Below are 144179 nucleotides of genomic sequence, written 5' to 3'. Positions count from 1 at the left end.
ATCACTGTTGTTCGCTCTAGGTATCCCAATCCGCCCAATGTTCAGTTCATAGATAAATGGGCAAAGTCAAAAATTGTTATGATACTTGCCAATAAAAGATCTTCGCTTAAGAGGCAGACACTAGCCAAGATTGCCAAGAGAGAGGGAGGTCTCAACTACCAAGGAGCCAGCCCCACACCGCTTACAAGCGTGAGTGGAAAAAAGCAATGAAGGAAGCGAAGGCGGGGACCCCAGTCTGTAGCACATGGAAGCACGAAGGATCCAAATGGAGCAATATGGAAACGTGCATTTTGGAGCAGGGGATGTTGAATCATGGGAGGCCCAATTTGTAAGTATCGATCTTAAATTATATTGTGTTTATGTGGTTTATTAGGAGGTTGTTTCTTTGTACTAACCCCTCCGCAAATTGTGTCATCTTATAGCTTGATATCGTGGGCAGGTACCCCACTCCTGTCGAGACAACCTACCACCGCCACCATCATAGAGGAGATACATGGAGGCACTTCTATGATGATGGGTTAATTACTGAGGAGCAGTATATCCGAGCTACTGGAGCGCCTCCCACGTATTTAAAAGTAATTAAATAATGTCAATATTGTAAATAAAGATTTGATTTTTCATACATTGATACATGTTGTCCCTCATTTACAGGGCCCTAGGGCTGATCAGGAGGAAGAAGATTAGGAAGAAGGGAGCGAGGATGCAGAGAACTTAGATTAGTCGTAGAAGTAGTGCTAGCTACTCTTTTTTATACTTGAAGCCATATGCTTGGCTTCGTGCCTCTCTTGTATATACACTCCTCTTATTTTTTGTACTTGAAGCCACAAGACATGGCTTGGCTTCATGCTATATGTACATACAAGCACCTTTTGGGCTATGAATTAATATACACTCCTTTTTTTTTTTGGCTTTCAATTTCCTTGTGCAATGTTCTATCAATGAGTGCCTTGTGAACTAAACGTTTTGGAGTTGTAATGTTTTATTCATAATTGTAATCGTCGGCTATAGACATTCTTGGAATCGTGCTAATTAAAATGTGGTTGACTGTAAGAATTGAATTGCACAATGTGGAAATCTTTCTATTTTTTTTAAATTTCTACAGAGCATCTAAAAGCACATCTATAGGCGCATTTATAGGCACGTTTGTCTGTTATATAGATGCACCTATAGACGTGGGTCTGTAGACGTGCAAATAGACACGCCCGTAAGTTTTTTTTAAGTTAAAAAAATGCGTCAGTGTGCATGTCTATGGGTGCTTTGTGTTGTTGTGTCTGTGCATATAGGTCGATAAGTTTACCTTAATAGATTGATATAAAAGAAAGATGGACATAAATGATATTTAAGGGGAATGTGTTTGAGGTCTCAAAGTCAAAGCATGCCTTTTCACAAAACCTAGTGCCAAACACTAGAGTTCCAAGTGTATAAAAAGGGTGGTCCAAGGTCATGATTAAGCAACTTCTACCAATGCATGGGAATGGGGACACCTGATTAAAGATAGGAAAAGAAGACGAAGAGAAGCATGCAAGCAAAGATGCTATCGCCACTTGAAAACAGTAATAGTCCAAGTCTTTCTTTGCTTGCACGTTTCATCTTTGCTTGCTCGCTTCATCTTTGCTTGCATGCTTCTCTTCGTCTTCTTTTCCTGCCTTTAATTAGGCATCCCCAATCCTAAGCACTGGCAGAATTCTCTAACAGACTTACCTTGCAAGTTTTCTCGCTCACGGTTCATGCTCAATTAGGGTGGCGAAAGCATGCTCCCATGGACTCTCTTACTATATGGGGTGTTAGATTGCATAGAATTTGGATAGCAACTATGTCACATTGCCTGAGCATGCTTAGTTTCCAGCTGACTTTTTTAGATTAGTGCAAGCTAGAATTATGACTATGTTTGAATTCTACTACAAAATGTCCAAAGTCTTTAGGGCTCTTGCAAGCATTGTTAAAAGCTACACTTTGATAGAAAGCATTGTTTATCTTCTTTATTCCTCATCTAATCTACATTTCTATTAAGCATAACATGTCCTCCTATTATAATAGGAAGTGAGGATACTTCGCCATGGTAGTGAGGAATAAGCAGGCCTTTTAAGAGCTTTTCGGATCCTTTCATTTTATTGTATTGAGCAAGAGTACAATGCTTTTTTGATTCCCCGAAGGTAAAAAGTAAAAGATATTAGATACTCGGGTCCAACTGGCAGTCCACTGAACCAGTCTGATGACTTGGCAGATGATGTGTAACGGTCCACTACATGTAGCGTGCCGATAATGCTTGCAAAATTCAGCTGGACGTGTATTATTACCGATAGATGGTCATCCTCTCCAACCATAACTTAAGGTCCTGGCTGCCTCTATCTTTGTCCTTTCCCTGTCAGACGTTCCGTGGTTGGAATTATGCCTGAGGTATCTTCCTCATGTGGCCTTCGTTGTCGATCCATTTTGGCCAGATCACGCTTCCGCTGCTCAATCCCTTTACTACGTTTCACTTTTTGCCCATCTAATCTTTGTTGCTTACGTTTGTACTGCAAAGATCCAAAGATCCTACATGCTTTGCGAGACATAATGGCTGTGTAGAAATTGGTGCATGTTCCCTCTCAAACTAATCTATATCTCTCTTGTGCCTCTTTGTAGTGTCATGTCTGCGGCAGCCACAGTGATCTTTCCTTTTACAAACTTCCGGACAGTTGCTCACATGGCAATTCACCACCTTTTGGATCCTTCTGATTCATTAATCTTCTCATTATTAATCGTCTCCAGGCTCTAGATGTCAAAGCTTCCGCTACGATATGATACATCATACCACAAGTCATACTACAGCTGTGGAAGACCTCATCTGAGAGACCAATGGCCATATCAAACGAAAGACGTGGGAATCTGAATAAATGCTATTACCCAAAAATTTACCTTCCCAAGTATTATCTCGTGAATGGGGTCAATAGTGGCAGCCGAGTGTAGAGAGGCGGCGGGCTCTCAGCTCAGCAGAGGGATTCCAATTTCCAGTATCCAGTGCCCAGACTCCAGAGTCCAGATTGACGCTGACTCCAAATTCAGAAAATTTTCAAAGCTCAAACTCCTCACGCGAGGAAAGCTTCTTAAATAGGCAACGAAATCCCTCGGGAGTTATCTTTTGAGACCTGCTGCTTTCGGCCTTTGAACATTGCTTTGGACGTTTGCATGAGAAAGGACCGGTGATGTCCAGCGCCCAGTGACCACATACTTATTACTAGCTAAAGACCGAACTTCGAAGAGCATCTGTGGCAGGGTCGGTTATGAGATAAAAACAAAGAAAGGTGCAAAAGGTAGAGAAGCTGTGAGCGACGACAGGGAGGCAAGGAAAGGTGTAAGAAGTGCAAAAATATTTAAAAAGAGGAGGTCAGACGGGGACGGTTTCCCGGCGAGGGGCGGGCAAGAAGGCAGCAGGTGGTGCAGCGGGCAGCGGTCTTGAGGCCGGAGGATGGAGTCTGGAGAAGCTTCAAGCCGACAGGGTTCATCTAATGCGTGAGAGGTCTGTCGGAGATTCGCCATGGGAGCGGAACGGAGCCGTGGCAGTGAAAGCGAAGCCAATTCAATGTGTAACTGCCGTTAATGTTTGAGTTATGACGCCCCTCGTGGGTATGGCTGACCAACCCTGCCCGTCCCCCGTGACCCTGTAATAAGCCGTGACCACTGACCGTAACGGTAACCGCATTTTGCCCCCCCTTCGAAGTTCGCCCTTTAAAATAAAGCGGCATGAAAGACGGTGAAACCAACCCTCGTTTCAGCCCGGTTATCAAAATCCCTTTTCCCGACTCCCAACCTTAACCTGTTATTTTTTAAGGCTTTGCCACCTTGTCAAACGGATCACGCTCGCAAACCTAACCCCCCTCCTTTTCAACCCACCCTCACATGCTTCTCACGCACTAGATTCCCTGGTAAACCACATGCGTTTCAACTCCCTTTAGTTTTCTCATCCCCGCAAGAATAGAATGGAGTGTCATACAGTGTCATTGCACCATGTCTAGCTGTTAGTCAAAGTACTCAATACTGGAACATGTTTGTTGGTGTCAAGGTTAATGTCATACGGACATGAGTTATTTAAATACAATTCAAAATTGCATGATCCCATCTTATGCTTGTCTTGGCAGGCTTGGCATAGAGACATAAAATGGGGCATGTATCGAACAAAGTTCAAGGAAGATGCCTATTGGTCTTTAAATTTCAATAAAAGGCCATCAGTTCTACCTTTGAACGTAAACTTTGCAAGGTGCCTAATTATAAACCGACACATTCAACACTCAAACAATATGCATACCATGTTCTTACATGCCATGTTCAAAAAAATCTCATGCATTGTATCTCACAATACATGAATTCAATGGCAAAGTACTACTTGTTATAAAATTAAGGCTTCTTTTCATCATTACACCAACCATTTGTGTTCAATGTATATTCAAGTTTGGTGTTTAAACATGTTTATGCAATTGTCACCTCGTTCTATCATACTTTTGATCCTTTATATGTTGACATTCATGGCACGCATATGCTTACAACAACCTTCTTAAAAGATGGTCCACCAAATAATATATTGCAAATAAGAAGTAACATATAAATGGTTATATCACTCAGAAGCTTATCTATCTAAGCTAGAAGGTTCACTATGTACTCTTGAATGCAACAAGACTAGCTTTTGATAATATAAAGAATGATTGCATCATATAGCATTTGACATTGTGACAAAAGACCAATTATCAGACTGCTATGTTCTAGGACATCATGGATACTTAGAAATCATTCCTTGCTAATAGTTTTTATTGGGATAACAATATTTCAATCTCACATCCATTGTGCATAGAAAATGTTAGGCTCTAAGGATTCAATTATGTCAAATACCTTAAGATGCTTTCCATGAGCTACAAATTTTTGTACCATTCTAGAATCAAACAAAAAGATCATCTTCTTTGTGAAACCACTACAAATTTTCATTTTCATGCTCATGTGTAATTCATGATTCAATTACTTGTAAAGTGGACTTAGAACTGCTCTTTCACACTCTATTACTTTTTAGAACACATTTCACTAATTCCATGTCCATTAGAACAAAAGGATTTAGAAAAAGAGCTCAAAATTCCATTTGTGAAAGCATAATTTGGATTTTTTCTCACATTCCTAAATTTTGGACTAAAAAAGGGGCCCTTTGGAGAATTACTAAAATATTAGAGGCTTGGATAAGGGAATATGGTATCCATGAAGGAGATTATGCCATGTGGACTTCTCTGTAATAGAGGCTCCCCAAATCTAGGGGAAATTTCAGATTTTTTTCAAAATACCCATTTGGTTCAACCATTTGGCCCAAACTTTGACTTCCTAACCAGCTCTCCCCCTATACTCTCTCTTCCAAAATGTTTCAAACATTCATTCCCGCCACTTTCTAGTAGCTGGTTTCAAAATATCTTCTTTCCACTCTTGCTTAGTCATTATTTCTCCTCTTTGCTCACATTTTTCTTCCACATTCGAAAATCTCTCAGAGAAACTTCTATCAAAGCTCAGTTCATCCCTCTTCTCTTCCATTCATTCTCTACTTATTTCACTCTCTCTTAGAAACTAAAGTTGCGACCTAAATCTGCTTGGAAGGAGTGAGAAAAACGGGTGTTCTCTCATTTTCGGTTCTTTCCTCACCTTTTTGGAGTATAGAGAGTCACCTCCTAAAGTTGCGACCTAAATCTGCTTGGAAGGAGTGAGAAAAGCAGGTGTTCTATCATTTTCGGCTCTTTCTCTACCTTTTTGGAGTATATAGAGTCAACTCTAGAAGAAGAAACACATACTTTCTAGGTAATGAAGTGATTTCAAAAGTTTTGTTTGTATTAAGTAGATATGTTTTTGTATCACACTTTGTCTATATGTTTGTTACAAGAGACAGGGAAGAGGGCGAGATTGAGGTAGATGATATATAAAACTACAAGATGATTTTTGACATTTTTTTCTTCACTGCTATAGGAGGGATAGATAGAAATGGAAAGAGGAGAGAGAGAGAGAGAGAGAGAGAGAGAGAGAGAGAGAGAGAGAGAGAGAGAGAGAGAGAGAGAGATTATTTCGAACTGCTATGTTGTTTCCTATTTGAGGGGACGAGTGAGAGAGAGACATAAAATAGTCATTTTTTTCTTCATTAGTATAGGAGGGATAGATATAGGAAGGGAAAGAGAGAGAGAGAGAGAGAGAGAGACTATATTTGAAACTACTGTGTTTTTTAATCTATTTGAGGGGATGAGTGAGGGAGAGAGATAGAAAATAGTCGTTTTCTTATTTGCTAGTATAGGAGGGGTAGATAGAGGAAGGGAAAAGAGAGACAGCGATTATATTTTGAACTGCTATGTTTTCTTTTGTTGAGGGGATGATTGAGGGAGAGAGACAAAGATTCTATTTCAAACTGCTAGGTTTTAGAAGTATTTGAGACAAAAGGAAGAAAAAGAGATCCTAATCAAAGAGTTTTGGGAGGGAGAGAGAGAATGATATGATATTGATAATGTTTTCTTTGTTTGTGGAGAAACAAAGCAGGAAGAGAGCATATCGTAACTAAGTATTTCAAAAAAATTTGATGTTTGTTTGTGTGAGGGGTACCTTGGAAGACAGATTGAGAGAGAGAAGTATTCTATGTTTTTTGTAATAATATTTTGCTTGTTTTTGTGAGAGGTTTAGTTAAAAGAGAGAGGGAAGGAGGGGGAGGGAGAGGGAGGGAGGGGGAGAGAGAGAGAGAGAGAGAGAGAGAGAGAGAGAGAGACTTGCAAAGAAAGAGAAAGAGAGAATAGAAGACATACATTTGGAGGGTCTTTGGCAGTAGAAAGAGCTAATTTTAATCATTGGTACAGGGGCGAAAACTATGGAAGTAGAAAATGATAGATACAAAAGTAGTTTACAGTCTGTTGTATTGAAGAATGTTAAGGATGAGCATGGGGAATGGATTCCTCAGCTCTACAAGAAATATTCTTGGATCACAATGCAACCCACTAATCATGGGTGCTACAAAGTGGGTTGGAAGGATGCAATGGACATCTCCAAACATTCGAAGGGAAGGATCTTAGATTTTAAAATTTCTCCTGGTAGTAACACAGTGACACAAGTATATATTCAGCATGTCTTTACCCACGTAAACATATATGTGCATCCAAATGAAGGACTTCCATATCGTAGGCCCAAATGTAAGTTTTTCAAAGTGTACTAGTACTTCATTTGCTTTTTAGAGTATTTGCATTTATTTAGGGACATTGACACTGCTGTCTTATGCCTTGTATCTATTTTATAGACTTATATCCATCTACTTACAAAGAGTGGGAGCCTGCAGCATGCATAACTGGGGTGCTACATGTCCTCCATGTCGAGATCAGGAGTCTTCAGTATGAAGGTCGCACACCATCAAAATTAAAAAAGGATGGGATCTTTTACTATGACTCAATTTTCATTGTGCCAGATGAAGAAGGACAGTATGGTAGATTAGAATCTCTTCCCTTGCCCTCTTTTGATAGTCCAGAATGGCCACTTCTAAGCATGGAGATAAGTGAATCGTATAGAAATAGAATGTTTAATGATGTGAGAAATGCTATGAAGCCAACTACTGGTGGAAGAAATGCTAGGTTGAGCTGGTCTCTTCCATTTCCATGCTTTGTTGATTTCTTTGCAAGTTGAAGGCAATTAAGGAAAACAAAGATTACTTACATTTGCAAGAGCTTAGAAATGGACTGGCTATCTAAGCTATTTGATAATGGATGGACAACAAGAACATGTCATGCCGAAGATTTAGTACAATGTTGATTGAACACTTCAAATGTGACATTTTGGTGAGCAAATCTTACAATTCTTGTTTGTATAAAAAATAATCAGGATACTATGTATTAATAGATCCCAAATTTTACAGGTATTTCATTGGAAGGCAAAATCTCTGCATGACTTTCGCATATAGAAGGTTTAGATGGAAGAACCTTCAATGGGAAGCAATGGATGATGATCTGCATGATGGGACTCACAATCCTATTATTGAGGTATCAATTTATCGGCAAGGACATCCTGACCTAATCTTTCAATACCTCCGCCTCTACCTCCTACGAGTCCGCAATATCCATGGTCATCACATCCCCACATATGAATTAGAAGAGGAGTGGACCATGCGATTTATCAAGGAAGAATTGCAGTTGGCAATAGCAAGCCCTCCCCAAGACTATTATTTTAGACTTGATAATCACAAAGTTCGATATAGAGATGAGACAAGTATCCTTTGTAAGAGTTGTTGCCCCCCCCCAATACTCTAGAGATAGTAGAGACATGATGCCAGGTATTTCATATGATATCCAGTTTCTTGGATCCTTAGTGCTTCAACAATGCACTTGGCAAATGAGGCACTGTTACATGTATGAACAGAAATCATATATAATACAAAGTGTTGTTTCATTTATTGTCAAGGTGTTTTTTATTAAGTTTGCACCTCTAGATTGATGGCTCTCTATGGTCTATGAATGATAAAGCGATAAATATTTATAATTTTAAATTTGTGTGGATATTTGTTTATCTATATTGTGCAAGATAGAGAGTGTGTGATCTCGAGATAGATAGCACAATTAGAGCGTGCAAGAGATACTGAGAGAGAGAGAGAGAGAGAGAGAGAGAGAGAGAAGAGAGAGAGAGAGAGAGAGAGAGAGAGAGAGAGAGAGAGAGAGAAGTTGAGAGTATAATAAGCAATAAATAATCCACCTGGCCATGAGACAGAGTTAGATGTATGAATAGAGAGAGAGAGAGAGAGAGAGAGAGAGAGAGAGCAGTCAAGGACACAAAGGGCCTCTTAGAGACAATGGGAGAGGGAGGGATACAAAGGGAGATAGAGATTGTTAAGATTGCATTTATTCATTTGCACCTCTAAGTTGAGAAAGAGAAAAATACGAAAGTTAATTAAGGTCTTTGAGAGACTAAGAGATTGAAAAAAAAAACCCAAATACAATTGATCCAAAGGGTGGATGCCCTAACAAAATACAAAAAGTGTATACATGAAATCAATGTCCATGACAATGGAGACGGGTACAAAAAGAGAGAGATGGAGAGTGGGATAGAGAAAGAGAGAGGTAGAGAATGGGAAGAGAGAGAGAGTTAAGATTGCATTTATTCATTTGCACCTCTAAGTTGAGAAAGAGAAAAATACAAAAGTTAATTAAGGTCTTTGAGAGACTATGAGATTGAAAAAAAACATATACAACTAATCCAAAGGGTGGAGCCGCTAACACAATACAAAAAGTGTATATGTAAAATCAATGTCCATGACATAGATACCTAAGGGCAACATGGCAACAAGATGATCATCGGGTGTCAAGAGAGAGAGAGAGAGAGAGAGAGAGAGAGAGAGAGAGAGAGAGCAAATAGGGACACAAAGGGAGGGAAAGAGATAGAGAGACAGAGAAAGAGCAAGGGAGAGGAGGGGAGCGAGAGAGAGAGAGAGAGAGAGAAATGAGGTACACAAAGGAAGGGAAAGAAAGAAAGATATATTAACATCCTCAAAAGACCTTGTGGGTCTATGAGAGAGAGAGAGAGAGAGAGAGAGAGGGAGAGAGTGAGAGAGAGGAGAGGGAGATAGCTAAGGAGAGAGAGAGACTTTCCAAAGAAAAAACAATAAATATAAAAATATTATAAGTAAGAGCATTTTTAAGGGCAATGTCCATTTATAAACTACACTTCTAAGGTCATTTTAACATTTTCGGTTTCCTACTCTTGAGTACCCTTGCATTCCACAGCCTCCTCTTTCGTCTTCCCAAGCATCCTCCTACACTCATGGCTTCCCCTAGAGAGGCTTTTGACTAGCGGATTTCATCCATTGATTCCCATGCCTCTGCAGATCAAGTTTATCCTATCTTCTGCAAAGCATTCCATCTTGAGCCACACTTGAGAGCTCTCCTTCTTGCTGAGATAATCCCTCTCTTTAATTTTTTGATAGACTTATCCATGGGCAATTTGTCGCGATTGCTAACTCCCCTCACCAATGGGTTTCATTGGATATTTTGAGCTCTTTTGACTAGAGTGCTAACTTCAAGAAGACACTAGGTAGGGCCATGGATAATGTCCCTCTCTCTCTTCGTGAGTACGCTATTCCCATCGGGGATGATTCATCTTCCCCAATTCATTTGATCGAGAGAGATGTAGCCCTTACCATTCTCCTTGTGACTAGCAAATTTGATGAGGACGTTGGCGAGCAGCCCGAGGGTTCCATCAACAAGTGGTGGAGGAGATGACCTAAACCTAGACTTGGAGCCTGAGGAGCATACTATTAGCCTAGCTGAGGAGCAAGTTGAAAGCGAGGTGATCTTATCTTCATATCCATCTCGTGCATATCCATCCTCTACCTATAATCTAGATGAGGCAGCAAGCAAGCCACACCTTTCTTCGGTTGATCCAATCAGGATTGAGGGTGAGGAATATCTTACCCTATTGGAAGTGATGGAAGAAACCGGTGGTCTCTGAGAGGACGAGGTGCTCTATCGGCTCTCGAATGACACTTCTGATGATGTCATTGACTTTGATGCTCCAATGAATCCAACAATCAATGAGATTGCATGCTTTGATGACTCGAGCCTCATTGATCTGAAGGCAATCCAACTAACATAGAAGGCAATCGAGGCTGCCACACCAGAGTACGACATGTTCGATATGGCAGGCAGCTGGGTGTCATCCATGAGGTCTACTAGGTAGGCCTCATATGCATGCTACAGTGCAAGTAAGGCATCTCTAGAAATATGCTAGAGAGCCTCCACAACTCCGAGCCTATAAAACCGAGACATTGGGCTAAGGTTGAGGTCCTGCATGACCTCGCATACCACCCTTGTGAAGTTGGCCATTGGGATCAGCAGATCAATGGACTTCTGAAACTTTCTGATCTCCCGTAGTGCCACTAGTCCCTAGCTTGAATCTGTACTACCTCACTGGAGGAGGGCCTCTTTGCCCTCGATGTGGAGGTCCTCTTCCTGGATGTTGAGGGCCTCTTTGACCTGCACTTGGAGCTCGGGCACCTCTCCCCCATTGGTGTGGACCTTGATTGTCTATTCTTCTCTTGGTCCTCTGCTCTGTCCTTCATTGTTCCTCTTCCACATGCTCCTCCTCTGTGCTCTCCAAGTCATCCGTCTCTATCAGAGGATCTTCTTATGCCTTCCTCTGTCCCTCCTCTTGTGCCTTCCTCTATCCCTCTTGCTCCCTGTCTAGCTTCCGGATTGGCAGTTTTACCCTTCGACGGGGATCATCAGGGGGGGGGGGCTATCACTCTCTGTCTCTGAGTCTAGAGGTGGGTCTCTGGCTGTGCCACTCTCCGTGGTGCCTTGATCTTGGGCCTGATCATGGGGGATGGAGAGAGTGTGCAAGAAAGGGTGAGGGTGCAAGAGATAGGGTGGAAATCTCATGGGAAAGTGGGAGGTGGTGTGGGAGAGGAGAGCCCTTTAAACAGTGAAATGAAAATGAGGGCGCATTCTCTTATATAAGGACAAAAACCCTAATTTTTTTAAAATACTTGTTTCAATAAAAACCCTTTAAAAAGGAAAATTAGTGCAACCTTGAGCTAAATACTTATATTTAACATCCCATAACACAAAATTTCTCATTTATACTGCAACTCACGTCCATTATACGTTGGCTTTACTGTGGATCACATAACTAAAATTACAAATAAATTTTGAACTTATGCATGGGCATCCACATTGGGAGAGTCTACACCATCAATTTCATCTGTCTCCACCCATATGTGCCCTTGTCTACTATGATGGGTTGCACACCAACTTGCATGATTCTGTCTTGCATTCGATGAGTTGTATATTATTCTTCGATGTTCCACCTTAACATGGGACACTAAGGACTCTTTGAATGCTAGTTTTGTAGCTGCTCTTATTTCGATACGCCTGTACCACCATTAAACCAATTGAACCATTGGGCTTGACTTTAGTTCTACCACCCCCATGTTGGGTCGCTCTATTATATGCACAATGTGCTTGCCAATGCGATCTTTCCATGCCTTGAGTGGGGACCACACTCTGATGCTTCCATAATTCCATGCCATGTATGGTGCATGAGCATATAATATGTGCTGCCAAATAGAAAAACAAATAAGTAAATATAGGACCATTCAATATGCACATCTCAATGTCCAAGTTAGAGATTACCATGTACTGTGTGAAATGATTCTTTCCCCAAGCTATCTCCATATTCTGGCTAAAGTCATTTACAGCATTGATGAAACACTGTGCATCATCTTCTTTGAATCTTTTCTTTTGTAGAGTAAAGGTACCAAGCTATCAAGAGCTAACCACACTCACGCCTTTTCCAGTCTTTTTTTTCCCTTCCCCCCTCGTTCACAACAGGCATTGTGTAACTTTCTCCATACATCAAACTCAGTAGCACATTTGAGCTTGTCATTCTTCTTCTTTGCAGAAAGGAATTTTAAAGCCTTGACACCACCAAAGCTTGGCTTTCAAGGAACATTGCCTGGTTTTCCAGATCTTTTCTCATCTTTTGTAATCTTTACTTACCCAGAGTGTAGCCCCCCATATCTGAAAGAACCTGTTCAATTCTTGCAATCATCCTCTCACTCTCTTGTTGGGGCTTCAAGTTATATGCATCAATGATGTATAGATGCACCAAATTTTCAATTATTCTCACAATAGCATGAAGCACACAAATGTGTACTCGGTCTAGAGGAATTTCAAGAATTGAGCTCCATGATGGATCTTTCCCTGGAGTATCCCTATCTCGTGCCTTAGTTTGATCTATCTCTACAAGTTCAGATGCCCATTGCTTTTGATTCTTTTTACCACCGTATCTCGTTTGCATGCACAGTGGACAAGGATGGCTTGTATTTGCTCCATGTGCCACATTAAACATACATTTAATAGTCTTGAGGTCAGCATAGCAACTAGATGCCAATCAAGCTTTAGTACAATCTTCAAAGTACCATTGCATTCTTCCATAGGCATATTATAAAACTTCACCATGGCTTGCAAAACTCTTCGAACATCCATCACAAAGTTATTATTGACTATCAATTCCAATTTCTTAATCTCTCCAGCCTTTGTTTTCAACATTAGTGTAGTACATACATGCTGGGTTCACCGATTAAATCAAGTATGCCCAAATTGAGTGCATGCCTGGCCTTGTCAACATCAGTCGGTTTAGGAAGCAGGGCTTTAACTTTTGCTCCCACAGAAAGACATGCTGTCTTTAAGCTCTTCAATAGGAGCTGATATGCCCTTATACTTATCCCTGCAGTATCACAAACTCCCTGTGCACTAGTTGCATTGAAATGCTCAACTTTTTTCATTGACTCAGATATTATCTCTGATTTTAGACTTTTGAATTTTGGATGTTGTACAACATTTTTTTTGCAAACACTTCACCCATAGCACCATAGTGTTCATCATGGATAGACATGAGCTCTGAAACGCTCCTACAAGCTCTCACTCGATGCTTCCAGTGACCACTTTTCTTGGATATTTCATCCATTGGATGGAATTTCCTCTTACATAGTCTTGGACCCATTGGAGTATCCTTCATGAATGATAATGTTTTCTCTAACTTCTTGATCTCATCCTTCAAAGCTGTGTTTTGCATTTGTAAGTGAATTGCATTTATAGTGCTCTCTCCCAATTGAGCATCTAATGTTTGAACCTTTACCTGTAATTCTTGATTTTTCTTCTCTATGCCATCATATACAGACATTTGAACACTTGTAGCTTGCATAGATGATACCAAATGTTGATTCCAAGCCTCCAACGTTGCGGTCCTTTTGTCTCTTTCATTAAGCAAAGATTGATATTGGCTGTGAAGGCTACTTGCTCCATGACCAATCAACCTTCGACAATATCCTAACAAACCATTCTCACCCTTACATAATAGGAACTTTATTAAGCTGGCCAATCATGAAATTGAGGAGTCTGACAAGTTTGTGGATCTAATCGATATATTTTCCCTTCTAACCACAAATCCATATGTGCTTTTCCTTGATTTCGAAGAGCTACTAAATCACTTTCACTTGCTAAGGAGGATTCATTCCTCTTTAAAAATGGTGCATTCTTTGCATCTATTTGAAAATGGATATCCACCTTTTTTTAATTCCGAGTGGCTTGCATGATTTCATGCACTTTCCACCTAATACAATATAACATTGACATCAATAAATAATATACAAACATGACATGTTTCAGAAAAGTATCAAACCAAGCAAAAATGAAAACCCCAATTGCATGCGAAATCTAACGATTAAAATCTATAAATTCAAAAAAATATTTACTCATCATCAAACACTGTTAAACTATGTGAATGAACAATAACTCATAGGGATCTTTGAAGAAAACACGTCATCAAACTTGTCCTCCTCAATAATCTCTCTTGTAATCCAGGATGCTGAAATTGATGGATTTTACTCCAATACTAATTATATGCTTCCAAACAACTCCAAATCTATTTCTAACCATCTTCTATAAAAAAACTAAATAGTAAAAGTGTATCTTTTGAAACAAAAAAATCTTTCTTCCTCTTTAAATCGTGTATTAAAAGAAAACAACAAAATTACCAAAACAAACTACAAATTAACTGCTTCTTGAAAGTTGCATCATAAAATCTCATTATTTTCATTGTATTGCATTGTTCTAAAGGTTTTCTCACCTGAATCTCCATGCAAGTTGCTTTGATAGACACTGATTTGAGTTGAAAACTAAAAACATTCTAAAACTACATGAATGAGTAGTACCTGATTCTTGGAGCAAGATTCTTTGAAAGAAAAATGTGATCAAACTTGTCCCTCCCAGTGGTCCCAAATTGTTCCAGGATTGATGAAGTTGATGGTTCTTTCTTCAAAACAAATTATATGCTCCCAAACATCTCGAAATCTATTTCAAGTAATCTTCTGTAAAAAATCATTGATAGTAAGAGTGAAAAAGACTCATTTCTCATGGAATTTCTTATAAAACAAACAAATTTTCAACGTTTTCAAACCATGAAATAAAACAAAACAACACAACTACACAAAATGAACTATGAACTAACTGTCTCTTCAAAGTTACATCATTAACAAACAAATCTTGTCATAATCACTGTGTTGCATTGTTCCAAAGATTATCTCACTTGAACCTCCATACAAGGTGTCTGGATGGACCCCAAACCTTCACAAATGGTTCAAAATCATGCACCCTTAGAGATTGCGCAGGGAAAGTAACTAGTATTGAGAGATGGGAAAAAGAAAGATTGATTCTCATGCATCAGCAACTACAATGCCTAAAAGTCAATCTTCTTTGATTCTTTCTCTAAGAATCTTGTCCAGTAGCTCCTTCTAAGCTCCAAACACCTTGCATCATTCATGGCTTGCTCAGAACATTGATTGCCTTGTCTTCCTGAATGAAATGATTTCAAATCGTGGGAGGATATCAGATGAGAGAGGAATTTGAAGGAGAAGCACCCAAAATAGAGAAAGAAGAAGGTAGGTTGAATCTCATTCAAAAGTCTTGAACGTTCTGAAAGAATGAGAGTGAAATAGGAGGGAAATACAAGTAGAGAAGAGGAGTGATGAGATTTTGGCATGAGAGTCCATCCCATGAGAGGGAGATTAGAGAAAGAAGTTTCCCACTCAAGAGCTAGTAGGAAATTTGAAAAGAGGGCTAGACCAAAGAAAAATTCGAAATGGTGCTCAGAAATGAGGGGGAAGCAAGAGGAATGAGAGAGAATGAAAGGAATGTGGTAGTTGGATGGGAGGATTTGGTTTCAGGCCAAATGGTTCAAGTTGGTTGAGAAACTAGGTTTCTCAGTTTGGTTATAGTTAAAAAATGCGATGGGAGAGTTGAGGCAGCAAGTGGGTGCTCCACGCCATTGTTTGGGCCATTGAATAAAGAAATAGAGAAGTCAGCCCACTTCTAATATTCTATTGCCCTCTACCAGCCAATATTCTATTGGGTTTTATTCACCTTATTCTTCCATGTCACCAGCCCAAGGGCTCCCTTACAGGGCCCTTTTTGGGTCCAAATTTTTTGTAATGATTGACAATCTCTCTAATTAGTGTATCGTAGATTGCTCTCTGATATTCATTTGGATATTGTGTCCTCATTATTCACTCTTGTACATGTATAAATATCCCCCTTGCTTTCTCTTCCTATACCACACTCACTTCATAGATTTCTAAATTATTTACAATTGGGAGACCTATTATACTTTGTATAAATGTAATAGTAGGATGTCCTTGCTTACCATGGTTCTAAGACATATGTGATCGCTAATAAATAAAAGGAATCCATTGTACAACGATCACACTATCTAACTTTTTCCTTGAATATGAAATGTTTTTATGTGGGCTCTATGTTTGTGCACATTTTTACTAGCAAGGTGATTCGAGATTTTCATGAGTTATGGGTAGCAATAATAAGATCACTTCGATAGCATACATATTCAATAATTGGAACGATTGCAATTTTACATGTGAAAATGAGAGCCACTCTCTTCTTGAACATAATGATTGCGCATACATAATGGAGGGATGGAATGATCATTCTTCAATGCTCTGTCAATGGAACCCTTTTAGGACTCCATGTCCAAAATGTCACTCCACCTCATTAGTGCCCTCATCTTCTACTAAATCTCATGCATACTTAAAAGATATTGCCAAGTCTAGAATCATAGAAGTCACCCAAGATAAGCTTTCCTCTTCTTCTGCTCTTAGTGTACCTTGAGTGGCATGTACATCTATAGTTGAAGTTGAGGCAGTTGCTTGGATATACATATTAAAATTCTAAGAAACATTTACAATACTAAACAACTTGCTATATGTCATGTGTAAATGATCCTTATTAGTTACCTCGGAAGAGCAATTAACACACATTTATAAGCCAAAATTGAATGATGGGATGTTACCTCCAGTAACACAATTGTGTCTCTTTGATCAACCCAAAAACTCTTCAAGAAAACCATTAGAGTATTTTCTCATTATTTCTTGAGACCCTATTCGATTGACATAAAATACAAAACACTTTGAATACTCTAAAATTCACTTGAAAAATCTCTTATAAGGTTTAAACATAGTCTAGTAATTTATTTTTTTCTAAAGTTTGATTCAAAAACTCTTCCCATTATTGTAATAGGCTATTAAAAGTTTCCCTAAAGCTGAATTAGAAAGCCCCTCCTTTTGAATGCACACAATGCACTAAAATTGTATTAAGTGACTCCCTTGATCATGTGACTCTTTCCATGGGAACCATGTGCCTTCACTCACTTTTACTCATGCTAGGGGGTTTTCCAATAACCATGATTCTTAACATGTCTTTGCCTACCATAGAGAAAGCTCCCACCATTCTAATGTACATGTTAAAAGCAACGTACAAAGATCCTCTAAAAATGATTAACCTCTACTTTTGCATATCTCTCAATATATTTCTCCATAGTTGTAGAGGAAAAGGGTATTGAATCTTAGCTACAAATCAAGAATCATCTTCTACAACTTCCCATTTCCTTGACCTACCTCCCCAACAATCCTTAGATCATTTGTATCATCTACTGAAATAGATTTTATCATGTAAAACATTAATCTGCAACAACCACGACCTAGAAGTGGAGAGGGAGATTTGTGGAGAGGATGGAGAAGTGGGAGATGGGGAGGGATATTTGCTTGTAGGATCGCAAGGTGGATGCAAAATGAAGGGCAAGATATTTGTATGGAGGGAAAAATGACAAAAATAGAGTGAGGCGAACGGTTGGTATATCGTCAGAGGGGGAAAAATTGGCAGCTAAAATTTTTCTACTCCCATGAATTTTGAATTTTCACACCTCTTGCCCATTAAATCTTGGAAAATTAAGTACTTGCAACTTGCCCCCACACATATCTCGACATGACCTTGTGCAGACTTTGGTTTGCCATTCTCTTCTTTCAGGTAAGTTGTCTTCTATTCTTTGCTTGCCTCACCAGCTAGGTTCTCTAGGCCTATTTTGGACTGATCATGGCCATGGTGTCAATGGCAACATGCAGCTCACCATGGCTTGCAAGAGAAGCAGACAAAGGTTGCGAGATAGGAAAGTTGAAAAGCCAGGTCAAGGCACAAGGAATAGAGTGTGGGTTGAGGAAAGCACTTGCACCGTATCAAATCAACAAAATGAAAGACACTTTTGGAACATCTGTGAAGGAAGAAACAACGAGAAGAAAGAAGACTCCTTGCAGAGTAGCAACAAGAAGCGATTGCAGATGCAAGCATTTGATCATTACCATCGAAGCAAAGAACAGAACTGTGGTGTCACGATTGGTGGGAGCATTCGAGGTAGCAACATCAGGCCATCAGGGATTTGCGACACTATTAAAACATTAGTTTTAAAATGTTGTATTAAAACATTTTGAACATTTTTAAATTAGTCATGGGGCATTTTAAAATGTTTCGATACACCAGCCGGTATTGATACAAAACACTGCACGGTATTCCATAATACTACCTGATTCTTTTTACACCACTAACCGGTGTTTCGCTACACCGAGCGGTATAATTAACAACACCGGCTAGTGTTTACCTACACCAGTCGGTGTTGTTAATGTTATATAAACCAATGCCATGCTCGTACTATTCACAAAATAGAGATTGCTAGAATACAATGGAGTCTTGGGAAGACCAAAAGCATAACAAAGAGGATAAACAAAGCTACAAAGAAATTTGTAAGTTTTGTTAGTCCTTCTAAGTTCAAAAAAGTATTTAGTACTGGTGGTGGGCTCGCTTTTGCCGGTTGGAATCCACTTGCACTTAGATACTAATTGGAAAATTAGCATTTACATACTATTTGGTGAAGAGTAAGTTAGTTGCATGTGACATTGTACTTAGCTTTGGAAAAATAGATGGTTTTCATTTTTTGCATGAAGTATATAAGTTGTAACTTGTCTAGATTCTAGACTCTTTGGAAAGACTTGTCACTTAGGACTAGGTAAAGGGTTTGTTAGTTGCATGGCTTGGAATTTTAGTTTAGTTAAATAACTTAAGATTTCAATCTAGATGCATGAAAGATAGTAGATAGATACTAGCAAATTTTAGAAAAATGGAAGAGTAGACATTAGCGTATGAAATGATTTGCTTTTGGAATAGTTTATGTTTGTCTGTATGATTTTCTTACTTTTAGCATATGTATTTATATATAAGCATGTAACTATACCTCAAAAAAAAAGTCAATGAGCCAGTTGGAGGTTCGCCTAAGCTAACATGGAACAACTCCTTCGTTGATGAATAATATTATACCACGTGCCAGATGGAGGTTCACTTAGGCTGACCTAGAACATATCGTATGTGGTTAAAATTCATATTACTAAAACTCTATAAACTAGTATTTAAGAATGATGAGGAAATATTTGACTTTGAGCCAGAGTTGCGGGCTCGCTTATGCTGGCCGTTTGCATCTCGCTAGCCAGTTGTGAAGCTTGGTGTTGTTAATGTTATATAAACTAGCACCATGCTCATACTATTCATGAAATCGAGATTCCTACAATACCGTGGAGTCTTGGGAAAGACCAAAAGCATAAGAAAGAGGATAAACAAAGCTACAAAGGAATTTGTAAGTTTTGTTAGTTCTAAGTTCAAAAAAGTATCCAGTGCCGGTGGTGGGCTCGCTTTTGCCGATTGGAATCCACTTGCACTTAGATACTAATTGGAAAATTAGCATTTACATACTATTTGGTGAAGAGTAAGTTAGTTGCATGTGACATTGTACTTAGCTTTGGAAAAATAGATGGTTTTCATTTTTTGCATGAAGTATATAAGTTGTAACTTATCTAGATTCGAGACTTTTTGGAAAGACTTGTCACTTAGGACTAGGGAAAGGGTTTGTTAGTTGCATGGCTTGGGATTTTAGTTTAGTTACATAACTTAAGATTTCAATCTAGATGCATGAAAGATAGTAGATAAATACTAGCAAATTTTAGAAAAATGGAATAGTAGACATTAGCACATGAAATGATTTGCTTTTGGAATAGTTTATGTTTATGTGTATGATTTTCTTACTTTTAGCATATGTATTTATTTATAAGCATGTAACTATAGCTTGTAACTATACCTTAAAAAAAGTCAATGAGCTGGTTAGAGGTTCGCTTAAGCTAACATGGAACAACTCATTCATTGATGAATTATATTATACCACATGCTAGATGGAGGTTCACTTAGGCTGACCTAGAACATATCGTATGTGGTTAAAATTCATATTACTAAAACTCTACAAACTAGTATTTAAGAATGATGAGGAAATATTTGACTTTGAGCTTCGGCTTTATGTAGAGCCAGTTGTAGCCAATCAAGTGACATGTGAGTGGGGAAAAGGGTGAGATCTCGTGGATATGGTTGCGATCGCTTGTACATTACTCTGAATCTCGTCCTTGCATTTATTCTTTCTGCTTTGGCCACTTAATATCTCTCAATCCACTTTTGTATCTCCTTACTATTGAGGATACAAAACTTATTGAATTTCTCCATTTTCTCTTCGCTCATCTTTCTTCCAATCCCTTTTCCTTGGGGAACCTTGCCAATGATGTGATCATCATCCTTGTTATGCCAAGCTTGCAGCATATCGGGATCTGTGGATGCAAGAAACTCTGTGATATATACTAATGACTCTTGTACAAGCCATCCCTCTGCCATGCTTGCTTCTGGTCTTGCTCTCTGTCTTAACAAACCCTTAAAAGTTTTCATAAACCACTCGAGAAAAAACATTCACTGACTATGAACGGTACCTGCAATGGCCACCTCATCAACTATGTGCACAAGCAAGTGCACTTGAGTTGTCATAATGCTCAAGGGAAAGTGCTTCTCAAGCAAGCATAGGGCTTCGATGGATTCCACCCTAGCCTTCTCGATGCTCGATATGGAGATCTCTTTTTGAGATATCCACCTATTTCACATGCCCATGTAAGATTTATTCATAATTAGTCTACAGATTATTTAGCTTAAATTGAAGAAAATGCAATCAATGCGATTTGATAGTAAGCATACCTCACAATACCACTGATCTTGAATATAGCATTTCTAACATCTTCTTGTAAGCACCCTTTTATTGTAATTGGGAGGATGAACTATCAAAGCAACAAAGAAGTCATGTCAATAATATAATATAATCATAATTACACTAATGCATCATGATTATCAGTACACTAATCCTACAGCTTAGAATACCTGTAAGACCTTGTGCCAATCATGGGACTTGAGCCACTAAGCTTATTGTCCTTTGAAAATGCTCCTTCAAGCAACACATGTATCCTGTGGGTGTTTGAAAAGAGGCAATATCCGCCTTCACCACCGTTGCCTCCTCTCTCATGGAGAGGATCCATGTTGCTTTCAGGAGGATAACTTTTCCTGAAGCATGCACTTGGGGCCACAAATGAGACATCCTATTCATAGCATGCAAGTCTTCTCGCACTCTTCTCGAGTCTTGGGAACCAACCAAGTGTGTCCAATAGTAGCCCCCACATTCTTGAAGATATGCATGGGATCCAAGAGATGATTGATTTGTAATTGAACCGAATAAGGAAGCTCGTGAAAGATCGATAGCCTCTTCATACCATGAGGAGGTTCCTCTCCATTCGCCCTCCAAGCCTAAATCCAGTCACTTGCCTTCAAATATGGTGGTGGTGGATCAACTGACCTCCACGCGCAAGATGGTCGAGCGGAAGATATCGAAACCATGACCTTCATAAACATTTTTACCCATATGTTTGGAGTATCATGTAAGCGATTTCAAACCCAGTCCACAAATAGGACAAGCATGGTACCCACTTGTAACAAGTCCTACACGCATGCATGAATGTGTTAGTATAAGACGTGTGTGAAAGAGAGTCGTAAAAGCATAATCCTATATTATACATGTAAAGACACAACCACCTACCTGCACACTCTCCATATCCTGGGTAGTCATGCATGGTCCACGTCAAGATACCCCTGACCAAAATATCATTGGTATGTCTAAGAGCTCTGGAAATATCAAAGACCCGCACTCCTCTCCATAAGATCTATAACTCCTCTATCAAAGGTGCCATATACACGTCCATATTTTTGGCCTTGTACTTCCCTGGCACAAGTAGTGCAAGCATGAGGTGTCCCTTCTTTATTGTTAGCCATGGTGGGATATTGTAATTCACCAAGACTATGGGCCATGTCGACCAAGATGTCGAGCATAAGCCGAAAGGATTCACGTCGTCCATGGTGAGCCCAAGATGTAAGTTGCGTGGCTCCCTCGCAAAGTCCAGCCACTGATTGTCTATGTACTTCCAAGCTGCACAATTTGTGGGAATCCTCAATGTGTCATCAGTGGACCGATGAGATGCATGCCAAGTCATCAACTCTGTTATGGATTTGCATCGGAACATGTGCTGTATTCTTGCAATGATGGGAAAGTGTCTGAAGGCCTTTACTGGTATCTGCTCACCCTCTGCAAGCCATCTCTATATCATTGTTCCCCCACTTTGGACAACTAGCCAAATCTCCATGCTCAAGATGAAAGAGAATACAATCATTACGACAAGCATAGATGGTATCATAATCCATACCCACCATTGCTAGCATCTTCTTCTCTTCATCTCTTGATGCAGGCATGGTATTTGGTGCAGGTGACATCTTGTGGAGCAACCTATCACAATTCAAACATACATAAGCTTCAAATAATGATGATTCTCACCACTCTTTTCCCCTTTTCTTTCTCTTTTTCCCTCTTTCAAAGCAACAAAGAAGTCATGTCACTAATCCTATAGCTTAGAATACCTGTAAGACATTAAGCAAGCTTAGAATCCTACAGCCTGACATTGAGCAAGCATTTATAGACTCCTGCATTCTTTGAATTAGAGTGATAGAAGTCTGTATCTGTTTTCTCAATGGTAGGCTATTGAAGCTTCACGTGGGGAAAAAGAGAGAAGGAAAGAGAGAAGAAAAGAGAGGAGAAGAGAAGAGAAAAAAGAGAGAAAAAGAGAGGAGGAAAAGGAGAAAAGAGAGGAGAAAAAAGACAAGAAAAGAGAGGAGATAAGAGAGAAAAAGAAAGTAAAAAGAGAAAAAGTGGGGATAAAAGAGAGAAAGAAAGAGAAGGAAAGAGAGGAGAAAAGAGAGGAAAATAGAGGAAAAGAGAGGAGAAAAAAGAGAGAAAAAGAGAGGAGATAAGAGAGAAAAAGAGAGGAGAAAAGAGAGGATAAAAGAGAGTCACAATTCAAACATACATAGGCTTCGAATAATGATGATTCTCAAACATACATGATGATTCTCAAAACAAACAATATCCAAATAATGAGTCAAATTAATGTGGGAGCTAACCTCATTAAGGCCGAGACACTTGTATCCGACCACCCATACTTTGCTTGCAGATTCAAGATTGAGAGACAAGCCCATAGTTTAGACATCCTAGCACCCTCGTACAACTGTGTTGATTGCAACTCTCACATATTGACGTCAGACTCTAACATCACATGTACATGTGATGTAGTGCCCCTAAAAATAGAATCCATCATGTCCACCATAACCTCGTCATCATCTGGCACATTCGGGAGACTATAGTCTTGCTCAAAGTGTAAAGTTATATGCGCATCCTTGCCACCCTCCTCATCTTGTCTCAAGATTTCGTGTAAATATAAGATCTTGTCTCAAGGTTTCATGTCATAATGGTATCCAATATTAATCACGAACTCAAATAGCATTGACTTACTGATGATCCATCACCAGGTGCAACACCAATGGTGGGTACTGGTTCGGGCTCCTCCCCATACATCCACAAGTGGTGCATGACAATATGATGTTGATGTCGTACTTCTTGCTTGCAATGAGTGCAATGACAATACAACCTCGCCGTAAGCCACTCTGCACTCCCAGGCGTTGGAGCATCATCTAACAAGCTTCTGCTCATCCCCACATGACGTCGTCTTTCACATCTCTATTGCGAGAAAAGTAAAAATCTCTCCTCCCACCTTATATTCGACAACCTCACTTTCCTCCTCTCTATTCCCCACTCCTCACCCCTACCCAACCCCTCTCCCAACACTTGTGCTCCCTACCCTTCTCCCTCTCTGCTTGTGTGAAAGGAAGTTTTTCAAGAAGGTGGGTCTCTCTAAGCAATGTAGATTCATTTTTTGTGAGATTTCATTTTGTGAGTATTGAAGCATGTTTCTCCTTGTATTGCTAAGGCTATGTGCTAATTTTCATGCTTGATTTTCACAGGTTAAGGACAAAAAACGGGATTTGGTAAAAGAAAGAAGACTCACCTCTTCTCTTTTTGATATTTCTCTTCCTCCTCTTTCTCCTTGTTTGTAGGCTTATGCTTTCTCCTTGTTTGTAGGCTTCTCCAAACTCATCCAATCCCTTTGAAAAGTTGCTTCTCTAAACTCCTCCTTCCTCTAAGTAGTTATCTGAAAAAATGGTATGTTTTCTATTTTTTGTAGGGCCAGTCCACGAAACACAGTTTGGGACTTTTCCAGGTAAGAAAGTGCTTTCTCTTTTCCCCTTTTGTTATTTCCATTATTTGCATTGGCGTACAGCTAACGACTTTAGTGCTAGCTGCAGTGATGGGTGTAGGAACCCTCTCTTTCCCTCTCTTCTCTTATTCCCTCTTCTTTCTCTCTTTTCTTCTTTTCCTCCCTCTTCCCCCCCCTCTTTTCCTCATATGCTCATGCATAAGCATAAGCATAATCTTTCTCTCTTTTTCTCTTATGCATATGTTTTTCCTTCTCTTATGCTTATGCTCTTTTCCCCTCTTCTTTTTCCCTTTTTTCAATCTCTTTTTCCCTCTTCCTTCTCTTATTTTCCACTCTCTTTTTTTCTCTCTTTTTCTCCTCTTTTCATAAGCATATGTATTTGCCTATGCTTATGCATATGCATGAGCATATGCTCATATGCTCATGCATAAGCACAAGCTTATGCTTTCTCTCTTTTTCTCTTATGCTTATATACTCATGCATAAGCATAAGCATATGCTTTCTTTCTTTTTCTCTTATGCTTATGCTCTTTTCCCCTCTTCCTTCTCTTATGCTTATGCTCTTTTCCTCTCTTCTTTTTCCCCTCTTTTGATCTCTTTTCCCTTCTTCCTTCTCTTCTTTTTCCCTCTTCTTTTTCCCCTCTTTCAATCTCTTTTCCCCTCTTCCTTCTCTTATGCTTATGTTGTTTTCCCCTCTTCTTTTTTCCCCTCTTTCAATCTCTTTTCCCCTCGTTAAATCTCTTTTTCCCCTCTTTTAATCTCTTTTCCCCTCTTCCTTCTCTTATGCTTATGCTATTTTCCCTCTTCTTTTTTCCCTCTTTCAATCTCTTTTCCCTTCTTCCTTCTCTTCTTTTACCCTCTTCTTTTTCCCCTCTTTCAATCTCTTTTTCCCCTCTTTCGAACATATGCTTTCTCTCTTTTGTTTTTCTTCTCTTATGCTTATGCTTATGCATGAGCATATGTCTCCTTCTCCTTCTCCTTCTCCTTCTCCTTTCCTTCTCTTCTTTTTCCCTCTCTTTTTCTCTTTTTTTCATAAGCATATGCCTATGCTTATGCTTACGCTTATGCTTATGCATGAGCATATGCTTATGCATGAGCATATGCTCATATGCTCATGCATAAGCATATGCTTTCTCTCTTTTTCTCTTATGCATATGCTTTCTCTCTTTTTTCTCTTATACATATTTGGTTCTTTTCCCCTCTTTCAATCTCTTTTTTTCCTTTTCTTTCTCTTCTTTTCCCCTGTCCTTCTCTTATGGTTCTCCTTCTCTTATGCATATGCTTTCCGCTTCTCACCCACTCTTGTTTTTTGTTTTTTGTTTTCGTGTTTGTGTCTACGTTTGTCCAATCCCCCCAAATCGCTTCTCACCCACTCTTGTTTTTTGTTTTTTGTTTTCGTGTTTGTGTCTACGTTTGTCCAATCCCCCCAAATTAGACATGGGATCATGTCGCACATCCGACGAGTATGAAAACCCTCGTAGGAGGAGAGATCATGATCTCTATTCTCCAGAGGACTTTGATTCCACTCAGGCAACACCTCATGGGCCTACCCCTGTGACTACCCACAACTCCTCTCAGACGTAGCACTATGACTACCCCTCGGGGAACTCCTTTGCTAGCAGCCCATGGCTTTGTCGGGAGTCTCGACGAGTTTGTTGCACAGATGACCGATGCGGAGGCAGCAAGATTCTTCTCTCTGCTATCCTAGAGGACCTTAGCAAATCCTCTCCTACACCGATGGCTAGACCTACTATCCAGCCGTCCCCTCTAGCCCCTTCGACTGAGGGGTCATCACCTGGTCGTGCCCATTGTAAGGAAAGGAAGAGTAGGAGGGGTCACTTATGTTGTGCTGACTTGGGAGATGTAAACGAGTTAGCACACTCACATCCCTACAAGTCTCTACTTGGTCCCGAGACCCAGTACCAACAGTCAAGTCCCTTGCCCTCTCCTACTCCCACTGCTACTCCTCGCTCCGTAAGCACTCGCATAAACACCACTTGCTCTGACTCTGCCACTACCATGAGTCCTCCTTACCCAGTTGAGGACCTGTCCTATGAAATCATAGTTGCTGGAGAGATATTAGAAAATAAAAAGAGCTCAGCAGTAGTGATGGCCACCATGAGGCGATTAATGAGCCACCACTTCAGGAGCGGCATAGCTACTAACTGGTGGTACCAAGATGAGGGAAAGAAGCAGACAGTCATCGATGAATTGAAAAGACAATATCCTAACCCTCCAAATTGGGAGTTCAATTTGGATTACATGAAAGAGCACATGATGGTCCTCTTGAAGCATCGTAGGTCAACCTTGCGTACTTCCATTGCAAAGGGGAAGGCTACTTAGCTGGGCAGACAAAGCTGATTGGAAGTTTTTCAAGAAGCACTACAGGGATCATCCCAAACTATTCGAGGGTCAGAGGAGGGCTGCGAGGAGATGGCTGGACTCTGTAGAGGTACTTCGAACTTTGGTGCAGGTGGATGGTTGGCATTCAAGGCAACTGTGGTAAGTCTACTTCTTCTCATTTAATGTATTGTTCTATTTGTTTTGCTACATATTGCATGCACTTTATCTAAATCTCGTAACTTGGGCCCATAGCAAGCTACGATGGGTCGCCTTCCTACAGACACAGAGATGAGACGCGCGTTTCGCATAAGAACAAAGACGTGGTTTATTGAGCGATGGTCGATTAGGCTGAGGTGTCTGCTCGTACGGTATAAGTCTACTCCTACTTGTAATCTCACTTTTATAAACTGTTTTATTCTTTAAGTTTCAATCTAATTTCCAATTAATATGGTTTCACTCTTAGAATTAAAACTCAAATGTCCCATTTGTGGAAGTGAGCGGTGATGATGAGGGATTAGGCTTACATGGTTTCGATGAGGGCCAAGGATTGAGTGCAACTCACAAGGGCTAGGGAGCAGACGCAGCTCACGAGGGCTAGGGATCAGACCAACACGATGAGGACGAGGACGAGGATGACGATTTGGATGAGCAGTAGTAGTAGTAGTAGTATTAGTAGTAGTTTGCATATACTTCGCCATGTATATGCTTTTGTATATCGGCTCGTTTGAGCAATTTTGTATCACCCTTTTCAAAAGGGTAATTTTGTAACAAACAATGTTGTATATCTTCGACATGTATATGCTTCTCTCGATCGGTTCATTTGAGCGATTTTGTATCACCCTTTCCACAAGGAAAATTTTGTAACAAAAACATTCTTTTGTAATTACTAAATAAAAAACATTAGTGGGGCAAAATAGGGCTTGCTATGGCCTTGTTTAGCCCCACTAATGTTTTTTTAAGCTTCTATTAATCATCACTATATAGCGACATTTACTAGTATTGCTATATAGCGACATTTATGAGTGTCACTATATAGCGATGCTTATATAGTGACCATTCTTTTTCGATGCTTATAGCGACGTAAATACTGACCTTTGTGCCTGTCAAAAAAAAACTTTTTAGTGTAAAAAAGGTCGGTATTTCTGTCAGAAAAGGGCCTATGCCTTGTAGTGAATGTACTAGAGATAAAGAGCTGAGTAGGAACAGTGACATGTAAAGAATGAAAAGGATGACCTGAGGAGAAGCCAAGCTGAAGGCTAGTGAGGATGCCAAGGAGAGCATTCTAAGGAATAGAGAAAATGAAGAGGACTAAGGAATCTAAGAAGAGAGGTGTGCTACTTTAAAGAGAGCTCCCCTTGAGAACCGTTGCAACCCCAACTATAGCACCACGCCTAGTAGGGGTGGTGAAAGAGTAATCGTGGGGTGGTAGGCTAAGAAAGAAATACAGGGAGGGTTACTTTTTGTAACAGGTTATAGTAAATAAGAGTTAGGGGCGGGGTTGGTTAAAGTTTGTAAGAGAAAAAGTAGGGAAGTTGTGAGGAAGGGGGTTAGGGGAGGGGTAGGGGTCCAAGGGCTCATAATGATGCCAAAAACTATTAAAAAAATAGTGCATCTAGTGATAATATTCTAGAAAAGTTGGGGTCAGTATTTAAGTATGGAATGGTGTAAATTTATTTAACTAAGTATTATAAACCTTGAAAAAATAGAGAGGGGGGGTGGGGTAAATGTGCAACTAATTAAGAAATAGTGTATCTAAGGTTAATATCATTAATATTTTAGGAAGGAGGGGGAGTGGGGGTAAATGTGCAACTAATTAATGTCAATAACTAACTAAGAAATATTGTATCTAAGGCTAATATCATTAATATTTTAGGAGGGGAGGGGGGGGTACAACATAGGTGTATTTATGAAGGCGATACGAGAAGTGTGTGTGTGTGTGGAGGGGTGTCTCCTAAATGTGATTATGTCTGAAATAAGGAGTGTGTGTGTGTGTGTGTGTGTGTGTGTGTGTGTGTGTGCATGTACATGTGTTTGTATGCATGCATGTGTGTGTGTGTGTGTGCATGCATACATGCATGTGTGTGTGTGTGTGTGCATGCATGTGTGTGTGTCCATGCATGTGTGTGCATGTGTGCGTGTGCCCATGCCCATGTGCATGAACATACATGTGTGCTTGTGTGTGTGCGTGTGCATGTGCATGTGTTTTTGTGTGTGCATGTGCATGTGCATGTGCATGTCCATGTGGATGTGCGTGTGCATGTGCATGTGCATGTGTGTGTATGTGTGTGTGTGTGTGTGTGTGTGCGTGTGTGTGTGTGTGTGTTTAAATTTAAAAAGTCCCATCATTGACTGAGTCATACAATTAAATCCATCAATAGGATAATTTGTTAAAAATAAGACCATGATAATCAAGACTTATATAGTGAGACATGGAACATTCTAGACACAATAGAAATATCCAAAAATATTTTTATTAATAATTCCAATGCCTTTGATAAACTAATACACAAATAACATAAAGTGCTGAATCTTTCCAAAGTTCCAGGTACCTTGGTTAGGGTCCACTTACTTGTAATATGTTCTCTCATGTGATGTTTCTCAATAATTGTTGCGATCTTATCGATGCCTATTGCATATTATTATTAATATGACATTTTACACTTGTCTTTCACCAAAAACTACTTTGTTTCTAGTGGTTCACTTTGCACGATGTTTGTTAACACCACCAAATGGTGTTTATTAACACCTGACAAGTAAAATATCAATGTCGTCCCCAAACGATGTTTATTAACACCACCAAATACATGATTTTCAAACTTTACCACATTACCAAAATGATTTTTTTTTGTTCTTATACCCAATGAAATGTTTCATAACCTATGAACTATTCCATAATCATTGGAATTTCCAAATATCACAAACAAAATTCTCAATATTGGCATAATTCTCTAGATTAATACAATTTCCCACAATCAATGAAAAATTTTTCAAATTTAATGAAACCTTTCCCAAATCTGATGAAATCCATCCAATTTTAAAATTCCCAAAATGCAACTTTTGTCCCACTTTATCTAATACAGTGTGATGTCATCATGAAAGGAGCAATAAGTAATGTAAGATTCTAATGTTCATTGGGTGGAATGAAACTCTCAGAGAAGCAGAGTCATTGTTGCATGAAAGCAAGGGAATCATGGATGCTGGCATGCATTGGAATGGGAAAATGGTTTGGATTTTGACCTTAATGGACGAAACTCTGAGACAAGTAGAGTCGTTGTTGTGTGAAAGCAAGGGAAGCATGGATGCTAGCATGCATTGGAATGGGAAAATGGTTTGGATTTTGACCTTGATGGACATATTGGCTAGATTCAAATTTCAAAATTTAATTAAATAATTTTCACTAGGGTAAAAATTAAGTAAATTAAACAACTTACCATGCCCCCTCACCAAATTAACACCAATTAATCTAACCTCTCACCTTGCCCCTTGCCCTTGATTCCACTGATCCCTTGCTCATTGCCGTCTCCTCCTGCTCTCTCCCTTCACCTACCTCTGCCTCCCCTAATCCCTCACGTATCATCCTCTCCTCTCACTCTCTCGCTCCCGCATTCTCCCTCCCTACCTCTCATCTGATTTTATTTGCCTCTCCATCACCCTAGCCTCTCACCCTCACTCAACCCTCCCACCTCCACCTCTCCCTTCAGTTAACCCCTAGCACCCCCTCTCTCCTTGCTCGACCCCCCTCCATTCCCTCTTGCACTTTCCCCTTCTCCCTCTCTGCTCAGCCCCCTCTCTCACTGTCTCTACTCTATACTTTAATAAACATGTATCCCCCTCCATCAAGTCACCTCACCTTCATCTCCTTCCTCTCTCGCCAACTCTATGTCTCTATCATCTCGTCTACTCTCTACTGAGCACTACCTCCTCGCTGGTGAATTGTTTCCAATCTCACTCACTTGACACAGGACTTTCTAGGTATACCTCCTTGACACTGGACCACCGAGATAGCTACCATGAATCTTCCTTGATGAATTTCACCTTCTGTTGCTCGGCCCCCTGCAAGATGACATGGAGTGAGATAGGGGGATGGAGAGAGTGTAGGAAGAAGGAAAATAAGAAAAGTGGAGAGAGAGAGCAGAGGAAGAAAGGGAAAAAGAAAGAAGAAAAATAATGAGGAAGTAAGGGAGACAGTAAGGAGAAAGAAAGAGGAAGAGCATAATGTGAGGAGAGGTTTTGATGCTGTGGTAGGAAAGGTCACAAAACTCAAACATGGTTATATTTTCATGGATGTGATGGTGATGGCTTTCATTTTTCAATTGGGGTTGGTAAGTTAGCTTAATTTTGGAATGACAATTTGGGGGAGGGATCTAATTAAGGGAAATTTCCCATTTTTCACTATAGGGGGGGACATACTTTACACACACATAGAGGGAGAGAGAGAGAGAGAGAAAGAAAGAGATTAACATCTACAAGAGGTGTCATGGGCCTATGAGACAAAGTACAAAAGCAAACTGAAGAAGAAGGTAATTCATAAGGCAATGATCGAGGAAAATCACAAGTGAGGGAAGGGAGGCCAAGCAAGGCAATAGTAGTTGTAATGTCAAAAGAAAATGATAAGTGCACAAATAAATAGAGCTAGTCATTCCAATATTTCTTAGTAAGAAACCATTCGACCACCACCATCTATTCATGCATGCAAGATAGTTAGGTTAAAAGTGAAGGGTGGTGGGAAGGTGGGGGTGAAAGGCAGTGTTGAGTGTTAGTTAGGGGGTATAGTTGAGGGGGGGTTTGTAAAAGGAGTTTACATGTGGAAGTGAGCGTGTGAAAAAGTGTGCCTATAGAGAAGACTTTAGTACATGTAACTATAAAAATGTGTGTGAGAATGAGTGAGTAAGTCTTTTGGGGTTGTGGTGGGGTTGGGAGGAGCTTTAAGGAAAAGTACAGTTACTAAAAAAGAAAAGAAGCGGAGAATAAGAGGGTGTTTTGAGGTTAAAGAAAAAGGTGTCGAGAAAATTTTTAATAATAAAAATTAAAGAAAACAAGTGCCTCCAAGGATATGTGAGTGTATGAGTATACGAGTGTGTGTTACTAAAATAAGGGGAGAGACATATAAAAATTGTATAGTTTAATAATTTATGATGTGGTGCATAAAGGAGGGAGGAAAGAAATCATCATAAAAAATAGAGAAAAAAAGAAAAAAAGAGCAGGGAATGGGGTGTAAAAAGTATAGATCATAAGTGTAAAAAAGAAAGAGAGAATCTAATATTATGGCCCATACAAAGTCCTAATTACAACCAAAATTTTAAAATGAAATAAAGAGATTAATATTACATGTCTCTCTCTCTCTCTCTCTCTCTCTATATATATATATATATATATATATATTTGAATGTGTGTGTGTGTGTGTGTGTGAGCGAGAGAGAGAGAGAGAGAGAGAGCTAAATTATTTAAGCAAATTAATGTGTTTGTGTGTGTTCAAATTTAGTACTCCCATCAATATAGAACCATATAGTTAATTCCATCATTAGGATTAATTGATAAAAAACACATAAGATGGATAAAATAGAAGTCAGACCTTAACATTCAAAGAATCGAATGAAATAGTGTTCAACCAGTGGATTATTTCATACAACACCTCAATTGTGGGATAATAAACAGTCGATCAATACCAAGTGTGGAGTACAAAGTTTAAATGCAAAATCTTTCCAATACTTCGAAATCTGAGGTCGGGGTCAACTTAACTGCCACCATCCAAGAGAAACTAAGTTTTAGAACATCATAGTCTCAAATGGGAAGACAGGTAATGCCTACTTACCCTGGCTTGTTATCGCTTTTACCACTTCCAGATTCAAAGAAATGTAGGGGTGAATATGAGCCAGAGGGTGATCCATGTAAATACTAGAGATTTGAGTAATCAGAGCTTACTATTATTATAAACACAATTGTAATACTAAAAAAGGTGGTGAGTAAGGGGAGTATCCTACAAACAAAGGACGCTTGACAATAATGACTAGGAGTGTGACTGCAATTAGAGCCATACCTCCTTACAAAATATCAAGGTACATGGATCACACTAACAATCACATTAAAGGATATTTTACTACCTAAACCATTTCCATAGAATAAATCTAACATACCACATGGGTATTTAAATCAACATTTAAACCAATATACATGTCAAGAGACAACCATTATGATAACCAAATAATTGGATAAGAGCCTATAAACTTATTATTATTAGAACCACATGATCCCATACCTTACAACTTATCATCGATTATACACTAAGATAATGGTAAAAAAACAAATTATATAACTTTTAAATGAACAAGAAACTATTCTTTATTAGATATGAACATAACGAAAGTAAGCTCTAGACATGTATATATAAAGTAAACAAGGGAAGGAATATATATATATATATATATATACACATATGCATATATATATATATATATATATATACATACATATACATATATATATACATATACATATACACATAAATATATATATATATACACATAGATATATATACATATATACATGTATACATATACATATACATATACATACATACATACATATATAAATATAAATATATATATATGTATGTCTAAGTCTAGAAGTGGTATTGTATATGAGATATAGATTAATGGATATATAGTATGGGCTTATATATATATCTTTTAGACATATCTTAGGACACTTAGAAACAATTGTATGAAATGGACAATTATGTATATGTACTCTAGTTAATGGCTCAGTTAGTATGCCACCTAGGTTAGTTGAGTTTGGTTTGAGACCCACATATAGGTTTCACCTATTCCTTTTGTACTAAGAGAGAGTTCTTTTGGCTTTCACAACTAAGAAGAGGAAAACTATTTTCAGCCTCCACTTTTGTGTGTATTCCCCCATTGTGTATGTGAGAAAGCTACAAGTCAGGCTCCTTACCTCTCTCCCAGTCTCTTCACATGGTATCAGAGCTTGGTTCGTGGTAAGGAGATCAAGAAAGCAAACCAAGTTCGCGGTGTCTTGGTAAGAGGATCAGTGTTGCTTTCCTTTTTCGAGTTTGGGAGCAAATCTCTGCAGGTAGCATAGCCGAAAAGTGCATGAGTGCACTATCTCAGATTGGGACGCCCTTCGCGGTGTGGCGAGAGGGTAGTATATGCTGCGGGGGGAGGCAAAGCCCTTGGTGACATTATTTTTTTGATTTGAGGCCATTTTGGGGGCCATTTCAGTGGCGGAAGTTTTCCCCAGGCACTCAAAAAAGTGCCCTATTTTTTGCTGTGCGACCACTGTTCTGTAGGTCGGTGAAAAGTTGCCACAGAAATTGCATCATATGCCTGTGTGCAGAGATATTAGGAGTGACAGAATCATTTTTATTGCCTGTTAATGCAAAATCGTCACTAGGAAGTGACTGTGTGGTCAAATACCACTTTCGTTAGTTTTGCAGATTTGCCCTTGTGAGGCAGAAGTTGTGTTTTTGCAGTGACATAATATTTTTACAATGTTCTATAATGGCATCTGATGCTCTTTCATAGATAGTCACTGAAAAGCTTGACAAGAACAACTTCCAAGCATGGAAGCTTAGAATGACAAATTTCCTTAAGGGAAAAGGCTATTGGGAGTTCATTACTGGAGCTGAACAAGAACCAGTTATTCCTAATATTCCCAATCAACAGAAGTTGCAGGCATTTAAAGGATGGCATGAGAGAGCCAGAAAAGTTATGTACTAGCTGTCTATTAGTATTTCAGATTATATGATTGTGCATATTTAGGATGCAAGCACGCCGAAGGAGGTATGGGATACTTTGACAAAAATGTACATCACAAATACGCAAGCCAGAAAATGCAGCTCAAGCAGAAGTTGCATAATGTACAGAGAGAAAATATGAGCATTAATGACTACCACATGAAGGTGAAGAAGATTGCAGATGCACTTCTTCCATTGGGTCGCCAGTGGAAGATGATGATTTAGTTTCTGTGAAGTTGAATGGTCTAGGAAAGGATTATGCACAATTCCAGATATCCATTGCCATCCGTGAAAAATTTCTTGATTTTGAGTTGATTACTCTACTAATTTCTGAAGAACAGAGAAATGGTGGTGCATCTTCTTTAGGAGGAACTTCAAAAGAAACTATCTTCTACTCAAATGTTGGAAGAGATAGAGGCAGAGGTAGAGCAGGCCGATCTAGAGGCCATGGTAGAAATTAGAATATGCAGCAAATTCAAGAAAACCAGTCCTATGGAGGAGGATGAGGTAACCTTAGAGGCAAGGGGAGCCAAATAGGTCATGCTGGATGGCAGAGAGGCCAAAATGCTAACAGCAATGTTGAATGCTACTGCTGTGGTAAAATGGGTCATATGGCTAAAGACTGCTACAAAAAGAAGAATGACATTATGAATGAAAAATTACAGCAAGGCAATTATGCATCCTCTAGTAGACAGGGTGATGATAGAAATGAGCATTTGTTTATGGTGTAGCACATGACCAATTCTGTGACAAGTGCAGAAGAAAGCAATGATGTGTGGTATGTTGACTCAGGTGCGTCAAACCACATGACAGGTCATGCAGAATGTATGCAAGATGCAAGGAAAATGGAAAGACTAGGATTTGTGGAGACTGGTGATGATACTACACATCCTATTGTGCAAATTGGTAAAATACCTTTGTCTATGCAGGATGGGAAAAAGAAATACCTGTCTGATGTATTTCATGTCCTGAATATCACCAAGAACCTGGTTTCTGTTGGTCAAATGGTTGAGCAAGGCTTGTAGGTCAGATTTAATCCTCATGGATGCTTTGTTGAGGATATGAAAAATAAAGGTCGCTTGATAGCAAAAGGGAAGAAGAAGGGCAGGATGTTTACATTGGATGTGGACATGCCTGAATTGAGTGCAGCAATGTTTGCACATGGAACTGGTGTAGTTGCAGATATTGATATCTAGTATAAGCACATTGGTCATGTTAATGCACAGTGACTTAAATTAATGTAGGCCCAAAATATTGTTGCAGGATTGCCTAAGTTGAAGGTTGCAGAAATGCATAAGGTATGTGAAGCCTGTCAATTTGAAAAACAGGCAAGGAAACCATTTCCTAGACATGTTCAAGAGAGTAAGAGGCCATTGGAATTAATCCACTCTAATGTGTGGACTACTAAAGCTGCATCTATTGGAGGCTATCATTATTTTGTCACTTTTATTGAGACTACAGTAGAAAAGTTTGGGTGTATTTTATGAAAAAGAAAAGTGAAGTGTTTGGGCATTTCAAAGCTTTTAAAGCTATGGTTGAAAAAGAAACAGGCTTGCAAACAAAATGCCTAAGGTCAGATGGAGGGGGAGAGTACCTCTCAAATGAGTTTGCAAGGTTCCTGCAGGAGCATGGCATAAAGCAGCAATATTCAACCAGTCATACCCCATAGCAAAATGGGCTTGTAGAAAGGAAAAACAGGCATATTGGAGAGGTATCTCATGCCATGCTCAATGAAAAAGACCTGCCATATTATTATTGGGGGCTGAAGCAGTTGCTATAGTAGTCTACATAATGAACAGGACTCCCACTATAGTAATACATGGCATGACGCCAGAGGAGAGGTATAATGGTAGGAAACCAGATATTTCTCATTTGAAAGTTTTTGGTTGCATTGCCTATGTTCATGTGCCATATGAGTTGAGATCCAAGTTGGATCCAAAAGCTAAGAAGTGCATCTTTATTGGTTATTCTCTACAACAGAAAGCGTATAGATGCTATAACCCTTCTACTCATAAGTTTACAGTAAGCAGAGATGTTTTTTATGAGATGAGCAATTGGTATAAATGAGTAAATGTGATTGATGATGTAGATGCACAAAATGGTAATGCTGCACAGAATTCACAGCAGCAATCACAAAATATTAGTGGACCTGTAGTGTCCTCTCGCAGTGGTTCACATACTTCGCCATGGACAGGCAGATTGAGATCAGGAGGATCTCCTCAAAGCAATGCAGATAGTAGTATGCAAGTATCACAAAAAGGAAAAGAGAAAGTAGATCAGCCCATGTTTGATGTGAATGTAGGTCACTCTTATGTGGATGGTGAATCCAGTGGCTCTGAACAAAGCCTTGATGATGAGTTATGTATTCCTTCTGTTGTTACACTTGGAGTAAGGAAGACAAGGGATGTTTTGAGAGCACTGGTAGTGAGCCTATTTTGCGCAGGTCTACCAGAGTTAAGTATCCTATGGATAGGCTGAAATATGATGGTTTTACAACCATTCACTATGCCTACATGGTCAAAGTGATACATGAATCAGAACCCACTTCTTTTGAGCAAGCCATGGGAAAAGGAAAATGGGAGAAAGCCATGGATGAAGAAATGGATGCCTTGGAGGCAAATGCTACATGGGAATTGGTGCCTTTGCCTAAAGACAAGAATGCAATTGGCTGCAAGTGGGTTTATAAGGTGAAGCACAATGCAGATGGTTCTGTGAACAGATACAAGGCAAGATTAGTTGTCAAGGGGTATGCACAGATATATGGCATTGATTATGAAGAAACATTTAGTCCGGTTGCAAGGATGGCAACTGTAAGAGCAGTCATTGCTATGGCTGCATCAAAAGGATGATCTTTACATCAGATGGATGTAAAGAATGCTTTCTTGCATGGTGATTTGCAAGAAGAAGTCTATATGGAGCAGCCACCAGGTTATGTGCATGCTGTTCATCCTGAGTTTGTTTGCAAGTTGAAGAAAGCCTTGTATGGCTTAAAGCAAGCCCCCAGAGCATGGTTTGACAAGATAGGACTGTATCTTGTCACTATTGGCTTTCAAATTTCCAAGGCAGATTTCTCACTTTATGTGAGAAAAACAGAGAGAGGCATTATGCTGCTTGTCATTTATGTTGATGATTTGATCACCACAGGTGATAGCGATGAAGATATCCTTCATGTGAAAATGCTATTGAAGCAGAAGTTTGAGATGAAGGATTTGGGAGAGTTGTGTTATTTCTTGGGCATTGAGGTGATTAAATACACAAGTGGGATATGTCTCTTGCAGAGGCAGTATGGATTGGACATGCTGTCCAAATATGGGATGACAGGCTGTGAGCCTATTTCAGTTCCTTTGGAGCAAAATGTAAAGTTGAGCACAGATGCAGGTGAGCTTCTAGAAGACCCTACTATGTACAGACGCATAGTAGGAAGTTTGATTTATATGACTATTACCAGGCTAGATTTGAGTTATGCTATTGGGTTGGTAAGTTAGTTTATGCAGGCTCCAAGAAACCACATTTGTATGTGGCTAGATGCATACTGAGGTATGTGAAGTCCACAATGCAGTATGGACTATTTTATGAGACTGGGGTTCAGATACAGTTGTATGGATACACTAATGCTGATTGGGCTAGTAGTATTTTTGATAGACAATCTACCAGTGGATATGTGTTTTCTTTAAGGAGTGCTACAGTCAATTGGAGCAGCAAGAAACAGCCTACAGCTGCCTTGTCGAGCACAGAGGCTGAGTACAGGGATGCCTGCATGTGAGGTAGCTTGGTTGCGTAAGCTACTTTATCATATGCATCAGTCTGTAAGAAAATAATACGTCTGTGCTCAACAGATAATAGAATCTCGTACGCAAGAGAGAAAACAAGATAGTATGGAAGAATCAAAAATTTGATTACTGTAGAGCTGATACAATAGATGGCGCTGCCTCCCAACCGTGCGCTCCTGTGAAAGAAGCTTCGATGGCATGTTGGAAATAGTAGAAGATGGAGGCTGAATGCTAAGGAATAAGGGTTGCTATAGCCAGTGATGAAATGGGCTTCACGGGCTTGCTCTTATATAGCCACCAATCGTAGTCGGTTAGGCTCAATTGGGTGGCGGACCTGCCAAAATGGTCGACTAGGGGTCGGTCCCAAAATAGGCCACCGACCATACGATAGAACCGATGCGCAAGACAGAGCAACTAACCTATGGTTTCATTCGGCCCACAGCCATTCGGGATCATCTAAGGCTCCAAACGGGCCCCACAACCCGAGAGTGGGCTGCTGTCCCGAGAAATGCTCCGTCTACCCTCAGTGCGGTCAGCCAAGGGATGCCTTCTCGCACTTGCATGTGGCCTAGTTGGTGGTGTGCCAACTCTATCTGAAGCCGTCTACCCATCAGGCCACACATGGCCCCCATCTGGTATCCAAACCAGGACCTACCGGATAACCGAGCTACTCAAATGCCTTCTCCTCATATGGGGGGCTTACAAGTAGAGTTAGCTGGTTCCTGCGTAGTTACACGAGAGTGGAGCATTGATATCTAGCACCCCCCCTCAATGTCCATCTACAAGTGAACTTACTTTTTCGGCCCAATGCCAAGTCGATGAAGATGCCTCTCCAGCAAGTCTCTTCCAAGAGCCTTCATGAAGATGTCCACAGCATTCTCTGTAGTCGGACAGTACACCAAGTCGACCTCTCCATCCATGATGAGCTCGCGTACAAAGTGATATTGAATCTCAATGTGTTTTGTGTGAGCGTGGAACACCGGGTTCTTTGCAATCGCCATGCAACTCTGATTGTCACATGATAAGTACATAGGCTTGTTCTGCACTGCACCCATGTCCCCCAAAATCCTCCTCAACCACACTGCCTCGCAAGAAGCAAAGCATGCAGATTTGTACTCGGCCTCCGTAGAAGAAAGAGCAACTGTGGGTTGCTTCTTGCTGACCCATGACACAACTCCAAATCCAAGTGAGAAACAATACCCTGTCACTGATCTCTTGCTATCCACGTCTCCTACCCAATCCGAGTCACATAATCCAGGCAAGATGTTGCCCTTGGTATAGGTGATGCCATAATCAAGTGTGCCTTTGATGTATTTCCGCACCTGCATCCCTGCCCTCCAATGGTTCTCCCGGGGCTTATTGGAAAACCTGCTAGGTACACCAGTCGCAAAGCTGATGTCCGACCGTGTGTTGCACAGGTAAATCAAGCTGCCCACAAGCCTTCCATCCTTCGCTTCGTCCACCAGTGGTGATGAATCCTCGTTTGAGAGCTTCGCGTCAACCTCCATAGGGGTACCAACTGTTTTGCACTCAGCCATGCCAAATGCCTTCAGTATCTCTCCAGCATACTTCAGCTGTGAAATGAAGATCTGTTTTGGCTCCTACCAAACTTCAATCCCCAAACAAAAATGCATCAGTCTGAGGTCTGTCATTTCAAACTCTCTTCCTAGCAAATGCTTCGTCTGCGAGATCTTCTCTTCATGGTTCCCTATTATGACAAGGTCGTCCACATAAAGGACCACGATCATACACCTACCTCCTTCTTTGAAGATATACAAATTTGCATCAGATGGGCTCCTCCTAAACCCATTTTATAGAAAGTAGGCATTAATTCGCTGGTACCATGCTCGTGGGGCCTGTTTCAACCCATAAAGTGCCTTCTTCAGTTTGCAGACTTTACCTTCTGAACCGGGGATCTCAAAACCTGGTGGTTGTTCCACGTATACCTCCTCCTTGAGATCTCCATTCAGAAAGGCGGATTTCACATCCATCTGAAACACAAGCCAACTTCCCTGGGCAGCTAAAGCCCAAACACTGCGAATTATGGTTAGTCGAGCTGTGGGAGCAAAAGTATCCTGATAATCAAAACTATGTACCTGTGCAAATCCTTTTGCCACGAGCCGAGCCTTGTACTTATCCAACGTACCGTCGGACTTGTACTTGATCTTGTACACCCACTTGGTTCCGATTACCTTGCATTTTGGTGGTCAATCCACAAGGTCCCAAGTGTTGTTCTTCATTATGGAGCCATTCTCCGACTACATAGCCTCCATCCACCTATCATCGCCCTGTGCCTCTTCAAGACACTTGGGTTCATCAGCACGGATCACTTCTGTCATCAAAGCATAGATGACCAAGTGTTCCTGCGCCCTTCTTTGCTCCTCTAATCTCTTGGACCGGTGGTGTTCGGATGGTTCCTCCTCAATGGCTAGAGGTTCTCTACCATCGAAAAGCTGCTTTACCCACTTCGGGAATGGCCGTTGCCATTGTGGTTCTACAGGCTCTTCTTCATCTTCTTTGTCTTGAATCCTCCCAACCATTGGGGGAGTTCGGTCTGCTGTTGGTGGCGGTACTAGATGGATATCTTGGTCCTGGTTGTCTGGGAAGGAAGCATCCTCCTCCAATTGATGCGGCTATTCTGAGAAGACCACATCGCAACTTACAATTACCTTGGTAGCAGGGTTATAGAGACAATAACCCTTCGCCTCTTCACTATAGCCCAAGAAAATACACTTCTGGCTCTTCAGTTCCCATTTGGTCCTGGTAGCATCAGGGACATGCACAAAACAGTAACATCCAAAAACTCTCCACCTCTGTTTGATCTCAACTTCTTCACCTTCCTCCTCGATTCTTTCTCAACCATTACATGCCATTCCTTGAACCTACTGAAAGCCTCGTCTTTTGTCTTCAGGAAGTATATCCATATCCTTCTACTGTAGTCATCGATCAGCATCATGAAGTAGAAGGAACTACCCAAAGCTTCCGTCTCCATCTTTCTGTAGAGGTCCGTGTGAACGAGCTCTAGAGGAGCCTTTGCTCTGGTGGCCTCTTTAGGAAAGGGCTACCGATGCTGCTTGCCCATCATGCAAGCTTCACATACATCGGGCACATCTGAAATTTCTGGTAGGTCTACAATCATTCCACTTTTATGCATCTCCTTCAAAGAACTAAGGTTTAGATGACCAAACCTCTCATGCCACAGCTTAGTGTTCTTCACATCTGCTCGAGCAGTGAAAGCTGAGAGTTCATAAATGTTGTTGTGTCGTGTACCTTTACCAACGGCCTTTCCTTGAAGATCTAGGATCTATGCACCATTCTTATCAAATTGAACTTTGAGGTCCCGATCCATGATCGCAGAAACGGACGACAAGTTCCTCTTGATATCTGGCACATAAAGAACATCGGGACAACTGTTTTACAACTCCATCTGACTTGAGAGCAATCGTACCTTTTCCTTTTGCTGGACATTTTGCATCATTGCCAACTGCTACCATGATGTCATTCCCTACTGGCTGTAGAGAGGTATACCAATCCTTCCGACTGGTCATGTGGCACGATGCACCACTGTCAATGATCCAAGGTTCATCCACAGGTACATGAACAACCTCCGTGCAAATCTCCTCAATTGCTATGAACAGATCTATTGGTACTGCCTGCGCTGTTGTTGGACTCTTTCTTTACTCTGTTCTTCTCATCTGCAATCTTCTTTTGGCACTCATTCTGCTTGTGCCCTGCCTTGTTGCAATAGAAGCACTTGATCTTCTTCTTTCTCTTTTTATCATCAGAAGAAGATGGGTTACCAGAGTCCTTACCCCTACCTTTCTTTGATCCAGTCCAGAAAGCCAAATCTTCTCCAGTCCTCATCTTTTGACGCATCTCCTCCTCCAAAAGCATCGCGTTGAAATCCTCAAAGTTGAGGGGCGGATTTCTGTTCTGCATATTCAACACCATTACAAGACCGTCGTAATTTAGTGGGAGAATCCGTATGCTAGAGTCCAGGCTCTGATACCATGTAAGAAAATAATAATACGTTTGTGCTGAACAAATAACAGGATCTCGTACGCAAGAGAGAAAACAAGATAGTATGGAGAATCGAAAATTTAATGACTGTAGAATTGATACAATCCCAACCGTGCGCTCCTATGAAAGAAGCTTCGATGGCATGGTAGAAATAGTAGAAGACGGAGGCTGAATGCTAAGGAATAAGGGTTGCTGTAGCTAGTGATGAAATCGGCTTCACGGGCTTGCTCTTATATAGCCACCAGTCATAGTCAATTAGGGTCAATTGGGTGGCCAACCCAGTCTGCCCAAAACGGTCGACTGGGGGTCGGTCCCGAAATAGGCCACCGACCATACGATAGAACCAGTGTGCAAAACAAAGCAACTAACCTACGGGCTCCGTTCAGCCCACAGCCATCTGGGACCATCTGAGGCTCCAAACGGGCCCCGCAACCCGAGAGTGGGCTGCCTCAGGAAATGCTCCGTCTGCCCTCAGTGCGGCCAATCAAGGGATGCCTTCCCGTAGTTGCATGTAGCCTAGTTGGCGGTGTGCCAACTCTATCTGAAGCCGTCCAACCATCAGGCCACACATGGCCCCCATCTGGTGTCCAAACCAGGACCTATCGGATAACCGAGCTACTCAAATGCCTTCTCCTCATATGGGGGGCTTACAAGTAGAGTTATCTGGTTCCTGCGTAGTTACACGAGAGTGGAGCATTGATATCTAACACAGTCTACAGATGGGCCAGTTGTCATTTATTGTGACAACATGAGCAGTATACACTTGGCAAATAACCCAGTCTATCATGCTAGAACAAAGCACATTGAGGTGCCAAACGCATGCTATATGGCCATGGGCCATGTTGTAAAAATAATAAATACTAAGCCATGGGCTATTAATTGTAGATAAGGGCATGCTAATCCTTTTGATATTTTAAGCTCGTGAAGCTATGTTGAGCAATCCCTTTAATTGTGGACAAGTGATGCTTTTGGATGTATTATTGGTTATTTGCTTTTTAGAATATGCAATTATAAACACTCTAGATGGGAAGAAAGAGACACCATCTAGAGGGGCAAATTGGACCCAATGCAGCACGTCCCTCCTCTCTTCTTCCCTGTTCCCTCTTCCTTTGTTCTGTTGACCATGATTTTTGTGGTTTCACAAATTTATAGATATGGTTAATCACAATTTTTATTTTAGTGGTATTGGAGCCTGGCTACGCTCTAACCATCTGTGGGAGGAGAGCAACATGATTTTTGCCAATCTGATAAAACAATCATTCTTAGAATGTTCTTTCTAATCGTTTTGACCACTTGATTAGGTTTTGAGTTTGTGTACAAAAGTTATCAAAGATGCTTCAAAACTCAACGTTGCAATTGCGATTGGCGAAAATGGCCCGCGATGGCTTGTTCAAATGGTATGCATATGTTATTTTTAGTGGTTGGATTACAACGTATTGGTAGAAGTAATCTTTGGACAAGAAGATGAAAAGCAACGACTAGAGATGACTTAATCTTAGGGCATGAGGACAGAAAAGGTTCATATTTTTATATAATGAGATGAATGATATTTAAAGTAAAATATGATTTCAAGCATGGAGGTCGTATGAAAATTGTAACAACAAGTATGTCACTCTCCTAAACAGAAGACCAAAGCTATTTAATTTGGAAGAAAGCAATAGGACTAAATCAAGAATCAAAAGGTGCACATGATGGAAGTACAATCAATCTGAAATTCCTCTTGTCAACTTAGTGGACACAATCAATCATACAAGCATAGTGACCATACAATCAAGGCATCTCTAGATACATCTTCTATTCTTCTTGTTTCTCTTTACTTAATTGTTTTTCTCATATGATGTCATTGTGAGAGAGACTTTGCGAGGAATCTCTTTTAAATCACAAAGTTATTAGACCAATGATTGAACGTAAAACAAATGGAACTTGATTGGGACTTACCAAGCAAGCAAATATTTGGAAGGACAAAGGAGATACGTATCTTTTCCCATTTTTTACTTGTTTTTACTTTTTTTTTTTCAACCTCATGGATGTGCTCATTCACAAAATTTTTAAAAAGAATGGCAACTTACGGGAATAACTGAATTTGACGAAGAGTGATAGATCATATTAAAATATCACAAAAAGAACAAAATACGATAGCCTATAGGATTATTAATAATCATGAATATGTGCATTGATAAGGAGAAGATTATGAATTACATTACTTAGTTGTTAATTTTAGAAATTAGCAAAGTACCATTGATTGAAGAATTAGTTTGAGGTATGTATGGTATGCTTTGATGAAATTGTTCTAGCTTCCACGTTTAATGATTTCTTTGTGATATTGTGTTTATGGATAATGAAAAAAGATTGGTATGCCAGTTAATATCTTCAATGCATTTTCTAGTAGCTAAAGAAAATATATATTGCATCATTACTAGCCACCAAGGCATTAAGGTAATGATTTAAAAACTTTGAAGTATAATCAGACAATGGTCTACATGTATTTTTCTACTCACCACACACTAATATATGTCACTTATTATTACTCACATAATCAAAAAATGGCTTGAAGAGTTAATTGCTTTAAATGTTATGGGACAGTACAGATATTGAAAAATATGGCAAATATAATGCTTCGACTTATACCAAAGTAGCATGAGCAATAAATGGATGCGGTATAATACTCTCTAATTGGTACATGACATGAACAAAAATTATCCCTCATATATTTTGAATTGACTAAATTCATTCTCTCTTGGTTCACAAGCTATTTGTAAGAACACGAGTGAACAAGGGTAGAAAGAGAATTTTATTTGTTAAACGTGACCTAGTCATGTTATATATTAAGAAGAGCCGACTCAAGAGTATTCAGACACATCCTAGAGTTAAGTCCAAGAAACATCCTAGAGTTAGGTCCAAGAATCACCCCATTGAGGATGCCAAGTGATTGCCACATGCTCATCTAAATAGCGAGCACACATGCATCAGCTGCGCGACAAAAAATGCTAGATCTCACTTAACTAAATACTAAAGGGTTAAATAATGGGATACTTCCAATGCTTATAACATCCCTCTTGCTTGAAATCATAATTGTCCTCAATTGTGCAAGCAAAAGGCATTGTATGCACCACTTACATGATGAGTATGTGGCAATGTGTGCACCACTTACACGATGACGACATGTAATGCATGTGTGCACCATCCGTACGCATGTATGAGTGTGTGGCATTACTTATGTGATGACAATATGTGTGGCATGTGTGCAACCAACACCAAATTCTGCTCACTCTTGCTCGCCTCCACTTGGACTCAAGACTCTATGAGCCAACAGCTCAGATTCTACCTTCCTAGCCTCTACACACTCAATACAACTACTCAGCTCCAGAAGCTCATTACAACTCACACTCTACTTCCTTTATACTAGACTCTCTGCCTGAACTGAGGCGACCGAGCTACCCGCCTTCCTAACTCGTCCTCGTTGATTGTTGAACCGCTTCAACTAATTGGTCCATTGTTGATCTTTGCCTCTTTACCACTTCATAAATGTTAGAGGTACACTTCTTTGCTCATCAGTGCCGCCGATCCTTCGTGGATGGTCTCTACCCAAGCCAGTGAAACCTAGTTATGATCTATTGACCCGAGTTCGAGGGGTAATACTCAAATGCAAATTGCATAGAAATCACCTTTAAATTGGTCATCATCTTTTAGAAGTTTTTCTTGTAGAAGGTTCTTTTTCTTTGGGAGGAAAAACATGAACCTAGATGGAAGGAAGTAGTTGAAACTTGCAATGAGTGTAAAATGGAACTTCAAAAATACATTAGAAAAGTTTCTCTCTTACAACTCGAGTTCAGTATCTTTGCATCACAATGTTTTTTCATGACATGTATATTGCACACACATGGATGAGTATGTAGGTGCATGATGTAAGTGTAGTATCTTTTTGAAGCCCTATTTTTTATCATTTATCCTATGTTTGAATAACAAGGCACCACCACAAACAAAAATCCATTTTTAATGGTGTACATTTTTAGAAAGCTCACTCATTTGTCTTATACAAGATCTCTCTATTCATGCTTTCTCTATTGCTCATGGATATACTTATTTGACCGCTCACATTATGACCCAATATTTTGATCATTCTTGTGAATAGATTCAAGCCTTCTCTTTCACCCTAATAAGGTTTATGGTTCAAGTAAATCATTACAACTGAGTGAATTTATGCCCTACAACCTACCTACAATTTGAAACTTTGTTGAAATAGCTTACCATACAATGTGCAAGGCTATCCAATCAATCTAAAACTTTAAAGGTCATGTCATTACATTATGCACAAGCCTTTTCAAAGGTACCCCCTCAATTATCATCTTTTAATAAGTGCTAACAATTCCCAACGTCACAATCCCATCACATCTTAGCTATTTGATTCCTCTTTTAATGCTTTTAGAAATGTCCACACGACACAAATCTCATATAAGTACACTATAGTGTAAAAATTTCAACCCAACTTACCTAAATGAAACAATTGCATTTCAAGTATTAGCACATTTCATACTAAGTGCACTATTGAATTGCATCATGCCAATTCTACCCCTTTTGAATACACTTGGAAGACTAATCACAAAATAGTGGGCTTTGATCCTAAATTTTTTTGGTAGCTTACATGACTTAAATCCTCCTATTGTAACTCCATACTGCATTTTCACACTCCCTTTAGCTTGACAGAAAATATCGTATTCATCTAGAAAGGATGATAAGCTTATACATGTCATAAGCCATGAGTATATCTCCTTTCGGAATACGAAATTCAACAAAAACCTTTTATAGGCTTCTAGTGGTTTTGCAATTTAGGCTTGCCCTTTATCCCAAATAATACTAGTCCCGAAACCAAGTCAAGAATCATCCTTACCTAACATTTTAACAAACACATGGCAAAAATATTTAGGTCTAACGATATGCTCCCTTTTTCGTGTTTTTCTTTGCTTTACAGTGTTATTCTTTGAAAAACGTTGTAAATCATACTTTAGTGCATAGAGTTTGATCATAAGGAAGAGGGTCGTTCAAGTGATGTCGTATCCTCAGAAAATGGACGATCCATGCAACCATATATGTTACACCTGCGATGCTGCCACAATGAAAAAAAAGGATCAACTCACATTATTTTTACGACTTTGCACACACCAAAGTTACAATGTAAGGGACAAGGAAAGATGCAGTCTTACATTTCCAATCATCTAGGTCTTAAATAAAAGAAACCCACAACAATCAACCACATCTTTAGTCAGTCATCTTACCTTGCATTATTACTTCATTTCACAAAAGCAAGATGCGCTAGGGACTTAGCAGGTGGATAGAACTAGGACAGTTTAGACCAAGTGGTCTAGGATGGTTTACAATGGGAATACCCACTTTTCCCCCCATGCTAGACCATGGCCTCCATGGGAACTAGAATGGAATCCCTCTTTTGCACGGATTGGGAAGGTTGGAAAATGGTATGCTTGTCCTAATCCCTAAATGCATAAAATGATGTCATGTGTCCTCTCTCACCTAGCCCATCCTAGTTCATTTGAGTGTTAGCACATGGAGTGTGTCACGGGGACGTGGTGGTGATGGTGAAGTGTCTAAACTAACTGTCACTGAATTTAGCATAGGGTACCAGGCTAGAGGCCTTAGTTAATGCCCAAAAGGTACCTATGATTTCATGTGCAATAAGTGCAACTCCTGGTGCTATCAGAGTGGTTTCAATTTCAAGGTCATTGGTTTGGTTTTGTGGGGTCATTCTTTAAAAACTGACCCCCTAGAGATCCTACAAACTAGGGTCATTGGTTCCCAAGCATTAGGGTCATGGTATGCCATCTGACCCCCTAGGGGCATTAAAATCCCACGCCTCATTTTGTACAGGTGTCTGCATGTGGCTTCTCTACTTTCCTTGTGGCACCTAGGTGTCACCCCTGAAAGTCCCTGGAAGGCATTGGAGCCCTTCTCTTCCCTTCCTTGCTGATTTGAGACTTCTCCCCTACCAAGGCAGCCTCATTCTCTTCATGGCGGATTTTTGCAGCCTTCCTCTTGCTGGCTGAAGTGGATTTTCGAGCTTTCTTCGCGACAGTTCTCCTCCCCTTGGTGCTCTCTGTTGCTGGCATGCCTCCTCGACCTGGATGCCTCCATTCTGGGCCATTTTTGAAGTTTTTCTCGACTTGCTTCGCAACAGAAGTTCTTCTTTCCTGCATTTGAGGCCACACCCTTGGACGCCTTACTCCTGGCCTCTGTGTGGTGCAAGGCGCACTGAGTTCTGAGGTGTTTGTGGGCTGAAAACTCCATTCTGGTGGTGGCGGATTTGCTACAGCTTGCTGGACGCTCTCTTTTCTGATCTTTTCTGGTGCTGGAAGACGCTCATAGGCAGCTCCCTCCTACCAAAGTTTGTTGTCTGCTATTCAACCTACTTCTGGAGCTGTTTCGAGCTGAAACATGCTCTTTCTATTGGCTGAATCTCTTTCTACTCTATGCTACTGCCATTCCTACTGAGTTCCTGCTAGATTGGATGCCCTGCCATTGGCCCAGGAGAGGATTGGGGCACTGGTTGTAATACTCTCTTCCTAGCCTTGTGCTCAGTAATGGCTTGGATATGGGTGAATGCATTGCTTGGCATGCCATCCGATTGGTCTACTTGTGTTATGCATGACTTTTGAAAGGAGCCAAAGGAATAGCACTAGGAGTTGGTCACTAGCACAGCCACGGGTTGGCACTGTACTGGGTTGCACCTGCAGGTGATCTCTTGAAGGGAGTCCCTTTGTATTTTGAGCTAACCAGTAATTAAATAAATACCGCAAGGGGCGCCAAGTGTTGGGGCCAACAGGTGTCACTCTTTATGCTTCTGAGTAGGGGCATTCTAGCCTCCCTTGTCTTAAATGGTTCCATGATACTATGCAGTGAAGTTTTATGCTCAGAGTTTTGTTTGTGGACAAAGGCAATGTTTCAAGTTGGCTGTATTTTTGGTTTTGTGAGATAGTAGAGACAGTTGCACTGCCCTTTGTGATCAAAGGCCGGTTACATGGAGGGAGGGGATAGGATAGGAATACATTTGACCATGGATGGGACCACCATTTCGTATTCCCATCCTATCTACTCCCATGTGCTCTTAGCCTTAGGTAAGGTCTAAACAGATCTTAAGAAAAGCAAGCAGTTGAATGTAATACGAATCAACTTAATTACACATAGACTCCAACATAATAGATGGTCTACAAAATCTCAGTATTACTTGGGTTTTTAAATTCCCAAAGATTGACAACCGTTTAGACCAAAGCCTTATGATATCCTATAATTCACTTCCTCTCCGCAAATAAACTTGAATTGTTACGAGAGATCGTAAGGCATTCAACCTTGAAATAGTCTATTGAGATGCTTAAATTTCAAAACCCTTCAAATGAAAGACTTTTAACCATGCATATATATCTTTTCAACTCTCTTCTTTACTGTTACAAGGACAATACCTCTAGTGCCTCTTACACTTAATAGTACCTTACGCGCAACACCTCTAGTGCCTCTTGCACTTGAGAGTACCCTATGCTTCTAACGTGTGATATGACTATGGCAGCACCAATTCACACTCTCAACAGCTTTGGATGTTACACAACTACACTAATGACACAAAATTACATTGCTAGCTTGGGAGTGCATCTACAATAGGCCTAGAGGCCAGGAAGGGACATAAGAGTCTCTACTAGTCTCAAGCCACGCCCACTCGAGTATTCATGAAGGATGCAAACTCATCAATGCAAAGCTCGAAGAGAAGGCAAGACAGAGGGCACCCTTGCTTCACATTGATGGTGCTACGCACTTGTTTTGGCATGCACTGCATTGTTGTGTACTATGCATGTAGCTCTCTTGTACAACGCCATACTACCCGGATAACATCATTTCTGATCCCCAATGCCCAAAGTCCTACGATGAAGCAAGCTCATGGATTGAGTGGAATGCCTCACAAAGAAACAATAAACTTTCCAACTCCGATGTCTAGCCTCTTCAATGAGAGACCTAAGAGCGATCTGAACTGAAGTGATCTCGTCTAAAACCTACCCGACCCTCTGCACACATACCTACCCACTGAGCATGCTCATTAATTAGATCTCAAGCACCAATCCATACACTTTGGCCATCAAATGGCCTACTATGATGGTTCGATAGTTACCATTACCTATAGGGTCTCCTACTTTGTGAGTCTACTATTGAAATTCGATAGTCTAATAGATAGCTTCATTACATAGCTTGGCTAGGATTGGTGCAAATATTCTTGAATGAGAGTTGTTCTTGAAGGCCCTCATGATACTTTGCTTTATCATTTTCGAGCTTGATTGCTTCCTTCAGCTAAGAGATGGTGAAGAGAGTGGAACAAACAAGGCAGGTGTCCGGATTGTCTCGTTGGGAAGATCATATAGTATTCGCCTAGTCCTTCTATAGGGCAAGATCTTGGATGGGAGATGGTGATCCTTTGCTAAGAGTTTCATCCAAAACTCCTTGGAGTTACGACTCTAGAGAATATTCAAAAGTTCCTACTCATGTCATACAAGAAACCATCCTTCCTTACATAGCACCAAGCGTCGATACTCTATGGTTGTATGTTCCTTGAGCATGTATCCTTGCTTGGTGTCGGAGTGCCAGTGTTGCCTAATCCTTTTGCACTCATCATCGTACCTATTAGTGCATCAATCTGGTGTATCACCTTGTATGTGTTTAGTTCTGCTTGCATACTTTGTACATGATCCTACATTCATGCATTGCTACTCGGCAGCTCATCCCTTACACATTGTATCTGTCAAAGATGAAAGTGCTTGTTGTAGCAAAACAAACAACAATCTCTCTCCACATTCAACAGTACTCTGAAAAATGAACCCGCAATCTTGTTAGAAATCGACCAACAGAGGGTACGCACAGCGGAAGACTGATAGAATAGCCCACGAGCTCACACAGTGTGTGTGGGGTGTGGAATCACAAACTAAATACATCACATAGATGTGCAAACTCATCGATAGACAATATAATCCAGCCAGATATAGAAACCACCAAAACAATATATTTCCATCCAAAGCTATGGACACATTACAAAAGAGAGAGATCCAAAGTCCCACCAAAGCGTGGTCCTGTGATCCTACAAGAAGGTATTTCTACTATCTGCCGGATATCTCTAGACTTGAGCCCGCATACTCCACCTCGAGCGTATGTAGACTCTCCGTTCAGGTCACAACACCTTGCTGCCCTAGAAGACAGCCAAGGTCCTAACTAGACCTAACTAGCCTACAAGCCCATACAAGGGCAAAGTGGCAATAAACCCCCTCCATGTTATCCTCGGAAAATAAATCATGCCTTAAATATCCTAGATACATCCCAAGGCATACCTCAAAACTAAATCATGGTTACAAATGTTCATTTGTGATGGATATAGCAACCTAAATACAGGGTAAGAAGAATCACATGACAAAGGGTACCAAGTGTAAAGCTTGCCCAAAAGCCTCAAACTTGGGTCGTTGTAGAGCTTTTGTGAAAAGATATGCTAGGTTATGCTATGTGGGAACATAGGACACATGTATTTCTCCAGCTGACAGTCGCTCTCGAACATAGTGATTGTGTACCTCAATGTGCTTGGTACGCACATGAAAGACAGGATTACGCACAAGGGCCCAAGCACTCTAGCTGTCAGTGTAGAGCATGATAGAAGATGCCTGGTGTCATGACATCAAGATTTGCAAGTAGCTTGCGGAACCAAACACACTCTACAATAGCTATGAAGGCCGCCATATACTCAGCTTCACACCTCGAAGTAGCAACAATGTGCTGCTTCTTGCTGAAACAAGAAATGCATGAGGAGCCAAGCATGAAACAGTTGCCACTATGAGACACGTGGGTGTCATAATAACTAGCCCAGTCACTGTCCGTGAAAGCATGCATAACCAGTCATAACAGTGAAGACTTATCATCATATAACAGTTCCAAATGTTGCGTGCCTTTCAAGTATCAGAAGACATGTTTCACTGCTTGCCAATGCTGTGTACTGTGCTTGTGCTTAGCGGAGACACTGCATACTACAGATCTGACTTGGTGTGAAATAAATAGATAGTGCAGATCCACAACCTGTTGGGGTATAAAGGGTAGCATCAAAGTAGTCACTCCCATCATCAGAGGAGAAATGGAAGCTAGGCTCCAATGGTGTGGAAACCAGCTTACAATCCTCGAACTGGAAGCACTGCAAGAGCTGCCCAATACACTTGGATTGCTCATCATTATGTCCCCTCAAAACTAGCAAGCTGGATGACAAGATAGTAATGTTAGCTGCCCATATCTGTCATGGAAAATGATTTCTCTGAAAGCTGCAATTTTGGGCCCAGTAATAAGCATATCATCCACATAAATAATTAACATCAGAAATTCTGCTTCACTCTTCCGGACATAAAGAGTGAACTCTGTGGGGCTGTGCTGAAATCCAAGGCATAACAAAAGTGAATGTATTTTGGCATACCATGCCCGAGGTTCCTGCTTCGATCCATAAAGGGACAATTTCAGCCAGCAAACCTGATTTTCAGAATCTTTAACCTCATAGCCTGGAGGTTGGCTAGCATGGAATCATGTCTCATGGCATCCATCCAGTCCCTGCTATCAAAGGCATCCTTATGGCTTGAGGGTTCTTCATTGCAAGTAGTGACAATCAATGCAACATCAAGCAAATTGCAGTCATCTGTTTCTCACCATTTTCTGGAGCTCTTGCCCTCGCGCCTTGGGGTTTATTTGCAGGTTACAAAAATTGTGCAGACATTGATCTTGTGTGGTCAGAATAATACATTTGCACTTGCCTTAGTTCTGCCATTTGATTTAGATAGATAGCTTTGGGTTATTTGCATTTGTGCCATGGAAAACAATTATCTTTTCGGCATGCTTGCTCCTAAAGACATTGATGGCACACACTTACCCATTTAGTCATACATGATGTGTCATGTGTTGGTGGGCAAGAATTTGTGGAACATCATTGCAGGTTTTTTAAGGTGAGACCTCGATCACATGCACCTGCTGCCACTACACCTGCCACTAGAGGTGGTGGTAATATTATTTGACTCTTCATCTTCTGCCATTGCTGCCCCAGCGCCTCCAACTCAAGAACATATCAAATGGGATGGCAGAGATGGTCAAGCTCATGTCTTAACCGCATTGAGAGTTAAGAAGCTGATCATCTCTCACATCAGATCTCACAGGACTGCGGCAGATGCTTGCAATAAGTTAGCCTCTTCGTATGAGATAAACAATGAAGCATGGGTTGGATTATCTGTAATTAGAAGATGGATGACAGGGAAAGTTATGGATGCCTATCTAAGTTCAAGGACTTCAAAGAACATTTGGCCAACATTATGAGGTTGTGCCAGATACTCAGATTGCGTCCACGAGCTGAGTGGACTCTGACTCATATCAAGGGTTTGCGACCACATTGAGGTTAGTGTCCATGGGCAATCCCAACCATCACAACTTTGACCAGCTGATCACTTTATTATTGCAGGAAGAGCAAGGCCATGCTAATTGGAATGCCTCTATTTTTTGTGATCAGGGTTTTTCTGCCCATCATAAGGGTGATGCAAAAACAGCAAAGCCTTGTGTTAAACCCAAGCATAATTGTGGTAGTCTATATAGACTTGATGCCTCTGACAGAGAGAAACATTGCAGAACTTGCAGTAGCCGATTTTGTGGTTGCACATGCTCATTTTGGGCATTTGAATTATGGCAGCCTGGTAAGATTGGATTCACAAGGTTCCCAAGGTGCTCATGTCCAATTTCTAATGAGTCAAACACCATAGTAGCATGTTCAAGAACCCTAGGCTTTTGAAGGGCATAAACCACTCCACATTGTAGTCAAGGTTGCATCTATGAGGGTACCAAATCAGTTTTCACATAATCATTATAAAAATAATGGGTCCACAATCTTAGGGCCATGTTCATCTCGGAAACATCCTAGTAGACACAAAAGATCCCCTTTCCCTACCTTTGAGAGCTGTTTTGTACTGGCATAGAAAGCTTACCTGGTATACAGGCATGCGATTCCTCACTGAATCCAAAAATCCCATATCTAATTCAGCCATCGCTAGACTTGTGCATAAACGATCTGCTCAAAAAACCCATAAGACATTCAACATGATATTCAGAATAAAGACAATTCCATAGTCAAACTATCATATTTTATTGCTCCACATTGACAGATTGTTAGTGCACATGCTTGTACTTAAAAAGAGAGTACGGTAGCATGCACCACTCTCTCACTCCTCTTAAATACATGCATACATAGATACATTCATGCAATGTGTGTGTGTGTGTGTGCCCATGCGTGCGCACGTGTTTGTGTGTGTGTGTAGAGAGAGAGACAGAGAGATTTGGCTCCTGCGAGCTTCCCCTCCCCCCGTCGTACTCCTACCTCCCCCTAGCCTTCCCCTTCGCCCTCACCGCCCCCCTCGCCCTCTCCGTCCTCACCGACCCCCTCACCCGCCGCTGCACTCGCCCTCCCTCGTCATCCCCGCCTCACCGCCGCTCCACCCCCCTCCGACCTCACCCCCCCCCTCTCGCACCTCCGCTCACCCCCCTCACTACGCTCCGCCTCACCCCCCCTCGCTACGCTCCGCCCCCCTCGCTTTGCTCCGCCTCACCCCCCCTCGCTACGCTCCGCCTCACCCCCCTCGCTACGCTCACCCCCTCCCCGATCCGCCCCCCCCCCTCGCTACGCTCACCCCCTTCCTTCCCCGCTCCGCTACCCCCCCCCCCCGCCTTCCGCTCCACCCACCCCGCTACCACCTCGCTCACCCCCGCCTCCCGTCCCCCTCACCCCTCGCCTCCCACCCCCGCCCCTCTCGCCTCTCCGCCCTTCCGCTCCACCCCCGCATCCCCCTCCCGCCCTCCGCTTCCGCCCCCCCGCCCCCTCGCTCCGCCGAAAAAAAAAAAAAAAAAAAAAAAAAAAAAAAAAAAAAACCTCCGCCTTCCGCCCGCCCTCTCGTCCCACTCCGCCTTCCCCCCACCCCCGCTTTCGTTCCGCCTCGCCCGCTCCCCGCCCACATTTCTTCACCCCGCGCCACCTCCGCTTCCTGCCCTCCCTTCCCGCCTCCTCCGCCTCCACCCTCCATCCTTCCCGCCACACCCAGGCTCCACCCTTCCGCTTCTATCCCCCCCTTTTTTGGGTGGCAGCCTCTTCCCCACCGGAAGCCTCGCAGTTTGTCTTGGCGGTATGGCGGCTCCCTGCCCGGAACCGGAGGCCCAGACGAACCCTCCCTCTCCAGATGCCTACCGCGTCATCCTGACAGAGCGACAATCATCTCGGGTTCAGGAGGTTGCCAATGACTTTGCCCTTACCTCTGTGTATGGCAGAGTCATTGGACATTCCCCCTCCAGATCAGCCATCAGGGACTGGCTCCAGTCCACTCTCAGGCTAGAGGACGGCCATATTGAGGAGGTGGCCCTTATGGGTAGGGGCATCTTCTGGCTCAAACTCTCCACCGCGAAAGCGGCGAGCAACCTGATTGCTGGCTCCCCCACGTCAGTGGACGAAAAGATTATCATGATAGTCCCGTGGTACCGTGGATTCAGCGCAGCGGATTTTGATGCTCGATTTCGTATACCTCGTCATCCAGTGACGCTTGTTTTTCCAGGTCTTGCTGCTGAGCTGCGGCCGATTGTCAGGGACCTGGGCTCCCACTTTGGCTGGGTTATGCACGATACTTTCGCTGATGCGGTGACTACGGCAGGAGCCCCCCGAGTCCGTGTGGCGGTGGCGGATCCTGCGACTCTCCCAGCAGTGATCGAGATCGTGACAGATGCCGGCAGCGTCACCCAGAGCATGGTGGTCACCGGACAGCCAGGACAGTGTCTGAGGTGTCACGGCTTTGGGCACCTGGCGGCTGTGTGTCCACGATTCGCCAGCTCTTCTCGGCCTCCCCCGCCCCCTCCCTCTCCGCCCCCTCCCCTCCCCTCCCCTCAGGGCAGCCACGCCAGGAGGAGCAGAGGCAGCCGGAGCCTGGACCAGAGCTAGCTGGCGGCTGGACTGAGGTTAGAAGGAAAAGAGGAAAGAACAAGAAGATTTCTGATAAAGGCAAAGAGGCCGAAGCTACCCAACCTGCAGCTGCACCTCAGAGACCCGACAGGCAGCCGCCCCAGGGATCTGGGAGAGCATCTTCTTCGACAGTAGTCCGCCCTCCACAGCCTCAGGTCCCCCTCTCCTCCTCTCCCCAGCCTCTTCTCGTTCAGCCCCAATCCATCCCACATCTGCCCCCCATATCTCCCGACCCGGAGCTTCAGCCCCATCCTCGTCCTCCTCAGTCTTCTCCCCCTCCTTCTCAGCATCCCCATCCCTCTCCCCCCCCCGTTTCTCTTAGCCCTCCCGCCGAGCTAGATGCACAGACGGTTCCTCAGCCGAGGGCAGCCCCCGCTCCCCCTCCTCCTCCTCCCCCGCTAGTCGCCCCCGAGGAGTCTGAGTTGCCTATTCCCCAACCTCCTCCCCCTCCCCCTCCGCTGGCAGGACACCCTGAGTCTACACCATCACCGGTGCAGGCCTCTCCGTCCGCTAGCCCCTCAGTGGCAGACTCTGACGGGCCTCAGCTTCAGGAGAGAGCACTCCCCCGCGACTTTTACAGATCTGGCCCCTGGGACTACTTGGATGTGGCCGACCTCGGGACCTTCCCTGCTTGCCTCGACATCAGTATCTTCCTGCTCCGCAAAGGGGCGGATGGGAAGCTAGCCGCCTTGGCCCCCAGGGATGGCCCGAGCTTTGCTTTCACGTTCCTTAGCGACGGCACTGAGACCTGGACAGACGACTCGGTCTGGGAGGCTCTCAGGGAGCAGACACATGCTCAGGTTTGCTCCTGGATAGGCCCGTCCGGTGGGCAGCTTCTCGAGACTTAGTGGTCCGAGGGTGACGTGCGCCTGCGGTGGCGTTGCGCCGCCAAACGCTTCAGACTGATTGTGATCCTCAGGCCCCCCCTGTCTTGGCCCCTCCCCCAAGATGTCAGAGTCTGGACTCCTCAGAAACTCCGCGCCTTCTATGGTATGTCCACCTCAGAGATCTCGAGTTGGCTCGAGAAAGCTTTCGCTCATGGTACCAAAGGTCTCTCGCCTTTGCTGAAGGTGTTGAAGGATGGGCAGGACGACCCCACCTCCCCCTCCAAACCTTCCCATAAGCGTCAGCGCCTCCACTCCGACATGTCAGCTTCTTCTTCGACCTCGACCGCGAGCAGACAGTTGTTCGCAGCCTCCCAGTCCTCACCATGAGCCTACACCTCGTATCCTGGAATGTGAACGGGTTTCACTCTTCCGGCACCCGTGGTCCCAGGAAGCTCATCTTGAGACAGGAACTTCAGACAGCAGTGATTGGTCGTTTGGATGTTCTTCTGCTCCAGGAGCACAAGCTTTCTGCGGCTCACTCCCGTAGATGCGGGAAGATTCTCCCTGGACGCTCTCACACTTATTGGGAGCCCTCGATCGGCGCTATGGGGAGGAGTGGTGGTGTCTGTACCTCCGTGGGCGAGCAGCTAGCCCAGGGAGTTTTCGGTCATGGCACGCTGATACCAGGCCATGCCCTTTGGGTAGGCCTGGATCTGGAGGGCTCCAGAGTTGGAGTTCTCAACATTTATGCTCCCACAGATCTCCGTTGTAGAGTTACCTTTTGGAGGACACTTACAGGGATTCTCCCAGACATGGATTCCTGGATTGTTGGAGGCGACTTCAACAATCTGGAGACCTTGGAGGACCAGCAGGGCAGAGGACCGGAGTTTACAGGCATGTCTCAGGCAGAGCAGTCCGCTTGGGATTCCTTTATCTTTACGACAGGAGGAAGGGACAGTTGGCGAGACCCGTCCTTCCGACGGTGGCACGGGAGCCTGGACTTCTCGTGGGGCTTCCGCAGGGAAGGAGGTAGACTCCTGGAGAGGCTAGATAGATTTTATGTCAGTGACTGGGCCATCAGCAGAGGCGGTCAAGCGGGTATAGTTCCAGGGACGACACTCTCCGACCATGCGCCTGTGCTCTTATCATTAGACTCGACAGCTCAGACCCTTCCTCCCCGCTCTTGCCGGATTCCCGACTCCATTTTCTCGAAGGAGGACGTACGCAGCAGTATTTGCAGTCTTTGGGACAGAGACTGGGGCGAGGGCGTGGATTTGGTGGATTCGGTGGCGCAGGCTTTGCAGGAGTCCAGCCAGATTTGCCAGCTCGCAGCCCTACAAGTTCGACAGGAGTGGTGGGGCAGAGAGAGAGCTCTTCGGAGGGACCTCGCCTCCATTCAGCGACTCCAGCAGGCTTCCCCGGGCTCGGAGGAGCTCCGGATCCAGGCCCTTCGAGCCCGAGCCCTTCTTGAGGAGACACTCCAGCGTCGCTCAGAGTTTTCCTATCACGCCTCTCTCTCCTTCTGGGCCCGGAAGGGTGACCGGATGTGCAGGGAGTTCTTCAGGTCGCATGGTCAGAGAGCTGCAGGTGATCAGCTTCGGAGTCTCAGGACAGCGGAGGGACACATTATTACGGATCCGGGAGAGGTCTTGGGGTTGGCCACTGACTTCTACAGGACCCTTTTCCAGCATGAGCCGCTTGCCCCTCGTACTCGACGTGCCCGTGAGGAGGTGTGGAGGCACACCCCTTCCCTGGTACAGCCTAGCATGCAGGCGACGTTGTTGGCACCGTTCTCCACGGATGAGATGTTGGAGGCCTTGATGGCCCTCGACGGACAGAAATGCCCAGATGAGGATGGGCTATCCCGGGCATTCTTCACCTCCTTCTGGGACCAGATCCATCAGCCCCTCCTTGCAGCTCTGCATAGGATTTTCAGCAGCGGTCAGATGCCAGAGAGCCTTTCCTCGGGACTGATTTGCCTCATCCCGAAGGGAGGAGATAGACAGGAGATCCGCCAGTGGCGTCCGATCACTCTCCTTACCACTGCCTACAAAATCCTCGCCAAGATGATCAGCGCCAGAGTTCGGCCTCTACTCCCAGACCTCATCCATGACACTCAGACAGGCTTTGTCCAGGATCGCAGTATCCTGGATAATGTCTTCACCTTTTCAGAGGCGGCGGAGTGGGCTCAGCACAGCGGATCACACCTTGCCATTCTACTTCTCGACTTCGAGAAGGCCTATGATCGAGTGGACTGGTCCTTTTTGGAGGGGACTCTGGAGCGGCTAGGTTTCCCGGCAGGTTGGATTCAGGGTATCTCAGCTTTGTACAGGACAGCGTCCAGCAGGGTCATCATTGGAGGCAGGATGGCTGAGCGCTTTAGCTTGGAGCGATCAGTGCGTCAGGGCTGCCCCCTTGCTCCTTACCTGTTTCTCTTCTTCGCCGAGGCTATGACTTACTACCTTCGGGCGAGGTCCACAGGGATCAGGGGTGTTCGCCTTCCACTCCGGGAGGACACGGAGCTTTTGGACTCGGAGTACGCAGATGATACAGCCCTATATGTCCAGGACGATGAGAGGATGCTAGAGAGGGTGCGGATGGCCCTGGAGGTCTTCTGCTCGGCCGCTGGTGCGAAAATCAACTGGAACAAATCAGTTGGTTTTCTCACAGACCCTGGGGCGTGTTCTCAGTGGGGGCGATTTCTGGGTTTCAGATGGATTCCACGGGGACAGACAGCTAGATACCTTGGCTTTCAGGTTGGCCTAGACATCACGCCAGCTCAGCAGTTTCTCCCGGTGCTAGACTCCATCCGACGGAAGCTGGCTTTCTGGAGCACTGCTAAGCTCTCTCTTGCAGGTCGTGCCCTGGTAGTTAACCAGGTCCTCCTAGCCACGGCTTGGTATGTGGCTTCCTGCTGGTGCTTCTCGAGATCCAGCGTGGCACAGCTCAGGAGGCTGGTTCGGAACTTCCTTTGGTCCGGGGAGGATGGTCTTAGAGATACCAGAGCCAGGGTTGCTTGGCAGACAATCATTCTTCCGCAGGCTGAGGGTGGCCTGGGGGTCATCGATCCAGAGCTTCAGAGTCAGGCCTTGTTAGGCAAGCTTGTCATCCGCGGTTTGACCCCGGGGGGGCAGACGTGGAAGATGTTACTCCAGCAGGGAGTCAGTTCTTGTGTCCCGAGCCGAGGTGGAGAGTGGCTACCGTCCCTCAGGTGGATCTTCACTTCCGCCCCGCTCACTCAGCCCCGTTCCCCACTCGTTCGTAGCCTCCTCATGGTTTGGAGGCGGCTCCGCCTCAGTCTCATTCAGTCCCCTCCTAGCTGTCAGGAGGAGATTGATCGCCAGCCGCTTATCTGGAACGGTCAGGTCAGAGATGTCGAGGGCCTTCAGTTGGGGGAGAGATCACATATCAGGTGGGATGGCTGGATGAGGGGGCCAGCCCGGTCCCTTCGAGTTTGGAGGGATACGTACAGACATCTGGAGACGGCTGATCTTGCAGACGCAGCTGGAGGTGCACGTAGAGCCCAGGCGAGACGCACGGAGATCGACGGCGCGATCCCAGCTATTTGGTTGGTTCCACCTGAGCCTCAGGTCCTCATGCCTGGTGACGCCCGCTGGCTGGGACAGTTCACCCCCCGTGGCATCCCACTGGTGATCGCATGACGTATGGATGACTCCTCTATCTCCTTCTTCGCGGTTTTTGGGGATGGAAGACTCAGGAGAGAGGATGCGCTCATCGACCCCCTACTCCCATGGCAGAGGGTTCGGGTCGTAGGCCTTTTGGGGAAGGTCTGGCGTACCGACCCTAGCATCGAGCAGGACCAGATGCAGCTTTGGCGCCTCTGGCTCTGGGAGGGGCGGGCCTTGTCAAAGCTTGATTGGGACCCAGGAGAGTGGTGGTGGCCAGAGATTGTGACAGGACAGGGGCCGACTTCCTTCTTCGCCTACAGCACGACTCTGGGCAGGCGAGTTCTTGGGAGGATGCAGAGCTGGTACGCACAGGGTATTTCCAGGTTCTTCTTGCAGGCATTCTGGAAGGCCTTGTGGGAGAGTTGGCGGCCGCGGAAGATCTCATACTTCCTGTGGCTTCTTGCCCACAAAGGCCTTCCAGTGGGGAGCTGGTTGCGGCAGATAGGCCAGGACGGATGCTGCCAGATTTGCCATGCGGATGAGGAGTCACCAAAACACTGCCTATGGAGCTGCACTCGCGCCCAGGAAGTGTGGAGGTGGACTTTCGGGATTCTTACTCGCGCAGCACCAGAGCTAGGATTGATCACTTGGGGCGCGTTCTGTTGGTGCAGCACCGCACCTGGTCTTCATCACTTATTCGAGGCATGCCAGCAGGACCCCACTTTCCTTATCACACAGGGGACATGGGGGCCGCTCGAGGGTATCCCGCAGCACCTAGCAGAGGCTGATACAGGAGTTCGGGAGAGGCAGCCAGTCTGGGAGATTATTAGCAGCATTACAGGGTGGCACATCTGGACCTCGCGCTGCGCGCAGATCCTCGGTGGCACCTCCTTATCGACTGCCCAGATCATGGCGGAGATTTGGAGTGAGATTATTCATACCCTCAGAGGCCAGTGGGACCAGATTCAGGGAGACTCCCAGGCCGGTCAGGAGAAGCGGAGACGCTTCCTCCGGGCTTGGGACACACAGGGCCTCTTCTTCGAGCAGACTACGCAGGGCCTTCGGTGGCACTAACCACCCCGATGGCTGTTCATTCACACACGTCTTATCCCTCCGTGAGAGTATGATTTATTCTGCTACCTTTTAGGGCTGTGTCCGATTTGTGAACGCAGCCCGTCAGCTATAAGCTGACCTTTTGTATCTTGTTCTCGAAGTAATATAATTAGCACTGTTTTTTCGGCAAAAAGAGAGAGAGACACAGAGAGAGAGAGAGAGAGAGAGAGAGAGAGAGAGAGAGAGAATCTACGAGATCGATAAAGCCTCTGCTTTTAAGGCAGTTCTCTTCTAATTGGTTATAAGAGAAGCAATCTGCTTGTCCTCCTTGAGAATTGCAATTTGCTCCAAGTAGTTTTCCACCAGGAAAGACACATCTGAACCACACCCCTTTTTCAAATTTTACTTTTTTAAACACATATACACAACCAAAAAACAAAAAAACGTTTTTCCATACACATACCATACTGTACGGAATGTGTTGTACTGTACCATAAGGAAAGTTCCATGCAATACACATACCAAAACTACCTTGGGTTCTAGAGTGCATTCCATCCTAAACTTGTTAAGCAAATGCAAGTTTGCACTAACAAATACAATATCATTTCCACCAAGCACGTTCCTCTTTTTAGATACAATGTTTCCAAAATTGTTCCACAAGCACTCAACAGCCGAACTTCGAAGATCTAGCACCTGGCGAAATATGCAAATGGCCAATCTCTGCAACAATGGAGCATCTGCCCCGTAGTCTTCCCACCAACGAACCGAGGAAATCTTAAACATGTCATTCTGTGCATCCTCCAAACCAACCAACCTTTTTTTTTGCTTGTAATATGACAGCTCCTCCCACATTTTCCTCCTATCATCTACATTTGAGACAAGTTGTCTCAATATTATCTCCCATCCTTGCATGAACTCTCCATCCGTTTCTTGCCCTTTTCCTTGAAATTATCAATCTAAAACAAAGGCTACAACCTCCAAAGGTGATGTGAGAGTACTTCTCCTCAAGGATCTTCCCTACTGCCCAGTTGCAGTTTTCACCAACGGAAACAAGCTGAATAACATTGTTTTCTCCCACATACTCAGTGACCTCCCACAAAATCAATGACCTGCATCCAAATGCTAGCCAACACCTAAGTTAACTTTCCCTCCTTTGAATTGTCAATAGCTTTAATTTAAAAAATGTCCCCTCTGGATGATGCAATGATGCCCTTAATAGAGTGGCTCCTAGTGTCACTCCATCCACATCCCATCACTGTGACACCGCATCTCAACCATATTTCTTTGATGGGACTCAAAGCCTACTCTATAGTGCATTTCTCTGTCTCCAGAGTTGTGGTGCCTCAGAGGGAGGAGTGTATGATGGTCCAAAGACTTTAATCTCCTTCACCATATCAATGAACTAAGGACCTGTGGGCTTTTATCGTGAATTCATATGGTCCCTGTTGCTGGACGAATGGGAGGGGGATTGGCAGGCTTAGGCTCTGATACCACTTGTGAGGTGGGGGAGAGAAAGAAACAGCCCACTGTTGGATCTACCTGTGCCCTCCTCCCCAGATCTATGAGACCACAAGGCTTGCCTACACAGCTCTGAAGGATGCCAAAGTGAAGCCCTACCTGCATGTGCAGAACTCCCAAACAAGAAGGCAAAAATAGAAGTAGAGGCAAGTCTACTACCACACATGAAAGAACCTATACGGCTCTGAAGGATGCCAAAGTGGGAGACCCACCTGCATGTGCCAAACTCGCAAACAAGAAAGCAAAAATAGAAGTAGAGGCAAGTTTACTACCACACATGAAAGCAGACAGAAATATAAGTAGAGACAAGTCTACTATCACACATGAAAGAGCCTATTGCACCTAGGGCTGGCGATTGCTCGACCTAGAGGATCAAGAACCACAATTCATGATCCAATATTTTCTAAACTCTGTGCAAGTGCCTTCAAACGTGTGAGGTCTATGTTGGAACTGAAGCGCAAGGGTTGATACCTAGCTTCTTCACACGCACTAAAAGAGACCGCATTCAGTTTGTGTCTCCACTTTGTGATGCTTCACAAAAGCAAGAAAGTAACTTGCGTGCTCTTTATATCCACCTCCAACCACCAAGGAGACTTATCATCTGTCTCAATGCAAACTTGAGAGAAAGAGAGGGGAGGGGGGGGGAATGTGGGGGGAGAAAGAAAGAAAGATTAGTAAAGTCTACTAAAGACCGATGGGTCGATGAGATTGATAGAAACCCTGATACAATGAACCAAAAGGGTGGAGCTACTAAAATGAGCATCCTAACCCGTGGTAGAAAACTGTGTAGGACATAGTCGATGTCATCATCATCATCATCAACATCACCATAATCATAGTCCTCACTAACATCATCATCAACCTAGCAGATATAGCCTATAGGACCTAGTGTAACACACACACGGCATGAGATATCAAAGTAGACTCGATGATGAGCAAGGCTATGCAAGCATGAAGCCCGTGACACGTCCCTGTTTGTTGTCTGTGGATGTAGTCTGTCGTGACCTCCTAGTAGCAGCTCTACGTCTAACAAGCGCCATAGTGACCCTGTGGCCTGTGTCCCGGGTTTGAACATAGATGACATCTGATGTGATCTATGCGTCCGACCTCTGCCGAATACGCTGCATCTCAATCTCAAGATCTCCGCCTCGCCTAGTAGTATGCTCTAGCTGGAAGAACTCCGTGATCATTCTATGAGATGCGTCTGATGAACACCCCATCCATGTCTCTACGATTTGATGAGACGCTCTCTATGTCGAACCGCCTCATGAATGAAAGCAGTGAGGCACCTCTGGTCTAGGTAACCCTCCTCAGAGATGCAGAAGCGATGATCCCTAAAGAAGCTAAGCTTCACAGGGAGCTCCCTCGGTGCCAACCAGTGCCTGAATGTGATCAGCCCAAGGTGGAGGTGTTGACACAAAGAAGTCTGTGATGTGTAGCGGGAAGGCACGGGATCCCAAGATGTAGTCAACTACGCTAGACCCTCCTCCATGTGGAAAACATGGTAAAACCACCTGAGGAGGACCATCACTCAAGACCATTGTAGAGAATGAGATCATGTGTCATACCCAAATCAAGACGTGCATGTCCATAAGAGGTGATGGGGGCCCGCCTTTCAGTACACACTTGTGATATGCATGCATCAACAAGATTCATGTCGGGTAGTAATACTGCATCCTCTCGAAAATCTGAAAGTGGTACCTGGCGTGCTTCCATCCTCGCATTGAAGTCTCCAACTAGGAGGACTTCTCCATGACTCGAGAAATCCATGATATCTTAAGAGGTGGGGAGGTCCATATGGTGCTGTCTCGGCCTCCTCTCGCACTCCCCTGGCGAAATGTGATGTCTCTGGTGGAAAGTAGCAGACCACTATAAAGAAATCTCGACTAGCCATGCATCGTATTCGGATCCAAAGGAATCTAGAGTGCAAGTCTGTCCTCTCAGATCGTCCCAATGAGGGATGATCTATATAGTACTGCCACTCCACCAGATCTGTGTACTCCACCTCTCTCCTTCATCTCTTCGCTCAACGCTGATTCCCAAGTGTACCTGGTGATTATCGGTAGGGGCCGCTCTGGGCTAAAAACTATTCTCGTCCTATGTAGGACTCCAAGAAATTCCTAGGCTCTGACCATAAGGTACCATTATAGTTCCAAATGGTACAAGCGAGGGTCTCGGTATCTTGAGCCTGGGAAGGCGGTCAAATGTCCAGAGGGGGCTAGTGATGAGTCGTCCGTCCCACACTTCCACCCACTACCCCTCCTTGTGGGCCACATCCCACTATTGCAAGAGGACACGTCTCTCCTCTATTTGTAGAGGTGCCAGGTCCTCATCCATGGATATCGAGGGGTGATCCCGTAAAGTCGATCAACGACATCATGCTGCCAAGCGAGAGAGAGCGAGAGAGAGAGAGAGAGAGAGACCTGCACCAAAATGCAGAAAAAGAGCTGCAAATTTTCAGCAAAGGTAGATGCTGAACAGTGAGAACTTGGAAAAAAAGGGGGCTGAACTTCAAAGCTTGACAGTAAGGGGCCGGGCTGCAAGGTGAGGTGGAGTGGAGGCCGAGGGGAGGGCTGAGAGTGCAGAGGGTATAGGTGAGGGCTAAGAGAATGGGGATGAGGCTGGGCTCAGAGGGTAGTAGAGGTGAGGGTTGAGAGTGGAGAGGTTGGAGGTGAGGAATAAAAGTGAAGAGGCTATTGGTTGGGCTGAGAGAAGGGGGTTGAGGGTGGAGACGCTGGAGTTCAGGAATAAAAGTGGAGAGGCTAGAGGAGGGCTGAGAGAAGGGGGTTGAGGGTGGCCTGAACTGAGAGAGAAGGGGGCTGGGTTGGGCTGAGCTATGAGGGATGAGAGGCTAGTAGAGATTGGAGTAAGGGCTGAGAGGCTAGTAGAGATTGGAGTAAGGGCTGAAAGAGTAGTATAGAGTAGAGGCAACAAACAGAGAATAGACTGGAACGTGCAGTTTTGGGATGTTGTACCAATAGCGCACCGTAGTAGATCACAAAATACCACAAATTGCACGAGAACGCATTTGGAGAACAGGGGAACGTATTCCCCCAGCTTTCTGAACCTACTCCATGTTTCGGAATACGGAACGTGTTCCGGGTTCCCCTTCCTTCACGGAACAGCATCCCCCCCCCCCCCCCCCTTTTTCCGAAGGCTTCGACATTTCCTGGTAACTATGGTTCATCTCGGAGACAAACATCCACTACTAATCAAAGGGATTGGTGGTGTACCAATTCAGCTTCCAAATGGTGAGATCAAATCCTCTTTTGATGTGCTTTATGTGCCTGGATCTACTGTTCAGGTTTATATGTGTTAGTTAAAGGATTCGGCTCCTCTTTGATGACAAGAAGGTGATCTTGTTCACTCAAGAAGGAACCTTTGGACATGGATTGATAGATGTCGTTTTTCATAAGTTGGCAATCACACCCCCTAGACTGAGAGCATACATGATTGCACATACTTACTCGCAACTATGGCACCAGAGGTATGGATGTCTTCACTTTATAATCATGCAGTTGCTTGAATGCGGGAACATGATCAATGGGCACCCATCTGTCAAAGAAGGAGATCTGTGAAGGATACCTTTATGAAAACAAGACACGCCATCCCTCAGTGGTAGCAAATGCTTTTCCACATTTATTGATGACTACACCAGAAAAGTATTTTCCTACTTCATGAAGTCAAGGATTGGAGTTTCTAACAAGATTAAAGAGTTCAAGACTATGGCAAGAGCTGTCTAGTTGTCGAATCAAATGCCTTCGACCCGACAAATGGGGGAGAATATGTCTCAAAAACATTTATTGAGTTTGTAAAGATTGGGGAATATGCACATATCCCTTACCAATGATGCATCAACAATAATGGGAGAGAAACATGTCCAGATGATGAATTATAATGGGGATCATAAGCTCGAAACATTTTTGGGTTGGCTACAGAGCTTGGATTGGACACTTATATTGCAAGAGAGGAGCCAACAGAAATGGCTAAGCTGAATTGTGCTACTCTTACGCTTGAGGGTTCAGTAGCTTTATGGCATCGAGCAATCCGGTCCAAAGATATGGTTTCAAAGACTTGCATGGGTTCAAGAAACAAATAAGAGAGCAATTCTTGTCACACAAATGTTGAGGGAGAAAAGTTTGTTGAATGGGACAGCTTTACTAGGAGAGTCTGTAAGATACTACATAGATAGACGTTGGGCTACCATGCTGAAAGTTCATATTTTTCACCCAATCACACAAATCGAGCAGTCCCAAAAGTAATTAAGCGCTTTATCTAAGAGTATCCAGGGAGTGGTCTCATGTTTTGATGTGATAGATCCAAAGAAAATGATTGCTTTGGCAAACAAAGTTGAGGAAAGAAGAATGATGGAGGAAGGTTTGGTATGGGAAGACAGAGACTAGAATTCAAAAGGAAGAGGGACAAGTTTCAGCAAAATAAGCCACACTTTTGAAATGTTGGTGATAATACACAAGCGTTGTTTGTTTTTTATGTAAGATGTTCACATGACAAGTTGTTTTTTATGTGAGATGTTCACATAATAATATGTCTCCAGAGTCATTTGCTTCTCTTGGCATAGTTCCAGATCCAGATCTCGCGAGAAGAGCATTTCATGACACATCGAGTTCTTCACTTGTTTCCAATTGGGAGCAAGCTGAGAATACATATCTAAGATATTTAGATCATCTTGACTTTTTTATGGATCCATTGGCAGATGTGGATATCATTTTGGACTGCCGTGGCACAATCAAATGCAGCCCTCGTATGATTATTGTGAAAGAAAAGTTTCTTTTCAGAAGCAAGGAACGAGATATTATCATTTCAGCTGGAGTTTCAGGGAGGCTCATCCTATGTACGGGGAGCACAGAAGGAGAGCAATGAGGATAGTCGCAGTTCTTAGATGAATACAAAGATTGGGACTTGCCATAGAACTTACCACCTAAGAGGCAAGGATTTGGGTATAGATTTGACTCCAAAGAGAGATCTCATGTTTTGATGTAATAGGTCCAAAGAAAATGATTGCTTTGGCAAACAAAGTTGAGGAAAGAAGAATGATGGAGGAAGGTTTGGTACGGGAAGACAGAGACTAGAATTCAAAAGGAAGAGGGACAAGTTTCAGCCAAATAAGCCATACACTTTTGAAATGTTGTTGATAATACGCAAGCGTGGTTGTTTTTATTGCAAGATGTTCACATAATAACTTTGTTTTTTATCCGAGATGTTCGCATAATAATATGTCTCAGAATCAGTTGCTTCTCTTGGCATAGTTCCAGATCCAGATCTCGCGAGAAGCGGTTCGAGAGCTTTCATGACACATCTAGTTCTTCATTTGTTTCCAATTCGGAGGAAGGTGAGAATACATGTCTAAAGATATTTAGATCATCTTGACTTTTGATGGATCCATTGGCAGACGTGGATATCATTTTGGACTGCCATGGCACTATCAAATGCAGCCCTCATATGATTATCATGAAAAGAAAGTTTCTTTTCGGCAGCAAAGAACGAGATATTAACATTTCAGCTGGAGTTTTAGGGAATCTCATCCCTTAGTAAGTCATATTCAAGTTCCAAATCTTTTTAAGGAAGTATTTTCTTCATATTTGATCTATGTACAGAAGGAGAGCAATCAGGATAGTGGCAGTTCTTAGATGAATACAAAGATTGGGACTTGCCATAGAACTTCCCACCTACGAGGCGAGGATTTGGGTATAGATTTGACTCTACAGAGTACGCTGCCGAATAAACTAGGTCTCAATAGGATGAAATCCAAAAACAAGCTCAAAAGTTCGTGGAAAATATACTGATTCTCCAATAGTTCACTGTTCTGTCCTCCAATGTTACTTTTCCTAACAAAGGATGTGGAGAATGTGTGTGGATTATGCAGCTTTGAATAATATCACAGTCAAAAACAAGTTTCCAATTCCGTTCATAGAGGAGATTCTTGACAGCCTAAACAGAGCACGAATCTTCAACAGGATAGATCTAAAGATTGGCTATAATCAAGTGAGGATAGTCCCACAAGATATTTATAAGACGGCCTTCAAATTTCACAAGATTTATATGAATATCTTTTGGGTTAGGCAACGCTCCTGCCATCTTCAATCGAATGATGAGCCAAAAGCATCGATCTCTTGTGGGAAGATTCTTTGATGTCATGTCTTTGGTAAGAATAAGAGGATCATACGTTAGAAGTATTTGTATTTCCTAAGGTAATGGCCAATGTTATGTAATAAGGAGCTAGGGGCACTCTTTCCCTTTATCAAGATTTCTTACACTAAGGATCAGGACTCGGAGTTGGATTCCTCTTCTCAGTCTAGAGGTTCCAAGGCATTGATTGCCATGACTACCCAAGCATTCTAGCACTAGTTGTCCCTCCCATGGGTCCCAACCACAGAGGTCTAGTGGGAGGGTGTATGGGCTGCTTCTAGCCCTAATCAGTTGAAATCCTGGCAGGCAAGGAGTGTGGAGCTACGGACCAAACTATGGACCGGGAAGCACCGACGTTCGAAATCCAGAGTTCTGCTCATGATGAGTCCACTGGAGGATAGAGGTCGTGGTGGATACCATATATCATTATACCCCGCTGGGACTTCAATGGGGAGGATACAGGTCGTGGTGGATACCACATATCATTATACCCCACTGGGACTTCAGTGCGACTGGCTTGGGAGATCACATTTGAGCAAGTTTCGTTCTCTATTCGCGGTAGCATTTTGGTTCGAGGATCCAGGTCCCAAAAGATTGGTACAAAGAGGAGGACACATATAGTGAAATATTGACAAAGATCAAAGCAATCTTTCCCAACATTGAATGGGTGGATGATGATGAGCAGGATGATGACAACTCCAAGCCAACTTCTATTATGCACTACAAAGGTCATGCAGTCCTTACTTTGAAGTCAAGAGATATGTGGATCAAGCTCCTTCGACAATCACCCATTGAGACATTGCAAGGCAAAGCAAGGCTGGGGCATGCAAAAACGGAGGGATAAGTAAGAGGCTGGAAGCCAAAAGGGTGACTAAAATTTTAATCAAAAATGAAAAAAAAAGGTGGTGGATATGAAAAAAAATAACATTGTGCAAAAACACGAAACTTTGAAAGGCAATGCTGGCATAATGTTTATAGGGCTTGGCTAGAACCATGTAAAGGTCATTTTTAGGTGAATGGAAATACGTTATCACGTAGACCACAAGTTAATGCAATTTCGCAAGCCCATCATGAAGAGTTAGCTGTCATGAAGGATGCGTATCAGGATGATCTTGATTTTCGTTTGGATGGGGTTGAGTGCGGCACAAAGATTATTATTTACAAGATGGATATCTCCAAAATCAAAACTTACCAGAAATTTGAGGCAGATGGTCATTGATGAAAGCCAAAATCCACCTTTCAGTCAACATAGAGGTATGTGATCCCCATCCCTACCCCTGTTCTAGTAGTGGCTTCCACCAAGGGAAGGGGTCCTTCCACCAAGGGGTCTTTTGTCCATGCGCACAAAGGAACCTGTTTTTGCAGCTGATCCGTTTATTGAAGATGACAAATCAGCATACGATTATGTGAGAAAACACATCATGTAGTCACACAAACGCTAGAGAACGCCCACTAACAAGCAACAGAGGGCAGTCTTGTATAAGAAAGGTGACTGGGTATTTCTGAGATTCCATAAAGCAAGGCTTAAAACAAAGGCAAGTAACCAGGTTATCTATCTTAAGCTTGCTTTACGCTGGTCTTCTTCAAATTCAGCATAGGATCAATAATAGTCCTTTACTCATTGGATCTATATGATCAAAGGGTTGGTCAATTATGGGCCAAAACGATACCCCGTTCCTTAGCCCTTCCGTTGTCGACGCCCTGTGCAGACCACCCAGCTGCCTCTTGCACTAACCAGCACAGATCTGCGCCAGAAGGCCAAGCAAACAGGCGACCACTACTACCAAATCCTCTTGTGGACCCTATGTGGGATTTGCTGCTCTAGAAAGCCACCAAATCACCTCGAAGGCAAGTCGACTTAAACTAGATCATGCAGGCAGAGAGCAATAGCTCCACTTACCTCAGATCAGGTCCGAAAAACCTTACCAAAACAACCCGTGAACACTGGCGCCTCCTAGGAAGACTGCTGCCCAATGGACTGCCTGAAATCTGATACCATGTGAGAGTTGTGAGTGCGGAAGCATATAGCAGAGAGAGAGAGAGAGAGAGAGAGAGAGAGAGAGAGAGAGAGAGGCAATGGTAGCTGTATATATAGCAGGGGAAAACCCTAAACAGAGGAATAGAACAAGTTCCAGAAGACGCCAAAAATGGAGGAGGTTTGGCCTTATAAAGGCCTGGCAGTGGCCAACCCAGGGGCTCGATGTGCTGGTCGGTTGACCCAACCAGGGTCGAGCCCCAAAATGGGCTGGCCCTCCTGCCCTATAAACCGGGCCATGATGCTCTGCAAAACAGCCATGAAATAGGCACAAACATTGAGTTTAACCTATCCTGAAAAGGGCCGGTGCACCCACATAGAAGCCCTCACTTACTATGAGATGCACATAACTTTAACACCCTATACCTAAATATCTAAACTACCTTATTTATGAGGATGCACTACATGGTTTACAATTACAGACAGTACATGCACTCCAACTGCCTCATGGTCACGTTTTCGTTGCGCAAGCTTATGCTGATGCTCTTTCTTTTTTCCCAAAACACTCAGCGTGATCTCCAAACACTTATGCAAGCTCTTTATCTTGGTGCAGGCCTATTTATAAACTTCATACATGGAAGGATGCAAACTAGCATTGTATTCTATGACTTGCACATATTATTCCACCCACTTAAATAGTCAGACATTTGGGTTATCTATTGGGATGGATGTATCACACAAAGATGCCATAGAATGGATTATGCAAAAGGTACCGGCAAAGATAGAGTATTTGAAATTTCCTGCATGGCCTCTTCATGCTTGACTTAGAATCGTCCCATCAATTCTTGGGTCATACATACAGTTTTTCCTGCCTCTCTGGATATGGTCAAAAAAACATATTGACAGTTCTATATTCAAGACCATGAATGAATTGTGGCGGACAAGCTGTCACAAAAAAGCATTGAAAGTCTTACGATATGAGTGACTCTGCTCACCAAAAATGCATGGCTGACTGAACGTCCTTAACATCCACTGTCATGTACTGGCGGGAAAAGCCACACTGATGCATATTTTCTTGGGTCAGGATCAGCCTTAGGCACTTAAGGTAGCGGCTTTATTGACTAAATTTAGAGTATGCTCTTTTGGAAAATGGAACTTGCATTATTGGGGTATACTCTTTGGTATGTTCAAGGAAAGATTCCAGAATGTCCTCGCACAAGTAGGTCAATTGCTGATTGGAAAGAAGTGCTGCGATATCTGCAATGGTCTGGGAGGCCTCTACAGTTTGGGACTTCATTGAGGCATGAGAACGTACACTGGACTAAAGTATTTGCTACGCCGCTGGCTATTGCTTCTCCTAGAAGAGCCTATTTTTTATCCACAAAAGGCATACATACAGTTCAGGATGTAATATCCTCTGAGGAACCGATTGTCACATTCCCTCAAGCTCAAAGAAGATGGGGTTTGGGCATGCATTACAGACCTGTTTGGCAGCAAAATAATAAGACTAATGCAGCCCTTTCCAAATATACTGCAGGACCCCCAACAGGATAGATTGAGAGATTGGATATTCGGCAGGAGGAGCCCTATGCTTATCTATAAGTCCCTTATCTCAAATCACATCAGCACAAATATAAAGATTAATTATCCATCCCCCATGGTTCTCAGAGCATGCTAATAGTTCTTGGCAAATAACAGGTTGATAAAATTAGAAGTGGAAATGCAATCAATATGGAATGTACGCTACCACTCGAACAGAGAGTATTCCTATAGAAATGCATTGCTGGAATTCTATAAGGACCTTTTGGCAAAAAGAAGCAAATGGTACATGTGTTAGGTATTCATGCTTATACATGAGACTGTATGCATCTGCGCATTCCATAGATACTAAGGCCTCCTTGGCCCGATTGGAGAGACAGTGCTTCTACTCGCACTTTCAGGACCCCCAAATTCTCCTTTTCGACTCCTTGGTCCAACCTGCGGCCATGTATGGTAGCACTTGTTGGGGACCAGACCTATCTGACACAAAGTGGACTCGAGTGGAGGGATTACAGGTTCTCCTACTCTCACGGATGATACGCAGCAAGCCATCTGTCCCTCATCAGACCATTCAGGCTGAGTTCGGGGCCCCACTGCAGTTAGATGTGGCATTCCAGACTATCACTTACCTCTACCGCGTGTGCACGTATGGCTCATGTACCCCAGGGCGACACAGGCTCTTGCAACGATTATCAAGATGTGTCGCTGCTCGATTCCCTGGTATGCTTTTCTCCAGAAACTTTTGGATCTTTGGGAGATACAACCATTAATTGGATGATAAGGCTTCTTTGTTCACATGGACACACTACTGCGCTCTCTGGACCATATGAAGTACAAGCGATTGCCTTGGATTCCAGAAAGCAATGACTGACAAGTATAACTTCTTCCATCAATCTTTATATGATTGTCTACAGCTTCAACAGCCAGACCAGTCCAATCTGGATTTGTTTTTCCGATATTTTTAGTTGCCAACCACATGACAAGTACCCTCACTTTGCGGGTGCTTCTTTCTGTACAGTGAAGTAATAAAAATAATCATTTTACAAAAAAAAGTACATGCATTGGGGCCTTTGTCTAAAAACTAGAGCCTAGAAGCTTAAAGCCACTAGCTTGAAACGGTGGCAGAGGAGTGAAAAGCAGCAAAGGTTGTGGTAGAGCAACAAAATTGCTAGAGCTGTACAATAGTGACTTAGCTCTAGTACACATTGAAGAATGATACAAATCCATAATCTGCACTGGTATTTGGCTGCAAGGGTCGGCCACCATTGGAAGAGCAAAGAGCCCAAAAAAGTACACAAACTCACAGTAGACGCAACCCGCCTAGTAGTTTACTAGGGCAAATACTAGCACATTTTTATTCCCTCATTTATTTTCTCCCACAATGACCAATTAACCTATGCTTTTGGTTAGGCTAATTTTTTTGATGCATAGGTTAATCTCTTTTACCTATGGCAAAATCCATTTATTTAAAACTCAACATTAGTTTGCTCTCATGTGGGGATAGGGGGTACACTTTAATACTTTAAACGAGAAACTCCCTCCATAGGGGAATTAATTCACATACATGAACCCTACCACCAACATATCAAGCATAATCTTCACCTTCAAGGAATTTAAAAAAGAACTGCCATGTGAGGGGATTTCCCAACTCACACATGGTACTTTCCTTCATTAACATCCCCCTCCAGCCCCCTCCCCCCCTTCGTATTCATTATTATCCCCCCCCCAAACCCTTTTTCCCCTTCCCACAACCTTATGTTAATGGCCCTCCTTGTCACCCTCTCCCCCGTAACCCTCATCATTACTTCCCTCTCCTGCCCCTTAGTTTAATGAAGCCTCTCGTCTTTCCTTATCACTCACTCTCGCGTCTTCATACCCTCAAAAACTCAATGTGATTTGATTTTTTTATTCTAAATGCCACATGGACACTGAGGTGGCAAGTTTGAGGACATGAATATAGTGATGTGGCATCTTTGTCACTTGTGACCTAAAGCTGCTGTGGACATGGAGAGCCTTGCTTCAGAGTACAGTTGGTGACATGGCTGATTGCCACATGTATGCAAATGCAGCTTGTTGTTGCCATGTGTCACCTCTAACATGTTGATGTGGCAATATTTATGACATGTATGTGCTTGGCTTGATGATGTGTCATCAATTGACACATGTCAATAAATCGTTGTTTTTGTGAAATTTTGTGAAGATTGGCAGTCGCATAATTCTTTATAATCATGACTGATTATCTCCTTCACTTGAGTCTGCAATTGTGACCTTCTCACACCACTCAAGGTACCTAAGGTTGCAATGATTACTCTCCTCTCAAAAACTCACCAGTCGATAATCACAACAAAATCCTCAATTGCATTGTAGCTTCTAGAAAATTGTAAGCTTCTCACATGTACTTCAAAATAAAAACTCCCCTCAAATCTCTCAAGAGCCCTCTGAGAACTTAATGCACTCACTTGCACTCACAACCCTTACATAATTTAAAAGAGACCTTTTATACTCACAAAGTCTCAAATTTCAAATTAAGCCACCTCCTGGACAAAGTTAGATACCTTATGTCTTTTTGCAACATACAGTTTAATGCCACCCAAAGGTGCATGTCAATTACTAAGACCGATTTTCCTGGCATCAATCGGAAAGCAATTTTACTTGTCAAAGCACCTTCAGTTACGCCTCTCAAATTCCAAATGCAACCATGTCTAATGTGCTTGCAACAAAATGATAGGCAACACAAAACTGTGCAACTCAGCAATAAAGTAAATGTTTCTTGGGTTCTCGTAGAAGGTTTTCTTCTTTCAACACAATTGAAAGCTTGAACAATTAAACATGTAACCCCCCCCCAAAAAAAAAAAACACGTACAAATTTTTGCTTTGACATACATAGCGGTTTGTCAAGCAGCCTCCTTGAAGATAGAAAGGACATAGTTTGTATATGTCAATTGAACCAATAATTGGCATGGGAGAAGTTCTGTTCTATTGCTTTTATAAGCGTGCACTTAGGGAGCTACATCTACACTTGGATTTGTATTTGGAATCCAGATAGAGCAAAAACTGTTAACAGTCAGTGTCCTGTCAGTACTTCTCTCAATTTTGGACTCGCACCAGAAACTTGAGCTTTGACTTCTCTGACCCAGATGTACACATCCATATTGTTTTGCATGATCTTTTGACTGTCTTTAAGAGACAATCACATAATAACCAGGTGTAAAACAGCATTTGAAAGTTCAAGATTAGAAGTCTAAGAATACTTAACCAAAAAAATGGGAAATACAGTTTCAGGGCAAAAGTTAATGGGGGTAGAAAGACCTGGACAGCGACCAATTATAGTACCCCATGGATCAATAATCAAAGCATCTCCATAACTCTCCCTCTTCTCATTATGCTTTCCAGTCTGTGCTGCAGCAATGACCTGCATAACATCATGTACCCAATGTAGATTTCACGGAATATGGCGTATACTTCAGAAATCAATGCAATATATATTCATGATCTTAATATCATGGATAGCAATTTTTCCTGACGAACAATATATATATATAAAGGATAGCATTCCTATTCAAAATTGAATTCAAAGCACTTTGAAAAACTAATGCCCAAGAAAAAAAAATATTGGAAAAGAAAGAGAGGCTGAGTTTATGAGGCAAAAGCAAAGCATTGAGATAGGTTGTATCCTCTAAAAGCTCTTCAAAATGATACCGACACTGCTTTGCTTTTAAAGAGTAAAAATAATGCCCTCCTCCCACGAACAATTAAGAACAATGCTGATCACTCAAATGAGGCAGGCAGCAAGAAAATATAATGATACTTACGATAGATGCCGCCATCCCAGATTCCTGCAGGGAGGGTCTAACATAGTGCCTCATCCCCCCTGTGGTGGTATGGGCAGTTCTCCAAGATGGGGTTGACCTTAAGGACCCATATATTCACAGAGCCCTTGGCACCTTCCCAGGACAAGGGTGCCCTTGAGGATCCAGTATATTTACAGAGCCTTGGCGCCTTCCCCCTTGGTCCTGTGGGGTTTCTACAGCTAGAGACAGAAGCTGGATGTGGTCCTTGAGGTGCTAGAGTGGCAGCAGATCAAAGTAGTGGGGTGTTTAGGCAAGATTTGACCCAGCATCAATCACTGTGGGGCAAGATTGGTCGTGCTGGCGACTTTGGCTATGGGAGGGCCGCCCATACTTGAAGTGCTATAAAATAAAATGCAACAGTTAGTCCTCTAAAGGAAAATATCCACCAACCCTTCCGAAGTCCAGTTATCTTGGCTTGAGCATAATATTTTATCCACGAAACAAGGATCGTCGGATGGCTGAGATGGTGATCTCAGAATGCGACGTGGAGATGGAGGAAAGTTTCAGTGCAAAACAGGTGTAGATTCAGCTAGCGGGATCTTCCAAGAGGTCGGTCCCTATTTTGTTTTATGTGCATCTATTGCTAAGTTAGTTAACAGTACACCTAATAAATATCCTATCAAAGCCCGCAGCAACGGGGTATACCGCCTTTAGCGATACGGAGTTGATTAATATGAAGGGGCAAGTGGCCAATCATGACGTCATTGTGTTGTTTAACTCAGCGTCAACGCACAATGTAATTAACTCCAAGCTCGTAAAAAGACTGAAATTAAAGACTAGCCCATCTAACTATGCACATACGGTCACGATGGCAAATGGAAGTTCAACTGAAGTATGGGACCAAGGGGTTACCTAGTTGGAACTTCGAATTCGGGACTATGCGGAGAAGCTGGATTTTGAAATGTCTAGGCTTGCTCACGCAGATATAGCCCTAGGTAAGGCTTGGCATTCTAAGAAGAATCCAGCCATAGATTGGAAAAAGCACATTTATCACTTCAAGATGAACGATGTGTTGTATGTTTTACGAGGTGAAAAGAATTCACCTCAAAGACCGTTAGTTTCGGTTGTGGAAGTTTGAAAAAATCAAGAAAGAGTTTTTGTTTCTTTGTATAGCATCGGTAGAGCCAATTGATGGTCCATCGGCTAGCACTGATGTTACCTAATAAGGGGAGATGGCCAAGTTGGCTGATCAGATAGTTGAGGAGTTCTCTGACTGTTTTAGGGATGAGCTGCCTCATGGGTTACTTCCAGATCGGAATGTTCAGCATAAGATTGAACTTATCCCAAGAGCAGAACCTGTAAATAGGCCTCCCTATAGATTAAGTTTTACTGAAGAAGAGAAGGTGCGAAGGCAACTCGAGGAATACCTCAAGCTGGGGCAGAGTCAGCCCACTTTCTCACCTTTTGCTTCACCAGTGATATTGGAAAAAAAGAAAGACGATACTTTTCGCCTCTGTATAGATTACCGAGCGTTGAATAATATCATTATTAAGCATAGGTATCCAATGGCTTGGATCGATGACTTGCTAGATGCATTACATGGAGCCATAATTTTCAGCAAAATAGATCTTAAGTGTGGCTACCATCAGATCCGCATTAGAGCCAAGGATGTACATAAAACCACTTCTAGGAGCAACTTTGGACAATATGAGTTTTTGGTAATGCCGTTTGGACTTACCAATGCTCCAGCTACATAGCTCATGCTTATTAACGATTTAATACACCCGTATATAGGAAAGTTTGTAGTACATTTTATTGATGTCCAGAATAGTGAGGTTTGCAACAGAAGTGACAACTTTAGGGCAAAAACGTGAAGAGTCGCAGGCAGGCCCATCCACCTTCCACTCAGGAAGCACAATGAAGCAAGAGAAGGAAAAAGGGGTAAAGCCTAGTAGTGCCCAAGAAAAAGGGAAATGGGTGATGGGAGAGTCACCACAGGAAATATTGACTGAGAATCCAGAGGCACCTCCTCTCCCTCGCGTGAGCTTCGACCCTCGGCCAGAAGCTCGACGGATGAAGGCACAAAAGGTTGCTGCTACTGTCCAGCCCTATTCTTTGATGGATGACTTGATGGATTTTAGGCCCAATATCACCTTACGACAACTCTGTCAATTGTCTCCACATATCAAGCATCAGACTATTGCATTTGTGAATCGCATGCCAGGAGGGCGCCAAAGGGGATCTGTTCAGGGCGGACCCACACCAGAGACAGTAACCGTTCAAGATGGAGTAACACTAGACAATTGCTCAGCCTATGCTGCCCTCACATGTGAACAAAGTCCCAAGCTCGTAGTGGAGATCAATGGGGTTATATCTAAAATGTACGATATCCTTCTTTTAAGCAAAAGTATTGCTAAACATCGTGAACACTTAAGAATAGTGTTCACTTCTTTGAGGAAAGCCAGCCTGTATGTGAATAAAAAGAAAATTGTGCTAGGCATGGTTAAAACTTGAATATTTAGGATTCATTATTACTCCTGAGGAGGTGGAAATGGATCCAAAGAAAGTGGCTACGATACTGACTTGGCCAATCCCTCACAGTTTGACCACTTTGCGATCATTCTTGGGATTTGTCCAATTCTATCGGGGAGGAGGCGCATCAAAGGATATTCCGAGATGGTATCGCCATTGATTGATCTGACCTCAAATAAAGTACGTTTTATATGAAGACAGAAACAACAAGAAAGTTTTAACGCCATAAAACAAGTTGTGGGCTCAGGACCAGTGTTAAAAATAGTTGATCCCCAGAAACTGTTTTTCATAGAAACCAATGCAAGTGGCATTGCGGTAGGAGCGATTCTCCAAGAGGGAAGGCCAGTAGCCTTTGATAAAGCAAGAAGTTTTCTCATTCTCTACAAAATTGGCCAACTCATGAATTAGAGTTGTATGCCATTGTCCATGCTTTGAAAACATGGAGACATTATTTGTATGCCTCATAGTTCTATGTAGATGTAGATCATGATACTCTGAAACATTTCTGTAAACAACCTAACTTGAGAGGCCGCCAAGCTAGGTGGGCTGAACTCATGCAGAAATTCAACATGACGATTTGGCACGGAAGAGGGAAGGAAAATAAAGTTGCTGATGTGTTGTCACGCATAATGCATACTATGAGTTTCACGGTATTGGAGAGTGCTCTAATGGCCAAGATTAGGGAAACTCAAAAGGTGGACGAGTTTGTTGTAGAAAAGTAGTAGGGGCAGATTTAGAGGAAGGGGGTTAGAATAGCAGAAGGGAAAGAGAGAGAGGGGAAGAAGGGAGAGGAAGAGAGAGAAAAGGAGTGAGGCGAAGAGAGATAGAGAGAGATTGGGAGAGGCAGCACGTAGGAGGAAGCAGGTGGGAGTAGATAGGATTAGATGTCACATCAAAAGGGTACACAAATAGAGGTGGATGGGGACTTGTTTAGTCTCTCCACATTTCCCACTTAAGAGGCCTCTAAAGGTCCTCTAAATTGCCCTTTTTTCCCTTCATTACAGCCATCTCTTCCCATAGAAATTTGCCCTCAAAATTTCACAACTAGCTATCCAAAAAGAGTGCAACAAACAGCAACTACTAATCAGCCCAGTAGGAGATAAGGGTGATCCTTGAAAATGCCTTCTGGCTGCCATGAATTTTCATCCTCAGGGAGTCTCCGCCACTTGATAAGATACTCTATGTAGACCTTGTTGCAGAGTACATGATCTCTGAAACCCACGATGCGCTCTGGAACATAGTGGATGTAGCCCTCCTCATCCATAGGTGGCAACTCGGGAAGAACATGGACATGATGTCCTACATGTGGTTTCCGCAAAGACACATGGAAAACATAAGCAATTCCTAAGTCACCTAAGACACTTGGGACTCTTAGTCTAAAGACTCGTAAGATAGCTAAGACCCCCTTGGTTAGTATAACTTAACCCCAATGAAAACTTAACTTAACCATGGTTACCTTACCTACTAACCTAACCCTCTAACTAAACCCTAGCCGACCCAACTAGCTAAACCTAACCTGATATAACCCAATCTACTAACCTGACATTTGTTATACTAACCTAACAATAACTAATTAGGACCTAAGGCCGACTGCAGGCGGTGGCAACAACAGGGGCACTGGTAGTGATGGCGCGCGACGATGCACGGGGTCAGTCGAAGAATCACAACATGCAATCTTGTGGCGGCCAGAGGCGAAAAGCGATGCCAACAAGCTGCTCAACAGCCTATATGTGGATGGGTTGTCAACCGAGTGGAGTGGTCCTTTGAATGACAACAGCCAGGCGGAGCAGTCCTTTGATACATGCTTTCCTTAGATGGCGAGCAAGCGAGAATCGTCAACAGGAATCATCCTTCGTAGGACTATTTGTCATTCGTAGCCAAGTGCCATGGAAATCAAAGTTGCAATTTGACCATCAAATCCTTCTCCCAAGCAATGCAAAATTTTTGGTAAAAGGTGGCATTGAGTGTCTGGTCTCAAGCGCTGAATTGAGGCTAGTGGCGTAGCTTCTACTGCTTGCAATTTGATGGTGAAGGGGAAGAACAAAGGTGCCAAGGTCGGAGCTCTGATACCAATGTAGAAAAGGGAGTAGGGGCAGATTTAGAGGAAGGGGATTAGAATAGCATAAGGGAGAGAGGGAGAGGGGAAGAAGGGAGAGGAAGAGAGAGAAAAGGAGCGAGGCGAAGAGAGAGAGAGAGAGAGAGAGAGAGAGACAACACGTAGGAGGAAGCAGGTGGGAGTAGATAGGATTAGATGTCACATCAAAAGGGTATATAAATAGGAGTAAATGGGAACTTAAAAAGTCCCTCCACATTTCCCACCTAAGAGGCCTCTAAAGGTCCTCTAAATTGCCCCTTTTTCTCCTTCATTACATTTGTGCAAAGCCTTTTGCCTAAGGCTTATGTGGTTAAACCCGAGGAAAAGGATGACCTGGCATCCAAAAAAGGCCAAACTTATGCGAGATATATCATAGTGGATGGTATGCTGAAACGAAATAGCAAGATAGTAGTACCTAACAAGAATGATCTCAAGCAGAGAGTCATTCAATAGTGCCATGATAGCCCGTGTGCAGGACATCTAGGAGTCGAGAAAACATATGATCTCGTGAAACGATATTTCTTTTGGCGAAAAATGAAAAGGAATATTCATGAATATGTGACATGTTTTTCGTGTCAAGTGAGTAAGGCAAAGCGGGTGAAGCTACCTAGACTTTTACAGCCCTTGGAAATACCACTAGGTAGGTAAGAGAGCACTTCTATGGATTCTATTGTAGGTCTGCCTACGACACAAGGTGGATATGATTCTATCCTTGTGGTGGTTGATCGTCTTACCAAGATGGCTCACTTCATTCCAACATGAGAGCCTGTTAGTGCCCCGCAAGTGGCGGATTTGTTTATTAAACATATATTACATCTGCATGGATTACCCAAATCCATAGTGTCAGAGAGAGACGTCAAATTTACCAGTCATTTTTGTACTACGGTGTTTGAAGCACTAAGGACTGAGTTGGGAATGAAAACTGCTGCAATTTTTCATTTAATATGAACAATGCTTTCATTGATTTCTTTGATTACATTTAAAAATTAGATAAGATGACATGCAAATTTGTATTTCATAAAATTTACAAGCAAATTTGCATATACAAAATAAGCATCATACATGCATCACAGCTGTTGTGATGCTTCGAGTGGAGGTTGTGATGCTCTTGGTGTACACTGAGTCTCTACTTCTTGTGCAGGATGTAGTGCTTTTGGAGTAGACTGGGACTCTTCTTCCTTTGCACGCTCTAATGCTACTTTAGTTGCATGTTGTTTTCCAATGGTAGCAATTAAGTCTCGAACGGTTTCAGCCCTAAACAATTGTAGATCCTCCTCTAAATATTTGAGCTATGAAGGTTCTTTTGATGAGACCTATGGCTTCAATAAGAATATTTCATTGAAGATCAACATGCAGTTATAGGAAACTCTCCACCCACAGCTATGCCAGTCCTCCTGCTCCACTACTAAACGCCTTTGAGCGATTGGCTGGGAGAATTAACTAAGTGTCATCGCCTGTGATGTGTAAGGAGAAATCGTTGTACATACCATTTGGTAGCTGGTTACGTTGTTCGTCTCATCTTGATTTTTTAGATAACTATTTTATTGCTAGATATTGATCTAGATGAGGCAACGATCCGGAGTATACATAGACAAGCAATCCCACCCAGATCTTATGGGCACACCATCTTGGACATGGGCTGGATACATGACCTTGTCACTTACAATGGTCTAGACTAATGCCTTCCTTGAGTGGATTCACTTACTTTCCACGTTTGGGGGGCTCCAGCATAGTTGAATATCTCATGGGATCCCTTGCCTTTGCCCCACATATCACTGACTTCTCTATCTCTTCTCCACCACCAGGAGCTGGCCACACCTATCTTTTCTTTAATATATCCATCTCCCACCACACAACGCACATCATGACACCATCCACACACACTACGTATCAAGGCAGGCGCTTTGATCACAGCCTCTCCCCTGAATACGCAGCACATCTTTCCACCTTACTCGTAGACCTCGAGGACATTCTACTCCTCGAAGATTGAGACGCTTTGATTCATTCTCTTTCTATGAGTAGTCTTGGAGCTCTCGCTCCCTCTTGTATGTATGAAACCTCTTCTTCTCCCTTGTGTTTGTAGTATTTTGAGTCGCATTTGAGTGGACTCTCACTCTATTGGTAATGAAGGTCACTTCAGGTTCTCTCTCTTGAGTGTCTCTCCCCTTTCTCCATTGCTCTCTCTTCTAAAGTGCTCAAAAGTGTTGTCTATTCGGCCGCTCATTGCACACACATGGTCCACCCATTTCTCAAGGCACAAAGGGCATTCTTTACTCTCTCCTAGGTGACCTCTATCGGCTTTGGATCATTGATAAAGTCTAAGCATGGAGGGAGTATTCTCCTAAGTCGGCACTAGTAGGAGTGTGTGGTTTTCATGCCGCTCCCTTCATGAGGCGGCCTTGGACATTTTTACACACACCGCCCATTCACTCACCCAATGCCCCCTGGCTCAAACCCCTGCAATATTCAATACGATGACGAGTATAAGGCTCTATGCCATCAACTCAGATTCAAGACTGAATATCACCTTCCGAGCGAGGCAAAGACGATAAGCAAGCATCACCTTCCATTTGCCAGAAAGAGGAATCAATATATATTCTCTTTAGTGACAACTCCAAGGACTTTCGGCAGAAGTTTCATCCCTCTCCTCTTATAGACACCAGTCTTATGCACGCACACTACACAACATTTGTCATGTGCACGGATTGGTATCTGACGTGTACTAGGTACACAGAACTAGCTCAGGTTAGCCTGGGGAGGCTTAGAGCTAGGCAGGCTTGATTCTTGGGTTGAGTGGCAAGGGTACGAACTATTTATAGGTCTTCGCTATTTTTGGCGCCGGGGCCCGAGTCTATAAAAGAGACCCACGGGGTTCAGTTCTCAGGGTGCAGTTGGGAGCAAGTCTCGTTCCCAGGTGCTAGGTCTGATCCTGGATTGAGTCGCGGACGCGCGCCTGCATCTTAGCGTAGCCCAAGGCCCAGTGGCAGATCCAGGGCTTCACAGCGCCACCTGGTGGTATGGGACACCAGGCTGGTTTGGATCTGATTGGGAGTTCGTGCCAGTAGCTCAGCTCGTGGCTCGGAGGGGACATCTTCTGATTCAGGATCACATCCCGTAGATGTCACGGTTGGGTGGTGAGCAGCCTGCTCAGTTCTGATGTTGTGTGTGGTTGTTTTGCAGATCAGGGGTTTCAGGAGTGCTGGGACGTGTCAGTTGGTATCAGAGCTTAGGAAGGGGCGGAGTAGACGAGGCAGTAGAGGTTGGACAGCCTGTGTAATAGGCTGTCCACAGCCAGCGCAATAGGCTGTCCACAGCCTGCGCAACAGGCTGCGAACAGCCTGCGCCTAGGGCTGCGTGCAGCCTGCGCAGGAGGAGGGTGCTTTTTTCGAAAAAGCACCCCTCCAAAGCTGGAGGGGCTCGGCCTTTTTTGGAAGCCCAGCTTCCAAATAAGGCAGCCCTGCACCCTATATAGGTGGGGGCTGGGTGCTAGGCTACCACAAGCATCCTCGAGTTTCGAGCCCCTACCTTCGTCCGTACAGCCTGCGCCCTGTTTCGATCAGCTCCCCTGCATCAGTCCTTGCCTGCGTCAGCCCTGCACAGCTCCCGCAGCTTCTGTACCAGTCCGTACAGCTCCAGCGACAGCCGTACAGCCTGTACGGACTGTTCCGCCTGCTCCTATACCTGCTGCTACTCCGAACAGAGGCTGCGCCAGCACCTGCAGCCACCGTACGGCCTGCGTCAGCAGCCGTACAGGCCACGTCAGCAGTCCGCAGAGCTTCTACTGCAGCCTGCGCATCCGGTTTGCGGGTTCGGGGAGGCTCCAGGACTCGTGGTCTTCCAATTTGCCAGATTTCAGCATCTCCTTCCGTCAGCTTCATTCGGGACGGTTTTCTTCTGCTCCATCTTCCTCTGTGCTTCGTTTCAGTCAGTTATTTCTCTCCGTTTGTAATCAAATCAGATTTCAGCCATGTCTGATGCTCCAAATCCCGAGTTCACTATGGGAGAGCAGGACTTAGATTACACTCCAGTGGGAGAGGATGATCAGGGTCTCTATGACGACCTGATAACTAAGAAAGCCTTCAGTGAGTTTACGACTGCTCTTGAAGGTAAATTTGAGCAGGTCAATGCTAATCAATCGGGGTTGACACAGCAACTCCAAGGGATACAAGCAACTTTGACTCTTCTGGCTAGCACGGTTCAGGCACTCACGCATGTGGATGCCATGGCTTCCGTGCTAGGCCCGAATATCACTCCGGATCCCTTTCCAGGTGACCAAAAATCAAGAACAAAGGAGGTAGTTGACACTTGGTTGCACAAGTGGCAAGTACACTTCCAATTTCACCCCTATCCAGACGAGAAAAAGATTCAGCTTGCAGCAGGGTTTATGTCAGGTAAAGCCTTGCTTTGGTGGAAAGAACTCCAGCCTAAGCCTGATACTTGGACAGAATTTGAGAGTATCTTCAGGAAGGAGTTCCTGAAGAAGGAAGATGACTACGATATCGTCGGCAAGCTTAAGGCCCTCGATATGTCAAAATTGAATTTAACTTTTGAAGTTTATCTTCAAAGATTTAGGGATCTGCAAACCAGGGCCACTAAAATGGATCCTGTAACCTTGTTAGGTTTTTTCGTGGATGGTTTGCCAGACTCCTATAAGTTACAGATTAAGAATAACAAGTGCACAACATTGCAGGAGGCCATGACATATGCGCGCATATATGATGATACCATGGCTGGTACCAAGGCAACCACAGTTACCGAGACGAGCGGAAAGAACAAACGCAAGTTCTTTCAGCATGCAACTGGTATTGGGGAGACGAAGTCTACGGACAACGCCTCCAGGAAAAGCTTAACTCCTGCGAAGAATGGTAAGGCCCGTTTCCTTCGCACTCTCAGGCTCAAGAAAGAAGGCCGATGTTTCTATTGCGAGGAGCGGGGCCACACAAAGAATGAGTGTCCTAAGCGGAAGAACCAAAAGTTGGTGCTAGGACCGAAGCTCCAGGCGGGTCCACGTACCGCAGCCAAGGGAGCAAACCAAGTCACGATGACAGGTATTTCAGTAAATGTCATTACCTGTCCCCTTTCTTGTAATTGTACCTTTAATACTTCGTTGTTTGGTTCCCATGATCTTTTCCGAGTTTATGGAGAAGTTAGGGACCAACAAGTTCACATTCTCTTTGATCCGGGCAGCTCTCACAATTTTGTTAATTACAAATTTGTGCAGAAGATGGGGCTGTCCACAGTACCTAGCGACCACACCTACGAGGTGCAGCTTCCAGCTGGGAAGCAGTTTTGGGATCGCAAGGTTGAAGCGCTTCCCATTCGGATTCAAGCCTACACAGAAGCTCTCACATGTTATGTTATGCATCTAGAGCATGTAGACTTGCTGATCGGGATAGAGTGGTTTAAAACCCACAATATTCAGATCGGATGGACAGAGCATACGCTTTCTTTTGTAGATAAGGACACCCAATTTTGTATTCAGTGTGATAAGATTCCCCCTTCTCAGGGGCCTATTGTATCTGCGATGCAGCTTCGGAATATATTAAACACTTCTCATTATGATGTCTATCAGTGTGTTTTGATTCCACTTTCTTCATTTGTTGTTTCGGTAATTAACAAGAATGAATTAAGTGTGTTTGAACACCGAGAATTGAGAATGTTGTTAGATAATTTTAAAGACGTATTCCCAGCTCAACTGCCGGAAGGTTTACCTCCAGAACGGGCAGTAGATCATCGCATAGACTTAGTCCCAGGGGCTCAACCTATCAGTGTACCACCTTATAGGATGAGCCAGGTAGAGGAGGATAAGTTAGCTATCCAGCTTCAGGATTACCTGAATATGGGCTATATCCGCCCAAGTAAATCACCCTGGGGTGCACCTGTCCTCTTAAGAAAGAAGAAAGATTCTTCCTGGAGAATGTGTATAGATTATAAACGATTAAATAAAGTTACAATTAAGAACCGCTATCCTTTACCTCGTTCTGATGATTTGATAGACCGTTTGGCCGGAGCGAAGTATTTCACTAAGATTGATTTGCGTACGGGTTATCACCAAATCCGTATCTATGCTAAACACATAGATAGGACCGCATTCCGGACTAGGTATGGTCATTACGAGTTCCTCGTATTACCTTTTGGTTTGACCAATGCTCCTGCTACTTTTCAGCAGATGATGAACGATTTGTTCAGGGATTTTCTGGGCAAATTTGTAGTCGTGTTCTTAGATGACATCTTGGTATATAGTAAAACGCTTGAGGATCATATAGGACACCTCCGGGTTGTCTTACTTGTTCTAAGACAGCATAAGCTTTATGCCAAGATGAGTAAATGTGACTTCTTTATGAAGGAGATCATTTACTTAGGACACAAGATTTCTTCTGAAGGTATTAGCATTGATCTGGATCGTATCTAGAAGGTTTTAGAATGGCCTATCCCTCAGACTGTGAAACAACTTCGTTCTTTCCTAGGATTTACGGTATTTCTTCGGAAGTCAGTGCGTGATTATTCACATATCACGGCACCCTTGACCAACATATTGAAAGGTCGTGGACGCAGGTCTACTCAGCCGATCCCTTGGAATGATGCAATGAACAAGGCTTTTGAAACCTTGAAGTTATCTATCAAGGAAGCACCCGTTCTTGCATTACCCGATCCTACCCGGCCTTATGTTTTAGAGGCCGATGCGAGTGATTATGCGATTGGGGCAGCTCTATTCCAAGAGGGCAGACCTGTAGCTTTTGAGAGTAAGAAGCTAGACGACACTCAGTATTGTTGGCCCACACTTGAGAAGGAACTTTATGCGGTAGTGTATGCTCTCAAGGTTTGGAGACACTACTTGTATGGTTCAAAGTTCCTTGTATTGACTGATCACCAGTCAATTAAGTATGTGTGTGATGGATCAGAATTGAGAGGAAGGAAAGCTAGATGGGCAGAGCTAATGCAGGATTTTGATTTCGAAATACGTTATCGTAAGGGTTCGTTGAATAGTGTGGCGGATGCCTTAAGTCGAGTTAAGTTTGTAAATGCTTTGTCATTTACGGAAATATCCTCAGACCTATTTCAATCCTTGAGAGGGCTGTACGCAACTGATAGTCATTTCAGTTCTTATTGGCAGAGAGTCCAGGATGGGAGCTCCATGATTGACCAGGACTCAGGGATTGTGCCACCTAGGATACAGGCGGCAGGAGGTCAGTGGATGATTAGGAACGGCTTGCTGTTCCGAAATGAAAAGATTTGTGTGCCTGATGTTCTGGACCTTAAATCCACGATTCTCTGGGAGTGTCATGATGCTCCTAGTGCGGGACATCCAGGTATACATAGGACTCTGTCTCTTGTGAAGCATACCTTTTATTGGCCTAAGATGCGTGCATTTATAGAGAACTATGTAGTAGGTTGCCGGGTTTGTCAGGTTACTAAGGCTGAACGCCTTAGAAGCGCGGGCTTATTACAGCCATTACAGATTCCAGGTAATAAATGGGAAAGTATTTCCATGGATTTTATTACTGGTTTGCCTCGAACGCGCAAGGGTCATGACTCTATATGGGTCATAGTCGACCGTTTGACAAAAATGGCTAGATTCTTACCTACAAGAACAACTATTTCAGCTGTTCAGTTGGCTCACGAGTTTGTGGACCACTTGTTCAAGCTGTATGGTTTGCCATCTGACATAGTCAGTGACAGAGACAAAGTTTACAAGTAACTTCTGGACACTTGTATTTGAGAAGTTGGAAACTACTCTAAGTATGAGTTCCTCGGATCATGTACAATCTGATGGCAGTACAGAAAAGGTCAACCAGTTGGTTGAAGACATGCTTCGGGCATATGTATCTAAGAGACAGTCTTCATGGGAAGATTATCTACCTATGATTGAATTTGCTTACAACAGTGCAAAGCATTCTAGTACAGGTTACAGTCCTTTTATGCTTATGTACGGGTTTCAACCTAAGTCACCAGTTATGGTAGGATTAAAAGGGATTCAAAATGATGCTGCTAAGAACTTCTTGCAAGACATGCAGGAAATGTTGCAGTTTGCCAAGGAGTCTATTAGAAGAAATTCCTAAAGAATCCAAGAGCCTAAGTACTGGTTTGGTTCCGAAATTATCCCCCAGATACTGTGGTCCTTTCAAGGTCATTAAAAGAATTGGACCAGTTGCATATCGACTAGAATTGCCTCCTGATGTTAAAGTACATCCAGTCTTTCATGTCAGTAGACTGAAAGAAGTATTGGGTGCAGATGATCAACTTGTTTCTCCTCATGAGATTATAGAAGTTACAGATTTGACTTTTATTCCTCACGAACCTGAATCTATTCTTGAATTTCGTGAAAGACAGATTCGAAATCGTACTATCACGGAATACAAGATTAAGTGGAAGGATCATGTTGAGGAGGATGCAACATGGGAGACATTACAAAACCTCCAAAGAACATTTCCGGATTTCTTAGCGAACTCAGGAGTGAGTTCTTAGAGGAGGGGGAGTATGTCATGTGCACGGATTGGTATCTGACGTGTACTAGGTACACAGAACTAGCTCAGGTTAGCCTGGGGAGGCTTAGAGCTAGGCACGCTTGATTCTCGGGTTGAGTGGCAAGGGTACGAACTATTTATAGGTCTTCGCTATTTTTGGCGCCGGGGCCCGAGTCTATAAAAGAGGCCCAGGGGGTTCAGTTCTCAGGGTGCAGTTGGGAGCAAGTCTCGTTCCCAGGTGCTAGGTCTGATCCTGGATTGAGTCGCGGACGCGCGCCTGCATCTTAGCGTAGCCCAAGGCCCAGTGGCAGATCCAGGGCTTCACAGCGCCACCTGGTGGTATGGGACACCAGGCTGGTTTGGATCTGATTGGGAGTTCGTGCCAGTAGCTCAGCTCGTAGCTCGGAGGGGACATCTTTTGATTCGGGATCACATCCCGTAGATGTCACGGTTGGGTGGTGAGCAGCCTGCTCAGTTCTGATGTTGTGTGTGGTTGTTTTGCAGATCAGGGGTTTCAGGAGTGCTGGGACGTGTCAACATTCCCCACCAGCCACCACCTCACCTCTCATACTTATCCACCCCACCTCTTGCGCATATGTTCACCGATATCGACATCTAGCACGCAGCTCTACATAATGGCTGAGCCAAAGATCATGAGGGAGGCTGTACTAAATACACTGCATATGGACAAAGAGCCATCGCCCTGATCTTGGCAAAGCTTTTCGAAGAAGCAGTTTGCACCGGTTTCCCCCACACTTGGAACCTTTAACACCATCACTCCCATTCACAAGGAAGCAAATCCCATGAGCCCGAAAAACTATAGACCTCCGTGACCACCGGCTTACCTAGCATCTCCACCAAAATGAAAGCTAAGAAAGTAATCAACGTGCTAAGCAAGCTCTGTGCTTGGGATGCAAGCAGGGTGAGAGAGAGAGAGAGAGAGAGAGAGAGAGAGAGAGAGAGAGAGAGAGCAAAACCAAACCCAAATGCTATCTTTTTACTCTCCACACCAAGACTGTATGCACGAGCGGTACATACTCCCAGGCTGCAAATCCCCCCGGTGCCTTCTCTCTCTCCATCATAGAAACTCGTCAACCTCCAACTCTCTAGAACACTTCCTCTCCCCTTTTCAAACCAAGTCCTACACTTCTTAATCAAACGACTCTAGCCCCCCAAAGGCAACATGACCCCACACCAACCCATTTAGTTACATATCTCGAGCCCCAATGACCCGAGGATGTTGATCTAGAAAGTGATTGCACCTAGTGTAATAGCCAGGTTGGAAATTTTAGGAGGGAGGCTAGACTTGACAAACCGTCTCCATGTACGTGCATACCAACACCTCTAGTCATCCTTGGCTACCACTACCCCGAAGGAGAATAAAGCCAATCAAAAAGCCCACATCACCCTCTGGTGCAAGATCCATACTATCTAATGCAGTAGAGATATGTGATGACATGAAATGCTGCATTGAGCTATAGTGGAGATGCCCCATACTCAGACAAGGCTATCCAATGTGGGACTGAAGGATTACTGTGAATTAACCTTGAAAGCATGAGAACCTGAAGCTTCTCAACTCGAGCCCAATCCATCTCTGATAGATTTGGACCCTAACAAGGGCTGCCATACATACCTGCCGATCAGACCAAAGAGTCAAAGAGAAGAGGCTCGGTCCGAGGGCCCTGAAAGTGAGGATGAAAGCACTGTGACTTGAGTTTGGCCAAAGCGACGTAATCCCCCACTTAGTCGGGCCTGTAATGCTCGTCGCATCATAAAGATCAAGTTGGAGAAAACGACCCCTAGGTATGTGTAGGATACAACCACCTCCACCGGTAACCCATCCAGGGTGGTAAAGTGCTCTCTACATTGTTGCTTGGGACGTGTTAGTGATCTCATGACCTTGGTTTTACCAAGGTTGACCTTGCAAGTCATGTGTCTCACAGAAGGTATGAAGTGTCGCTGGAAACCCTCTGCTGAGGAAGATAGTAAGACGACAACATCTACGTATAGGAAAATCTGACACAAGGGTCCAGCTAGAGAGAAACCAGCCTCTCCTAGGGTCCCAATAAAGGTCTTAAGCTCATCTATGTTGAGACTGAATAGGGTTTTTAATAACATACAACCTTGTTTGATCCCAATGATGCTCATGATCTCCTCTGTCCACCCTGCACCTGTACGAACCCTGCCCGAACTCTCTCATAAACTGCCATGACTGCCCAAGTGATCTCTTGATCCTATCTCAGCTCCTATAGATGTCTAATGAGTCAGGCTCTAGGTATTGTGTCAAAAAACCACAAAGTAGCAATAGACCCTCTGTCTCCATGTCCTAGCCTCCTCAATGTCTTGCCTAAGTGTAAGTATATGATCCATGGTCCCATTATCTTCTTGGAAGCCTGCCTGTCCCATGGCTCTGAATCCCCAAAGCTCTGCAACCATGCCAACATTTGTGTCAAGTATTGACGCATAGACCTTGGACATGACATGTCCACAATTATTAGAGCGAACGTACTTTCTTATTTGGGGATGGATCAAGCTATCGTCTATGGATAATCAGATGTCTACTTGCACAGGTTCTTTGCCTTGGAATAGCCCGAAATGATTGTAATGCACTTTGCACCACACTAATCTGACTTCTATCAAAATCAGTTGTCAATGTGGATTCACACAGTCCACCGTGAGTGCCATGTGTTAAGGCATTAACAATCCGCGGGGTTATTATGGGGTTAGCGCAAATTCCAAGGGACATAAGTACCCGCAACCCTTCAGTTAGTGGTTGCAACCGTACACGTTGTATATCCACAGGACCAAGTGTCTCTTGATCATTATGTAGATCCACGTATTCAGATGATATAGTGTCTTTCATTTCTTATCTCGCATACTCTGTGTCACGTGTGCGTAAGTATGCACGTTTATCGTTCTGGCAAAGGAAAGACTGCTTCTTCCAGCGAAACAGATGGCGGTACTTCTGTATCGTCTCGAAACATGATGAGTCAGAGTTGTCAACATAAAGCCTTAAAGTCGTCATCATACTAGCTATTGCAAGGTACTGAGTCGAGGGGCGGAGGGGCATGTGGATGAGGTGGTAAAAGAGAAAATATGTAGGGTGGCCTCCTCATGGAGAGATCATGTGATCAAGACGGCTCGATCCTCTAAGAGCGGTATGTGGTCAATGTCTTTGAGCAAGTCAGAGAGGCGTGCGAAGTGCTCGGGTTTTAGTTGGCGATCAAAGTGTATGTCATGGTAGGTAGTGGTGTTTAAGTGATGTCGCAATATGTGAAGTAGGCAATGGTGTGGATATACTAAAAAACAGATAGGTGTGGTTTACTCATGGGGTGGTGATGAGACGGAAAAGTCAGTAATATGTGAAGTGAAGGCAGGGGATTCCATGAGATAGTCAACTATGCTAAAGCCTCCCCATGTGGAAAACAAGTAAACCCACATGAGGAGGGCAGCAACCATTATAGGCAATAAGATCATGTATCCTACCCATGTCTAGCAGTGCATATGTCCATATGATGTAATTGGGACACATCTTTCTACGGAGACTCGAGACATCCCAGCCTCATCTATATCAACATCTAGTAATAAGATAGAATCATCACAAAATTTCAAATATGATATATACCTTTGTACGACTAGAATATATCCAAAAATGATAGCTGAAATGTACATGTCCTTGTGTTCAAGTCCACAACAATAAGAGCTTCCCTGCGGCTTGAAAAATTCATGATGTTTGAGGAGAGAGCTGCGTATGGTGAGGTCTCAGCCTCCTCACATAGGTCTCTGGCAAAAAGTGAGGTCTCGAGGGAGAAGTAGCAAACTGCGATGAAGAGGTCCTCATGGGAAGGTCATCCAATCCAAACCCATAAGAGCCTCGCATGTGAATCTCATCTCCCGATGGAGATCATCCCGGTGTGATCGATATAGTACTGCCACACCCCCCGACCATTGGACTTCTCATGTCTCCCCGGTCTCGCATGATGTCTCCCATGTGTATCCACTAACTACAGGCAAAGGACACTCTGGACTCTGGGCGTCTTTGAAACAAATGATGAGGTTGCTCGCATTTGGGGTCCTACCTAATCCGCCAAGTCTCCCTCAATCCCATGCTCCTCGATCCCAAGGGTGGAAGCAAAGTTGGCCCAAGACGCGTTTCCGGCAGCCCCGAAACGTATGAAACGTTTCGAAACTGAAACTCGTGTCTCAGAGCACCTTAAAGAAATCCAAATTGTCCAAAATCCCCCAAAATGTTTGGAATCCAAAACACACATTTCGGAGCACATAAAAAAGCCCCAAATCGGAGTGCCTAGCATCATTCAACTTGGAAGATTGAACCTCTTGTCATGTCACATGAATCATGCATCATGAATCACGTATCTTTTCAAATTCTTAAATACGACCATTGACTCTTGAATTCATACAATTTTAGATTTTTTGTTGTTCTAAAGACCAAAAATCTACACACAAAATAAAAGAGAAAATGAAAGAGAAGAAAAAAGAGGTAAACAAAAACTTTTATGAAAAACAAAAAGTAAGACATACTTAGCAAGCAAAGCAACACTTCTGTCGTCATCAGTGCCCAAGCACAAGCAGCTATACTGGGTTTTTAAAGACCCGCGGAGTCTCTTGGGCAAACCCAATGCTTACTAAAATACGCCAAATAAACAAAAGAGAAAGAAAACGAGAAATAAAGAAGAAAGGAAGAAGGTGACTAAGCAAAAATATAACATGCGAGTCAAGAAAAAAAATCTTCCAAAAAAACTGGAAAAAAATCTCTCTCTCTCTCTCTCTCTCTCTCTCTCTCTCTCTCTCTCTTATTTAAAACATAAAATAAAAAGCTAAATGGACCCTTTACACTTATGTATCGCTTCCTACAAAGAGCCAAAATTACATTCCTAACTTAGAAAGCACAAGCATACTCAATCAAACTCTCTTTTGAAACTAAAAGAAAAAAACGGGCTATCCAGCTCCCCGCTTTTTGTTTTCAGCTTATGTTCAATCATTCTAAACATACCTAAGGCTGATACACCATAGATAATAGACTTCATATTTAAGATTGTGCGTACTTTTTTCATTATTTTCCTTGCATTATACCTCGTGTAAAAGTAAAGTGATCAAATTACTACATTGAGTGATAAAAGACTCCTTGGTTGTACAAAGGCGGGAAAATCTATGGAATTGGAAAGAAACGATCCATATTTTGCCAAATCAGAAATGTTTGAGTCAATGTGAGGCATTTTTATAATGTGTAAACCACTATATTCGGGTTGTTCACGTTTATCGTATATATCAACCTCAAAAATATTTATTTAAATACCCTATTGTGCACAAAAACGTTTTTACAAACGTTTCGGAATGGCCCCGAAATGTTTCCGAAACCCCTTTTGAAACTTACTGTTTCAAAAGTCTTGATTACTATGGGTGAAGTCATGAAACCGATCGCATCATCAACGGGAGTGGTAGCTCTGAGAGAGAGAGAGAGATAGAGAGAGTATATTAACATCCACATGAGACCAAAAAATTCTACAAATGCAAAAACCATCTAATACAGTAGCTTAGGGAAGGTACATGGCAAATCCAAGATGTGCATAAAGCAACTCCAGTTATTTAGAGTACCTAAATTAAATCCTTTAAAAAACATATATATAGTTGGTCGTACATCATTTCAAGACTGAGAGTCTTTGGTTTTCATTTAAATTCCTTAATGAGTGCCATTCCTCGCTGTACACTACCCACTTTCCATCCATCTTGGCAGCCTTAACCTTGGCTAATTTCGTTGCTTTATCCTTCAGTTCAGCTCTTGTAAGTTCCTCAGCTATCCCATAGCTTAGTTCCTTTCAGCCTGTAGGACTGTCGTGGGATCTTGAGTCTTAAATCTCGTGAGTTAAATATAATAACAGCATGACCTTTACAATAACTAATACGGACAGCTGTAGCTTCATCATCGTCCTCAGAGTTATTAGGCTTGTCATCTTCATTTGCTGTCCAGTAAATGCTAGGAATGGCTGCTTTAGCATGTGTTAAGGTATCACTGAATAAGTCCTCCTCATTGTATCATCCATCTGGGAGTCCCCCAATATTCTGATCATCCTATCTAGCTTCACATAAGGAGAGGGTGTTCGAGCTGCAACTGTGGCACATCTCGTCCTATTGGAGGGGTCGCTGGAGTTGAGGGAGTTTTCAAAGAAGAGGAGGAAGGGAGGCTGTGCAACCTTTGCTGGCCATTTCCCTGTTACCCCTTGGCTGCACTAACCCCCAGTTGAGCTTTTGGGGTTCAGCCCAGCTAGGGGTTCACACCTCAAATGAGAACCTTCGACCTGCTGCTGCGTATAATCCCTAAGTCGGCTGAACTGGAGAGCTAACGTAGATATGAATTGGAAACCCTCCTGGAGTGTTGGCGCTGAGCTGGGAGCTCCCCCTCCACCCCTGACCTAGCACGACCCTGTGTGTCCCACGGGTGCTATGGCGCGAGCCTCTTCCTGGCCTACGCAGCCTTGCAGGCTGGCCTACGCGCTGAGTGATGGGTTGAGTGGAGGGCTAAGCTGATGGGATAGCTAAGCGATGGGTTAGTGACGGAAGAGCAAAGCGACGGGACTAGCGATGGAAGAGCAAAGCGACTGGAGAGAGAGCACGGGGGGGGGGGGGGGGGGAGAGAGAGAGAGAGAGAGAGAGAGAGAGAGAGAGAGAATATTCTTATGCAAGTGACAATCCTAGGGGTTGAAATCGCAAGCTAGCTTGTCAATCATCTAGCCAATTGGTTGGTTTAGGCTAGGGTTGGATACAGCCACAATGTTAATTCTAACCACCATGCTAATTCTTACACTAAGTTGGTCTAGGGACTAGGCCAACGTTTTAGGAACAAACCATTGAACCAAGGGCTTTTGGTTTAATAGAAGAAAATGAATGAAGCTCATATATTAAGAAGATATCCGGTCCATCAGTTTCTGGTATTAAATTCTACTCATTGATTTGACCTTTGTGGGATGAGCAAATAACAAACAAAACATGTGAAAACAAAGAAAATCTCAAACAAAAAAACAGTTCTTTTAGCCCGGGGAGAAATAGAGGACCGTACATAGCATTGTGTCTCCACAGCTCGAGCACGTAGAAGAATTTCCCAATGAGCTGCTCCTGTTACTTTTGTGAATGCCGACGGAACCAGCAACACCTGTAAAACCAGCAAGGCAGAAGACACACTTCAAAAATACCCCCACCCTCTTTGAACTAGAACATTAAGTACATAATGGCGTGATGCTTGACATGATCATAATTCCTCAATCGTAGGGGTCCCACAAAATCATTGGTGCTTTCATAAAAGAATTCTCACACGACTGGAAACAGGATACAAACTTTCACTCTTTTTTAAACTCCATGAAAACCAAAACCTTCATAAAAATTCAGAATTGCACAGTTCAAACTATGAGCTTCCAACATCATGCTAAATCAGAAACTGATTCAGCAATTGAACAAAGTTAACAGACCAGACATCCATCACAGCTCTAACTAAAGAAAACCTAATTTACTATTTGTAGTAAAGCTGCCTACAAGATCCGTCAAACTTCAGGGAAGCACCAAGGGGAAGCGAGCTAGGATTGCTAACTTCTTTCAGAGTAGAAGCCAGAAATTGCTCAGAAAGTGAACATGTCTACCATTCAAAAGAATGAGCTTTATTCCAGCTGCTGCTAATCTGAAACTTCAATTGCATCTTGAATTCCCTGAAAGGAGATGATAACATATATGTTGGTACCATTAACATAGCCTGGTATCAAACCTATCTCATTCAGTCCTGAATATTGACTAAAGTAGGCATAGCCAATGTCATGATCTAGGTTGTCGAATTCACCTTCCCTCTGGCTTTTGACATGACAACTGCAGGGCACGCATGAACCTACATGTAAATCGAACCACCACATGCATTTTGCATGCATCCTATAGATGTATATGTTCAAGTACACACATTGTCACGGGGCGTGAAATTCTAAGTACTTTAATGTACTACAACTTTGGTTTTAAAAGTCCAAGCATGGGCTTAATAATGTGTAATTAAATACGGCATGGTGCCTAGCACATAAGCGTAATTAATCCCAAGGCCCAAAGGCATTCCAAGGAATTAAAAGAGTGGTTGTTGGGAAATGATGATGTGGCATTTTTAATGGGTCCCCTAAAGGGCCATGTACCTTCAGTGGCCCCCCTAGAGTTCCAAGTGGCTCTAGTGCCTTCTACATGCTCCTTTGCCATTCCTGGACCTTCCTGGGCCTTCTAAACTTCACATGTGTAATTTACTCTCTCATCTTCTCCCTTTGTTGAGATTTTGGACTGATTATTCAGCCTCCTTCAGCTGAATTCCGTTTTTCTTCATAACTTCTCACCCGTTTGGATTCCTCGACTTCCGTTTGGCCCGATGGCTTTCCCTCTGCCTCCCCTTCGCAGTGATATGCTTTTCCCTCCGTGTGTTTGGCAAAACGGGCAGAGCTGCGCACTTCTTTTGCTGGTCGAATTTGCAAAAGTGGCTTTTTCTGAACCTTTTTGCTTCTACAGCCTCCTGGGCCTCTCCTCTTGCAAAGCTACAGCTTTCTGTTGAATTTCGAGTGGTCCCACGCTGGTTAACTGGTTTTTCTCAGTTTTGGAGGACTTTTCAGCGATGAAACTTATCCTAAATCTTCTCAATGCATTCCTCTCCAAAGCACGCTTCTTTTGAGCCCAAGAACTCCCACTTCTTCGCAACAAAAGTGCTTCTTTTCGCATTTTCCAGTGGAATTCTTGCTGGTCGGCTCTTGTGAATGCTCTTTCTTCATGCCTTTGCACTTCTCTTTGGCTGAGAATGCAATTGGGCATTGGCTACTATGTCCTCTTGGTGATTGAGGACTTGGTTCGAGTTTTCAGGGCTTGGTGAGTTGTGATTTTGCTACTGCAATTTCTTTTTGCCATAAGCTATTGGTTGGCCTCGTGTGTCGCCTCTGTCTTGGTTCACGGGTGCCCAAGCAGTGCTACATGAGTCATTCTTTGGTTGGGTACTTTGCTGATTTTATTTTGGAGCTTTGAAAAGCTTTGTGAATGCCATATAGAAACCACTCAAAGAGAGTGCAGCTGGGGTGCAGTGTGATTGCATCTGGACAGCCAATGGAATTGCACTCGGAAAAGAGAATGCCTTTGGTTTAAGCCTATGGGTTAAGTGCACTTATGTGATGGTGTTCTATGCTTGAAAGCCTTGCGAAGGCTCAGTGAATTGGGGCTACGTGCTCAGTTGCAGGGAAGGTCTCCCAGATGCAACTTGTAATCATTTCACTATGAAATATAAAGAAATACCGAAAGGAGCACCACGGTGTTTGGGGCCAATCGGGTGCACTTGTCTATGTTTGTTGAGTAGGGGCATTCTAGCCTCCATCCCTTTTTCAGTGGTTTTGTTTGTGAACAAATGGGTAAATGCCAAATGGTGATCATGCAATAGTTAATGGTTGTGATATATACTTTGTGAGCTGTAAATAAGTGCTCAAGTGATTAAAGGTTTAGTTCCACTGCCCTCTGAGTGATTAAAGGCCGGTTTCATTGGTTCCATTGCCGGGATACCACACTCTTCCTCAAGAGGTGGGCCTCGGTAGTTTGGTGGAAGGATATCTTTGCTGCAATTTTTGACAGCTGAATATTACAACCATAAACATGGTGAGTACCCATGAGCAAGAGAGCTCCACAACTCCTCAAAGAAGAAGGCAGGAAAGCCTTAATGATCCAACTAGTGTACAACTACAGGGAGCACAGCAAATGCCTTTTAAGCAGGCCACACATGAAGCTACAACTCAGCTCAACCGTGATACTAGTTCTAGCAGTGAGTCAGATGATGCTACTATATTGAATGCACAGCTTGCAAGTGCAGTGACTGCTTTGACTCAGCTGACTCAAAATTTAGCTCAGATTGTGCAAACAAATGCCAAGAAGAAGAAGAAATCGAGAAAGCACAAGCACGGAAAGAGTGAACACACATGCATCAGCTTCTCATGGCGGACCACACACTCATGCATTAGTTTCCCATGAGGGACCATCAAAAATGACTCGGAAAGTGACTTTCAAGAGAGAGGAATCCCCCAAAAGAGCACTTGAGAAAGAGATACAAAAAGTACAGCCAGTGCAACAGTATGAGCAGCCAGGACAAGGCCTTGGTTTGGGTACTTCTACTCCTCAAAATAATAATGTGCAGTCCATAAATGTGGCTCAACCACCTCAGCCATATTTGAGGCAGCAACCTGAATATTTTGGTACAGATTCTATCTTTGATGCTATGTTGATTTCACCACCAACTGGGCATAGAAAGCAAGCCATGTATGACAATGTGGGAATGCAGCCACGCATGCAAGCCACAGCATATGCTCCCATGCCTAATGTTCAGCCAAGCATGGCTCTCCCTAGTGAAGGGAATGCTGCAAAAATACAGCCATCTTTGGGACAGCCAATATCAAATGTATATAAAGAATTTAATGATGGTGGTTCTCATGTCAAGTTTGAGACATATAATGGAGTACAGGACAGGTACAGAGCCCTCACATTCCTTCAATAGTTTGATGCTGCATTTCTTGGGGGTTTGTTTACAGAAGCATCCAAGATGAGGAAGGTTGCCACATTTTTGAAAGGCAATGCACTTAAGCGGTACACCAACCTTATGCTTCATGGAGATGCACTTGCTACTTGGCTGGAATTTAAGCAAGTGTTCTCTTCTACTTGGCTTACTCCAACTTTTGAAGTTGAAGTACTTTCACACTGGCATGACCTGTCATACAAACTTTGCAAGAATCTTGATGATTACACCCACAAGTTTTGGGATGTTTTGCTGGCATTGAGCTCTTACAGGCATGTTTCTTTGAAAGAGCAAATAGAGAGGTACTGTTGTGGATTAGTGAGCTACATGATTATTGCATCAAAACCAAGGTGGGTTCTATGACCCAATTAATTGAGAATGCAAGGACAGCATATGCATGGATGCAGGAGAAGAATTTGGGCTTTATGGACAGCAAGAAAGAAGACAACAAACAGGCTGCCAAACACCAGGATAAGGACATTAAATCTGAAAATAAAAATTATGACAAACGACTGTTTCAAAAGGGAGGAAAATCCCAATTCAAAGCTGGTCAAAGGCGTGGACAGCCTAATAAACAGCCCCATACCAAGTTATCTGATGAAGAGAAAAAGTCACTCATGGAGCAAAACAAATGTTTTATATGCAAAGGAGAGGGACACCGCTCTTGTGATTGCCCCATCCAAGAAAAGAGACAGGTCAGATGATAATAAGAATGGTGATAAACAGGCTGATCGGAAGGGCAAAAGGCCTAAACCTTCCACAGGACTTCTTCCAGATGTGATTGGGAGTTTGCCACATGCACATGATGAAGAGGAAATGAAAACGATTGAGATGTGCAGAGCATGGGGAACAATCAGAAATCAGAATTGTTTGTTTTTCTTTGATTCTGGGGCAAAGGCAAATTTCATAACTCCTGATGTGGCAGGAAGGCTTGGCATCAAGCCTGAGGGAATGGGACCATCCGGCATGTGTGATATGGCCAACCCTGAACTCAACACACCTGTCACTCCTATCATTAGCAAGTTGAGGATGCATATCCAGGGATATCAGGATCCAGAGGACTTCTACATTATGCCTTTGCCAGAGTGTGATGCTTTGCTTGGGATGCCTTGGATGTACAAGGTGGGGGCTGATGTACAGATGAGAAACAAGAAGATTTCTTTAACTCATAGAGGCAAAAATCATGTACTTGATGTAAAGTTGAAAGGGGAGTCCATCCCTGTAGTTTCAACTTCTTGTATTTCCAATGTAATAAAGCGTCATATTTCAACGTACTTGATTTTTGTCAAAGAGGACAGCCAACCAGTTCAGAAAGGCTCTACTCTTTCTGCTCTAGATAGAGAAAGGGCTGCTTTTATTTCAGATTTTAAGAATTGTTTCTCAAATGCACTTCCTCCCAAGAGGCCCGAGGATCATCAAATTGATATAATTTCAAGAAGCTCACCGCCTAATATACCTCCCTATTGTCAGTAAGGCACAACAGGAAGAGATAATGTCTCAAGTGAAGGAACTCTTGGAAAATGAATTAATACAACCAAGTAATTCTCCGTACTATTCCCCTGTGTTGCTTGTGCAAAAGAAGGATGGCAGTTGGAGAATGTGTATTGAATATAGGGCTTTGAATAAAGTCACAATTAAGAACCATTTTCCAATTCCACCCATTGATGATATATTGGATCGGTTGGAAGGTTCCTCAATGTTCAGTCGTATTGACCTTAAAAGTGGATACCATCAGATAAGGATCGTAGCCTAAAGATGTCTATAAGATTGCCTCCCGTACTTCATTTGGCTCATATGAGTTCCTTGTGATGCCTTTTGGTTTGACTAATGCACCTGCGACTTTCAATAGAATGATGGACAGAATTTTTAGAGCACACAAAAAGTTTGTGGGCACTTTCTTCGATGACATCATTGTGTTCTATAAAAATGAGCACGAGCACAGGAAACACCTCACTATTGTGTTTCAAGAGTTGAAAAGACACAAGCTGTTAATAAACACCAAGAAAAGTGAGTTCTTTATGTATGAGATTCATTTTCTTGGTCATATAGTGTCAAAGGATGGAGTCAAGATGGATCCTGCAAAAGTTGAGGCCATAAGGAGTTGGCCAATTCTGAAAAATCTGCATGAAGTCAGAAGCTTCCTTGGGTTGTGTTCATACTATCGGAGGTTTATAAAGTACTTTGCAGAAATTGCTTCTCCCTTGCATGCTTTACAGAAGAAAGCTGTACCGTTTCGGTGAGGACCAAAGAAAAATGCAGCTTTTGAAGAGCTGAAGCAAAAGTTGTGTTCTGAACCCGTTATTATCTTGCCAGATCTTACAAAACCCTTTGCTGTAACTTCTGATGCATGTGGGAACAGCATAGGAGGCACTTTGATGCAGGATGACAAAGTGGTTGCATATGAGAGTAGAGTTCTCAAAGATGCTGAATTGTACTTGCAGACATATGAGAAGGAAATGTTAGCCGTGATACATGCTTTAACCACATGAAAACATTACCTTCTTGGAGCTGATTTTTATGTGCAGACAGATCATCAGTCACTTAAATATTTTCTCACACAGAGAAAATTATCTGAAAAGCACATGAGATGGGCTAACTTCCTCTCAATGTTTCATTTTCAAATTGTACATGTGCCGGGTAACAAAAATATCGTGGCTGATGCACTTTCCAGGAAACCACAGCCTGAAGTAGTCTCCAAGAAACCCAGTGTTTCAACAATGAGCATTGCTTACGACAATGTGTTAGATGTGATGAAAGATCAGTATGTTAATGATGCTGATTTTTCAACTATTTATGATCAGCTTTCTGATGGTCAAAGGCATGATCACTATATGTTGAAAGAGGGTTTCATTTTGATGCATGGACGACTCTGTGTCACTAATCAGATGCGACAGAAAGTCATAATGGAAAGTCATGCTCCTCCATATGCAAGACATCGGGGAGCTACAACAACGATTACAGCAGTGGAGCAATACTTTTATTGGCCATCTTTGAGGAAAGATGGGGAAGAATATGTGAGAACATGCATGGTTTGTCAGAAAGTAAAGTTTGACAAGCAGAAGGCACCTAGGTTGTTACACCCTTTGCCAATTCCGGATAGACCATGGCAAAGCATAGCTATGGATTTTGTGTTTGATCTTCCACGTACTCCTACTGGACATGATGGATTGTGGACAATAATTTGCAGGTTTAGCAAACAAGCCCACTTTGTGCCAGTAAGAAAGAAAATTACAGCAGATCAACTGGCCAAATTGTTTCTGCAGCATGTCTTTAAGTATCATGGGATGCCTGAATCCATAATCAGTGATAGAGATCCAAGGATGACCAGCCTCTTTTGGAGAGGGCTGTTTGAAAATATGGGCACTACACTGAATTTTTCGTCATCTTTTCACCCTCAGTATGATGGACAATCGGATTGGGTGGCATCCCTCGCAATACGGCTTTGTTCCCCGTAGGCACATCACAGATGACATTGCCAATGCTTATGTTGGGATTGAATATGCCAAATATACACAGCAAGATGTTCTTCTTTTACAAGTGGATATTGCAAAAGCCTTTGATGCAGTTCAATGGGAATTCATCTCGCAAACCATGCGAGCTTTGGGGTTTGGCGCAAAAATGCAACAGGTTATTTATTGGCTTTACATGAACAGCAATGTTGCTTGCATTCTTTCTGGAGATCTCTCTGATGATCGGACTCTTCGTTGTTCGGTCCGTCAAGGATGTCCCTTCAGTGCTTTATTGTATGCCATTGCTACCCATCATATGCTGCAATATATTGATGATCTCGTGGCTACAGGCTCGCTTCATGGTTTGGAATTGGATGCCAATCGCAGCATGGTCGCTCATCAAGCCTATGCTGATCATTCTTTCTTTATCCTATTGCCTCAACCTTGGGTTTCAGAGAAAGGAAATTCAGTTTGGTGAATGCGTCGCCCATAGGTGGTGGAGAAAGAGATTACAACAAATTTGGGCCTACAAAGTTCCACTTCGGCAACACGTTCTCTTCTGGCGAGTGCTTCTGGGCGTTTTTCCATCTGGACAGATGTTGGCTCGCAGACACATTGCTCTTGCTCGTTGCCACAGATGTTTGGTTTCTCAGGAGACCGTGTCTCATTTATTCTCGCTTTGTCCGTGCTCTCGTGACTTCTTTGATCTTCTTCGTCAGCGCCGGCGAGCGAGATTTTCGACTATTCCTTTTGAAAAGTCTTTCTGGATCTTTGGTTTTCATCCACCCAGAGCGGAGTTTCATCTTTTCTTTGTTTGGGTTCGTTATTGGGCACTCTGGACTTTATGGATAGACAGAAACTGTAAAGTCTTTGGTGATCCTACATTTTCTTTGTTTGCTTTTTTAAAGCACTCTCTACAACAATCTTTCTTTGATTGCTTGCAGACGAGCTGCACAGATTATGATGTATATCTAGCATACACTGAGATTTTCAGCTGATGTAATTTGGGTTGCCTCGCTTTTGAGGTGGCCACAATTGTAATATAATCACTCAAAAGTTTTCACTAATAAAAAAAAGTATGTGGGTGTGTGTGTTGCTACTGGGCACTTTGGACTCTCCAGAAAGATAATGCAGATGCTCTACATGGAGAGTTGCTTGGTCGAATTAGGCCTTTCTACAATGGATATCAATCTATTTTTCTACCTCCTCCATTTCTATCATATTCATCCTATAAGGAGCTCTACATGGAGGAGAATCTCATGGCTCCAAGTCTATGCAATCATGTTCTCTTTCGATAGGCATTTCAAAGGAATCATCTTTGGAAAATCAATCCTCATAAGCTCTAAGAAAATGTCTTACCTGACCTTTTCTTGAAATATGAAGATCCCTTGAGTCACGTATGTACATGAGATTACAATGTGCCCCTCTCTTTATCAGTATTTTCCCTTGAGTAGGAGTAATCAATGGAATGGTATACACATCTCGATCCCCTATGATCCATATGTTCTCATCCTTGAGAACAAAACAACAAGGATGAATATGAGGATGTACAGCACGATTTAAATCATATCGCCATGTTAAGATCATGTCAACATCCTGTAAAGGAACTACTAAGATATGCCTCTGATCTCTATATTTTTGTATAATGGAAAGGGATATTCAGTACTATGGATGTTTCTTCTTAATTATGACCTCGAAAAGCTCCTAAGAGTGACTTGTTTTTTATTGACTCTCATTTAAGATGGAGTAATTTCACCACCCTATCACTCAATAAGTCATATAACTACATGAATCCAGGAACATTCCCAAACTCATCCTCTAAAAACACAACATAGTACATAGTTTCAATCTCATGATAGTCACTCATAAGGTTGACAACCATAAACCCCATCACGTATAGCAGGGACTACCTACTATGACATCCCCACTCACGTCATCAGCGCCCAACAGTGGGTGTAGACCATAGTATAAAAATATGCTCTCACACGTACAAATCCACACCCACACATACTTGAGCATCCATTTATAAAAAGTCCTCATACTAAGTTTCTATCAGCACTCCGGAGGTAGAGCAGGCTCAGCCATGACAAAGGCTAGCACTAAAGGAGAAGGCTAATCAAAAAGTAATCCAAAATCTCTTCATTCAAGCTACAACTGCTTCTGAAGTCTAAACGATTTCATTTTCAAACGAGCATCTACATCTAGCTGATACGGCAACACACCATTTAAGATAGATAGAATTATCACAATACCAGCAGGCCGCAACATGGACGAAAACTTCACAAGGTGATATTTTCATGTCTGCTAATATGGCAGAAGCATATACCTAGATGAATCCAGGAACATTCCCAAACTCATCCCTAAAAAACACAACATAGTGGAGTTTCAATCTCATTATAGTCACTCATAAGGTTGAAAACCATAAACTCCATCACGCATAGCAGGGACTAGCTACTATGACATCCCCATTGACGTCATCAACGCCCAACAGTTGGTGTAGACCATAGTATAAAAATATGCTCTCACACATACAAATCCACACACCCACACATACTTGAGCATCCATATATACCAAGTCTTCGTACTGAGTTTCTATCGGCACTCCGGAGGTGAAGGGCAGACTCAACCATGACGAAGGCTAGCACTAAAGGAGAAGGCTAATCAAAAAGCAATCTGAAATCTCTTCACTCAATAAGTCATAATTACATCCATCATCTAGGAGTATAACTATTCTTTGTCCATTCACAAACCCATGGTTGACACATACAATCATGTTCTCGATGCGTACCGTTCGATATTAGTATGGTGCTAATAAACGAACTAAAAAATCTTAGAAGTACATCCGATGGTACGTTCGATACCCCAAAAAAAAGATGGAGATTTTAGAGTTTTGGAGTAGGTACTTGTACAAGCTTTAAAACTTGCACAAACATGTTATATAGGTGCTTGTTGATGGAGATAAAGAGGGAGAGAGATGAACATGCTTGATGCAGCTTGAGCCTCATCACTTGTTGGAGATGGAGAGGGGAGAGTCGAGACTCAAAGTCGGAGGTAGATGCTCAGTGTGAGATCATAGTGAGGAGAGAGGGGGTTTATATGGAACCTTGCCATTTGGGAGGCCCAAAATCAGTTTGGCAGAACCACCACTAATAACAAAACCAGCCATCTAAAACAAACGAATGCAAAAAAAACCCCCAAAAAAAACCCAAAATTTTTTCCGAACATAACGTACAAATCGTATTGTACGGTACGGGACAGTACGGAACATACGGGATGTTCCGTGCGTCGAACGAGGGCAACCATGCACAGACCCATACACCTTAAGAAGGTCATGAGGTCCAAAGGTATTAGCTAAATGGACAGCATTTACTATTGAATTGGTAGTCATGATAGATTTCTTGGATGAGGTAGAAGCCTCATCCTCTTGCTTGGATGCCTCAGCTTTCCCTTTAACTACATCTTGGCAATTTTAGCCAAGAGAATAGGACATTTGTGCCATGCATACCTTGGCTTATGTTTTTTCAGCCAATTTAGTGAGGTCTCTAAGAGTGGTTGGGCTGAACATTGTAACCTCATACCTCACTTTATTGTTTAGGGCTGTTAGATAATTATTTCTTCTATCTTCCTCACTCTTTCCTAGTAGCTCTAAAGAGTTTCAAAAACTTGACTGTAAATTCAGCAATACTATCATTGTCAAATTGCTTGAACCTTTGTTCAGTCGAGCTTTGTTCCCAATGGACAGTCGAGCTTTGTTCATGCCTTGGTGGCATGAGAGTAGCTTTCAGCTATTCTACAAACTTAGCCCACTCAAGAATAGGCTCTTTTCTGATTGGTGTGAAGTACGGAAGCATACATCACACAGAGAGGGAGAGAGAGGGAGAGAGAATCGACACAGATAGAGGCAATGGCACAACTGTATATACAGCTGGCGAATACACCAGAAGAAGAAGAGTAGAATGCTTCAGAAGTAGTGTCTAACAATGGAGAGGTCAGGGCTATATATGGCCTACCAAACAGGCTGACCAAGGGCCAACAAACTAGCTGACCCAAGGGTCGTTCAACCAAAAACAGCCTGGTCAGTTGACCCGACCTGTAGGTTGGGTTGACCCGATCACAGTCAAGGCCAAAAGTGGCCTGGCCAACCAGCCCTAGAGGCTGGGTCATACAGCCGCCCCAACAGCCTTGGAGAAGGCCTCCGTCCACACTCTATTCTATCCTGAAAAGGGTGAGCATACGCACAAATAAGACCTCACTCACTATGAGACGCACATAACTCCAATACCCTACCTGCAGCTCAAAGTGAGCATATAATCTGAAGAGACAAGTCGATGAAGATGCAACCATGGACCCTCCAAAGCATCAAATACCTTGGATCCTTGAACAATAAAAAATGCTACCGCGAACAGAGGAGTCATCCTGAATTGTGATTTCCCAAGCCAGTCGCGCTAAGTTCCCAGTGGGGTATAATGATCTGTGGTACCCACCATGACCTGTATCCTCCTGTCAACACATCACAAATAGAACTCTCGACTTTGAACGCTGGTACACACCACGTCCGTAGTCTCTGCACCACCAAGCAGTGAACCTCGAGCTCATCTGGTCCATAGCTACCTTGCCTGCCACAATTTCAACTAATTAGGGCCAAAAGTAGCCCACAAGCCCTGTCCAGATGTGACCAGTGGGGGACCTAGAGCTAGTGGTAAAAGGCTGGGGTAGTCTTGGCATTAACTGCCTTGGAACCACCAGGATGAGTGGAAGATGTATCTTACTCTGAATTCTGGTCATTAGATTTCTTCTTGGACCAACATCCTTGGCATTAAAAAAGGTCGCATAGCACTCCCTTTGTGAAACTCAAGATTGTACAGTTGTCCCTACAATGTGACAGCACACATCGCCGAGTCCCCCACAAAGAGGTCCTCAAGTGTGGACCAAAGCTCAGATGCACTCTCTAGTGTCTGAATAGCCAGAGAAACATCATTGGTGACGGTCCTGACCAAAGCTGAAGGCGCCTTTGCGATCCTCCCAATCCTTGAGCTCCTCCAGATACTTGCCCTCCAGTCGGATTGAGCTCTTAGGACGTTCAGGCTTCTCTTCATAGCCCTATACAAGCTGCCACAAGTCTTTATGGACAAACCATATTTTCATGTTGAACCTTCAATGGGCATAATTCGAGCCATCAAGCTTGTCCTCCTTGCTCGTACATAGGAGACCCATGGAGCTGTTCCAAATCTCGTACTCCTACTGTTGATCCTGGCAAACACTATCCACAAGGCAAAGAAATAGAGATGCAAGACGAGGAGTGAGTGAAGAAAAACTGCCTTGATGACGTCTGCAACACACGCTCCTGTCAAAGTCTGTGATCCTCAATAGGCTGGTGCAACCAGCCGCCATGTGCTTCTGCCTTTGGGACTAAAAGTCGACCTTGCTGGCTGACCTTGACTTGGGCAGACTGCCCTGAACAGCTCCTTCCAGATGCCATGGGCAAAAGAGTCCAAAGGGGCTGCCAAAAAGCAGAACAAACAGTCCTAAGAGCCACTTAGGAGAACTTGCTGCAGATACTGCACCAAAACCCAAGCATCACCTCGAGGGCAGGTTGCCTTGAACTAGAACCTTACAGGTAGAGAGCAGCAGCTCAACTGACCTCAGATCAGGCCCAACAGACCCTGGCAAATAGTCCGTGAACACAGGCGCCTTCTAGGAAAATTGATCACCAGAGTTGCTGTCCAGTACATCAGAGAGAGAGAGAGAGAGAGATTTTATCAAAGTCTTCGGAAGACCGGTGGGTCTATGTGCCTGTGAGAAACCTGATACAATCAAGCTGAAAAGGTGGAGCTACTAGCGAGCATCAACACCCATGCAAAAATAAGAGATAAACGCTACATAGTCATATCAAAATAATAGTCATCTCCATCATCACTATCATCATGATCATCATCAGATAATCTGTCATCTGAATACAAAGTGAAATATGCTCCAATGTCACAACTGTGGTCCACTCTATCCCCCCTCGTCAAGGGTGGGGAAGCAAGAGCATTAAACCTGAGATAGAATGTTGCTGGCTGCCTATGGGCGTAGTCCTACGCTGTCTCCTGGTCACAGCTCTACGTCTAACAAGGGCAACCGTGACCCCTGTCGGTCGTTCTCCAACTCTAAACAAGGAGGGAATGTCCCCAAGCCTAATTTGTCCGTCAACGCTCTGCCTGAGCTGTCGTGTCACTCGTTTTGGATCCCAATCGCCTCTAGGGCCTGGAGAGAGAGAGAGAGAGAGAGAGAGAGAGAGAGAGAGAGAGGAGACACAAATAAAGGCAATGGCAATTGTATATGCAGTAGGGGAATACACTAGAAGAGGAGTAGAATGCTGCAGAAGTAGTGCCTAACATGGAGAGGATAGAGCTATATATAGCCTACCAAATAGGTGGACCCAGGGCCAGCCAATTGGCCAACCCCAGGGTCATCCAACTGAACAGCCTGGTTGGTTGACCCGACTTGTAGGTCGATTTGACCCGACTAGGATAAAGGCCAAAAGTGGCCTGGCCAACCAGCCCTAGAGACTGGTCCATGAAGAGGCCTCTGTCCACACTCAAAAAGGGCGGACACACCCACAAATAAGCCCTCACTCACCATGAGATGCTAACTCCAACATCATTTCCCATTTGTAACAATGACCACACATTAAAGCATCCTTTTGTAGATGCAATGTAGCAAGAGGAATGTGCACAGTTTCCAAGCAAAAACCTACAAGCAGAAAAGTCCGAATGATAATTTTTTACACCAACCTTGCTAATATATGTCTCAAAGGAATCTACAATTCTTTCTTAATTTCTCATTTATAGAACTACATATTTACTTATTTATCATTATAGCCCTCATTTTAGAGAACATCATCTATATATGAACAAATAGTGAACACTTTAGAAACTCTTATAAAATTCATCCCTACCATACTCTCTTTTGAGGATTATGGTAATTCAATGGATTTAGAAGAGTTTCCCTTAGCTTTAGCAATCCCATATTTAAAGTATTGAGAAACTCTCATGTAACAATGTATACCATATTCCTTGGATGAGTAGGAAAGAGATATTGAAAACCCTAAGACTTGAAGCCATTATAATCTCTCATAAATTCACCTCTACTATATTTTCAAATATGGTAAGGTAAGGAGGGGATTTTCCAATCCTCCAAACCTAAGTACTTTTAAGGAAATGTGATCTCTACTGAACTTCTTCCCACCATAATATGAATTAGGGCGAAGCTGTAACTCTCATATATACCTTGAAATTCCCAATTTATCTCTTATATATCTCTCATAATTATACTTTTAAGCCACCATTGCATAGATCATAACATTTTGAGCATTTTTCCTTTTAATAGCTCCTCAATCCAAGGTAGGGAGAAAAAGTTATTACCCCTTCTTAGTAGACCCTCAACAGGTATTCCGCCGGCGGAATAGGGTTGGGGCAAGCTCTTCAAACCATGTTCCTCTGGCAGAATACACTTGGAGGGTCTATTAAAAAGGGGTTATACCTTTTTCTTAGCTCAGCCTAAGGAACTGTAAAGAGTATTTGCTCAAAATTTCATGATCTATCCAATGGTGAAAGACAAAAAAAGGATACTTGAAAGTCATTAAATAAGTCACCACTTGGACATTATATATGGATATTATATAAAGGTATATTTATATCTATCTCTATTCATCAATATTTCATATGTACTTACATATTCCTTGGAAATATTTGGAATTTTGTGCTCCCCAAATATGCTTGAGACTAAATATTTTGACCCCTCCCACCTTTTGTCCGCTTGTCGCTCGAGGGTTTTTGCTCTGAAAATGGAAACCCCTGTAGCAAGAGCAAGCTTCAATTGATTGGTCTTGCCTTGCTAGGCAAGGTACAGCTCTAAATGGCGAATCCAATTACAAATTTTATCAACCTCCCTTGATCCATCATAATACAAACATATGCCACACCATCAAATAAGAATCTAATGTAATAATGTACTAATGGCTATTGATTAACAAAATAATAATTTCTTGCCTTGGCACTCCCTCCTGCTTGGATGAGAAAGCACTTTGCGGAATCGCTGGTTGACAAGTGAAAAGAGGGTAAAGCTGGAATATTACCAAGACAACATAAACCCCACATGTCGGTCTACATACATGTCCATAGAGACTCATGCTCAGCCTTATATTAGCACACCTATCCCCCTTCTATATCACAAAAACATCGCCAGGTTCCGTACCAGATCTCATACATTTGCCATTCAGCACGGAGCTTGGATACACCAGCCCAGACATGTTAGAGTCTGTACCCTTTGTGACATGCAGACAGTTGAGACGAAGGCACACGTAGCTCTACAGTGCCCCCGATATGCACATATCAGGGAGGACTACTAGCAGATACTGGGGGACTCCGCTCAGTTGACATCAGTTCTCTTCACTGCCTCTCCGGAGCATTGGGATCTTTTGTCACTCGTTTTTTTACCTGTCGTCAGGAACTCATTGACTCCTGACCCCTCTCCTTGAGGAGACTCTTTTTACATTGTATCGAGACGAGTCCCATGGGTCATTTTTTGGCCCCCAGAGGACGCTAATAAATTCTACTTCTACTTCTACTTCTCTCCCTCCTTCTCTCTCCATCGCATATCTCCTACAGCCTTCTCCTGCAGACTTTCATCGCGACCCTCCTGCTGCAGCCTGCAGCCTCCCCTCCAATGCCTTCTCCTGAAGCCTCCCTCCTTCTCCTGCAGCCTCCCCTCCAACGCCTTCTCCTGCAGCCTCCCTCCTCCTCTCTCCATCGCATATCTCCTACAGCCTTCTCCTGCAGACTTTCATCGCGACCCTCCTGCTGCAGCCTGCAGCCTCCCCTCCAACGCCTTCTCCTGAAGCCTCCCTCCTCCTGCAGCCTCCCCTCCAGCGCATTCTCCTGCAGCCTTCTCTGCAGCCCTCCCTCCATCGCAATTCTCCTTTTCCCTTCTCGTTATCACCTGGCCAGCTCCCCTCCTCACTAGCACCTCGCCAGCTTCCTCTCTGGACCTCGTCATCGACTCCCCTTCTCGTTATCACCTGGCCAGCTCCCCTCCTCACTAGCACCTCGCCAGCTTCCTCTCTGGACCTCCTCATCGACTCCCCTTCTCGTTATCATCTGGCCAACTTCCTTCTTGCCTCGTCATTAACGCCCCTTCCTTTCCTGCTTCCTTTCTAGCCTTCGTGCTTCTCCATCAGCTTCCCTTCTCATCACCATCAGCTCCCCCTCTTGTCACCACCTACCCCACTATCTCGTTCTATCTCAGCGGGCTTGCCAACGCCTCGACAATAGCCCCCCTACCTCGTCACCAGCTCCCCTTCCCTTCCTGCTTCAAGCCCTCGACAGCAGCTCCCCTACCTCGTCACCAGCTCCCCTTCCCTTCCTGCTTCCTTTCTTGCCTTGTCATCACTCACCTTCCTGCTTCGTCATCAGCTTCCTTTCCTGCTTCGTCATTAGCTTACACTTTACCTCTTGTTCTTCTTCATGCTCGAGAAGAAGTCTAAGTATAAGCCACGGTTGCCCAGAGATAAGCTCTTCATTCCTTTCTATACCGCCATGACGTCTCAGGCAGCCTCTGCAGTGCACATGACCTCACCCATGCCTACAGCCTCAGCAGGGCCGACTACATCAGCTAGGCCGACTTCATCAGCAGAGCTACTTTCATCAGCAAGGCCAACTTCATCGGTAGGGCCGACTTCATTAGCAGGACCGACTTCATCAGTGATACATTCCCATCTTAATCCGGAGATCACTATCATCTCGGATGGAGAGCCACCGCAATCAAGACAGCAGCGGGGGGTTCTTTTCCACTCTCAGAGCTCCAGTGCCTCCTCTTCTGACCATGGGGGTTCAGATTACACCCCCTCTGCACGGAGACCACATTCAGAAGGGTCGGGTGGGCCAACGGAGATACAGAGCCCTTCGGTAACCACCCCTCCCCTCTCCCACGTTCGGGTTATGTTTAAACCTCTTCTTGATCCGAACCTCAAACTATCCTCCGTATTGTCATCTTCCGAGATCCAGACCCTCAGTCTAACTGAGTTCGACAAGTACTCTTCCCTCCGCTGGATGTGGAACTGTGTACAGGATTCATCAGATCTTACGACTATGTCACAGACACTTTTGAGTTCATGGGCTCCAGGCAGCTTCTCACACCCAATTTGGTCTCACATTACATGGGGCTCCCTGCTCTCCCTATTCAGCCTCCTTCCGACGATTCACCACATCTCCTGTCATTCCTTTCACAATGCAAACCCAACAGGAGGGGATATGATTGCAAAAAGGTTTTGGAAGGTGGAAGCACAGAAGCAGTGATCACACGCTACTTCTTCACTCGCTTCTATTCAGCACCCGGGCATTACTACATCACGAAAGGTATCCGTCCTGCTCTTAATGCTCTCTTCACCATCACTCAGTATGATTTTGCATCCCTCTTTTATTCAACCTTCCGGGCCACTGTTCGAAATCGCACACGCCGAAGCACACACACCTGTACTTGTGGACCTCACCTCACCTACCTCTTGCACCAGTGGCGGGCTGCAACGCCTGCACTTTTTCCTCCACCTTCACATACTTCATCCTCTCCTCACCGCCCACCCTCCGCTCCTATGATCCCCCACTTGAGATCATCTCCACTGGCCCTTCGTGCGGCCCCAGCATCCTCGGCCTCTGCTGCATCAGTCTCTGTCCTCTCTTCCTCTCCAGTCCCCATTCCCACTCTTGCTCCCCCCACATCTGCATCTCCAGTCCCCATTCCCACTCTTGCTCCCCCCACATCTGCATCTCCAGTCCCCATTCCCACTCTTGCTCCACCCACATCTGTAGCACAGGTTTCTGAGCCATTCCCTCTTGGGCCAGCCTCTGGAGCTTTGCCATCAGTTGCTCATGCAGGAGTCGCCTCTCCATCCATCCCCTTCGAGGCAGATTGTAATTTCCCTGATGTTCTTCCGGTCACTCCCCTGCCCTCCTCAGGTCTCACCCACCATGGCAGGACATTACCACTTACCTCACCCGCAGTCATGACCATTTCCCCTCCGATCATCTCATCAGGGTCAGTAGGGTGCAAAGATATGCACATTAACCCCCCAACTCAGGGGGATCCCTCGACAGAAGGTACGGCAGCAGGCACTGTTACGGCAGCAGGCACCTCTGCCTTGGAATCTCTTGATGGAGAGGCATCAGAACGACACAGGTTATTGAACTTGAATCTTACTTTGGGAGCCACTGGTGATGCGAAGATCCCACCCCGGGTGTCTCGACGACTGACTCCTGAACCAAGTATGGAGGCTGCTGGACAGGACTTACTGGAAACTCGACCTGGCGAGGTTATTTTTGCTGGGGGTAAGATACCTTTTCCAGCGGATTGTCCTCCACTTCCTCAAAATGATATGTTGGATACCTACTTCGCAACCTCCTCGGGAGATCTATTCACCCATGAGGTCCAGATAGAGGAACAGAGCCAGGAACACAAACGGCTGCTGTATGCATTAAAGCGGAAGCGGTCTCCTGTTTGCATGGAGGAGGAGGACTTGGACCAAATTTTCACACTTCCCTTGCAAGAGACAATCGCTTCCAACAAGAAGGTATCCCAAGCTCCAAGCTGTTACCTAGACATCGACACACTGGCTCCAGTGGCAGCTCTCGAGGACCCAGAGCAAGAGGGGATGAAAGCGGCCTTCGAGGAATATGGCGAACTTATTGACATGGCTGACCGAATGACCTATCGGGACAGGTATGCATGGGTTAAAAGGTCCCTTCATATGGCTCAACGCATTATAGATGACAGCTTCATTCAGATGGGTGCCTCCCTCTTTAATACTACGGGTCAGGTTTGCAAGCTTCTGTCACAGAAGCAACACCTCCGCTTGGCAGCTTTTCGGAGGAGACTATACTCATGGAGATCTCGCCCTACCAGCCGCTCACCTCACTTTTGCTCAGATTTGTACTCTCATAGCAGGAGGCAGAGTCGATGGACAGGATTTCCAGTATTATTTTGGTTCTCAGACTCCGTGATACATGGACTTGTATCTTTGCATTGACATATTGTACTCATCCCCCCATTTTGCACCCAGGGGCGGTTTCCTTGCATCTAGCTTACTTTGTATTTAGGCTCGGATTTGACATTATGTACTTTCACTTGCATTGTATTGCGTAGCACTTAGATGATATTCGACGATGCCTCTTCTTTGTGGCACGTTGATTTTATGCTATCTTGTACGCAGAGTTCTTGATGTCCCATGGGCCCATTTTGGCCTTTAGTGGACAATAATACACTTTCTTTCTTTCTTTCTTTCTCACCCAAATAGAAACAAGTACTCTCACGAGGCCGCTCTCCCCCATTGGTGTGCCCAATTAGCGTCAAGTCTCTGCATGCACAATCGCACACATTTACATTCCCAAAATTTTGGTCCGTTACATTTGGACCTTGAGTGATCTTACCACTGAACATGCCAGGTCAGGCAATGGGCTTACCAACAATGGGGGAGAGGTCAGTCCTCCACTCGGACCTTGGCTCACATCATAATGCCTTGATCTCAAGGTAAGATAGACATTGAGTGATCTCAAGGGAAGAGGGACCTTGAGAGACATGCCAGTTCAGGCAGTGGGCTCACGTTGTGCTTCTCAACAGGGGGAGAGAGCTCAGCTGATCCTCCACTCAGCCCTTGGCTTGCATAATAATGGTTTTGGATAGAGCACACAGCCAGGAACTCATCCCCTTATCCCACAGCCAGTGAACAGCTGATCTACTGCCCACATGGCTGTCCAAACATGGTGACTCTTGTTGCTACGATCTTGAAATGGATCCATAAGAGGATTTGGAAAATAGATTTGAAGATGGGAAGTCAAAGCGACAAATATTTGTGATTAGGACATGGCAAAATAAACTCCATGCAAGCAGCAACTGTTTTCGATTAGAACTAATCAAGAAGAAGAAGGTTTAGGAGTTGGAAAGTGATTTGGCTGCATATAAATATTTTAGGGTAAGGTTTGGAAGGGTTTCAAACCATTTACCCTTCTAAACCATTTTTGGAAATTTCCTCAAAATTTTGGGGGATGGGTACCCCACGAGATTTTGAAAAGGGGGACCACCTGAAAGGTAAAAAGGGACAACTTTTTGAAGATAGCTCAATGGCGGACCACTGTGTGCCAGCCCAAACCCAAACCTATGGCAAGTATTACTCCTCATTGTGTTCCTCATATGCAATGTCACATGTGGGAGGTTAACCCTCATTTTTTGACACGAGGGGCACTCTCATATCAAACGTCTCCAGAAGACATCACTAGATATACAAAGGCATGGCTTTAGCAGCTTCACACAATGGCAAACGTGACAAGTCATGTAAGAAACAGTACTAACCATTTGAACTAGGAAATCTCAAAACCTTGTGGATGGACATATTTATTCCCAAAAGAATATATGGGAGTGGTCATCTGGTTGTCCCATGGCATAGCATTCCCAATTTTGCAGGTTTTTGTGTACAAACATAGGCGTGGCTTCGTGCTTATTGTTCAAGGTAGCAAGATCACAAAATAATATTGCCTCCACAGTTTGTCAAAAAGTAGTTCCCCATAGGCTTTTGCCACTTCATATTCTTTGCTAGGCTCAAGGATATTAGCACTTTTGGTTCATATAATCTCCACAACTGATTTGATATGTACATAGTAAGAAGGACTTATTTGGGTAAAAATAGTAAAGGGATGTCAGAATCCTCTATGAACAGATAGTTAATATATGAAAAATGAATTATACAATCCAGAAAACGAAGACTTGATATCCAAACATGAAACAGAGATTATGCTAGCCTGAGCATTTTCTTTAAAACGAAGCCGCTGATACAGCTCTGGGAATCGCAAATCATAGCAAACTGTTAAACCCAATCGTCCTGCTGGGCTATCTGCCACGACAACTTCTGAACCTGCAAAATGATTAAATCAAATTAAGGATTTTGATTTGTCTTATCACTTTGTAGCTCAGAAAAAACATTTGATTTCCATTCCTCTTTGGATCCTCCGAGTGTACAACAAATAGAGGGCCACTCAGCATGCTTGCTTTGATGTTCTTTGATCCCTGAAATATAACTTTCTTCTGTTCTGAAGTCCTCTACTATTTTGTTTCAAATAAACCATCTATAAAGCATACACAGTGGGCAGTACCAGGTGCAGTGAAGTTGCTTTCCTTTAGAACAGGCCCCCCAGGAACATCAACATCAAATCTGCACAATATCCAGATAAAATTTAAGACAGACTCTACAAACCATCCATAGCTGTGACAGATTTGAAGAGGTGAGATGCATCAGGTTTTCTCCTCATTAAAAGCAAAAAGACTGCAGAGATACAAGCAAGTTGATGTGGGGAAGGAAACATTTTCTGACAAGTGAATTTTCCGGTAGCAGCTTTGAATGTTCCCCAGATTATCAAGTAGAATATGAGAATTGAATAGCCGTGCTCCATCGGGGCACTTTTCTTGAAAGCCTCCAAGGGAAATCCATAGTCCAGCTTCCCTGTATGAAGCACAACAGTTGAGCATAACAGTTATGGATGTCTAATACAAGAACAAACCTTCAAGCAGAAATCCCAACAGTGACCACACCTGATAACAATCTTAAACTATGCCACCTCGGTCTGTTCTCCCACGCAGAAAAGGATTAGGAAAAAGACAATTTAAAGACAATACTCAAAATATTTGCTTCAAGATGTTTCTTTTAGATTGCTGAATTTACAATGAATTTACACTGTCTTGTAAGGTTTGTGATCCTGATCAGTGTTTGATACCAGCAATCAAGCAATGTCCGGCTACATAATCTGACATTCCACGTAAACTTGTTATACGCAATTCAAGTACAAAAATATTTTGACCTGAGGAGAAGCACCCTATAGACGTTTATTTATTCAGTCCACATCTGTTTGCTCCAACAGAGAACTCTTTGCTGGTTCAGATCATCATTTCAAGTCAAAGCATAAAACCCCCAATCTTTTTCTCCATGCTATGCTAAAGGAGAAAAAATAAATGAAAACGTTAAATGAACTATTGTGAATGCTCTTCCGCATGCAACTTTTTACAACGCACAAGATTGTCCTGCCTTGAAAGGTGGACGTAAAGTAAGTTGTTTCAGCTCAAGTTCAACTCAACCACAAATAAGAGTCTTGCCTTGCAAGAGTTTGATATTGCTGCAAAATAGGCCCATCTAAAGGCTCAGCAATTGATAACGATTCACCATCTTTTGAACCAATGAATGAGAAGCACTCTGGCAAACTGAGAAAATTCACTCCTGCAGCAGCTGCTTCCTGCTCTGTCGAAACATTATTTTTTCATTTTAGATTGCGAAATTGCATCTGAAATAAAAGTTTCACAGACTTAATTATTGCAATGAACCTCAATCACACAGATGCAAAGTTCACTTACAAGGTAACCCAACTAGCCAGAAAAGAGAAATAGAACTACAGGGACCCTTCTTTTCTTCTATGAAGTGTTCCCACATTCATTTCATGCATATTATTTATTTCCCAAATTGCAGGGTTTTTCATCCTTAAAGTCAGGCAATACTAAGTGTTTGGCCTATTCTAAGACCTTGGAACTGGCAAGGTGAGGAAAAAGTAGGCAGTAACATAGCAGCATCAGGTCAAATAAAAGGGACATGACCTAGAAGTCCTTACAGTGACTCATCCATCTTAGGCAAAGGTGTTTTGATTGGGCCATGAGGAACACAGCTCAAAACAGAATAGCGTAAAAGCAGCAAAGGAATGGTATTAGCTCTACTCAAATGCTGGACCTTGGAAGGAACCCCCCCGTCCCGGGGTGCCTTTGTTATCCCACTAGCTAACTACTAAGATCTCAAGATCAGCACATGGATCATCAACAAAAAACCACGAAACTCCATCAAGCATATGAAGGCCTTGTCGGACTCAACAAAAAAGGACCGGGACCAAGTGGTAAGCTGCAATGAAGTCCAGGTTTAAGATAGTAGGAAATAGGACCAGCTTTGTCAAGGAGGGCGAATGGATCGCTGCATTGGCAATCTGCTATGAAGCTTTGTAAGAAAGAAGGGAAGGGGCAGATTAGAGAAAGGGTAGAATTGGTAGGAGGGAGAGAGAGAAAGGGGGAGAAGGTGAGGGAAGAGTAGAGGAAGGGAAAGAGAGAGAGGAAGAGAGAGAGAGAGAGACAGATTAGGAGAGGGAGTAGGCAGCACGTAGGAAGAAGGAAGGGGAGGAGTAGATAGGATTAGATGTCACATTAAATGGTACCACACAAATCATTAGGGGCTGACTTATATAGTCCCCCTTCTTTCTCCTATCTTACCACCAATTTCCCTTCTTTTTTCCTACCTATTTTCCACCTAAATGGGTGCAGCAAACAGCAAATAATAATCAGCCAGGTAGGAGATAGGGGTTGTCCTGGACAATGCTCTCTAGCTGCCATGAGTTCTCATCCTCAGGAAGTCCCTGCCACTTGATAAGATACTCGGTGTAGACTTTGTTTCGGAGTACGTGATCCCTGAAGCTCATGATGCGCGCCGGAACATAGAGTATGTGGCCCTCCTCATTCATAGGTGGTAGCTCAGGAAGGACTTGGACATGCTGTCCGACATGTGGCTTCAGCAAGGACACATGGAAAACATTATGAATCCTAGAGGTCCTAGGTAGCTCCAACTCATACGCCACCTTGCCAACTTTGTGGATGATCCTGTAGGAACCGTAATACCTCTGAGCAAGCTTCATGTTGTTGTTACCTTTCAGCAAGGCATAACGGTTCTTATGGAGGCGTAAGTGCACATAATCCCCTTCTTCAAAAGACAGATACCTCCTGTGTTCATCCGCATACTTCTTCTGATTGGCTTGGGCATCCTGCATATTCTTTTTAGCCAATTGCAGAAGGGCATCCATACTCTCCAAGTCATTTCTTGCTTGCTGATTTTTCACAGCCATGTCTGCAACTAAAGATGGCATACCCACTATGCATCCATACATAGCCTCGAACGGGCTCATGCCAATAGAGATGTGCTTGCTACTGTTGTAACAAAATTCAGCAAGTGCCAACCACTTATTCCAAGACTTCTATGTGTCATGACAGAAATGCCTCAAACACTCCTCCAGCCATTTGTTTACCCTTTCTGACTATCCATCCATCTCAGGGTGGTAAGCGCTGCTAGGTGTAAGAGAAGTACCCATTGCTGTAAATAACTCCAGCCAAAAGTGACCCATAAATTTTGCATCTCTGTCACTAACAATCTCCCAAGGGAAGCCATGATGCTTAAAAACATGCTCGATGAATTGCCAAAGCAACCTGTGATCCTAAATAACGGGTCTTAGTGGGTATAAAATGGGCCTCCTTTGTCATTCTGTCAACCACCACAAAAATGATATCCCATCCCCACTCTGTGGAAGGCAACCCTGTGATGAAATCCATAGCAATGTGTTGTGTATAAATAAGATGAGAAAATCTTCTATTCTGAAGGAGATGGTTAATTTTTTAAACGAATCTATACTACCGTGGCAAAGACTTTATCATGAAGAATCCTATTGAAATGGAAGTAAGAAGAAAGCAAGAGAGCAGAGAGCAAAACGTCAAAGCTGGAATAGATAAGATTAAGGAACTACAAGTGTGTAGGTGGTTTTGTCTAAGTGACAAAACCACACTAACTCACTAACTGTGGTTACGGGGAAAAACCTCTAGTGAGGAAAAAGTGCCCCTAACTCACTTATGGATTACATTGGTCACTACCTAGAATATGCCAATAATTCTAACACCCCCCTGCAGATGCCAATGTGATGATGTACAGGGAAGTGATCAATCACCAAAAGGAAATAAGTTCAAGGCACTGCGAAATGCCTCAAACTTCTCACGTGGAAGTGCTTTGGTGAAGATGTCTACAACATTGTCGTGTGTTGACACATAGATCATATTGATCTCCCGTGCATGCAACTTCTCTCTGACATAATGATAATGAACCTCAATGTGCTTCGTGCGAGCAAGAAACACAAGATTCTTTGCCACTGCTATAGCACTCTGACTATAAGTGAGAATTAGAGAAGGACCCTCCAATAAGAGATGAAGATCAGCAAACAAACAACGCAGCCAAACACATTCAACTGTCGCTCTGAAAGCTGCCCTGTACTCAGCTTCACATGAGGAAGTAGCCACAGTAGATTGTTTCTTGCTCAGCCAAGAAATGCAAGCTTTCCCCAAAAAGAAACAATTATCACTTATGGACTGCCTAGTGTCATAGTCTCCAGCCCAATTTGAGTCACTGTAAGCATGCATCTGCAAGTCATCCCCCTGGAAAACATAAAGCCATAAGACTTTGTACCTTGCAAGTAACGGAAGATGCATTTTACAGCCTGCAAATGTGTTGTCTTTGGGCTGTGCATATACCTACTCACCTGAGATACTGCATATAGAATATCGGGCCATGTATTGCACAAATACATGAGGCATCCAACAGCCTGGTTGTAAAGTGTGGCATCCACTGATTCACCTACATCATACATAGTAAGCTTCAGTCCTAGCTCCATGGGAGTGGTTGTAGGCTTACAATCTTGCATGTTGAACCCATCAAGGTGAGACATAACAATGCCACGCTTGTCTTGTATGAACTGGATCCCCAAATAGAAATTTAACATGCCCAAATCTGTCATATCAAATTTAGCTTTCAATTCAGCTTTGAAATCTCCAAGTATTTCCTCATTTGACCCTGTGAGCAGCATGTCATCTATAGAAAGAATGATGACCAAAATATCCCCCCCATCCTTCTTAATGTAGAGGGTGCTTTCAGTGGGACTATTATGTAACCCCTTATTTGCCAGCAAGGCATCAATCTTGGCATACCATGCACGTGGGGCTTGTTTCAGACCATATAAAGCTTTATTCAGCTTGCAAACTTATAGTGCATTGCCTGAAAGTTCGGAGCCAAGAGGTTGTTTGACATAAACCTCTTCCTGCAAGTACCCATTAAGGAAAGCTGTTTTTATGTCCAATTGATGGACATTCCAAACAAAAGCTGCAGCCACGGCAATAACTGATTTGATGGTGGTCATCTGGGATGTAGGAGCAAAAGTCTCCTCATAATCTATGCCCTTTTTCTGAGCATAGCCTTTGGCAACTAGCCGTGCCTTGTACCTATCAATAGACCCATCTGGCTTTCTTTTCACTTTGAAAACCCATTTGGTACCAATGGCATGTTTTCCTGGTGGTAAATCCACAACATCCCAAGTCTGATTTTTCTTAATGGACTGCAATTCATTGTGCATGGCATTCATCCAGGGCACATTATCCTTAGCTTCTTCAAAAGTTTCAGGTTCTTCTTCATCACTCAAGAAGAGTACCTGCATAAGCTGATTCAATAGAAAGAGCCCCCCCCTGAGAGTCTGTAGCAACCAATTCAGAACTGTTTTTGCTGCATGTATCTCTTGAATCTCTTGCCTAACAACATCATCCACTCCCTGTGGAGGAACAAAATCAGCACATGGCTGAATCGCGGCATGTGGAGCAGGTGGAGGTTGCTGTAAATGCTGATTTTAAGCATGAGCATCAGCTGGGGAACCAAAAGCAATTAGAAGCAATCCCTCAAAAACATCATCCGAAGAAGCTCGAATAGTGAATTCAGCATGTGTATGAGCTGAATTCTCTGAAACATCTCTACTCACAAAAATCTTGCGTGTGGCAAGATTATAGAGACGATAGCCTTTTCTTTTTGCACTATACCCAACAAAGATACACTTTAGTGCCTTATCTAACAACTTATGTCGAAATTCCACAAGCACGTGGGTATATGCAACACATCCAAAAACATGAAAATGATCCACTGTAGGCTTTCTCCCATGCCAAGCCTCATAGCGAGTGATTGTTTTCAAAGCCTTTGTGGGAGCCCAATTAAAAACATAATTGGCACACATGAGGCCTTCGAGCCAAAATCTGTGAGGCAACTTCTTGCTAGTGAGCATGCATCTATCCATTCCCATGAGAGTTCTATTTTTCCGCTCAGCTTTGCCATTTTGTTGAGGGGTAAGCCTCACTATAAGCTGATGTGTGATGACTTTCTCCTTCAAAAATGCCTCAAATTCATGAGACATATACTCCCCTCCTCTGTCAGTGTGAAGTGTCTACACCTTGAGTCCTGTCTCATTTTCAACCTTGGCCACAAAGTGTTCGAAAAGCATAAACACATTTGATTTTTTCTTCAAGCCATAGACCCAAGTGTAATTTGTGTAGTCATCTATAAATGTGACATAATACAGATAACCACCAAAAGCATATGTCCTCATGGGACCACAAACATCACTATGTATGAGCTGTAGTTTGCGAGTAGCTTGTACTGCACCGTCCTTTTTTAAAGAAAATCTATGCATCTTACCGAGGATGCATCCTTCACAGGCATGAGGAGGAGGTGACTCCAAAGGAGGCAATGCATCAACCATAGCATGCTTCTAAAGTGTCATCAAGCTGCCATAGCTCATGTGCCCATATCTGGCATGCCATAACTCCACATTCTACATGGCAGCAGTGGGAGTGTTTACTGCAACTGCAAGATCGGATCTTTTCTCATGAACATCAAGCTGAAAAAGACCCCGATATGAAGTGCCAGACAACATCAAAGCATAATCGTTCTCTTTGTCTCGGACTGCACACTTAGCATCATCAAAGATAACCTGAAATCCTCCTCGATTGAGAGAGGACTCTGAACATAAATTCTGCACATAAAGAACATCAGTAATTCTGAAATCTGTGCCACCTGTGGGGGTAAGTATAATATCAGCCACTCCACACACTGAATAAGAAGAATTGTTTGCACATGTCACCTTCTTTTTAGCAGGTGGTGCATGCAGAGATGCAAAAAGACTCTTCCTTGAAGTGATATGCTTGGATGCACCACTATCAAAATACCATGTATTCAGTGTCTCATTGACACTAATAGTGCATGCATCCTTCGAAGGGTCATAGCTACAAGTCAGGAAAGCATGAGTCATTCTCAAGAGTGGATGTAGTATCTGGACCAGCCACTGGAAAATCTGAAATGCAAGACAAAAAGGCATAATCCTCTTCCACAAGTTGGCTTTAATATCCCCTCCTTCATATGCGTTAGGAGCTGATGCATCTGAGACAGCCATACCCAAATCCTTTTTCTTCTCTTTTGCTAGTCTTTTCTTGCATTCACCAATGTAGTGACCCAGCTTCTTGCAGTAGTGACAAATACCCTTCCTTTTTGGCTTCTCTGCATCACCTTTAGCCTTATGAGAGGGCTGTCCGGAATCAGCTTTATGCTGATGTGTGGGCTGATTTCCATGTTGCTTTTGTTGCCCTTTCCCTTTGGGCGTGAATTTTGAAAGCATGGCATGCTTGCCAATCCCGTGTGGCCATGTTCTTCCTTGTTTGCTCTTCTTGCAACAAAAGTCCTACCAACTCGTGAAAAGAAAGAGGATTACTACCCCCTCAATGACAAATTCAGCGAGGTATGAAAACCGAGATACGACTCAGGAAGAGAATTCACAATGGTGGTAATCATCTCTGAATCAGGAATGATCTCATCTATATTCAGCAATTGTTCCCTCAGATCCTGAAGCTTGGTGAGGTGAGCATTCATGGAATCACCCTCATCCATATGTGTGTGAGATAGCTCTCTTCGAGAATGAGACTCGGGCATCATTTTTGGCTGCAAACATGCTCTCTAAAATATCCCAAGCTACCTTCGAGGTCTTGCATGACCAAATGTGAGAAATGATATAACTTTTGACACAAAGGGAAATGACTGAAAGAGCTTGTGCATCACGTGAATCCCACCTTTTCTGTTCCGGTGTGGGAGCCACCAAAGCAGCGGCTGCTGCCTCTATCACTTGTCCTGCACCTTGACCTCTACCCCTGCCTTCACCTTGAGTAGGAGTGACAGGTGTAACCACAGTTTCTGGCCTTGTCTCATCTCCGTTGACATAATCCCATAGATGTCTGCCAACTAGGATGTTGCGCACCATAAAGCTCCACAAGAAGTAATTAGTGCCATCCAACTTATCCTCCCGTGTCAGGACCTCATTGGGATTGTTCTGAGCCATATCTGCCAGACAACTCAAAAAATGCAGCAAACCTGGCATGTGAAATCCCTTCCTGGGATGTAAGATTCACAACCAAAGGCTGCAAGAAATCTGCCCAAAATGACAATTTGCTGTCACAGCCTATCAAAGGCTTAAAATGCACTGTAAATGCAAAAAATCTGCAAAATCTGTCTACAATGTGACTCAAACTGAGTCCAAAACTGCTTGCAAAACTCCCAAATATCTGTCCACTGCCAAACGCATCCAAAATGCAAAAGCCCCAAATTCCTGCAAGAAATTGCAACTGAAAGAGGACAAATTGACCAAAAGCCCCAAATGTTGCCAAAATTGCACTTTGCTTGCAAAAGCCCCAAATTTTTGGACATATCTGCATTCTGCTTGCAATGTCTGACCAAAAAATGCACAAAGGCACTCCAAAAAATGCAATGTGCCTGCAAAAGACTCAAAAGCCCCAATTTCTCTGCAAATAGAAACACCTGCAAAGGAAGGCGCCTGCAAAATGATCCTACAAGGAAAACCTGCAAAATGTACGAACGCCAAAGAAAGGTATGGACACCTACAAAATGTACGAAAATCTCTACTGCGTACAGACTACTACACAGTCACTGTACGGGACGAATAGTACAGGTATACGGCAATTGTATGGATGTACGACGTGTGCGGCAACGTGTACGGCGTCTTGCAGCTTGCAACGTGTACGGCGTATGGACGGGATGCAGCTAACGAGAGCTGCACAAGTCGTACAGTACGGATGGCATTAAACTACACAGCTGAAATGGCAACCCATTTCCGTACAGTTGTACGGACTATACGGACAAGCAGGTACAGGTTGAAGCTCCAAGATGTAGACGTGGAGAAGAGAGAGCAGGTGCAGGAACCGTACGGACTGCCAGCACTGGTACAAAAAATCCGTATGTTGTACGGACACTTAGCGCAATAGTACAGATCTATTGTACAGACGAACAGCAGCAGCACGAGCACGAGCAGCAGGCACAAACGACAGGAGCTTGAGCTGGAGGCAAGAGCTTAACAGGCTCTGATACCAAATGTTGAAATGGGAGCAAGAAGAAAGCAAGAGAGCAAGCTGGAATAGATAAGATTAAGGAACTACAAGTGCTAGAATAGATAAGATTAAGGAACTACAAGTGTATAGGTGGTTTTGTCTAAGTGACAAAACCACACTAACCCAGTAACTGTGGTTAGGGGGGGAAACCTCTAGTGAGGGAAAAGTGCCCCTAACTCACTTATGGATTACATTGGTCACTGCCTAGAATATGCCAATAGTCCTAAGAATTCCGGGATATCAACAAAAAGAGTAGTAAGTACCAAAGCAGAGGCTAAAGGTAAGCAAGCTGCTAAGAGCATCAGCAACCACATTGCGAAATCCTAGAATGTCCTCAATGGTCATAGGGAAGTTGGCCACTGATTCTCCCTGGCATGCTTGTCAAGCATTCATAATTAGCTGACTAAAACTATACTTCAATGAGTGATGATCTGTTTTCAGCATGGAGTCGGCTCCTATAAGGTAATGCTTCTACATGTGGTAAGCATGAACAATAGCAAGGGAGTCTTTGTGATAAACCTGATATCTGGTCTAGATATCAAAATATTTATGGCTATTAAAAAAAGTAATAAGTCCAGTACTATGTGGGAACTATCAATCATGACCTAAATAGGAAATTTAGGTCAGCAATAGCCATAAAGTTCAGACATAGGTGCTGCAATCTCAGAGAGCTGATAGACCTTGGTGTGAGAGAAATATGCCAAGCCGTGAAAAAAAAAGTACATGAACATTTTTGGATTATGCCAATTACAGCTTACCTCAACTTTTTTGTGATCATGAAATCATGGAACTCATGAAATGGCATGTTCCAAATATTCGGGCTTGGTCCATTTTCTCGTCATTGGATGTAGAGAATTCTTGTGGGGAACTTCGAAAACTTGTCGAAGATAATGCTTCTGTTCAACCAAGGATTTGTTGAAAACTAGAATGCCATCCAAGTAGTAGACGATGACAAACTTAGGTTTTTTCTCCGAACCACAGTTAGTGGGTTAGTGTGGTTTTGTGACTTAGACAAAACCACCTCTACACTAGTAGTTTTGTTATCTTATCTATTGCCCTACGTTTTGCTTTCTGCTCGCTTGCATTCTTCTTGCTCCATCTTCAACGTGAATTGGGCATTTGTGGCTTTTTGTGGATTTGTCCCAATTTCAGTTCCATTTCACCTCAAAAATTTAGGGCTTTGGTTTTGCACTGCAAATTATTGCATAATTGGGGCTTTTAGATAACTTGCCCTTATTTGGATGCATTATTTTGGGGCTTTTGCATTTTGGATGCAATTTGGCAGTGGACAGATAATTTGGGAGTTTTGTAGGCAATTTTGGACTAATTTTGAATCACATTGCAAACATTTGCCAATTTTTGCAGACACAGACAGATTTTGCAGATTTTGGGCATTTGCAAAGCATTCTAGTGCATTTTACGCCTTTGATAGGCTGTGACAGCAAGCTGTCATTTTGGGCAGATTTTTCCAAACTTTGGTTATGCATCTTTGATCCCAGGAAGGGATTTCACTGATGGGATATCTCCAGGTGTATGCCTCAGGCACACCTTGGTTTCTATGTGTGTGCGCTAGAGGCACAGTTAGGTGCCCATAAGCACTGTTAGGTGGTGGTAGAAGCCACATAGGATGATTGAGAGAATCTAGGAGCAGATTGAGGAGATGATTGTGGAGCTCAGAAGTCATCAGTGATGTCAGTGATCATGTAAGAGGTGCCTACTTAAGGACCTCACCTTTCTTCATTCCATAAGCAAGAATTCTCAGTTCGTGTTCACTCCATGCTTTCCTTTCAGTTTTCCAACATGGTATCAGAGCCCTTTGATCCTCCTTGAGCCCTTTGTGCCACATCATCATCTTCTTCCTCACCTCCATCTTCCACCTTCCCTTCCAAAGTCGATTTTGGAAGTGAGAGTTCTCTTCAAACTTGCATTCTCAGCATCTCATCTTTCAGGAGAGTCTTCCCAAGGTCAGGGCGAATCTGCAGAACGAGCTATACAAGCTATCTCGCCATTTTCGGGGCGGCATTGTCTCAGGAAGCTGCGTCGACCTTCTTCCTGGTTCTCACTGTGGAGAGCAACATTGTCTAATTCCTTCCAGAGGGAGCTGGGCGACATCACGACCTTGCTGCTCATCAAGTCTGAGCTCATTCGGAGCAACATTCGGGTAGATTTCGTCAAAAAAGCAGTCCACGGTTCTTCTACAATGCTAGGCGTCGTGTTTATCTTCTGCGCGATTCCTTTTTGAGGGTGAAGCTCTACAGAGAAATCCAAGTCAAAGTATTCAAGTAGTTACTCTTTGAAAGATTATTTTTTATTGCTCATATTTCACTTGTAAAGCACTAGACACTGCCCTCGGGTAAGACCTTGCCATGAAAGCTAAGACCTTTTTTGAGAAGTTGGATGGAACTAATTTCCATACTTAGCAAACAAAAGCCAAGTTTATGCTTTTGAAAAAGAAGATATGGAATGGAAATAAGTCTACAAAAGAAAAAGCTAATTGGTTGATCAGAGCCAAAAAGGAAGCAACTTCAAAGTCAGAAACTGCCAATCTACTTTCAGTTGATGTGCCTCCACAAGATGAGGCATCCTATGAAGATTATGCTTTTTAAATCATCTCCATGTATGCTCCAAATCTCTCTTTTTGTTGAGTCAAGGTACTCAGCCTGAATAGTCCTCCAAAATAAATGAAATAAACTATAGTGTGCTTTGTAAACACCTCTGGTCACCATATGATGTAGGCGATGTGTATGTGTTTTGCTCCATGGTACCTCCTCCAGACATTGTGTGCATGTACATGTAGGGGAGATAACCATTGGAAGGTCTTTTGTATCCCTTTTGTTTACTTCACACCCTTGGAAACCCCTTGCTAGCATGAGAACCTAGCCATAGATTTATCCTTGACCACCATGAGATGGCATGAGAAACTATGAGACTAGATGTATCCTTGACATAGCCTGAGGCATTCCCTTGAGGGGGGGTATGATGGGATATCTCAAGGTGTATGCCTCAGGCACACCTTGGTTTCTATGTGTGTGTGCTAGAGGCACAATTAGGTGCCCATAAGCACTGTTAGGTGGTGGTAGAAGCCACATAGGATGATTGAGAGAATCTAGGAGCAGATTGAGGAGATGATTGTGGAGCTCAGAGGTCATCAATGATGTCAGTGATCATGTAAGAGGTGCCTACTTAAGGACCTCACCTTTCTTCATTCCATAAGCAAGAATTCTCAGTTTGTGTTCACTCCATGCTTTCCTTTCAGTTTTCCAACATTCACTTGTCAGGTTTGCTACAATTTTTGTTTTGTTTGGCACATATGGCTCACAACAATCCCAAGGAGGTTTTTGGTGTCCTCACACAGGAGGATAAGTTGGATGGCACCAACTACTCCTTATGGACTTTTATGGTTCGCAACATCTTAGTTGGCAAACATCTATGGGATTATGTCAACGGAGATAAGACAAGGCCAGAAATTGTGGTTGCACCTGTCACTCCTCCTCAACAAGGTGGAGGAAGGGGTAGAGGTCAAGGTGCAAGGCAACTAATAGGAGCAACACTTGCTGCCTTGGTGACTCCCACACAGGAACAAAAAAGGTGGGATTCACGTGATGCACAAGCTCTTTCAGTCATTTCCCTTTTTGTCAAAAGGTTTATCATTCCTCACATTAGGTCATGCAAGACCTCGAAGGCAGCTTGGGATGTTTTAAAAAGCATTTTTGCAGCCAGAAATGACGCCCAAGTCTCTTTCCTGAAGGCTGAATATAGATAAGATCATTCTTGATTCAGAGATGATTACAACCACTCTGAATTCTCTTCCTGAGTTGTATCTCGGTTTCCATACCTCGCTGAATTTGTCATTGACGGGGGGTGCCAATCCTCTCTCTTTTCACGAGTTGGTAGGACTCTTGTTGCAAGAAGAGCAAACCAGGAAGAACATGGTGTTGGCAATATGGGCCTATAGGGTCCTTGGTGTGGTCCTAACCCCCTCATGGTACCTTGGACTAATGGATTAATGAGGGGCTAATGGCCCTGGATACACGCATAAGACACATGACATTGAGTGGGCGAATCCCATAAGCATTGTGGTAAATTGGAGATCTTGGAATATAAAAGGATAATGAAGACCCTCCTCTAATCCCAGCCGGCTCTTTTTGGGAAGTGAGGAGGCATAGCATGGCTAGGAGGCGAGGGTGTGGGACCCCTCGTATTTGGCGCTTACATGGACACGTGGCAGCCATGCGATGGCTGCCTACAGTGGTATTAGAGCAAGGACGGCCCTATGGGACTGTGCGAATCGATACGTGGCATCTGTGCAGCAAAAAAAAAGTTCTGGATGGCAGCGGCTAACACTGATTGTATTGCGGCGGCAACGGCTCCAACTTGTGGCACTCGTGGGATGTGACGGCCCACGCGTGCAAAAATTGTGACACGTAGCTTGAAAGGTGTGCAGGCGACGGCTGGCGTAGGGAATTGATGGCCTACGTCAGTGATTTGTGTGCTGGCTAGTGTGTGGTTTGGTTAATCCGGCCCTTCGTGTGGGTGATTGCCATTATTAGGCTGTTCGGGCCCTAAGTGGGTATGCAGAACTTGTTGACTAGTCAAGCTCTATTCGTGAGTTAGGCCCATGGGGGGTGTTGGCAATATGGGCCTATAGGGTCCTTGGTGTGGTCCTAACCCCCTCATGGTACCTTGGACTAATGGATTAATGAGGGGCTAGTGGCCCTTGATACACGCATAAGACACGTGGCATTGAGTGGGTGAATCCTATAAGCACTGTGGTAAATTGGAGATCCTGGAATATAATAGGATGATGAATGGGTACCCTCCTCGAATCCCAACCGGCTCTTTTTGGGAAGTGAGGAGGCATAGCGTGGCTAGGAGGCGAGGGTGTAGGACCCCTCGTACTCGGCACTTACATGGACACGCAGCAACCATGCGACGGCTGCCTACACATGGCCACACGCGCTGGCGAGCATGCCATGCTTTCAAAATTCAGGCCCAAAGGGAAAGGGCAGCAAAAGCAACATGCATTTATTACAAGTTTCCCTAAGTCACCGGCAAGGTCATGATATGATCTAGACAATAATTGATAAGTTTCAATAAACAAGCCCACTTCCTTCCTTGTAAGAAGACATTGAAAAGCAACTGAGATAGCAACACTTTTTATTAGGCAAATCTCTGTACATCATGGTATACGTCTGTCAATTGTTTCAGACCGTGATAGCAAGTTCATCAGCAACATTTAGCAAGGATTGTTTGATAATTTAGGTATTAAACTGAAACTTTCATCTTCCTTTCATCCAGAAACTGATGGGCAAAGTGAAGCTGCAAATAAGGTCTTGTTGGAATTGCTGCGATGTTGTAGTTGTGGGAACACTATCTCCCGATGGTAGAAATTGCCTACAACAATACCATTCACTCTTTGACAAGCAAAGCTCTTGACGAGGTAGTCTATAGAAGGCCTTTACCTTTGCGTATATTGTGCTGCAGATCAGTATATTGAAGACCAAAAATCAGCTATGATTATGTGCACAAACACATTCTTCAAGCCCAAGAACGCCAAAGGAACTTCGCAAAATAAGCGACAGAGGGCCACCGAATTTAAGAAAGGTGATTGGGTACTTTTAGGCTTTAACAAAGCAAGGCTGAAATCCAAGGTCGGGAATCGAGTTGTCTATGTAAAGCTTGCCTTGCGTTACTATGGTCCCTTTCAGATTTCTCAAAAGGACATACCCTTCGACGAGTGTCCATTCATCTATATAACGTTTTAGGAAAGGAATATGTGACAGATGGTGCCATTTGCCAATTATGTTAGAAATTGGGGAGTTGAAGGAAACCTATATGCTTTTTTAGTTTTTCCTAGGCTAGATGAGATAAAAGACATATGGGAGGGACGGTGAAATTGGTTTCACAAGCCAATGCATGCTGCAACAAATGTATTGCACCCTTTGTCACGTGGAACACATATGTAGATATCTCTATAATATATTAAGGACGCTATTCAGTTAGGACCATGGAATTAATATCCACCCTTAGATTTGAATGGATGAATGTGGGTCGGATGCAAATCAGTTAGTGACACATTGTCAATCGTCTCTTCTCACAAGCGCACAAATTGGGTTTCTCGTCCATCTCTTCTCACAAGCGGCACTGATTGGGTTTCTACAAATAGAAAATTTGCTTGGGTTTCTACAAACAGAGAAACAAAGAAAGTTGGGTTGATTTTTTGGTCTGTGATCCTCAACCGAAAGAGATGCAAAAGAACGAGGCAGGGCTGAGAGAGATGGGAAAGAGAGAGGCAGGGCTGATCACGGAGAGACAGGGAGAGAGCTAGGGACAGAGGATGAGAGGAAAGTGTGTAGAAGTCAGAAGAGAAACTAGATCCATGCTGCTCCTCTTCGCTTCGATGGCTGCCAAGGATCACCCCTGCCTTTCTCCAAATCGTTGCTTTCTGTCTCGCATGCCAATTCTCTCGCCTCTCCAAACTTCAGCCCAATCTTCCCTCTAATCTCTTCGATTCCTGCTTTGCCAATCTTCATCCTTTCGGGGTTTCTCAACGGATTCCGCATAGGCCACAGCAGTCTCATCGAGAGTATCCTTCGGAGCAGTGCCATCAGCCCCTCCAAGCATTCCAACCTCCGCATGAGCTGAAGAACAAGGGCAATCAAATTTCGCAGCAGTTGTCTCACTATGAGGAGGAATCCATACATTCAACATTGGCGAATTTGACCTCCAAGGCAATCCCGATGGTTTGCAATTTTTGCTGAAAATGGAAACGGAAGCACAAACTATGGCAAAGTGGTTTTGGCTTTGGCCCCTGAAGGTTTTCTCGTTGAATCGGCAATGCACAACACTTGTGGAAGCCTTCTCCCGTCTGCTTTGTCAAACTTTGAGATGGGATACATGAAGGACCGGCTATCCTAGCACCTTCAACAACCTTCACACACCACGCATCAATACCATTAAAAACTACTATCAATTCTCCATCTATCAGCTTATGCGAGGCTTGATATACCTGCATTCTGGAAATATCTTGCATAGAGATTTGAAGCCCAACCATATCCTTGTGAATTGCAATGACTACGTGCTCAAGATATGCAAAATTGGGGCTTCCTCCGAAGCGGAATTCATAAGAGAGTATGTTGTATACGGAGTGCAAATCTACTCTCCTTTGATCAGATAAGAGCCTACATTTTCTTAAGGAGTCACTTTTGTTTTTAGAATTTCTTCCTTTAAACCTACCATATAGAGAATTAGTCTACCTCGCCATTTCGATTGACTCTTGCATGCCTACCACCCAATTTTGTCAAACGTTCTGATTCCTTTAATTTCTAGCATTCACCCAAGAAATCTTCTGCTCTATTGAATCTTGCAGGCCATCAGGATTGTTTGTGATTAAGCTCTTTAATCCATATTTATTGGCACATACACTCAACCAGCATTTCCTCCGTCGTTTGCCACAGGCTTCCCAGTAGTTTCAATTAATGACAACACGTAATTGGGGACAACTAGAGAATGAGCTGCTAGTTTCAGAAACTCTAGCTTGACGTTTGGAAGGGCCATTGCCATAAGCATAACCATCCTATGTCTTGGTGGGAGAAGTATGGAGTGGCAACCCCTATATCAAGGAGACCCGCTATTAGGTCCCTCTTACAAGATTGCACTACTGCCTCAGCCTGCAGCTCGACTACTATTAGGGTCCTCTTGCCCCACACTACACTTCGAATAGCTTATAAATTCCAAACAATTAATTCCTGCCCCTCGATTTTCAAATATGTTTACTGCACGATACCTCTTATTTAAAAAAACAAACGCATTGCGTGCAAAATCGATAAAGGTAACAAATTACTTACTCTGTCCACAATTGGAAGGCATTGAGCAGTGAGCCAGAGGTAAGGGCCGCTTGCATGCATAAATTGCAAAGAGGGCTGAAGGGTGAACTGGAAACACAAGGCAGTGAGCTGCAAGATTCAGCAGTGCTCCCCACTGGCAGTTGCACAACCTTGATGCCCAGGTCCCATATTGATGCTCACAAAGGAACATACGCCCAAAATGACCAAAGCATAGGAGTAACATTAGAAAGAACAAGAGTGTTATGCTAAAATCTAGGATTTTAAATTTTTATTAAGTAATCGTAGCTTATTAAATAACAAGTTAGGGCAGGCATAGAAACTATGATAATTCCAATTTGATTCACAAAATATATCTTGGCAATTAAAAAATGACATTTTGGCACAGTGTGGTCCAAATTTGTCGCATCAGCAATTCAAAGATCTTCACTTTGGGTTATGCATATCTTACAGAAGTAGAACATGGTCCAAGTAGTCCCACCTATTCAACACTAGGAAGGATGTGCATATAAGAAACAACATAAGAAACAATTTCCCAAATTTGTTGCATCAGTGATTCAAAGATCTTCACTTTCGTTTATGCAAATGCTACAGAAATAGAACATGGTCCAAGTAGCTCCCCCTATTCAACACTACGACTTATGTGAAGGATGTGCATTTGGAAAACAATATAGAAACATAGAAAGAACTTTCCCAAAATACAAATACCTAGATGAATCCAGGAACATTCCCAAACTCATCCTCTAAAAACACAACATAGTGCAGTTTCAATCTCATGATAGTCACTCACAAGGTTGAAAACCATAAACTCCATCACGCATAGCAAAGACTAGCTACTATGACATCCCCACTGACGTCATCAGCGCCCAACAGTGGGTGTAGACCATAGTATAAAAATATGCTCTCACACATACAATCCACACACCCACACATACTTGAGCATCCATTTATACAAAGTCTTCGTACTGAGTTTCTGTCGGCACTCCGGAGGTGAAGGGCAGACTCAGCCATGATGAAGGCTAGCACTAAAGGAGAAGGCTAATCAAAAGATAGTCCAAAATCTCTTCATTCAAGCTACAACTGCTTGTGAAGTCTAAACATTTTCATTTGAGTCTCTCCCCAACGAGCATCTAAATCTAAATCTAGCTCATAGGGCAACGCACCATTTAAGATAGAAAGAATTATCACAATACCAGCAGGCCGCAACTTGGAGTTTGAACTGAGTAAAGTGATATAGCAAGCTGTATACATGACATACACACCTATGCAGTTCAAGTTTGGAGTTTGAGCAGCCGCCACTATCATGCATCACTCCTTGAGGATATCGTTCGGGCAGTTCCGCTTTTCATCATATTGACTCCACATTGAGAGTGGACGGGCTAAGGGCATACCAAGAGATGGTCGCATCTCACCTTATGTGATCGAGAAGAGATCGAGTCAGAGGAGCATTTCGCTTTCGGATGCCTTGTATACTATGAGATCTGAGTGTGCTATCATTGTCTCTTCAAAGACGCTTTCAGAAAGCTATCTAGTTTCTTGTCCTAACCACATCAGAGATGCCTCGTGACTTTCATCCATGAGGCCGTCTGGCACAAGGCAGGACACATGGGTGAGATCAGGGAGCACAACCAGACTCCACTTAGAGCGTGATCACTACATTTTTCCAGCTAGATGGCACTAACCAACAGAGCTCGGGGAGGCAACAGATTCGAGAACCAGAGCCAAACACACAGTAGACTCGCCCATGGGTTGAGGCACAGATTAGACTAAGGAGACCTTCCCTCCATGCTCACTAGATCAGACGCACGGCTGATGGGTATGATTTTGGCACTTGTCCGTCGTAGGGCCATAGCTAGAAGACCACAATGGACCATGCATACCGATGGCCATCAGGGCTCTCTTTTTCCCACCATAGCCTCGTACTTCTTAGGCTTGATGCTTTAGCCAATGATCATCGTCGTGTGGCCAGCCACCATCTTCTCCATGAGCTTAGAGATTTCTCTTTATGTATTGGTATCATCATGATTATGGCTCTTTAGTATTCATCATGGGTGTTGATGCCCGCTCAGAGGCTCCACCCTTTCAGCTCATTGTATCAGGTTCTTTCAGTCTCATTGACTCTTTGTCTTTCGAAGACTTTCAGTCTTATACACCCTTCGGTCTTTCGAAGACTTTAATAATCTTTCTTTCTTTCTTTCGGTACGACATACAATCATTACTTAAAAATCAAGTTCAAACTTTCAAGCTTAAATATTGAGGGTGTGTTTGAATTCCCCCTTTGTATTGCAATTCAATTTTGAACAGCTGCCTAAACGTTGCTAGCATAGCTGGAAAATCAGCAAGCAAAGATCAAATGGAAACTCTTTGGCACCCGCCCAAAGGACGAAACTGCAAGACATCGACTTCCATCTGAAAATATGCAAATAAGTATCGAGCTCAATAGTGATCTTGCTTAGTTGCCACCCATGTCGATGGCTTTTATAGATGGCACGCCTCACCAGGATGAGGCTTCTGATCCGACAGGAGAAGCTGTTGGATTCAGAATTCGCAGATGACACAGCCCTATATGTGGAGAGTTCACCGGAGAGCCTTGAGGCGGTCAGGGGGGGCCTAGATATCTACTGCAAGGCCTCCAGGGCTATAATTAACTAGATCAAATCAGTCAACTTCCTTACAATGACAAAGAAGGTCCAGGGGATCCAGGGCTTGGGATGCCCTTGGTTGTTGGTTGATTCCATGTGCATAGATAGTGAGAAACCTTGGTTTCCAGGTGGGCATGGACATATCACCAGAGCAACAGATCACCCTAATGCTAGAGAGTGTGCGGCACAAGCTTCTCTATTGGAGCTTGACCAAAACTCCCCCTAGCTACCAGGGCCTTGGTGGCCAACCAGGTCCTCCTCACCACGGCCCGGTACATAGCATCTTGCTGTTGTTTCCACAAGGGATGCATGGGGCAACTCAAGTCCTTGATGTGCAAGTTCTTATGAACAGGATCGGATGGCACAAGGAACATGAGAGCCAAAGTGGCATGGCAATAGTGATCAAAGTTGTGAGAGCAGAGCCCTAAAAGCTCCTCCTTCAGTAAGGGCTTCTCAAGAACACCCCACGCATCGGTGGCCAGCGGCAGCAGTCTCATCAGTGGATTTTCTCCGAGACCCCCCTTAATGGGAGGGGCTCCCCATTGATGAAGAGTCTTCATAGGGTCTCGCAGCAGCAGATTAGTAGGAGGTCTCATTCGAAGCATCAGCCTCTTATTTGGCATTCAAAGGTTCGGGACCAGGATGGTCTCATGTCGGAAAGCGGACTCACATAGGATGGGCACAATGTGGCCCAACCAGCTCTTTCGAAATTTGGAGGGAACTCCCCACGAAGACAGAGACGCGCTCGGTGTGCTCTCTCATCTCCAAGGGACAGGTCCGTGGATGAATTGACACATCCATTCCTAAGTCGTGACGGGCAAGACTTCATATACGGGCAACCAGTCGATGGGCGGGTCGGTTCTCCAAGACAGGGAGGATTCTGTTTAGGCACCACAAGAAAGCCAATTTCTTGATAGTGGGGCCGAAAGGGCTCCTTCGGCTAGTGTATGAGGGAGACCACGAGATGGATGGGACCCTAGATTAGCTACAATGACTCAGAGTTGTAGGCCGGTTGGACAAGTAGTGGTCCATCGATCCATCATTCATTTTGGAATAGGATGCACTTGGAGGCTTTGGAAGGGTTATTCCCTTCGTCAGGTCAAGTGGGACCCAAGTGAGTGGTTCAAAGTAGGCCATAGAGAGCACATGGAGGAGGAGGTCTTTTCCTCTTACATGAAATGTATAAGACTGCGTCTTCAGTTGGAGGAAACTGCATGGACTCCTTAGAGAGAGACATTGGGCTAAGCAATGCGTGCCAAAGGAGGTATATCTAGATTCTCGGTGTGGTTATGGTCCTGCCAACAACCACAGAAGATCTCTTATTTCTTCTAGATGGTTGACCACGAAAATCTACCCATTGGCCCAAGGCTAGAGTAATTACATGCGGATGGACAATATCCTAGGTGCAGTGACAGAGTTGTCCTAGAGAACAGAGCATCTAGTTGGGATCTCTTTGGATCATGGCTCGAGTACTAAGGATTCCAAGGGATTTCACTTAGGACATGGTAACTTGAGATTAATCCCTCCCCAATCGACGAGTTCTCCCCAACTTACAGGATACATGGACAAAGCATCCTCAGGATTGAGCTACATGAAGCCACGCCACCAACTCAGCATCATCCCCCTCTCCAGAGGAGAGTGTATGGGAGACAGTGGCTAGCATTATGGCGTAGAATATCTGGGTTGTGCGATGCAGCCAGCGATGGACAAGCACTTGTTCCACCACGACCACTCCAATCACCAATTGGTAGGATATCTACACCCTGCACACCACATGGGAGGACATGAGGTCGGGATCTAAAGAGACCGTCGAAAGATGGAGCGTATGTGCAAGGCTTGGCCTACAAGCATATCTTATATTTGAATGCCACGAGGGATTCGCTAGTTGTAGTCCTTCTCCTTGGTTGTTAGCCCCTGTTCGAGAGATAGAGGTGGGTTATATGGAAACAGGCCGGTTCCTTTTCAGCCAATTTTCTTTGTTTCCTACGATCAACGCCTCCGCGACTGTTTTTCAAGCAGTAATAGAAAGTTTTTTTCATCAGCGACTAAGAGCGCTGTCATGCGAGCAGGGTGGCGACGGGTCTCTGCGATGCTAGAGGTGACTTTGATTTGAAAAGAACGGTAGACAGAGAGAAGAGGGGACCTGGACGAGGCGAGAGCACGTGAGAAAGTTCGACTGGAGATCGTTGGAGGAGGTCATTTGAGCGGCAGCGACCTTGATACGGGGGGCAACAGACGCCATAGCCATATCGATGGAGCTTGCGCTTCTGCGAGAAACAGAGGCACAGGCAGCTCGGCGCTTTAGCAAGGCCCACGACAGGGAGACTGCAGCTGTAGCCATACTGCACAATCCAGCTATTATTTACTTCTCACTTTTAATCCAACCTTTAATTTTTCCTCCCCTCTCGCTAGCCTAGAAATTGTAATTTATTTTGTGATTGGTGCAGGGTGTGTGCCACTTAATTTCTATTGAAAGTATGAGCTGCATGAGATGGCAGATATGAATGAGACGATATGTTGTGTTGGCAATAACCTTACTGTTTTCTGGCTGCATGTCTACGTAGCTTCATGAAAAACGCCCTGTTTCGCGTTGGATTAGTGAAAATGACCTTGCATGTTTCTCATAATGTAAGGATTAGCATGTTTTCTCGATCCGTTCGACGCTGCCATTGATTTTTGAAGGTGCCGATGCCAGCGTGTGTTTTGCCAGGTCAATTAAGGAAGAAGGAGGCGGTGCCTAACGAAATCATATGCAAGGTCTTCAGTAGCGTCATCTTCGAGTGAATTCGTAAAATGAAGGAAGAACTGTGCAGCGGCGAATATTTGCTTAGATTTGTTGTGCTTGTACTCCATCATTTTTGCCAGCTGTTGGATTCTCGTGCTCTATAAAACCACGATTTGTGAGGCTTTGGTATCACACATCTTCTTACTTCATTTCCTTGCTTTAGTTTTGCAATATGGTAGTAGCTGAAGGCTCTGGCGACTTCATGGAGGCGGACAGTGGCGCATTTGTGAAGGGTTCTTCTTCCGCTTTGCCTTCCTCTTACACGATTTTGTCCTCTTTATTCGTCATGCACTTACTTTCCTTCGTAAATCGTTTCGTATGCAAGACTTGCCAAAGTTTGTCCTCAGGTATTGTAATCTTCTTCGCAATCTCCCATCACTCTGACTTCTAAGAAACATGTGGGTATTGATTTGAAAAAGGTTCATGCAACAACTAATGGTACCTATCATAAACTATGTAATCGATAATCAATTTTGCTTTTCCACATCTCTGCTCCATGCAAACATTTTATAGTCTTCTTCTGCTGATCGTTTGCTGCTCACCAATTCACATGACGTGTAGATTCAATGGATTCTTCTCCTGTGCGATTTAGTCGTTTCTTCTTTTGTGAAATTTATGAATGCATATAGTGTGGAAACGTTTCTTTACCATGCAATTTACAGTACATTAGCGTTGGTGAAGGCCTCCCTTATAGTTATTTGTTTGCAAGATTGTAGTCCCGATGTCTTGTGCACTTTCTACTTCTAAAGCAGAAGAAAGTTATAGGGGTCTACTCTCTGCTTCGATCACCACATGATTAGAATTGCTCCGCATTTGCATGTTAAGATTAAATTCCAGCCCTCTTCTTTGGCCATTGCATTCGTATTGGTATTCGGACGAACACTCACAAATTGTTTTTGTTTGAGGAGTTCATCTATGCTCATTTTGAGTATTTGTAAGTTCAATTTTAAAAGAAGTTTGCAATGTTTGCAACAATAAGGTGGAAGGATAAGATAAACCAATTGAACGCTTAAATAGCAATATGATGGAACATACACCTCTTAGAGCGAGGAGAAGGGATCATGCATCAGCCTCAAATGCAACAACAAACCTGGAGCTACAAGCTTCCACTAGGTTTGGAAGTCTTTAGTTTGCTTCTAGCCATCATCAGTATAGCTTGAGGAATGGTAAAGGAAAACAAAGAACAATGTCAACATATGGTCCCCTAATACGAATTGGCAATTGCTCTCCTCCGCGCTGCACAATGTCTCTAGTTAGTATAGGGACCTGATCAATGGTTTGAAGGCTTTTGCAAGAGAAACAGTAAGGATTGAGGGGCTCTCTACTAATACAAAGTCCTCCACATGTGTTGCAAGCATGCTCAATCAAATCAACATTCACATTTGTGAAGTGCAAGATTCCAAATACCTGCAATTCACAATAAAGTTGAAGGTAAACGTTTGTTTGAAAAAGAGGACACCAAATTGAAGAGTTAAAGCAGGTACCTTTGTCCCAGAGCCCAACTGCGAGACCTGGCTAACAAATGCTTGTTTCAAATCATCCTTTGTTGGACCATCTGGAACATGAAACACCTACTTTCAAGAATGAAACATTCTTCAAGATGTACATAACTACACCTTCTTCATTGAATTCTTGTATAAGCTGAGTAGAGTGGCTTTTCTTTCATTCGCAAATGACAACTGCAAGATATATAATTTTTTGTTTCAAGCAATGCACAATGAAAATTTTAGCAAAGAAATCGAAAAGCACAAAGCAATAACGAAACTAACTCACTGTAGCTCTATCTTGGTCACATGGTCCGTCAGCAACAATGATTTGATCTCCCATACCCTCGTCACTTGCAACTTTGATAATGACAATTGCAATTATGCCCATGATGTTACTCATGTTAGCTAGATTAATCAAAGTTAATCATATCCACAGCCCATGGAACATAGGTGCAAATACCCAGACGAAGGTTCCCCTCAAAAGGCTCTCCCCTAATGATGCATCAAGAAGTACAGAAAATCTAAAAGTTCCACCCTTGGTTGTACCTCTTGGCACAACACTTGCCCCCCTATCCGATAGAATTCTTCAATTTGCAAAAAGTTCACAAATTGGTTAATGTAAGCTGATGGTACGAGCAATGTCATCGTGTGAGAACAAAACTTGTTTGTAAAACTAGCTCTGAGGAAGGTTGGGTACTTTGGATTTATAACTTTGTAAGTACCATACTTGCAAAGTAGTTTTCCCTCAAAGACAAATCTATGAGGTGCGCAAAATCTGATAACTGAGTGATGCTTAAAGAGACTAACAAATTCCCCCCCCCCCCAAACAAAGTTTTCTTCCGATGGAATTATTGCTTTTGAAATGGTTGGATTATGTGGTCATGGTAGGAAGTTCTTAGCATCTTCACATCCTTTGTAAGAGTTCACTTTGTTATTATTTTCTTTGCACGTAAGTTGTTTGCTAAGCTCTTGTGGACCATAAGTACATTGCATCCATGGAACAATAATAACTCTAAAATAACGATTTTCAAAAAGGTAAACAATGGAAACCACAATTTTAAATATTGCATTTCATATGATAGTGCTTATAAAGTTAAATGTCATTTAAAACAAGCACAAGTAATATTGAAAACACCTTTGACTCAATCAAAGTCAATGTTGATAACATTCTTCACGTCAATGGTGGGTACTACTTTCTTTCTCTCCAAATGTCTCACATGTGTACTTTTATTTGTATGATGGACGTACGATGTAACATATTCTGGATTCTCCCGATAAGCCTTTTCATTTTTGCTAGCAAGCAAAAGGGAGACAAAATCAAAACTTGAAAGATTAAAGATGAAAAAAATTTAAAAGTTGAACTAAGTACCTTGGATGTACCCCTCTTGTGCAACCTTCTTAAATGAATTGTTCAAGGAACGACGAGGGCTCTTCTTAATAGGTGAATTTTTCAGCAAGTTTTCTTTATGGACTTGCTTGGGGAAGCATAAACGAAAGGGCTTGATTTTGGAGTAGGGGGAGATGCACTTTTTTCCATGTACGAGCAAGCAGAAGCTGCCATACCCACTATAACAAAAGACAAGAAATAACCAAATATATACAAGTGGTGAACACTTCGCTTAATGAAAGCAAATGAGCAAAATTGAAATTCACAAAGAACGCATTGGACAACACTAAAACTGAAGTCATATTTGGTGTAGCTCACAAGAAATTTCTCATTGCAAGGGTCTCTCGTAAATTAAATGGAAGTATTGCTCATCATATGGAGAGGTTTGAAGGTTGTATGTCTTCCAAGGTAGATTAGAAGTAGATTTCCAATGCAACAGGAGTAGAAGATTACATACTTTGGATGAGTTCACAAACTCTAAAATCACACTTTCAAACCCAATGAACACAAACTTACTTATTAGTCTTTTGGAAATTTTCCCAAGTTTTAGATAGGAGGAATTGTTGCGAGCCATTTTTGACAACATCATGAACACATCAAAAAGAAGTAACACTCCATGGCAAAAGTTCACTTCGATAAACAAAGATAGCACGTTCACAATCGAGAAGCTTCAGAATTTTGCTAATAATTCAGCTAAATCATGTGCATTGACTACGGACATCTTTCAATGCTTTCACTCCCTTTATGGAGCAACTCTAGCTCTTTTTTGTTATGATGGGTACAAAATTTCAAAGAGAACTACAATAGGCAAATACAAGAAGGGTAATACACACAATTTCTTACTAGATGAATCAAACAATATTTGCACAATCAATCTATTGATTGATTTGGATGTAAAATGTACGTACGAAGTTTGGTGTCGAGGATCAATCATATTTAGAACACCTTTGTTAAGGAAAACCCTAAACTTACTACCAAAGAC

General features: G+C 43.3%; 1 protein-coding gene across 1 annotated transcript; it reads right to left on the bottom strand.

Annotated features, from left to right (window-relative positions):
• Positions 1-46894: 46894 nt before the first annotated feature.
• Positions 46895-139897, bottom strand: LOC147885179 (Nitrilase/cyanide hydratase and apolipoprotein N-acyltransferase family protein). Its single transcript, XM_087397653.1, has 9 exons — positions 139682-139897; positions 119100-119236; positions 118324-118452; positions 118106-118164; positions 117755-117867; positions 96988-97080; positions 76339-76441; positions 54330-54412; positions 46895-47404 (listed from the first exon to the last, which is right to left on the bottom strand). The coding sequence occupies exons 1-9, from the start codon at positions 139877-139879 to the stop codon at positions 47321-47323; spliced, it is 999 nt and encodes a 332-aa protein (XP_087253779.1). The 5' UTR covers positions 139880-139897; the 3' UTR covers positions 46895-47320.
• Positions 139898-144179: the final 4282 nt, after the last annotated feature.

The sequence above is a fragment of the Dipteris shenzhenensis genome, chromosome 26 (assembly GCF_047967505.1).
Source record: "Dipteris shenzhenensis isolate YYH24624 ecotype China chromosome 26, Dip_SZ_1.0, whole genome shotgun sequence".
In the NCBI taxonomy this organism is placed as follows: Eukaryota; Viridiplantae; Streptophyta; class Polypodiopsida; order Gleicheniales; family Dipteridaceae; genus Dipteris; species Dipteris shenzhenensis.
Note: the sequence above shows the minus strand (reverse complement) of the source record. Positions and strands in the feature narration are given on the sequence as shown.

Bases quoted from the DNA above. Each gene is read 5' to 3' on its own strand.
- LOC147885179 (XM_087397653.1), bottom strand. From the start codon at position 139,879: ATGGCTACAGCTGCAGTCTCCCTGTCGTGGGCCTTGCTAAAGCGCCGA. The intron at 117,868-118,105 runs GTACTGCCCACT...ATCATTTTGCAG, and splicing joins AAGCAACTTCACTGCACCTG to GTTCAGAAGTTGTCGTGGCA. The intron at 54,413-76,338 runs GTCTTTCTACCC...TTTTTTGAGCAG, and splicing joins TATAATTGGTCGCTGTCCAG to ATCGTTTATGCACAAGTCTA.